Genomic DNA, 144,179 nt, shown 5'->3' on the forward strand with positions numbered 1-144,179 from the left:
ATGATAGAGTCACCTATTACAAGTGTATCAGGTGTGTTGTTTAGCCTTAAGGGCTGTGACTGTTCGACACACTGGCTTTGTGAGCTATGTGTTGCGCGCGTTTTGTTTTGGGATAGCGATTGCTTGATTGTCTGCTTTGGAGGTCTCTGTTGCTTAGGCGGATTTTTATTTAGAGCCTCCGAGTATGTTTTTGTGTGTTTATGTGCTTGGTTTGCTGTCATGGTAGGTCTATGTGAGACTGGAATTGTAGTGAGTGTGGTTTCCTTCTCCTCCTGACTGGTTATGCCAGTACTGAGTTGAGAGAGCTTAGCCTCCAGTTTGGCTATATGGTTGCATCTCTCACATGTGTTGGAATTTGTTGGGAGGAGGAGAGGGTTGTCTGTGTACATGAGGCAGTTGTAACATTGCCTCAAGATTCCCAGATTCACCAGCTGGACCAGAGAGGAGATTGACAACTGACCTTTGGACATGCTAGAATAGTATTGGGAATTCCTTTATAATTGAAAAAAGGGCCAATGGGGAACAAGGTACTCAAGGGGAGTTTATGAGGGTGTAGTGCTTTTAATTTTCTAGTGCTGACATATAATTGCTTTAGTGAGCAAGTGCCAGGCTTTAGAGTAGGAATAGGGTGTTTATTATGAGAACTAGATCAGTTCTAAAGGAAAAAGTGAAGAGCAGACTTTGTGGAGCCGAGAATGGTTTAAACCCAATTAAGCGGTGTTGTCCGATGCTGCGCTATGTGCAAAATCGTGCAAAGCCGCGCTAAAGTGGGATTTATACAGGGGGACTTGAAAGAGATAGAAATTGGCCCAAAACGGCCAATAGACTACCAGATTCTTGTGCTGGGAACACTCCTTCAGGGATAGATAGGCTGCTCTAAGCTCCCCACTGCCACTGGTGAACAAAGAAGCCTCCCTTTATCCAAGAAAGGAAATGGGCAACACAGGAACTTTCCAAAAGTCCAGAATACAGCAAAGCCTGTATTTGGACTACTCTAGTGCAGGAAAGATGGGAAACAAGGATTCTTTTTTTTTTGCAACAAACAGCAGGAAAATGCAATAAATATTTAACACAGGCTAGCACACTTGAGTGTGTAGCCTCAACAGGTAAATGCAACAAACAGGGCAAACTTTAAATTACAAGCGCAAAAGTGTGCTAAAGGTGGCTTTAAAGCAGGGGGTTAGAAAGAGATAGGAAATGGCCCAAAACGGCCAATAAGCTACAAGTTACTGGGCTGGAACCCCTCCTCAAGGGACAGACAGGCTGTTCAGAGATCCCCACTCTCACTGGTGAACAAAGAAGCTTCCTCCTATCCAAATAATGATATGGGCAACACAGGAACTATGACACAGCCTAGAGATCAGCAATACCTGAAGACTGGACTATTCTAGTTCAGTAAAGGCGGGAAACAAGGATATATATATATATTTTTTTAAAGTTGCAGAAATTAGGTACAGAAACACAGTAAATGCTTTTTAATTCGGCTAGCACACTTGAGTGTATAGCCTACCAGTTGTCTGTATCACTCAGCAGGACACCTTGAGGAGCTGTGCGGAGTTGTATACAATAACAAACTTTTTAAATCACAGATTCGCCAAGAAAAAAAAAATAAAACTGGCGTTTTAGTCAGAATTAGTTAAGACAGCAAGAAAAGCAGAAAACTGATACCTATTCACTCCAAAGTCACTCTTTTGTCTCTCTGCTGCTGTAGACTCTACAGAACACCTGGAAGGCACTTGCTGAGTGGAATACAAGCGTAAAAACTGTGCAAATGAGGTTTTTATAGCAGGGAAGTGAAAGAGATAGAAATTATCCCAAAATGGCCAATAAACTTCTAACTTCTGGGCTGAAACCACTCCTCCAGGGACAGATAGGCTGCACAAAGCTCCCCTCTCTCACAGGTGAACAGAGAAACTTCCTTCTATCCAAGTAAAGTAATGGCAACACAGAAACTTGTAACACAACCCTGAATTCAGCAATAACCTGAAAACTGGACTATACTAGTTCAGAAAGGTGGGAAACAAGTATATCATTTTTTTTTCAGAAAATAGAGCAGATACAATCAAAATTAGCCCAAAAAGGCCAATAAACTACCAAGTTCTGGGCTGAAACCACTCCTCCAGGGACAGATAGCCTGCACAAAGCTCCCCTCTCTCAAAGGTGAACAGAGAAACTTCCTTCTATCCAAGTAAGGTATGGAAACACAGAAACATGTAACACAACTCTGGATTCAGCAATAACATGAAAACTGGACTATACTAGTTCAGAAAGGTGAGAAAGAAGTATATATATATATATATATATATATTTGTTTTCCAGAAAATAGAGCAGATACAATCAAAACAACACTTTACCCAATTGACCAGTTAAAAAGCTTAAAACTGAGCTCTGTTCCAGCAGTCTTCAATCAGACAAGTTCTAACTGCACAGTCCTGCCACTAGCGTACAGAGAAACCTTCTCCAAAAAAGACGGCCTGGGTCAGTGCACAATTCATACAAAGAAAGCTAGATCCAGCCGGCCTGAATCTAGTCTATGCTACAGCAAACAAGGCATACCGATTTCAGAAGGAAACAGTTCAAGTAAGCAAATTGTGTTTTTTCTCTGTAACTTGTGGGGCTTTTCCCCCTGGGGCCTGTGCTGAAAATGGGTCTCCTACGCAGTTTGACTATCCTGGTAAACACACTTAAAATAAATAATAAATAAATAATAATCTACAAATCTGTTAAATGCTTTGATTTGGGGCTTCCTGTATTTTGTATGATCATGCTGCTTCTGCTGCTACATTACTTGTTAGATATTCTCTAGCTGCTGGTTATACTTCAGTGTAGTAGCTGTAACCTCTTCCAGATCTGCAGTAGTATTGCACATCAGTTCTGGAACACTATTGTGCATCAGCTCTGGAATACCATTGTGCATCAGTTCTGGAATACTGATGTGTATCAGTTCTGGAATACTATTGTGCTTCAGTTCTGGAATACTATTGTGCATCAGTTCTGGAATGCTATTGTGCAAAAGTTCTGGAATATTATTAGGTTCATAGGTTCATAGGTTCATACTAGGCTATCTGCCCTAGGACATTTACAAGCCTAGCCAGAGTGTGTTTGGCTTTCGCCAGCCATTTTAAATGAATTTTGCTATGCCCTTTTTCGAGGTTAGTATACTGTGCCTCTGTCTAACAGTGACACAGAAGTGATACCCGGAGTAAATCTATGATCTCCCATCCACTCATCAAGATTCCTCTTGAAGAGAGTCAATGAGGGACTCTGCCTAACCTGGACTGGGATTTTATTCTAGAGTGAAGGGAACCTCTGGGTTATGAATCTGTCCCTCCAGCATGTCCTATTTATTTCAGTGCTGAGGTTCAAGTCTCTCGAACGCATAGCTCAATAGGATTTGGATTTTCTGAGGTGCAGCTTGTCCATTAACTCCGGGTTGGACATGGCTTTATACGTCAGGCACAGATCGCCTCTGAGCAGGCGGTATGCCACTGAGTAGAGCTGGAGTTTCTTTAACCGGGCAGCATATGGCATCTGTTTGAGCCCTTTGATCCTCTTGGTGAGGTACTTTTGGGGTCTTTCCAGTTGCTGCAGGTGTCTGGTAAGGTACATCCCAAAAGGGGCATTGTACTCAATTATGGGCCTGATGAGGGATAAGTAAAGAGGCACGATGACCTCCCCTGATCTAGATGTGAATCCCTTCATGGTTAGGTAGGCTATATAAAATGTTTTTCTAACCACTTTGGCCACGTTGTTGTCGAATGAGAGATTGCTATCAACTTGGGTCACCAGTTCCCTAATTACTTCTTCCGTACTTAATGGATTACCATCTATGTGGTAATTTTTGGGCACTTTGTTTTTGCCGAAGGGGATGACTATACACTTTTTGGCGTTTAGCTTGAGGCCATGGCTCTGACACCAGTTGTCTGTTTCTATGAGGCCCTTTTGTAGGATGCTTGTGTCAGCTGGAGAGTCAATTATGGTGCCAGTTTGCAGTCATCTGCGAACTTCGTCAGCCACAGTCCTTCCGTGTTGGCCTTTACCTCCAAGAAATATATACTGAACAAGAGAGGTCCCAGGACTGAGCCTTGTGGGATGCCACTTGTAACTGGTTTGGAGTCTGACATGGCTCCAGCAATTATAACCATGTGGGTTCTGTCCTTGAGCCAGTTTGCAACCCATCTAGTGACATAGGGGTTTATATTTGAGCTGGTGAGCTTATCTATAATGCCCAAGTGGGGTATTGTATCAAAGGCTTTTGCGAGGTCCAGGTAGGCTGTGTGGACCACCTTCCCCTCGTCAATGGCCTTGGTGACTGTTTCAAAGAAATTGACCCGGTTTAATAGGCAGGATCTGCCCTTAACAAAGCCGAACTGGGTAGGATCCAGTGTCTGTAGGTCCCCAATATCTTTATTTATGAGGTCTATGATGATCCTTTCCATAGCTTTGCAGACCAAGCTAGTCAGGCTTATTGGGCGATAGTTTCCAGGATCCGTTGAGGCACCACCTTTGTGGAGAGGGACCACTGTTGTTGTACGCCACTCTTTGGGTACCTATCCTGTAGTAAGGCTGAGATTGAACAGTAGTTTTATGTTTGGGTTTAGTTCTTCTTGGAGTTCATGTAGGATGCAGCCCGGGACACCATCTGGTCCCATTGATGCTGTGTTTTTTGCTTTGGAGAGGGCGGCTCTTACCTGAGCATCTGAGATGTCAGGGGGGCAGCACTCTGCTGGGATAGATATTTGCCCTTTTGGTGTGGAAGGGGGGGAGAAGTTTGCGCTGAACCTGTCAGCTAGGATGTTGGCAATGTCTGTGGGTTCGGTGTATTTTTTGTCATTTTGGACTAATTCTGAGCATATCTGGGAATTCCCACCCAGGTTCCTAACATAACTAAAGAAAGCCTTGTGATTATCCTTAGTGTCCCGTGCAATTTTTCTCTTGGAGCTGGCCTTAGACGATTTTATGAGTGCCCGTAGTTTTTTGCTAATACTGATTAGAGATGCCTTCCATTTTTGGGATTTTGCTCTATCATGTAGTAGCTTCCTCCTTCTATTGTATAGTTTGTTTATGTTTGGGGTCCACCAGACAGGACGCCTGCCTTTGGAGGATTGGGTCTTGGTTTTGTTTGGGATTGCATGATCCATGCATTCCTAAAGGTGTTCATAGAATGCATTTATAAAGGATTCTGCGGTCTGGGCCATATTTTCCACAGGCCCGGGGGCTTTGAAGGATTCCACCTCAGTTTTGCGGAGTGTGAAATTTGCTTTAGAGAAGTTTTTTACTGTGATTTTCTGGGCAGGGGCTGGGGTCGGGATGTGAATATCTAGTGAGATTAGTTAATGGTCTGATCTTACCAGTGAGGGATACACTTCTGGTCTGGAGCATAGAGTCCCCATGTTGGTGATGATCAGGTCTAGTATGTTTTCCCCTCTTGTGGGAGTGGTAACAAGTTGTTCCATAGCATTTGAGTTTATAAATTCTAGGAACCTTTGGGCTAGGGGTTGGAGCTAGAGTAATACTCCCAGTCTATGTTTGGGTAGTGGAAGTCGCCCAATATAATGGTGTTTTGAGAGTCCTTCATATTTTCCAGTGTTCTAAGGCCAAGTGGGGTTCCTGGGTTTGGGAGGGTGGTCTGTAACAGGCTATAAACTGGAAGGCAGTTTTACCCACTGTTAGTTGCACATGGATAGTCTCTGATGCTTTGTGCTGTGCCACCAACCTGGAGGTGTAGGTATCTTTGACGAATATTGATGCTCCCCCTCCTTTTGTGGTTCGGTCCAAGTTTTGGGGCCAAAAAACATGGTATGAGGTATAACCTGGTAGTGCTGGGGTGCTCTCAGGAGCCTTGAACCAGGTTTCTTTTACTGCACAGATATCGATGTTCTCCATGCTAAGGAGAGTTTTGAGTGTGTGCATCTTGAGGTTTAGAATTCTGGCACTGAGTAGCATTACTCTTAGTTTCTTATCCCTTGTGATACCTATGGAGGTGGGTTTGTCTTTTGAGCCTTGCCTAAAAAAGGCACTATGGGGGTGGCAAGAGCCTTTGCCATTATCCAAAAGCCCATGGGTGACAGGTGCAAGCCACCCCTAGAGAAGCATCGTGGCTTGTCGAGCATGTCATCCCAGGCTGACAGGCATTGGATCCCCTTTGAATGACACCAGTACTTAAGCCAATTGTTGAAATTGATCATCTTGTCTTCATATTGTGGCATCATTCTTGGTGAGGGTAAGATGGTACTCAAGGTCAGTGTCATACCGGCCTGGGCTACATGCTCAGAGAGCTCCTCTATGTCTCTTTTCATGTAGCCCAGGGAGGTACATCTCAGGTCATTCACACCAGCATGGACAATGACTGAGTCATATTTGTACTTGCCTTGGAGTGACCTGAGTGCTTGTGTTATGTGGCAGATCCTAGTGCCCGACAGGCAGCTCACCGTGACCTTCTCCTTGTTCAGCCTGGTGAGTGGGACATCAGTGTACCTGACGATAGAGTCACCTATTACAAGTGTATCAGGTGTGTTGTTTAGCCTTAAGGGATGTGACTGTTCGGCACACTGGCTTTGTGAGCTATGTGTTGCTCGTGTTTTGTTTTGGGGTAGCGGTTGCTTGGGTGTCTGCTTTGGAGGTCTCTGTTGCTTAGGCAGATTTTTATTTAGAGCCTCTGAGTATGTTTTTGTGTGTTTATGTGCTTGGTTTGCTGTCATGGTAGGTCTATGTGAGACTGGAATTGTAGTGAGTGTGGTTTCCTTCTCCTCCTGACTGGTTATGCCAATACTGAGTTGAGAGAGCTTAGCCTCCAGTTTGGCTATATGGTTGCATCTCTCACATGTGTTGGAATTTGTTGGGAGGAGGAGAGGGTTGTCTGTGTACATGAGGCAGTTGTAACATTGCCTCAAGATTCCCAGATTCACCAGCTGTATCAGAGAGGAGATTGACAACTGACCTTTGGACATGCTAGAATAGTATTGGGAATTCCTTTATAATTGAAAAAAGGGCCAATGGGGAACAAGGTACTCAAGGGGAGTTTATGAGGGTGAAGTGCTTTTAATTTTTTAGTGCTGACTTATATAATTGCTTTAGTGAGCAAGTGCCAGGCTTTAGAGTAGGAATAGGGTGTTTATTATGAGAACTAGATCAGTTCTAAGGGAAAAAGTGAAGAGCAGACTTTGTGGAGCCGAGAATGGTTTAAACTCAATTAAGCGGTGTTGTCCGATGCTGCGCTATGCGCAAAATCACGCAAAGCTGCGCTAAAGCGGGTTTTATACAGGGGGACTTGAAAGAGCTAGAAATTGGCCCAAAACGACCAATAGATTACCAGATTCTTGTGCTGGGAACACTCCTCCAGGGATAGATAGGCTGCTCTAAGCTCCCCACTGCCACTGGTGAACAAAGAAGCCTCCCTTTATCCAAGAAAGGAAATGGGCAACACAGGAACTTTCCAAAAGTCCAGACTACAGCAAAGCCTATATTTGGACTACTCTAGGTCAGGAAAGACGGGAAACAAGGATAATTTTTTTTCTTTTTTGAAACAAAAAAAGCTCCTCACAGGCAGCTCACCGTGACCTTCTCCTTGTTCAGCCTGGTGAGCGGGACGTCAGTGTGCCTGACGATAGAGTAATCTATTACAAGTGTATCAGTTGTGTTGTTTAGCCTTAAGGGCTGTGACTGTTTGGTATCAGTTCATCAGTTCAGGAATACTATTGTGCATCGGTTCTGGAATACTGTTGTGCATCAGTTATGGAATACTATTGTGCATCAGCTCTGGAATACCATTGTGCATCAGTTCTGGAATACTGTTGTGTATCAGTTCTGGAATACTATTGTGCATCAGTTCTGGAATACTATTGTGCATCAGTTCAGGAATACTATTGCGCATCAGTTCTGAAATACTATTGTGCATCAGCTCTGGAATACTATTCAATATTTGGATTTCTCCGATATCTTCTCTAAGATTCTCTATGGTGTATGCCTTCTTGGTTGTGCCTGACATGGTCATGTTGCAGAAAAATAATCAAAACTATTCAAAAAGCTGATTTCTTGCATCACCAGCTAACACCTTCTGTTTTTTTCCACTCCAAATCTAATAATATCATGTTTCGTCTCCCTCTCTCTTTCTTTTTTGGTGTTTTCTGGTAACATTCTTGCACAATCACAATGACATGCATGTATCCATGGGTCTATGTTAAATGTTCGAACATCCAAAATGTCGAACATTACATGGTCAAGACCAAATGTTCAACATTTGGCTGTACGAACATAAAAAAAAAAGAAAACACAGAAAAAAACACTTTAACAGTGTAGGCAGAGGGGCAAGCCCACCTGCACCCCCCACACCCCCCCCCACTTAAATATACCAACTCCGAGACTGCACTTCAGTGCAGAAAAGGGAAATTCTCCCTTTCTGCACTGTACGGTGCCATTGAAAGTCTATCTTCGAGCACTCAGAATTTGGAATGTTTGGTCTCGACCATGTAACATTCGAAATTTTGAGCGTTTAAATGTTTGACAGGTACCCGCATCCATGGATCAAATTCTGGTGTCCTTGCACATGTCCATGCATGCCCCAGCACCATAGCATTATGCCAAAAATGAAAATGATCCTGCTTGTGTATTTAATTATATATCCACAAGGATCAGTCTTTTAGTCCAACTTCTACTAAATTTAGAAAGTGCTGACAAGCTTCAGTTTATAAGTCCCAGTGTGTCCAAACAACTTGAAACAGAGTTGAAGTTTCCTGTTATCAGTTCCCACTGTGTTAAATCTTAAAATTTCTGAACGCTGGCAATTACCATTATCTTACTACTGGACATGAATACAGCAAGGCAAAATTCTACCAATTCATAGACATAGGTAAGCCCCAATTTTCTAGCATTAAGGATTGTTTTTTTAATTATAATTTCTACACCTCTACTTCATTCCAAACTGCATGATGATGAGGAGATTAAGGCAAAGCTAAAATGTTTAATTAAATATGTTCTTTTGTTGACAAGTGCATTTATTGTATGCAAATTATTAAAGTCCAAGTCGAATAGATTTATTTTGTTTGTTTTATATTTGTTAACTGGAAATGTGAACTGGTCCTAGGACCCTTTTTAACCAAGACCTGGGCGATAAAGGCAAAGACAATATAGAGGCATGAGAGAAAAAATACAATACGCAGACATTGTGGAATTCCTACGACATGATAAATGTAGTAGATATTGTAAAGGAAGAAGGGACATAGAGGTGTTATATTGATTACATTGCTGCAGGTAGTTAATGAACATTCACAGGTGATGCTTTTAACTATTTACATGAAAGAATATATGCAACAACAATAAGAGTGGTTAAAAATATATTTATCATGCCTCTTGTCCTACTAAGAGTGCCAAATCAATAGAGTACAGATAACACAAAAGTGACATTAAAAGTTTTCTTTCTTCAAAAAATGTGACCTGAGAGAATTTATGGGCAACAGGACTCAATCACTTCTCCTGATATGCACAGAGATGTTATTGCCATTTGTGTGTCTTGGATTTTGCTAGCTCTAGAAAAGACTATCTCTGGGATTCATTAACAAGTGTGTATACTTCACACTAAAACTAGACGATGACTTTGTGTTAGCATGATGAGTAGCAGTTTCTAAGTCAATATGCATGCCGCTAAAGTATGTTTTCACGGATAGCACAAGAGTTAATGTATACAAACAGGTGCACAGAAGCTCAAGCACACAATGTATAAAAAAGGTGTTGCCTGTTGTCAAACCTAGTGAGCGAGTATGTGTGGACTGCTAATGAAAAGCAAGGGCAAGTTTAGTGACAGCAAAAAAATGCATGAGAAGTTAAATGGGGGATGGTGCAAATAATACAATGGGATTAGTGCAGAAATAAGGAATGGGAGGGTAAATGGGAAAATGTGCTGAGATAATGCTGTAAAATGTGCTTATTTCACAAAGAACATTTTTAACATAAATGCTTTCATATCAGTCTAATAATAATTAATCCTGTTGACAATTATTACAATTGCAATTTACCTTATTGACAATTAATACAATTACAATTTAACCTATTCGACTTAGTACAATTGCAATTTAACCTGTTAGTACATTGTTAAATTTGTCTATTGTGGTCTTCCTATCACTGTTTCCTATTCTGTGTGATTCTTTACTCTTCCCCGGGCATTTATCTGTTACCTACTTATTGTACCATTTCTTGTACCCACTCTCTGTCTTCTGATAATACTTCCATCACTCTGACTAATATCCTCTACTCTCCCAGTTGTCTCCACTTTTTCCTAGAACTGTACTATTCACTTTCAGCTCACACTCTGTTTTTTCTCTTTGCAGTTTGCTCAGGCCATTCACAAGCCTTGGGATCATGCACCCCCACCCACCTTCGGTTCTGAAGCAAATTTTCAGCAAAACCTCAAATCAGCCCTGGGAAATCTCAACTTTTATACACAAGCCTTCCAGTAGAATTAATTATTAGGTGAATGTCACTGAATTGTTCTTAACAATTTTCTCTTACTTTGTCACTATCATTGTGAGGTGAGCACAGCTGCATTGAGCTCCATTCAGCTTCCAACTTGGAGAGCTTTAATGAAGTTGACTACAAGGTAGGAACATACTCTACTAATTGTACACGTTCCTTATTCCCTCTGTATGCAAACAGGTGAGCTCCACAGTCTAAGGTTAAAACTATTCCAAAACAAATCATTAGTTCAGTCCCAATTCCCTTAGCTCTACTCATCCTTAAAGTGCTTGCTAGTAACATTTGGTTTCTGTAAGCTCAAAAGCTCTAACATAGTGCATTGTCTTACTTACATTTCCTGGCTCCTAATTGTTTTTTTTTCTTTTCTGTTTGGACTCCCTCCTGCTGATAATTGCTAACCCCCTCCCCTGAGCCATTCTCATAGGAGGCTATATCCTCTGGGAGCCATCTGTAAAATGTAGTAAGGCAAATAATGTACATCCCCATTATAAACTTACATTTTTCTTAATTGTTGTATAAATCTGGTGGTATGGATTAGCCCCACTCCGCTTGCCCTCACTGTGCTCAGGCTTGCTTTATGCCCCGCCCTGTCCCTATTCTAGCCACTCTCTCTGCTTCTTACTCCCAAACAGCATCTCACACATCAGCAAGTGGCCCTCCCTCTCTACAACCCAACTTTTATCCTTCCTTTCCTGCCAAATCCTGGTTGAAAACTGAGCCCTGTAATGGCTAGGCCCCTTGCTATGCTAGCAATAACAAAAACACTAGTATTTTCTCTACTTCCCCTGATGCTCATCCTTTATCTCCTCACCACCTATGAAAACCAGTGCCACCACAGATTCCACTACCCAAAATGTCAAACTACCCCCCTATACTTCTCTTACAAGTTAGCTCACCTAACTATCCTCCACACATCCAAACCCTCATCCCCTTTACCTCATCACCTAATTAAAACCTTAAAATCTAATCCAAGGGACAAGCACTATCTAAGACTTATTCATAAGTTTCTAAAGCTCATAATCAGATTTCAATATAACCTCATTAGAGATAGAGACATCCATCCCAACCCTGGCTCGTCTCCACCTGGTTACAATAGCACCTACACCACCAACCCCGTCAATAAACTACTCCTTAACAGTCTCACAAATGCTCTTCTGACATTTCACTTGAATATTCCTAGTATAAATAATAAAATCCCCAACCTGCATGCCCTTTTAGCAGTTCACTCCCCAGACATAATGTGTCTTACAGAAACATGGCTTAAACCTACTACTGCCAATAATGAGGTATTACCACCGGGCTGCAACATACACTGATTAGACCGAACAGCTAAGAAGGGAGGTGGGATAGCAGTTCTTTACAAAAATACATTAAGTGTTAATAGAGATACAGTTCAACTGCCCCCATTTAATAACGCAGAAATCCTCATTATCAAACTGCAAATTAACAATAATAAGAGTATAAATATTGTCTGTGTCTACATTCCCCCAGGCAACAAAATAAGCACTCTGGAAGACATCCTCCAATGGTTATCCACTACCTACCCCCAAGAAACCATTCGTTTTGGTGACTTTAACACCAAATGGTGCACCTGCTCAGCTGAATCCCCTGTCATTCGTATAACTCTGTTTGGATTCGCAAAAATAACTTCTCCCACTAGGATTAGTAAACCCACCAACAGGGAAAGTATCTTAGATTGGGTACTTATCAATAGCCACCCAAGCTTGTATACAGCTGGGACTCTCCCTGATGACCTAAGTGATCATTCACTAACTTTTATTATTAAGCATAAGGCAGAAACCCACCACAATACTACATACGAAACAATCAGAAATAATAAAAACTTCCATCCTACTAACTTCCTAAATTAACTTAAATCGGTCACCTGGTCAATCCTAAAAATCTACCACTAGATGAAGCCGTAACTTTCTTTGTTGTAATTATTTCAAAGTAGTGCTTTTACTCTGATGTTACTCTGTATTCCAATACCGCAGCAGAGTTAAGCACATTTGTTTGAAGGAAATTGGATTAATGTTGGAGATGGCAAAAACCCACCCAGTTTTGCCATAAGAAGTGAAGTTCCATTCATCATCACTCAGCATGTGTGTGTGATGTCAAGCTCTGTGCAAATGCTGAGGACAAATGTAAAGGCTTTTTTGGTAGACTATATCTGGCCATGTGTGCTGTGTGTCATTCTATTTTCTGACCAGATTAAACATGTGAAAGAGGGGTGGATTGGACAGTGGTTTAAATGGGGGCATGCAGTGGGTGGGAAATGGGGAAAGAATACATGAATTTGCAGGATGTGTTAGGACAGTACCATAGATATCCCCTTCTTCACAACATAAATGTGGAATTGAGCACAGAATTTAATGACTTTGGAAAGTCACCAAAGTAGTATGGGGTTAACAACAGAATAATTTTATATAGCAAATTGGAACAAATCAAGTGTGTCAAGATGATACATAGGTGATATATGAGGCATCATTTTTTTATGTGGATAGGTGCAAATTATTTTTTTGAGAGACAGGAATGTTGGGAAAGGCATTTAGGAATGAGAGGGTTAGATAAGTAGGATAGGTTAGCTAGAAGGCACAGACATACAGATCATGCAAAACAGGCAGGAATGCTGATGGACACAAAAGGTTGGAGAACACCATGATTTGGGATAGGTAGAGGACATCGGACACAGATCAACATCCAGCTTGAGCACAGTAAGTATCTAGTCCTCACCCTCAGAACTGTCATCACTATCTCCTGTGTCTGTTCCCTGGGTCGCTGCCAGAATAGGCACTTATCTGGCAATATGATGCAGGATCTTTTCAACACTGCCAATTAGGACACTGAGGCCCCTCTCCATTATGTCCTCCACCAGGCCTGTGAGCTCCTGATGGATTGATATACTGTCCTAGAAATATGTGTTTGAACTGGCACTAAATTCAAATCTTACATGTAACAGCCTGTATACAAAGATGCACAGCCTTGACAGTTTAATTTGCACAAATGAAAGCACAGCAATTGCTTGGTAGACACATTGGTAGTGATTACATATGAAGGCACAGAAGGTGTGAGGAAGGCAGTGAGATGTGGCCAAGTCTGATACTCAACCCATTGATACATGTTTCACTGAAATGCTTTATGGTGTTTGTTATAATCATTGTTGGTTGGTGGAAAAATGGTATGACTTGTTTGGGAGGGCAGCCTAATGGTTAAGGTGTTTGCCTTACAAACACAAGGTGCAGGTTTGAGTCTCACAAGGGATAATTGGCTGGGCTTAAAATGGCTCGCAAGGGCAGTTAGCCTAGTACTAACCTATGAACATATCGGGCACTACACACTGGTAAGACTGAGTAGTACTACCTGGGAATCAAACTCATGAGAAAAAGCAGGATAAAATGTTAAACATTGCTTATTAATTGTCAGTGTCACATGAGAACTTGCTTTTTAATAAGGTAATTAGAGATATACTAATTTAAGAATTAAAAGAGATATACTTAAGATATGCATCTATGTGTGTGACTTTAAGTAGTCATTGGACTGCATTTCTGTGTAAAAGGCAATATTTGTGGTTGTAAATATATTTCAGATGCATGGAGTTGCATGATCTGAATAATACATGTTGGGATAGGTTTTATACTTCACAAGATATACTGCCCTAAGCACATACTTATATGTGATGAGCCATAATAATTATTAATAAAACTATTGCGCACATCATACCTATGTAAGTGCATTTTAAATTAAATATCATCATTGTAATGTTTAACATACTTTACACACACATTGTATTGAGCTTATAAAGAAGCATCATTGATATATTTCCTGAAATAAATATAGTTATGACACTCATTTTTAGTTTTTTACTCCTGATCAAAATGTTGTGACAAAAAGCATTCTGACATCCTCTGTAAAAGTATTTGTAAACTGGATTTGAACTGTGCACCACCTGTCTTTTTTTCTCTAAACTCAGTTTACACTCCATCTTGTGCTACAGAGAAAATTAGTTGAGAGTTGCATGTTTTTCACTCAGTACTATCCAGAGTGCTGACGGCTGTGCACTGTTGCCAGGCTGACTTGTGCTAGGGAAGACAACCCAAGCTAATTTTTTCAATTTTTTTCCTTAGACAATGAACCATGTTTTGAGCTGCTGATTGGTGTACAAATGCAAAGGCAATAAAAAAGACATATTTGGAAAATAAATGATATTTCAAAATAATACAATTGCATCATGTATCTAGTAGGAAACACATCGATTTTAGTATTGACATGACACATTCATCCTTTTCACATCTGGTTGCCATGGTTGCCACATCACAAGTAACATTCATGTTACACATCATCAGAACTTCATGTAACGGCAATTGGTCAAAAAGGGGACACACAAACAATTACAAGAGAACATTCTTGACACAGTATATGCAATTAATAATTACATAAATGTTAAAAATAAAACATATTACTGTCATGATGAAAAAATTGTGAGATATGGATAAGTTCTCCATCATGTATGACACTCATGTCCACATTACTCGTGTTATTGCATTTGTGTTATCATGGTTTACAAAATGTCATAAGTTACATCACCCATAGCACATACTGTTAATAATGAGAAGAGATAAATTCCCAGAAACAACACATTTGTAACAGCAATTTATATGGATTACAGGTAAGTTTTTAGCAGTTATCATACAGAATTTAGCCTGTTAATTTCATAAACAACATTGTTGTGTCAATATTTATTCAGAACCCAGTCAGAAAAGGTATCTGTTAACTGGTTTCTAACCCTGCATTGTGTGGCCTTTCTCTAAGCTCACTTCACTTTGTGCCACAGAGATATGTACCTGACGGGTGCATTTTTATCACTCAGTACTTATTCCAAAGTGCTGATGAAAATACACCAGTGCCAGTTTCAAGAGTGCTACTCATTGCACTCCAAATTAAATTTTACATTAGAAATTGAACTGCGGTTCACTGTTAGTGATTGTTGCCAGTCAAGAGTGCACAATGCCAAACAGTGCACAAAAGATGAAGAAGAAAAAAAGGAAGCATTATAAAACAAGTTGCATTTCTGATGTTTTCTTGACTTTGTTGTCTTGTAACATGAATATATGCTCCTTAAACATTACTACATTACTACAGTCACGCAAACAGCACTCTGTCTGAGTTTAAACCATCAAACTAGGGCATTAGCAGCACACACTTGAGATTATTATTACTATTTGCCACAAACACAGGCAGAAAAAAGTAGATTAAATATACTCAAGATGTGACACTGTGTCAATTCCCATTAGAGATGCAGCAGAACCAAGTCCTGAAAGTTGTCCTTTGTAATTTACCATTAGATATGTGGATGAATGGGACATTGACAACAGTTCAGCTATTATTTCCTGCAACAATGTTAAATAAATATTGCAACACTGCAACTTATTTCCTATATTTTGTGAGCATCATTCCCTTATCTATGTTTTCCTAGCGAGACTATTATCTCATTTGCATTACTTTTGAAATCTGTTTCAGTAAGTAATATAATTCCTTACAATTGCAGACAAATTTTTACTCTGAATCATATAGTATGGTCATAATCTGGAGCATTTCTCCTTGGGCCTCCACTGAAAATTGGCTTTGCTCCAAGTTGAACTTTCCCAGTTAACAAATGTTAAATAAATAAATAAATATATAAATAAAATAAAAATAATCTTCCATAGAAATATGGCTCTTCATAAAGATGGTATGAATGTTTTTCTACTAAGTAACTGAATGTAATCCCAGACTTGGTAAAATCATTTCTCCCTGAAACATTCTCAGTAAGTGTACATCAAAGAGGACAGACTGTGAAACACTGATTGTTCCTGCAGTCAAACTAATCATTCTCAACTGGATGCCATTAGCAAGTAACACTTCTCAATGCTTGTCAATGCTCTCCTTGTAGTGCTAGGGAGTGGGCATACAATCGTGTAGGTTCTTATAACATTTTATCTGCTCTGCATTCAGTGCATGTTGCGGAATTTATGAATGCTAATGAGTTCACACCTGATCTGAATATTCACAGTGCACACAGCAGGCTGAATCTGCACTATATAAAGCTAATTGTCAAGGTAAGGAACTTGTATCATGGTAGAAGAGATTGGCTCCACAGAGCTAGATATTGCTATTAAACTTCCAAAACCTGTTTATAGTTTAGAACTTAACTTGTTGCAAATGTATGTTGCTGTTTTTTTACAAACTGATTTATTTTAACATTAGTAATGGATTACATTTCTATAATACTTCCTGCTATTAGGGGAACTTTACTCTGGGAATATGAACAGTTATTGCAAAAGAGTGTTTATTAGTTCTTAACAATATCACGGGTTTTACATTTGCAGCCCAATAAATTTGTTAAGCCTGTGATATATATCTGCCTGTCATCTACACAAGTGAATACTCAACAACAAAAGTTTTATCCATTTTTACTTGAAACTTGTAAATTATTTTTGTTAATGCTGTAGTGCAATACACAGACAACTGCTGTCATACTTAATACTTTTGGCTTAGCTGTCAGTTCTTTTTTTTTGGGGGGGGGGAGTTCTGTATTAACTTGTGTGTATTCAGATGCAACTTTAATTTTTAAATAATTTTCTGCATGATGACTGCATACATTCAAGCATATTTCCTTTAACAATCAGTTGTTTCTTAATTTCCTTTATTTCTATTTCCTTTATTTATTTTATGTTTGATCTCATGCTTCCTCTTCCATAGAAACATGGCTCTTCAGTGCTGAACTCCTGCTGAACCCCCCCAAAAAACAAAGCTCCTTTTCTTCCTACATAAACCTCATAGCTCCAACAAAACAAACTTTAAAATCTGTTCAGTCAACAATACCAAAGTTGAATTGGTTCAGCATACCAAACCACTAGGTGTCACAATTGATGATAATCTCAAGTTTGACCTACACATACAAAACAGTATAAAAAACACAAAAAAAACTAGGCATGACAAAATGGCGGCACTCTGTGAATAAATGTACACAGCACAAGAAACCTTTGAAATTACTGCATTTTGACTTTACTTTATGAAATAGTTGCCCTTTGCACACAATAAAATCTTTGAAATAAATGCACTGTGATAAAGCACACACTGAAAACACTTTGCACACCCTGAGATACTTCAAACAACTCAAGTTATGCTTTGATTAGCTTTGGTTAATGTGAAATAACAGCTTATTCCCAAAATATGGTTGTTTTACTCAAAAACATGCAGTTGCTTTGCTTTTCTATGCTCATGTATGCTTATTTTGCCCTTTTTTATCTTATTCATTATGCTCATTTAATCTTATTTCATGCCCATTACACTTTCTTGTGCTCGTTTTACTCTCAACATATTCATTTTACTTTAAACATACTCATTTTGCCCTAAATATGCGTATTTTACAACCCAGTGCAATTCTGAACCCTTTATGAGCTTTCCTGATAATTCTTTTATCAGATACCATGGTTCCAAACATTTTGTTTAGTTAATTCTTAATGTGGTTTGTGCCTTTCATTTGATTAATAATGGGCCGGATTCACGAAACCTCCATGTAAGACTTAATATGTCTTACTCGGAGGCTGGAGTTGAACGGTATGACATCAGCGTGCCATGAATATTCATGAGGGCACGCTGACTCATCCGTAAGTCTTACACGGACTGAGTAGGCAAGTAGGGGGCATGTCCGACTGCCAAGCAATCTAAAAGTCCACGCCCCTGCAAGGTTTTAAAAAGCATAATGTCAACAGACAAGAGCGAGTCCGCTCAAATGTACTTGCACCCAACACCACACTCCCTGACAGTGTAACCCCCCCATCAGAGTTATAAAATGGAAAAAATTAATTATTTTTTTTAAATCCACGATATACTGCCCGTATTTGCGCTTGTTTGCGCAGGTGTGCCCATTGCTTAACCACAGTTAGTAATTGTGACATTGAAGAGCATATAAGAACTACTTATGCAAATGAATCCAAATTGCAATAGCGTAATGGTGAAGCGTATGCACAAAGAGGAAGCATTCATGGTTCGAGTCCCACCACTACCCTTCTTATTTATATTTTAAATCAGAATTTGAAATAATACCAGACATATATGATTAAAATTTAATTAAAAGCAGTGAAATGGCCGATGTATCAGTGAACAAAATATATATTTTTAAAGGACCCAGATATATAATAGCCTGCTGTTAAGCAGTGCTGTACCTAGGTAAACAGAGGTGCCCATAGTTTAATAGCACTTTACCCAGAGCAATAGAGTTGCACAAAGTTTAAAAGCGCTTTACCCAGCGCAATGTGTTTGCGCGGACGTGTGCACTGCGCCAATCAGGGCACCATAGGGCACCGTGGAGCAACACAGAGCTAGGTTGCTTAAACGCAGCCACACCCCCTAGCCTGTCTAGACAGTATTAAAGTAAAAGAGTGACAAGGTTCGAACCCAGGACCCTGTGCATCACAATCAAAGCATAGAACCACTAAGCCATGACAGCTTAAAAGAAACAGCCACAATTAGCGTACATATACATAGAAATGGTAGATTAACCATTACTAAGTAGGTCTGCAGTCAGCGTAGAATTCACAAAAACGGCCAATCACAAAAAAGTGTGGGAAATGCGGCATATTTAAGTCCCATAGGTGAGAATACTCACCATAACTGATTGTGGTACCCACTTGCAGTCAGGATGGCAGGCGTCAGAGAAGGTAATCGCTTTAGAGCGCAAAGGTGGGGCATTGAGGAGTCTAAATATATCGTTTGGCTCCTAGTCCACCAACATGAAGGCTGACTCATGCAGGGCCCAGGTTCAATGGGGAGCATACAAGGCAGAGGCATGGAACCAGTTGGCACATGATCTTACCAGTGCCACAGGCATTCCCAGGACTGGTGAGCAGTTCCGTCACCACCATGCGGACCTGAAACATCGAAAGGAGGACCAACTGAACCGATGGATCCAGGAGGCCCGTCATATGCCCAATGCCCCACTACTGAGTAAGTATCCATGTACTTAAGTATGTAAGAAATGCTATCATAGCCTGTAGTATGGATATGTATGTTCCAATATCCCTTAATTTATATTACAGCTGCAGGTGTTCGTTCCACGAATCGGCAAGCCTATGCCTAGGCTGTTAAGGCTGTGCCACCAGGCAGGTTAGTAATTATTCAGCTGGTATTATTATAGACTATAAGTGAGACAGCCTGTAAAAGAGTTCAGTGTTGTAACCCAGTAATAAAGGTCAAATACGCCTAGAATAAAGCTTCTGTTAGTATTCTAAGATCAGATAAGTGATGCAGCCTGAAAAAGAGTATTGTAATCCATTAATAAAGACTAAACAAGTCTCAAATAGAGTTTCCACCTATATTGTAATATCAGATAACTGCTTCAACCTGAAAATGAGTGTTCTAATCCATCAATAAAGGACAGACAAGTCTTGAATACATCCTTGTATATACTGTCATATGAAATAAGTGAGTCAGCTGGAAAGGATTGTTGTAAGCCAGTAATAAATGTTAATAAAGCCTGGAATTAAGTACCATCCTGAAATGTAAATATAAAATAAGTGAGAGAGTGTGAGAAAGAGTTTGAAGCTACCAATAAAGGTGTAAGAAGTCTGGAATAAAGGTATACTGCATGTACTACATAATTAAATGAATGAGACAGTCACAACCAAAGAGTGAAAATTTTTAATAAAGTACAATACCTGGACTGTGTCCGTCCCACATTTTGGATATGTTGTTGTACCCTTGCATTATGAAGATAGTATGGATGTATGAAATGCTGAACATCCACAGTTGTCTAGGCCCATATAAACTGGCTGATGGGAATGCCAGTATCTCAGAGGAATATTTATAGTCCTCAACTGTTTCATGTATAGTATGTACATGTTAATCCGGGACATGAGCAGCTTGTGCTTGTGATCCCACAAATGTCAGTGTGTTGCTAGAACGGTACGTAGCTGTTCAAATGTAGCAGGATACTTTACCTGAACACAGCCATATATGAACATATATGAATACAAATGGAATGTATATTAATGTAGCAGTAACATCTCCATCACCAACATTTCTAAGGTTACATACAGGGAACTGTACTAATACATGTAGGGGACATATAGCTGCAGCTAGTAGGAATGTACAGTATATGTATAGGTATTTTAAGTTGTTAATGTAATATTTTACCATCCTATGTTATGTTCACAAATGATGCCATTCCACACCAAACTGGGTATGTCTATTCACAATTAATTCATATGGACATTTGTCCTGTTGGTTTATACATATCTGCATGTACGTTGATGCATGTGCCCTGCTCACATATCCAAACCTGATGGCCCGTTGCCACCAATCAACCCTGCATGCTGTTGGAATATCCACTGTTGTTCTAAATATGCATGTGTTATGCTTGCTGTTCAACGTTTGGAATTCATGTGTGTTTGGTTAATGGGAATACTAATACATGCTGTTACAACTAATTTGGAATGGTGTTGTTTGTTACTAACCCAAAATGCCATTAAATACTGCTAAACATAGGACAACAGGGAAGGAGGGTCCCAGCAGACCCACCTCTCCCACCTCAGCTGGCGAATGCACCTGGCACCAGTGCCCAGCCCAGGACCTCCTCCTCCAGTGGCCCTGTGCCACCTTCGGGTGGAAGTGCTGCAGGGGATGGGGCTTGCCCCCCCTCTGCAAGCATGGCCAAAGTAGAGCCTCCACTCACCCTCCAAAGGGTCCAGGCTGTGGTGCGTAGTGAAATCAGGCATTCCGTGACTGATCTCCTATGCCAGCTTGAGGTGAGAGTGGCGCAACTCATGGGTGTGCCTGCCCCTCCTATCCAGCCCCCAGCACAGCCTCGGCCTGGGCTGTGAAGGCACAGTGGTAACTGCCCATGGGTGAGGATCTCAGTTCCACTGTTGCCATCTGTGGGCTCATGGGCTTGAGATATCCAAGCATCCATCCCCGTCAATTGTGTGCACCCACCACATGTGTCATACTCCGCCCCTGTATGCATCTTGTTTGTCTTGAAACTCCCCAACCCACCTCCCTCAATATTCCTACTTCCTTTACCTCACATTCCACTCCTACCTGAAAAAAGAAATAAAAAAAGGGCAATCTGTGCCCGAAAAAAAATTATGCCCCATACATAGCTGCCCATTTCGCACACATGTCTGCTGGACATATAAACTGATAATTACAATTGGCTGCACAACATACTTTGTTGTCCTCACTCCTCTCTCAGGGGTGGAAGGTTTCAAATTTCACTCTAAATTTCTAACATATGCACAGCTGTTGCTGGTAAAGAATTGGGCAGCTATGGGCCTTCCCTACAACCTTCCTGCACATCCTGAGCTTTTTTTCCTACTGTCCTACCCTCTTTGTGCCCCCTTTTTCACCACTTTCCTATTTCCCCATTTTCTTTTCTTTAAATTAGCACGGGTGTTAGCGGGAGTAAGCACTTTTAAGAAGTAGTCAGCGGGTGTGTGCTTGTGTGTGCTTAGCTAAGCGTAGATAAGCGTAGCTAAGCATCACACAAACCCACTTACAACTGCTTAAAAGTGCCTTAGTCACTCTGTATGACAAGGCCTGTAGTCTGCTCATCAGCAAAATAAAATACCCCTGCCAGTCTCGAATCCTGGACCTTGGACACACTAGACTGCATGAATTACCACTGAGCCACAGCAGATATACAATAACTTGTTGCTGTAATAAATATATCATGCATTACTATGAGGGAATGTAAAGGGAAAATAGGAATGCCATAACACAAATCTGGTACTGTGGGCCTTAACCAGCAGGTGTTGTTGAATTGTATGACATGACTGTGAAAAGAGAATCAGCCATGCTAGTAAGGAATAAGGTTACAGTAGCAGCTTACAAACCCCACACAGTATCAGGGCAGGATAAACACTGGCATATTTGCATAGGTCACAGGCCAGACCTCCCAAGAGTGACTGCTCTACAGTGATGACCCTGATTTGTAAACAAATGTTAGCTGTGCCCCTCTGAATCCCTGTGAAATGTACTAACAGTAGGCAGAAAGGTGCTGAATCTCACTTAATAACAAATGTCAATAAGTGAGAGTAGACACCGCTTGCACGTCAGAAAAAGTGTAGTAATAGAAATGCTCTGAACCACCCAAAGTCTGAACTGCAAAATGTCTGAACTATATGACAGGTGTATCCCAGTTATATGTACCTTTCCCTGAGGCTGTTCAAATATATACATGAGAGTATCTGAGGCCTGGAAGAGTCAGAAACACACAGGCACATCAGCTTGTCTGCTGTTATACACTCTGCAAATAGCTGTAGAATGAATCCCACAAGCATGCCCTCATGTAGAAGTACAACACAGAAATAGCAAAGGATGTAGCCATGTACTGCTAGCAACCACCTGTGACAATGCCATTGTTCAGGTGCTGAAAAGACTGCTGTGGTGCACAGTCAAAGATTACTAGGCTGACCTCTGTCTACCATCCGGATATATCCACAGGTGGGAGCTACTCAGACAGACTACAAGCCTTCATAGACTTACAGGTACACAGCAACTCTGCATGTTCAGTAAGATAAACATCACACGATAATAAATAATGCACACTGCAGTTCTGCACCCCTACCCAAAGATACTATATACCCATGTAGTCAGGCACAACCAAGGGTGTAGGTAGGCATACACAGTACAGAAATATGTCCAGTCGTCCTGAGCAGACTGTGCTAATGCCAACACAAACCACAAACTGTTCAGATGTGAGTAACGTACTAATGACAGTATAGCAGTTCACAAACAGTGCATGTGCCTGATATTCATAATTGGTAGTACAACATACTTAGATGTCCTCACCACTCTCTCAGGGGTGGAAGGTTTCAAATATCCCACCTAATGTATTGCATATGCACAGCTGTTGCTGGTAAAGAAATGGGCAGTTATGGACCTTCTCCACACCCGTGTACATCCCAAGCTAGTTTCCCTACTGTCCTCCCCTCTTTGTGCCCCCTTTATCACCACATTCCTATCTCCTCATTTACTTTTCTGTCAAAGACATGAGGGCAGGTGTTAGCGGGAGTGAGCACTTGTAAACAGTAGTAAGCGGGTTTGCACCAGTGTGCGCATGTGTGCGCCTAGCTAAGCATTGCTAAGATATGATAAGCTATGCCAAACTTAGCTTACTATTGCTAACATAAAATAAGCTAAGCTAAGCTTAGCTTAGTATTGCTAAAATACAATAAGCTAAACAGTGCTTAGCATCGCTAAGTGTTGCGCAAACCCGCACCTACTCGCTTACAACTGCTGAAAAGTGCCTTTGTCACTCTGTATGACAAGGCCCTTGTATTGCTCAGCAGCAAAATAAAGTACCCTTGTCAGTCTCAAACCCCACACCTTGGACTCATCAGTCTGCATGACGTACCACTAAGTCACAGCAAATATTCAATAACTTGGTGCTGAAAGAAATATAACATGCATTACAAGAGTGCATGTAAAGGGAAAATAGGAAAGCCATAGGAATACATTGCAATAAAGAAATATAACATGCATTACAAGGAGTGAATGTAAAGGGAAAATAGGAAAGCCGTAGGAATACATTGCAATAAAGAAATATAACATGCATTACAAGGAGTGAATGTAAAGGGAAAATAGGAAAGCCATAGGAATACATTGCAATAAATACTGTTGTATGCCAGTTAATTCCCTAATTCCAAAAGAAAGTACATACTCCCATGTATCCAGTGTTAGCATTAGGAGGTGTGAGTAAACTTACACACTGAGAAGAGTGTACTGGAAGAAGCAACAGTCAGGTTTCAGTACAACATGCATTTCACTGGCTACAACCCAGCTTCAGATATGAGACATATACCAAGCTTCTGACTGACACAACAGTGTCCACAGCAAACAAGCATGGTCCCACCTTGCAAAACTGAAAGGCCTACGCCTACCTAACCTATCATTTTATAGCAGTGTCCTGAAATCACAGTGAGAACTGCAATTACCACACAACAGGCTGCATGCAATTACTAAATGGTGGGCACCAATTAGTGCAGAGGCCATCACATGCACATGTGCAAATACCTACAAAAGCAGCCTGTATCTGTTGTCCATACATGCAATAATATCATTGCAGGAACTGGAGAGAGAGAGAGAGGGAGAGAGAGAGCAAGCGAGAGAGACAGACAGACAGACAAACAGTTGGAGAGACCAAACCAAAAAAAAAAAAAAAACAGAGGCGGTTGGAGACACCGACCAACCAAAACAAAAATTAAAACAAACAGAGGCAGTGGAGGACACCGACCTAAACAAATAAAAATAAAAAAAATCAACAGGTACAACAGACTGAGGTGAGACATACAAAGGTAAGGTATGTAACACAGACGTATTTGATGGCATCCGAATGATGTGTCTGAAGGGTACTCTACATTCTGTGAACACTCCTTATGTGTTAGCAGTCCGTATCTATATGTATATGCAGATGTGGATAGGGCAAGGGACATACTGCTACTGTTAGTGAAGGCTGGACATATATATGTATTTGAAGGTTGCTATGTGCACATATCTATGTAGGTTGTAGTGTGTGACATTGAAAACAGCAAGCAGTGCAGGTATATGTCATGTGGTGGTTAAATGCTGTGGGAATGAGGTACAGCCAGTGAGGTCTGCTACGGTTATACGGCCTGAGGATAGCGAAATGCATTCTGCACAACACTGTGCAATATTATTACATAATTGTATGTCTCACAACTGTTCCATAATTGATATTCCCACCATGAAAGGTGGGCAGTATATCTGCATATATGTGCATGTATATGTACAGCAGTGGCTGTTTACAAGTATATCTATTTATATATATATATATATATATATATATATATATATATATATATATATATATATATATATTGGGAGAGAGAGAGATATGTATATATATATATAGATATATGAATATATACATATATAGATATACATAGATATATAGATATGTAGATATATAGATATATACATATATAGATATATATATATACATATATACATATATAGATATATATATAGAGATATATAGATATATACAAATATAAATGAATATCTCTGGATATATATAGATATGTATATATATATATATATATATATAGAGAGAGAGAGAGAGAGAGTGAGAGAGAGAGAGAGAGTGATATATAAATGTATATGTATATAAATATTCATATACATATATATATATGTATATATATATATATATATATATATATATATATATATATATATATAGATATATATCTATATATATACATAGTGAGAGAGGGAGACACAGGGTCAGATGTATTGCAACAGGTGCCTGGTGACCAAGGCATGGACTGAACACCAGTGTTGATACTGCAGTGCCATACCCCATTCCAAAACACTTTACCCACTAACTACCAGATAGATGGTTGCCTGACTAACACTGAAGGTGTCAGAAGGGAACATGGGACACAGGTGGACAGTAGTCTCCCCTTTGAGATTTACAGATATTCCTCTGACAGACGAACAGATGCTATATAAGGCAGTTAACTGATATCTGTACTGTATAATGTTAAGTGTGTCACATGACTTGCTCACACATATCATTTACTTGTCTTCCAGGCTAATGGCTCATCACAGGAACCCCTGCTACACAGCTGCAGAGGAACAGGAAATCCACCACAGCCTGGTACAGCACTATACCCTGCTGTTTTCAAGGGCCAGCCAGCACCAGCAGGAGCGTACTGCACTGTGGCAAGAACTTGTTCGTCGGGTAAATGACATAGGCATGCATAACTGGACATATGAGCAGGTATGCCATCACTGCAGTGATTTAATCAGACATGTCCAGCGTCGTGCATCTGATATCCACAGACAACAGCTTGCCACAGGTGGTGGGGTGGCCATACATCTCCCCTTCACCAGAGTGGAGGAACTGCTGCTAATTGTGAACTTAGCCACGGCACTGTGGTTCAGGTACAGATTGCTAGGCGGTGGTCTAGCACACTTTAGTGGCCTTGAGTGACCACATGATGCATGATGATGATGGCTAATGGTACTACACCCCATACTGTTACAATGGAAATGTCCAGGATTGGTATTCCCATCACGTATACATGCACCACCCATCCTGTGTGTGTACATAGCATGCATGTGCTACACCTGTGTCCACAATTATCTGCTACAGACACTGACACTGCAATAAGACATGGAAATCCATGTGAGACACAGATAACACATGCAGCCATGGTATGTATACCTATGTGTGATGGTGCACAGGACATTGCAGAGCTTATAATACTTGCACATAAATGTCGTGTCCTTGTACACTTTGTGTTCCAAGGTGTAGGCAATCACTGAACATGTACACACATGCACCACAGCCATGTAAACTGTCATCAACTATGGCTGTCTATACTCACACTGCATGGACTTGAGCAACACTTATTCTGCATGCTGACATGTGTGCGTGACTGTTTGCCTCGTGATACTGTCACCCACCTGCAACCAGTACTGAGTATGATTTGGAGGTCTGTTATGTGTGTGTATCTGCTGTAGTGAGGAGTGTGCATGTGTTCCTGTGTGCATGTGTTCCTGTGTGCCTGTGTGCATGTGTTCCTGTGTGCATGTGTGCATGTGTTCATGTGTGCATGTGTTCATGTGTGCCTGCGTGCATGTATGAATGTGTGCATGTGTTCATGCGTTTATGTGTGCATGTGTTCATGTGTGCATGTGTTCCTGTGTGCATGTGTGCATGTGCAGATCGTAACGTGTGTTTCCTGTCTTCCTCTCACAGGTGCTGAGGTAGGGCTTGGAAAAAGCAGCAGGCGACCTGAAGCCACTGCCATGGATAGTGGTGATGATGAAACATGTATTTTGGCACAGGGAGATTTGACAGGATCTTTTGTTGGTCCATCAGTCGACAGTACACAGCGTTCAACCCCATCTATGTGCACACTCATAGGTTCATAGGTTCATACTAGGCTTTCTGCCCTAGGGCATTTATAAGCCTAGCCAGAGTGTGTTAGGCTTTCGCCACACATTTTAAATTAATTTTGCTATGCCCTTTTTCGAGGTTAGTATACTGTGCCTCTGTCTAACAGTGACACAGAAGTGATACCTGGGGTAATCCTACGATCTCCCATCCACTCATCAAGATTCCTCTTGAAGAGAGTCAATGAGGGACTCTGCCTAACCTGGACTGGGATTTTATTCCAGAGTGAAGGGAGCCCCTGGGTTATGAATCTGTCCCTCCAGCATGTCCTATTTATTTCAGTGCTGAGGTCCAAGTCTCTCGAGCATGTAGCTCAATGGGATTTGGATTTTCTGAGGTGCAGCATGTCCATTAATTCCGGGTTGAACATGGCTTTATACATCAGGCACAGATCGCCTCTGAGCAGGCCGTATGCCACTGAGTAGAGCTGGAGTTTCTTTAATCGGGCAGCATATGGCATCTGTTTGATCCCTTTGATCCTCTTGGTGAGGTACTTTTGGGGTCTTTCCTGTTGCTGCAGGTGTCTGATAAGGTACATCCCAAAAGGGGCGTTATAATCAATTATGGGCCTGATGAGGGATGAGTAAAGAGGCACGATGACCTCCCCTGATCTAGATGTGAATCCCTTCATGATTAGGTGGGCTATATAAAATGTTTTTCTAACCACTTTGGCCACGTGGTTGTCAAATGAGAGATTGCTATCAACTTGGGTCCCCAGGTCCCTAATTACTTCTTCTGTACTTAATGGATTACTACCTATGTGGTAGTTTGTGGGCACTTTGTTTTTGCCAAAGGGGACGACTATACACTTTTTGGTGTTTAGCTTGAGGCCATGGCTCTGGCACCAGTTGTCTGTTTCTATGAGGCCCTTTTGGAGGATGCGTGTGTCGGCTGGAGAGTCAATTATGGTGCCCAGTTTGCAGTCATCTGCGAACTTGGTCAGCCTCAGTCCTTCCATGTTGGCCTGTACCTCCAAGAAATATATACCAAACAAGAGAGGTCCCAGGACTGAGCCTTGTGGGATGCCACTTGTAATTCGTTTGGAGTTTGACATGGCTCCAGCAATTCTAACCATGTGGGTTCTGTCCTTGAGCCAGTTTACAACCCATCTAGTGATATAGGGGTTTATATTTAAGCTGGTGAGCTTATCTATAATGCCCGAGTGGGGTATTGTATCAAAGGCTTTTGCGAGGTCTAGGTAGGCTGTGTGGACCACCTTCCCCTTATTAATGGCCTTGGTGGCTTTTTCAAAGAAATCAACCAGGTTTAAGAGGCAGGATCTGCCCTTAACAAAGCCGAACTGGGTAGGATCCAGTGTCTGTAAGTCCCCAATATCTTTATTTATGAGGTCCATGATGATCCTTTCCATAGCTTTGCAGACCAAGCTAGTCAGGCTTATGGGGCGATAGTTTCCAGGATCTGTTGAGGCACCACCTTTGTGGAGAGGGACCACTGTTGCTGTATGCCACTCTTTGGGTACATATCCTGTAGTAAGGCTGAGATTGAACAGTAGTTTTATGTTTGGGTTTAGCTCTTCTTGGAGTTCATGTAGGACGCAGCCCGGGACACTGTCTGGTCCCATTGATACTGTGTTTTTTGCTTTGGAGAGGGCAGCTCTTACCTGAGCATCTGAGATGTCAGGGGGGCAGCACTCTGCTGGGATAGATATTTGCCCTTTTGGTGGGAGGGAGACGTTTGCGCTGAACCTGTCAGCTAGGATGTTGGCAATGTCTGTGGGTTCGGTGTATTTTTTGTCATTTTGGACTAATTCTGAGCATATCTGGGAATTCCCACCCAGGTTCCTAACATAACTAAAGAAAGCCTTGAGATTATCCTTAGTGTCCTGTGCAATTTTTCTCTCGAAGCTGGCCTTAGACGATTTTATGAGTGCCCATAGTTTTTTGCTATACTGATCAGAGATGCCTTCCCTTTTTGGGATTTTGCTGTATCATGTAGTAGCTTCCTCCTTCTATTGTATAGTTTGTTTATGGCTGGAGTCCACCAGACAGGACGTCTGCCTTTAGAGGATTGGGTCTTGGTTTTATTTGGGATTGCATGATCCATGCATTCCTGAAGGTGTTCATAGAATGCATTTATAAAGGATTCTGCGGTCTGGGCCATATTTTCCACAGGCCCGGGGCTTTGAAGGATTCCACCTCGGTTTTTAGGAGTGTGAAATGTGCTTTAGAGAAGTTTTTCACTGTGGTTTTCAGGGCAGGGGGTGGAGTCGGGATGTGACTATACAGTGAGATTAGTTTATTGTCTGATCTTACCAGTGAGGGATGCACTTCTGATCTGGAGCATAGAGTCCCCATGTTGGTGATGATCAGGTCCAGTATGTTTTCCCCTCTTGTGGGAGTGGTAACAAGTTGTTCCATAGCATTTGAGTTTATAAATTGTAGGAACCTTTGGGCTAGGGTGTTGGAGCTAGAGTAATGCTCCCAGTCTATGTTTGGGTAGTTGACGTAGCCCTATATAATGGTGTTTGGAGAGACCTTCATATTTTCCAGTGTTCTCAGGAAAGCCAAGTGGGGTTCCTGGGTTTGAGAGGGCGGTCTGTAGCAGGCTATAAACTGGAAGGCAGTTTTACCCACTGTTAGTTGCACATGGATAGTCTCTGATGCTTCGTGCTGTGCCACCAACCTGGAGGTGTGGGTATCTTTGATGAATATTGATACTCCCCCTCCTTTTGTGGTTTGGTCCAAGTTTTGGGGCAGAAAAGCATGGTATGAGGTGTAACCTGGTAGTGCTGGAGTGCTCTCGGGAGCCTTGAACCAGGTTTCTGTTACTGCACAGATATCGATGTTCTCCATGCTAAGGAGAGTTTCGAGTGCGTGCATCTTGAGGTTTAGACTTCTGGAGTTGAGTAACATTACTCTTAGTTTCTTATCCCTTGTGATACCTATGGAGGTGGGTTTGTCTTTTGAGCCTTGCCTTTAAAAGGCACTATGGGGGTAGCAAGAGCCTTTGCCAATATCCGAAAGCCCAGGGGTGACAGGTGCAAGCTGTCCCTAGCAAAACATCTTGGCTTGTCGAGCATGTCATCCCAGGCTGACAGGCATTGGATTCTTTTTGAATGACACCAATACTTAAACCAATTGTTGAAATTGATCATCTTGTCTTCATATTGTGGCATCATTCTTGGTGAGGGTAAGATGCTACTCAAGGTCAGGGTCATACCGGCCTGGGCTACAATCTCAGAGAGCTCCTCTATGTCTATTTTCATGTAGTCCAGGGTGGTACATTTCAGGTCATTCACACCAGCATGGACAATGACTGAGTCATATTTGTACTTGCCTTGGAATGACCTGAGTGCTTGTGTTATGTGGTGGATCCTAGCGCCCAACAGGCAGCTCACCGTGACCTTCTCCTTGTTCATCCTGGTGAGCGGGACGTCAGTGTGCCTGACGATAGAGTCACCTATTACAAGTGTATCAGGTGTGTTGTTTAGCCTTAAGGGCTGTGACTGTTCAGCACACTGGCTTTGTGAGCTATGTGTTGCATGTGTTTTGTTTTGGGGTAGCGGTTGCTTGGGTGTCTGCTTTGGAGGTCTCTGCTGCTTAGGCAGATTTTTATTTAGAGCCTCCGAGTATGTTTTTGTGTGTTTATGTGTTTGGTTTGCTATCGTGGTAGGTCTATGTGAGACTGGAATTGTAGTGAGTGTGGTTTCCTTCTCCTCCTGACTGGTTTCACCAGTACTGAGTTGAGAGAGAGCTTAGCCTCCAGTATGGCTATATGGTTACATCTCTCACATGTGTTGGAATTTGTTGGGAGGAGGAGAGGGTTGTCTGTGTACATGAGGCAGTTGTAACATTGCCTCAAGATTCCCAGATTCACCAGCTGGACCGGAGAGGAAATTGACAACTTACCTTTGGACATGCTAGAATAGTTTTGAGAATTCCTTTATAATTGAAAAAAAAGGGCCAATGGGGAACGGGGTACTCAAAGGGAGTTTGTGAGTGTTTAGTGCTTTTAATATTTTAGTGCTGACTTATATAATTGCTTTAGTGAGCAAGTGCCAGGTAACTTAAATGCAATGTGTTACAGGTAACTTAAATGCAAAAATGACAAACAGTAACTTTCTTTCAAGTGAAACAAGGAAATAAGTTCAGTATGCAATGCAGATATCACTAGGGATCCACAGAAGCACTGAAAAGCCACATTTTAGGTGGAATTAGCGTTTCAGGGAAATAGCAAGCAAACAAACAACAAGCATACAAATAAAGCTAGATTCAACAGGCCTGGATCTAATCAATGCTACAGCAAACAAAGTGTACCAATTTCAGTAAAAAACAGTTCAAATATGCAGGGACTATAAGCCTTTAACCAGAAATTCCCAGCTCAGAATGGCAGAGTCCAGCCTCTCCTCCCACAAGAGTGCATACCACGAACCTTCTTAATGTAAAATAACTGGCCTGAAGCCCAAGTGCTTAAACCAGAAGTAATACACTTTTAGAATAACAGACACTGAGCCCTCAATCAGCAGTTCACAACTTAGAAGGATGTAAGCTACCCGTCCTGCCACCACAGTGCAGGCCACAAACCTTCCTAATGTAAAACAACTGGTCTGAAGCTCAAGTGCTTAATCCAAAAGACTTAGAATGATAGCTACACTTTAATCAAGTTACTACCAAGCAGTAATAAATACAACTGAATACTTTAAAGAATGCTTGGATTAGTGCTCAAGTTATACAAACAAAGCTAGATTCAGCAGGCCTGGATCTAGTCTATGCTACAGCAAACAAGGTGTACCAATTTGAGTAAGAAACAGTTCAAATATGCAGGCACTATAAGCCTTTAACCAGAAATTCCTAGCTCAGAAGGGCAGAGTCCAGCCTCTCCTCCCACAAGAGTGCAGACCACAAACCCTTTTAATGTAAAATAACTGGCCTGAAGCCCAAGTGCTTAAACCAGAATTAATACACTTTTAGAATAACAGACACTGAGCCCTCAATCAGCAGTTCCCAACTTAGAAGGATGTAAGATACCTGTTCTGCCACTACAGTGCAGACCACAAACCTTCTTAATGTAAAACAACTGGCCTGAAGCTCAAGTGCTTAAACCAGAATTAATACACTTTTAGAATAACAGACACTGAGCCCTCAATCAGCAGTTCCCAACTTAGAAGGATGTAAGCTACCTTTCCTGCCACCACAGTGCAGGCCACAAACCTTCCTAATGTAAAACAACTGGTCTGAAGCCCAAGTGCTTAATCCAAAAGACTTAGAATGATAGCTACACTTTAATCAAGTTACTACCAAGCAGTAATAAATACAATTGAATATTTTAAAGAATGCCTGGATTAGTGCTCAAGTTATACAAACAAAGCTAGATTCAGCAGGCCTGGATCTAGTCTATGCTACAGCAAACAAGGTGTACCAATTTCAGTAAGAAGCAGTTTAGATATCCAGGCACTATAAGCATTTAACCAGAAATTCCCAGCTAGAAGGGCAGAGTCCAGCCTCTACTCCCACAAGAGTGCAGACCACGAACCCTTTTTAATGGAAAATAACTGGCCTGAAGCCCAAGTGCTTAAACCAGAATTAATACACTTTTAGAATAACAGACACTGAGCCCTCAATCAGTAGTTCCCAACTTAGAAGGATGTAAGCTACCTGTCCTGCCACCACAGTGCAGACCACAAACCTTCCTAATGTAAAACAACTGGTCTGAAGCCCAAGTGCTTAAACAAAAAGGCTTAGAATGAGTTACACCAAGCAGTAATAAATACAAGTGAATACTTTTAAGATGATGCAAAAGCAAAATAAAGTAGTAAGAAACACAAATACAGTAAAAGCAGATATTTTTTTTTTTGAGTGAGCAAATGACTGCCATTACATCCCTCACCACCAATGGCCATAGGGGAGGGACAGCATATAGTTGGCATTGACCAGGAGAGTGTGGTACCCATGGCACATTTATCCACTCACAGCAGCCATAGCTGTAGACCTGCAATGGTACCACATAGCCGGAGGTCCAGGGGTTCTCGGGGGAGAATCACTGGGTGTATTGCTGCTGGCAGGCGTGCCCTCACAGGTCTTACGATGACCACTATGTTCCGGGCTGTAATGCAGGCTCAGGCATGTATGGAACGGTACATCAGGCAGGGACTTAGGGCACAGAGGGCACATAACACTGCTATCATTGACAGCATCCGTGACCTTGCCGGTGCCATCTGGACATACACCGAGGTCATTGATAGACGTTGGGTGGAGACAATAGATGCCCTCCTCAACATGTCTTCCTCAAGCCAGGACCGTGCGGATCGGTTGCGACGTTGACGCGGATGCATGCCAGCAACAGCTGGCAATGGTCGCGGACGGCCCGCAGCTCACAGCTGCTCCCGTAGTGGCAGTACCAGCACCAGCAATGCTGGGGCTGGCCTGTCCATTGTCCATCACAGTAGACCACATGCACGTGGCTCTGGCCAGTCCCAGCAGGGACATGGGTCCAGTCATCATATCTCTGCCTCTGATGACACTACCCAGTTAGGTTTGGTACCCAATACCGTCCATAGCAACCTTGCCTGGCACAGGTACTGTGTCCATGGCCAGAGACAGTGATCTGTGCAGTCAAGCAGGTACAGTCTGTGGCTGTCCCACAAACCACTGTATATGGCAGCCACATGGTGGAGCTGTGTGCATGCAGACAAACACACATTAAGCAAACAACTAGGGCTCACACATACACACACATTACATCAACATTGGCCCATGCTGTACTGTTGTCCCACACACACACACACACACACACACACACACACACACACACACACACACACACACACACACACAGAAATGTCGATTGGATGGGTCAATGTCAGGCTCTGGCAAACAACAAAATGCCCTGTGCATATAATGATACCTGTGCCGCCTCCTGTCATCTGCATTATCGATGGAGGGACAGGCTAACATGGTGCTGATGCACAGTGTGACACTATAACAGTGTAGCAATAATAGCGAGTTGTCAACAAGGAAGTCTAACTACATCCTTTTAGGTATATCTGAGCAGACATTATGCATCAGAGCTCTGTTTGCCAATGTAGCATTGTTTACATCACTGTTAGGTCTGAGTATGTATTATCCACCCATGTGCCACTTGGCTGATGTGTTGCCAGCATGTGTTATTGAGTGGACAGTACGTGTGTGATGTGTCAAGTACAGATTAGCAAGTATACATCTGTGAACATGGTGAGTGCACACTGTCTGTATGTATGTGCATAGTGGACACATGGGACGTGTGGCATACCCTGTTGTACACATTATTAACATCCCATTGCATCTTTCAATGGCCAGTATGCATTCTACTACAGTTATGTACTAACATGGGTAGATGTGTGTATGACATGAGTTGACACTATGCTGTGGGTGATACCATTAATATCAGTCAATGATTTGCAGTCTGGTAGTATACACAACCTCAACAGCATGACTATAAGCAATCATTGGATGATGTCCTGACAATTGACACACAGTAGTAGGGAACCCAGTATCAATTGGATCCTTCCCGTGCTACACTATAACACTAACCAGTGATGATGACCGCCACCCATTACTGTGACCACACCTGTGTGTCATATAGCCCCCTTAGGTACATACAGACACACTAGGGGTGTGTCCATCCAAATCTGGGAATGCATGGAATGGCCTACAATGCATTCCCTGGATGGGACGCATTTCCTACACAAGGGTATCATACAGACAGATACCTGTTGTGTGATACATGCTGTATAGCAGTAAGCCGACTATGACATAGTCATCCTCATGTACTATACATAGTATCCCATCAGTACCACACCGGTGGTAGCCCTCAACATGTATGTCTGGTACCATTGTGTACATACAGACCCATGTTATGTCATGTGTCCCTTCGTATCCACATATCCATAGGTATTATGGAGTCCCAAGGTATATCACAGACATTAGAGGCCTGAATGCATATCCTCAAGGCAGTCATACACCTATAAAGACTGTCCATTCTTGGCAGACTTTGTTGTGTATGACCATGTCTGACATATACCCCAGCCATATACCCTCACTCACACTACTCTTCAGTAACTGTCATGGGTGTGTATGCCACAGATGACCTTGGTCGAGCACAGCAGTGGATGGCCATGTCACATACATACATTTGTGACCTATGATCTGAGTAGCAGCGGCACAACCTGTCAATGGAAACAAATGTATTCATGTAGTATGCATGTTTCACACCTATGAAGTGATTGAGGGGACATGTACACATATATATTTGCCATGCAGATACCTGATGTCTGAAATGCACTTACTGTTGTCATCATACTATGTCATACCATAGTAAAAGCAAAACCCACACCTTTTTGACCAACAGTGACATGGACACAGTCAGCATTTGCAGGATTCAAACCCCTACCTAACAACGTTATGATATTAGAGAGTGACACATTAACATGGCACGCTATTCGCGTTACTGGCTGGTTTGCTTTCCCCTGCTGTATTTGTAGGATGGTGACATCATCAGACTTTCCAAAGAGGAATGTACATCTTCTAGTGTGTTTTCCCAGCCTCCAAAAAGGGCACTCCTTTCAAAGACAATTGCACCTATACACACACTCCCCCCACACACATACACAGTCAGCAGGATTCAAGCCCCTACCTACCTATGTTATAATACTATAGAGAGACGCATTAGCGCGGTGCGCTATTTGTTTTACTGGCTGGTTTCACTTCTCCTGCTGTATTTCTAGGATGGTGACATCATCAGTCTTTCCAAAGAGGAATGTACATCTTCTAGTGTGTTTTCCCAGTCTCCAAAAAGGGCACTCCTTTCAAAGACAACTGCACACATACACACACCCAACATTTACAAGATTCAAACCCCTACCTACGTTATGATACTAAAGAAAGATGCATTAGCATGGTGTGCTATTTGTTTTACTGGCTGGTTTCCCTTCTACTGCTGTATTTCTAGGATGGTGACATCATCAGTCTTTCCAAAGAGGAATGTACATCTTCTAGTGTGTTTTCCCAGTCTCCAAAAATGGTACTCCTTTCAAAGACAATTGCACACATCCCCCACACACAGTCAGCATTGGCAGGATTCAAACCCCTACCTACCTATGGTTATGATACTAGAGAGAGATGCATTAGCGCGCCACGCTATTTGCTTTACTGACTGGTTTCATTTCTCCTGCTGTATTTATAGGATGGTGACATCGTCACACTGGACATGGTGATGTGTGTACACTTTGTTTTATGCCATTCCAGGAATGGTCCTTGTGTGTCAGCAGGTGTCAACAGCTTGAACATGACCTCAGTATCCTTACCTTGTGTGATCTAACTGTGGACACATTAACATTCTGTCATATGTCAACACATATTTATGCACAGCTTCTTGGTTTTGTGGATACTACATGTGTCTGGGATGTTGATAAAGGGCTATTCAAAGTCTATGTGACACATGTGTAGATGTGTTCATTGATGTATGTCCTGGGTGGCTGCCTTGCAAACAGTCTAGCATGTTTGGGAACCATGATCCGCACATAAACATACCACAGTTGGTAGGGTTGTGTGTGTGTGTCAGCTTCAAATAGCTCTGTTTATGACTGCAACCATGATGGACTCCATGACCTTGCAGATCTGACCTCATAGGCGTACTGGACTTGACTTCCCATGGTGTGTTCTGCACCAACACTTGTGGGGAGTGCCATATGTAGCTGTGATACATTCAGTGGTTCCACATCCTGTGTAGGGGGTGGGGCTCAGCTAACTGCTCAGGTGCATGATCTGTTTGTTCTGTAGTTTGTGCATGACACATATTGGGAATCAATGTATTCCACCTGCTGCCATGCTTTTGGCAGTGGGGATAGCTGCTCATCCATTCTACATGTGATATCTCCTGGTATGATGATGTGGACTATTGTCAGTGGGGTATGGGTATGTACATATTGGCCTGTCTGTCATGATGTTGGCATTGACACTGAAGTACAGTTGGCCCTGACTCAGGACATATATGTGTGTACATTGATATTTATGACATAGCTGAAGGAGGTGCCATGATTCAGTCTGGACTCCTTCTCAGCTCCCCTTTACAACACACTAATGAACATGAGCACTAATCCCTGTTATACTCTTCTACATGCTTAACACCCTACTGATCCTTTGTGATCAGGCTACAGAGCATGTCATGATAATATCCTGGCATGTCCAGGGGTCAGTTTTGTGTGTACTCTTCAGTCCAGCTGGTGGATATTGTGATAGTGACACAATGTCACATCTGCCTCTTGTACACAGACAACCCTTTCCTCCTCCCGACAAACTCAGATATATGTGTGAGATGCACCTATGTAGACATACAGGGAGCTGAAGTCTCTCGACCCATGACTGGCACAGTGTATCAGGTGGTGAAGGTAACCACACAAACCACATATCAGTCTCACATATCCTCTAGCAACAGCACTCAAACCACGTTAGCAAACATTGACATACTCGGATGCTGTAAATGTACTCTACCTAAGCAGCAGAGGCCTCCAAAGCAGACACACACACACACACACACACACACACACACACACACACACACACACACACACACACCTGCTACCCCACTACAATACCCACATATCACTAAGTTCACAATGTCTGTGTGCCACACAGTCACTGCCCTTTGGGCTAAACGACACACCTAATACACTTGTAATAGGTGACACTTATGTCCAGACACACTGACGTACCATTCACCAGCCCTGACAAGGGAATAGTCACTTTGGGCTATCTGTTGGGTGCCAGGATCTGCCACATAACACAGGCAGTCAGGTCACTCCAAAGCAAGTACAAGACTGGCACCATCATTGTGCATGCTGGTGTGTGTCACCTCAGACGTTACTCCCTGGACCACATGACATGATACATGGAGGTGCACTCTGATCATGTAGCCCAGGCCAGTATGACCCTGACCTTGTCTAGCATCTTACACCCACCAATTATGATGTCACAGTATACGGAGACACATATCACATTTAACAGTTGGCTAACAAATTTGTTTCATTCATGGGGATACAGTGTCTGTCAGCATATGGTGACATGCTCAACATGCCACGTAGCTTCACTATGGACAGCTTGCACCTGTCACCCTTGGACTTTGGTATGCTGGCTAAGGCTCTTGCTACCACAAGAGTGCCTTTTTTACACAGGGATCAGAAGACAAACCCACCTCCATAGACATTACAGGTTAAATGAAACTAAGGGTAATGTTGCTCAACAACAGTTGTGTTAACCTCATATTGTGACCACTCAGGACTCTCCTCAGTATGGAGGAGAGCAATATCTGTGCACTGACAGACACCTGGTTCAGGCTCACTTATTCACACCAGCACTACCAGGTTATGTTCCATACCATGCTGTCTGACAACAAGACTTGGAACAGACAACACAACTAGGGGGAGTATCCATATACATCACAGATACACACACCTCCAGGTTAGTAGCACTGCACAAAGCATCACAGACCATACTTAGACAACTACCATTGTGCAATACTGCCTTTCAGTTTGTTGCCTGCTACAGAACACACTCCCAAATTCAGGAACCACACTTGGCTTTTGTGGAAACTATGGAGAATATGCAGGTCTCCACAGACACCATTATATTGTGTGACTTCATATACACAGATATTGACTGGGGATACTATTCAAGCCCCGACAACCTCACCCAACAGTCACTACAATTTGTGGACTCATATGCTTTGGCACAACCAGTCAGCACAGCCACAAGGTGGAATACATATTGGACATGCTCATCACCAACATGGGGACTCAATATACCCCTCATTGGTAAGCTCAGAACATACATGTATCTCACAGGACATACATATACCCTCCACACACCCATCCTGGGTAATCTTGGTGAACTTCTCATGAGCCAACATCTCACTTCACCGTGGCAAGGTGGTATCCTTCAGAGATCCTGAGACAGTGGCATATACAGCTCACACTGCTGCATCCTTTACATACACATTCCATGGACACCTAGTGGACTGCATGGATTGTGCTGTCCCAGTTAACAACAAGACCCACTACTACAGTGGCAGGGGGACCTGTCTGGTAGACCCCAGCCATTAATAAGCTGCACAACGTCAAGAGAACACTACTACATGATAGAGCACAATCCCAGACAGGGAAGGCATCTGTGATCTGTACTAGCAGACAGCTACAATCACTCATGGACTTTTCTAAGGGCCGCTTCTACCAGACAATTGCACCTGACACGTAGAACTATCACACGGCCTTCTTCAGTTATGTCAGGAACCTGGGTGGACACTCACTGATATGCTGTGAGTTGCTGCAGACTGACTAAACCTACCCTGAACCCACTGGCATTACCTACATCCTGGCAAACAGGTTCAGTGCAGATGTCTCCCACCCATCCCCCCTAAGGAGCAACTATCCAGATAGAGCAAAATCCTTAAAAGGTAAGACACCCTTGATCACTATAAGTAAAAAACTAAGAGCTCTCATAAAATCATCCAAAGCAAATTTTGAGAGAAAAATAGCTAAAGACTCAAAAGACAATCATAAGGCCTTCTTTAGCTATGTTAGAAACCTGGGAGGAAACTCCCAGATATGCTCAGAACTAGTTCAAAATGATGTGAAGATTACTGATCCTACAGACATTGCCAACATACTGGCTGACAGGTTCAGTGCAAACTTCTCCCCCCCAAAGGAGAGATATCTATACCAAGCGATTGCAGCCCCAAACATCTCCAACGCCCAAGTGAGAACTGCTCTCCAAAGCAAAAACACAGCATCCATGGGACCTGATGGTGTCCCGGCTGTGTGCTCCACTTAACTCAACGAGGAATTAAACCCACAGCTAGGACAGCTGTTTAATCATAGTCTTACCTCTGGATACGTACCCAGGAGTGGCACTGCAACTGTGGTCCCACTTCACAAAGGCGGTGCCTCCACCGACCCTGGAAATTACCGCCCATTAGCTTGACGAGCCTTATCTGCAAAGCCATGGAGAGGATCATAATGGACCTCATAAATAAAGACATAGGAATTTGCAGACTTTGGATCCATCCCAGTTTGGCTTTGTCAAAGGCAGATCATGCCTTCTAAACTTGGTTGACTTTTTCAAACAGTCACCAAAGCCATTGATGAGGGAAAGGCAGTCCATACAGCCTACCTCGATCTGGCGAAGGCCTTCGATACAATACCCCACTCGGGTATCATTGAAAAACTCATCAGCTTAAATGTTAACCCATACATCACAAGATGGGTTGCAAACTGGCTGAGTGACAGAACCCACAGGGTCAGAGTTGCTGGCGCCATGTCAGACTCAAAGCCTGTCACAAGTGGTGTACCACAGGGCTCAGTCCTGGGCCCACTCTTGTTTGGCATCTACTTTTCGAGTACAAGCAAACACAGGAGGGTTATGGCTGACAAAGTTTGCAGATGACTGCAAACTGGGCCATAGTAGAAACACATCTGACACAGATATCCTTCAGAAGGGTCTCACAGAAACGGATAACTGGTGCCAGAGCCATGGCCTAAAGTTAAATGCCAAAAATGCATAGTCATACCCTTGGAAAAACAAGGTTACCCTAGCTACCAAATAGGTGGCAATCCACTGAGCACAGAAGAAGTTATCAGGGACCTGGGGACCCAGGTTGATAGTAGTCTGTCATTCGACACCCATGTAGCTAAAGTAGTTAGGAAGACCTTCTACATTGCCCACCTTATCATGAAGGGATTCTCATCTAGATCAAGGGAGGTCATAGTCTCCTATACTCATCACTCATCAGACCAATGATTGAGTACAATGCCCCATTGAATGTATCTGACCCGACACTTGCAGCAGCTGGAGAGGCCACAAAGTTCCTCACCAAAAGGATAAAGGGTCTCAAACATCTGTCCTATGCTGCCCGACTGAAAGAACTCCAGCTCTATTCAGTCGCCACGCTTGCTCAGAGGTGACCTTTGCCTAACATACAAGGCCATGTCAAACCCAGATTTGATGAATATGCTTCACCTCAAAAATCTAGATCCGTCAGAGCCACAAGGCGGGAGACTTAAACCTCGACACGGCTATTAATAGGACGTGCTGGAGGATAGATTCATCACCCAAAGACTCCTATGCTGTAGAATAAAATCCCGGTATATGTGAGGCAGAGCACCTCGCTGGCCTTGTTCAAGAGAAATCTTGACCAATGGATGGGAGATCGCAGATATACCCCAGGGATTACCTCAGTGTCACTGCTCAACAGAGGCACAGCAAAATAATGGGTATAGTTCCCCATACTAAAGGGGTGGCGTAAGCCACAAAACTATGGGCTAGGCTTGTAAATGACCTCGGGCAGATAGCCTAGTATGAACCTATGAACCTATGAACCTATGAACAACAGAGTATAACCTCCCTGACATCACACAGTAACAGGTGAGTGCTGCCCTCCCCACAGCGTACATCACGGTATCAATGTGACCAGATGGTGTCCCAGCCTGCATCATACGCAAGCATCATGGCAAACGCAACCCTCACATTACATCACTGTTCAATATCGGAGTTACCACAGGATATGTTCCCAAGGAATGGCGTACTGCGACAGTGGTCCTGCTCCACAGAGTTGGTGCCACAACGGACTACAGACAATATTGCCCTATAAGCCTATGTGGCCTGTTCTGCAAAGCTATGGAGCATATTGTCATAGGACTCCTACACATAGACATCGGGAACCTACAGACATTGTGTCCTACTCATTTCAGCATTGTTGTGGCCAGATCCTGCCTCTTGAACATGTAGGTATTATTTAAATGGCTAACAGGTCCATAGACATAGGGACGGCTATCCACACAGCCTACCTGAACCTTGCAAAAACATTCAACACAATAACCCACTGGGCAATTATGCATAGGCTCACCAGCGTCAATTTGGACACATATCTCACACAATGGATTGATACCTAGATCAGGGATAGCACCCACATGGTGAGGATTGCAGGTGCCATGTCTGACTATACACCAGTTACACATGGCATCACACACAGCTTGTCCTGGGATCTCTCTTGTTCAGTATATATTTGTCTTACATACAGGCTATCACAGGGGGAATATGGCTGATCATGTTTGCACTTGACTGCAAACTGGGTGCCATTATCAACTCTCCAGCTGTCACATACATAGTCAATCAGGGTCTCACAAAGATGGATGACTGGTGCCTGAGCCATGGCCTACAGCTAAATGTCATTAGTTGCATAGTCATCCCCTTTGGGAGTAACAACATGCCCACACATTACCACACAGGTAGTACTCCATTACATATGGTAGGAGTTGTTAGGAGTTTGGGGACATCACTTGTTCGTACTGTTGCCTTTAACATTCACATTGCCAAAGTGGTTGGACACACCTCCTATGTGTGCCATCTTATCTTATGGTTTCACATCTAGATCGAGTGAGGTCATTGTGCCCCTATACTCATCACATCCATGCTTGGTTACAATGCCACATTTGGGGTGTACCTTACCTGACACCTGCAGCAACTGTACTGGCCACGGACGGTCCTCACCAAGCAGATCTAGGGACTCACACAGATGCCCTGTATAGTTCAGATGCAGTAACTCCAGCTCTACTCAGTTGCTTACCACCTACTCAGATATGATGTGTGCCTGTTGTTTACAGCTATACCCAAACCAGTATTACGGGACATGTTCCACCTCAGGATATCCAACTCCCTTGGATCTACACACTGCAGGGACATATACCTCAGCACAGATGTTAATAGGACATTGTGGAGGGACAGATTCTTATTCCAGATGCTCCAATCACTACAGAATGCAATCCCAGGTTCACATAGGCAGAGCCACCCACTGACCACCTACTGGAGACATCTTGATGACTGTATGGGTGATTGTATATTTACCCCTGGGATATCCTCTGTGTCCCTGCTAGACAGAGGCACACTAGCATAAATGTATATGGGCTATCATGTGTGACCTACTATTCACACACACAGTGTAGTAATGTGACAGGGTTGTGAATGCCAAACACACTCTGGCTAGGTTTGTACATGCCCTAGGGCAGATAACCTAGTATCGACCTCTGAACTATACTTATGTTCATGATGCACAATGTTTATTGCTGATACTGTTTGCAGGTCTTTATCATCTTTGCTTTACCAGTTTCCATGAAGAACTTCAGTATCTGCAGAACATATTTGATTACGTCAGGGTTCCACTATATTATAGATGTGTCTGTTGTCATATAACTGTGTGCATAGGGCGGATTCCTGTATAGTGACAGGTTCCTGGGTTAACACATGCAACTGCCAGATATGCGTGGCCCACTGCTCTACTCAGACATAGCCTAAGTGTGTGAGCATGCCTAGTTCTGACATTACATGTTTTTCTGCCTGACACTTGTCTCATTTATTCAAGTGTGTGAGCATGCCCAGTGTGAACCTTCAGTATGTTGCTATCTGAGGTCCACTACATTTGCTGATGTGTGCAAACATGACCAGTATTAACATTTATACTGTGTGTGTTGGAAGTCAGGTTCTGTTCTCACTGCAGGACTCACCTTTGTGTCATAACTCAACAAGGATTATGCTGTGCCTGCAGTGTTTCCATGGAATACTTTTCATAGACGTATCAACCTTCTGTCATACAGGTGGCTCACTGCAATACTGTCATGGTTTAGTGGTTCAGTACTTTGGCTATAATGCACAGTCTCCTGAGTTTGAGGCTCATCACAGCTTTATATTTTCATTCTGAGTAGACCAGACTGCTTAAGGGCCTGTTAAGCAAATATGAGCATGTTGGCTTTTGTTCAGCTATACCCTACTTAGACCAGGCTTGTCTGACATTGCTCAATATTCACCAACATTGCTGGACATTGCCCAATATTAGTGAACATTGACCACAGTTGTACTACTTAGTATGTGTGATTTTGTTTGCATATACCACATGGTGGTAATTGTTGTTTAGCACTGCTTTATATTGCTTAACACATGGCATTCATGCCTTAGGTGGTGCTGCAGGGCTGCCTATGTTGGATGCACATACTACACTCCCTGCACATGTTTGGAAGCAGGTAGTGTCAACTTAGGCATCCCTTTTACTTTATGTGTGAGTCGGAGAGGGGTATCATTTCCAGAGTTCCTACTGAGCCAGTGTATGTGCTATGTGTTGCCTCTTTGCCAAGGCCAAAGCATACTGGGCACGCCTCCTTCTGCCTACTGCGACAAGCTCAGGTTGTTCCTCCTCTGAGTCATGCTCTGCCTGTGATGGCCTTGGCAATGGTGGGGGGCTGTTTGGCCCAGGCCTATGCTGGTCCTGCTGCAGCTTTTTTCACAGGATCATATTATGTAGCATAGCAAACACCATGACAATTTGTGTACATGTAGTTGGTGAGTACTGCCAGGCTCCACCAGATGTGTCCATGCACTGGAACCGTGACTTGAGCAGCCCAAACACACGCTCGATTACATTACGTGTTTGTGTGTGTGCCTCATTATGGCGTTCCTGTTCAGGTGTGTGTGCATTTCTGATGGGTGTCATCAGCCACAGCTCCAGTGCATAGCTAGCATCCCCCATTAGGTGACCATGTGGGATGTCCCCATTGGCAAATGTCTGGTACAGCTGCGTCAGATGCCAGATATGGGAATCATGGTAGCTTCCAGGACAGCCTGCACACACATTCAGTATTATGCCCTGGGCATCACAGACGACCTGGCAGTTGATGGAGGGGAAACCCTTGCGGTTGAAGTAGACCCTACCCCGCTCGCCGGCTGGTGCTTTGATGCATATGTGCATGCAGTCTATGGCACCCACTACCTCAGGGTATTCTGCTATTTGCTGGAAGAGACGCATATTGCTGGCCAATACCTCACGGGAATTGGGGAAATATACATGATCACCGACATGTGCTGACATGGCATCCAGGAACTGGTGTAGTACCCTGGATGCTGATGCCTGTGATATCCCCATCATATCACCAGTTGGTCTCTGTAATGTACCTCTTGCTAATATTCTTAGGCCAACACATACCTTGGTTTCCACTGGGATGGGTTCCCCTCTGTTGGTTCTGTGTGTGAGGCGTGGCCTGCACAGCTCAACAATTTGCTGCAGGAGGTCCCTGTCCACTCTATAACGCTCCACTATCTCCAGCTCAAGTAGCCCCTGGTAGGTTAACCTGGGCCTGTACACTCTTCTCCGTCTCCTCACTGTAGGTTGTCTAGCAGCATTTCCTTTGTCACCACCCTCAGCATGTTGGGCTGGGTTAGTGTACTGCCTGTGTAATTGCCTGATTCTGATTGTTTTCACCTGCTAGCTCTGCTAGTACTCCCTGGTAGCTTCCTACTATTTGTTGTGCTTCTTTTTTCCTTTCTGTTTCCTCAGGGGGGAGTGCCGCACACACAAGCACAAACACGCGCACAGCAGCTAACACGCACGCACACATGCTTACACGGACTAAAACTTGCTTATTCGGGTTAAAACACGTGCACGCCAGTGCAAACGCGCTTACAACTCTTTACACAGCCTTATGCATGCTTACTCTGGCTTAAATGCGTGCAATCACACTTACACGAGCGCACTCTGTCTTACTCGGGTTTTCACGCTCGCACATGCACGCATGCATGCTCAGCAAGAAACTTTGGTGTTATCCATGGTATACACCTTCCATTTCTTGGCTTTCCCTAGCCTACCTGTTGACACACCTCTTTCCATGATGTCTAACTGACAGCAGACACATGCCACTCTGCTCCAATGAGCTTCACTTCTTCCGAACATACCCCCTCATGATGTCACCTATTTTCTACTCTGTTACTCCCCATATCCTGCTCCTACACTCCACTGACTGTGCTCATTTGCTATGTAAACTAGCGATTCACTATCCTAACACTCATTTACATAGGATTGCCTACTAATGCTTGGTTACATGTCTTAGACTGAGCTTCCCCCCTTAGCAACCTCTACTCGGTGGTCATGTTGTCTTCAGTCTGCCATTCCCTTGCATTGTATAATTTTTAGTATTCTGTGTTTTAGAGTGCAGCCCATTTGCGCGGCGCTGCGCTATGCTTAAACATCAGAAATTGGCAAAAAAAATATTATTTTTATTTTAATTTTGCATCAGGGAACATTTCCAATGGCCATATATTTGGCCATTGCCATGCTTCCTGCACTGGATGCAACCTTTATTTGGAGCTGTCACGGCTCCGTTTTGCTATTTGCAGAATGGTACTCAGTTGTCAACTGAGTACATTTCTGCAAAAAACACTGCTCTTACTCGGACAGGTACGGGTTTCCTGAATCGCAAATCTACCTCATTTGCATGCCTTTTGCCTGCAATTGAGGTGATTTGCATGTCCCAGCCCTGTCCGTGTAAGAGCCATTTTAGGAGCTCTCTTACACGCCCCTACAGGCTGTTCCTGGATCGCTCGTCGGACATGATGGCTGCATGGAGTCTTACTCTACTCTTAGACTCCGTGCAAGCCATCGTGAATCCGGTCCAATATGTTTTTGTGCTACTCTTTCGATTAATAATCTGTCTTGTGCCTTACAAATGCTTCGGTGTATTTTCATTACAAAATAAATAATCTGTGCAAGATTTTGTTAACTGTAGTTTATTTCTGGCCTTTTTTCTTTTTGTTTTATACATCCCACTTCTAATATCATGTCACTTGTCTGGTCAGGATATAACAGAAGAACAGTCATGGGTTTTATTAAAGCAGCTTTATTATACACAAACACATTAGGATTGAGGCTTTGTAACTTAAACTTAAACTTATAAACAGACTGATTGCTACATTCATACATGCTCACACTCTAGCTGTTCTCTCAAAATGGCACTGCTGCCTGCACATGCTCAGTATTTATATGCATGTGCGTCACTTGGAAATGCTTCTTAAAGTTGCAATAAGTACTCTATTCTAAAATTATGATAATTATTTATTGCATAAATGATTCTGCATCTTCCTATTATCAGGTTTTCTATATAATTTATGCTTGAAAATTATGACTTTATTATGTCTGTTGAATTTTTGTTCTGACAAACTAATGTGCAGTTTTTCAAATGATGTGCTTGAATGTTATGACTTTATTCTGTCTGTTAAGTTCTCATTCTGCCAAACTAATGTGTTGTTTTCATATTTGCGCTTGAATGTTAATAAGACTTTATTATGTCTGTTTAATTTTTTTATTCTGTTAATCGTATGTATCTGGAGCTTTTCTTCCAGGCCTCTGCTGAAAATGGCTACCTCATGACCCAGTTGGAATTTTCCGATAAACAAATGCCACATTAATAAATAATATAGGGCTATGGCACCCAAGACATCTGCACCCCATAAACCACCTACACTGATGCAGAGTATGAAATTATTATTCAGGCAACTTTGGTAACATAGCTCATTCTGTTTAAATAGAGGTAAAGGTGACAAGTCCTTCCCTGACCATTTCTGGCAGCAGATGGTGAATGGTTCTCAGATAACATGGTTATATTTGTCAGAAAATCAGATGCTGGGCCAGTGACATGTTAAAGCACACAAAATGCAGGGCAGCTGCAATTGCCCAAGAACTTATGACTACTGGTGGTCAAACCACCACTGAGTAAGAAGTGAGACAGAGGTGTCCCTGCCACTGTCTGAGATCCTGACTGCTCAGCAGGGGATTCACACACACACACAGTCATTATGTTGGTGCTGACCTGATGGAAAACCCAAGTATAACTACTGCAGAACTTCTAGGTATACAGTATAATTAAATAATTTTGTTATATTTTATATCTATATCCACATATATATATATGTATATGTATATGTATATATATATATATATATATATATATATATATATATATATATATATATATACATCCCCCACCTAGAATGTTTGTCAATGAAATGAGCTGTCGACCAAATGGGTTTCAGTGAAATGGGCTGTCAGCGAATAGAAGTAGACCCATATATATATATATCTATATCTATATATATATATATATATATATACATATATATATATATATCTCTATAATATATATATATATATATATATATATATACATACATATATGTATATATATATATATAAAGAGAGAGAGTAAACAAGAAGGGTGGGGAGAAGAGACACTGAGAGAGAGAGAGAGAGAGAGAGAGAGACAGAAAGAAGGATGGGGAGAATTAAAATATACAGCAGAATTTTGTTTGATATAATTCCTTCCTGCAGATGTAAAGGGTATTCCTTTCTAATTTATGTCATTTGCATTGTGATGCTTATCAGATATGTTGTATTTACCTTTCTTATATGTAGAGACATCTGGTTTGGATTTAGCACAACTACATGCCCATGGTAAGGACAAGTTTGTCTTGCTATTATTGTACTTAAAGTAGCTTTTTCTATGCATGAAAGTAATTTTTGCCATGCATTTTCATCTGTTATGGTTTAAAATACATTTTACATTACATAAGTGTGATAGGCTTGTATTCTGTTTCTCTCTTTGTTGTCCTGATTACTTGTTATCATAGGTGATCCAGCCAGCTGAACTGTGGAATTCCTACCTCCTGATGTCAGAGTATTGGTAGTCTCTGATGATGATGGAAGTGATGAAGCGGCACAGTCTGGGAGTGCAGAGGGTCAGTCTGATAAAGAGGTTGTATTTTGGAGACAGTCAGTATATCTGCGTAAACCCAAAACACTGAGCCCTCAGAGATAGGACAGGTTGAGGGTGAGACAGTTTATCAGGGTAGTTTGGTTACTTCAGTTGCAGAGCTGGATAATTTTTTCCATAGCCATTGTGAGGGGGAAGTGACATGCAGGGGGGTTATTAGGGGTGTTCAGAGGAGGACTGCTGTCCACCCCCTTCCTGACGTTGGTATGCCAGTAGGTGCCACATAACATATGTGTAATAGGGCCACTGAGGCACAGGCATGTTCAACCAGGGTCTAAGAACAGACAGTGTGAGTACAGTACTATACATAGTGCATTCTGACATGTGGGATTGTCTGAACCATGCAGATGACTCCTTGGACAAGACAACTGACACACTGTATCAGGCAGTGTCAGTAGCTTAATGTCTGCTCGGGGAAGGGTCACCATCCTCCAGCCCAGACAGCTCCTACATCATCAGGTGTTAGATAAAGTGGTCATGCCAGATCCCACACTGGTGGTTGCAATACTTCCACTGCATGTTAGTGATTGAGTTTTCCACACCCAGACATGGTAAGCCATCTGGTCATTGTTCTGGATGTGGTTATGGTGAGAACTTATCCACCAGACATCTGTTACATTCGAGTAATTCCTCGATTTCTAGCCATAGCCATGGAACTAGCAGTGCAACTCTTGGCAGAGGTAGTTCTCATTGTCAGTGGTGATGATGCTGAACTTAGTACTTTTCCATGCATGGCACACACTTGTCAAAGATTCAAGGATGTAGTGCTAGCACAGTGCTTGATTGTGCTCATTGTGACACACACACACACACACACACACACACATTTAAAAAATGCAGACCATACCAGCTCTCACTCACACACACACACACACACACACACACACACACACACACACACACACACACACACACACACGTTAAATAAACACTACCGTTGACTGATATAAATCTTTTACTACTGGCCATGGCATTTGTATAGTTACTGAACAAATTCTTTGTTACTCAAACACACTCACTTCTTTGGTGTCAGAGCCTTGAACCAGGTCTCAGTCATTGCACAGATATCAATATTCTCCATTTTAAGGAGTACCTTGAGTGAGTACATTTTGAGAGTTAGACTTCTAGCATTGAGAAGCATTACCCTCAGTTTTTGCTTGCTGTTCCTGTTACGGTGGTGAATTTGTCATTTGAACCTTGCCTACAAAAGGCACTATAGGGGCGGCAAGAGCCTTAGCCAGTATCCAGAATCCCAGGGGCAAACAGGTGCAGGCCATCTCTGGCAAAGCATCATGATCTGTTGACCATGTCGTCCCAGGTAGACAGATACTGGATCCCCTTAGAATGACACCACAAGCATAGCCAATTGTTGAAGTCAATCATTTTGTCCTTGTACTGCGGTATCATTCTGGGTGATGGCAGGGTGCTACTCATGGCTAGGGTCATACCTGCCTGGGCTACAAGATCGGAGAGCTCTTCCATGTCTCTTTCCATAATTTCATAATTTCATAGTTTAGTACTAGGCTATCTGCCCTGGGGCACTTGTAAGCCTAGCCATAGTGATGTGGCTTTCACCACCCCATGAAATGGTACAAAAATGCACAGAATAGATTTAGAATACTGTGCCTCTGTCTAGTAGTGACACAATGAAGGTCCCCTTATATAATAGAATTAGTTTACTGTGCCCCTGTCTAGTAGTGACACAGATGTGACCCCTGGGATCAACTTACGATCTCCCATCCACTCATCAAGATTTCTCTTGAAGAGAGTCAGTGAGGGGCTCTGCATAACATGAACTGGGATCTTGTTCCAAAGCATGGGAAGCCTCTGGGTTATGAATCTATCCCTCCAGCATGTCCTATTCATACTTGTGCCAAGGTTTAAGTCTTTAGCTCTCGTGGTCCTGATGGATTTGGATTTTTTGAGGTGGAGCATGTCCATCAGTTCCTGATTGGACATGGCCTTGTACGTCAGGCAGAGATCACCTCTGAGCAGGCAGTATGCTACTGAATAGAGCTGGAGTTTCTTTAGTCTGGCAGAATAAGACATATGTTGGAGACCCTTGATCCTCTTGGTGAGGTACTTTTGTGGTCTCTCCAGCTGTTGCAAATGCTGGCTGAGGTACATACCAAATGGGGCATTGCACTCAACCATGGGTCTGATGAGGGAGGATTATAGGGGTACAATGACATCCTTGGATCTGGATTTGAATCCCTTCATGATAAGGTGTGCAAGGTAGAATGTTTTTCTAACCACTATGGCAATGTGGGTGTCAAATGAGAGGTCGCTGTCGACTTGGGTCCCTAGGTCTCTGATTACTTTTTCCGTACTCAGTGGGTTGCTGTCTATGTGATAATTTGTGGGTACTTTGTTTTTCCCAAAGAGGATGACTATACATTTTTTGGCATTTAGTTTAAGGCCATGACTCCGGCACCAGTTGTCCATTTCTGTGAGGCCTTTTTGTAGGATGTATGTGTCCGCTGGTGTATCGACTATGGCACCTAGTTTGCAGTCATCTGCGAACTTTGTCAGCCACAACCCTCCCATGTTTGCTTTAACATCTGAGAAATAAATGCCGAACAATAGGGGTCCCAGGACAGATCCCTGTGGGACATCACTTGTGACTGGCTTTGAGTCTGACATTGCTCCAGCGATTTTAACTTTATGGGTTCTGTTCTTTAACCAGTTTGCAACCCATCTAGTGACATAAGGGTTTACGTTTAAGCTGTTGAGCTTATCTATGATGCCTGAGTGGAGTATCGTGTCGAAGGCCTTAGCCAAGTCCAGGTAGGCTGTATGGACTGCTTTGCCCTCATCAATGGCTCTAGTGACTGTTTCGAAAAAGTCAACCAGGTTCAAAAGGCAGGATCTGCCGTTTACAAAGCCGAACTGGGTGGGGTCAAGTGTCTGTAGGTCCCCTACGTCTCTGTTTATGAGTTCCATAATGATTCTTTCCATAGCTTTGCAGACCAGGCTGGTCTGTAGAGGTACCCCCTTTGTGGAGTGGGACCACTGTTGCTGTAAGCCAGTGTTCAGGTACATATCCTGTAGTAAGGCTAAGGTTAAATAGCATTTTTATGTGCGGGTTTAGCTCCTCTTGGAGTTCACGTAGCATGCAACCCGGGATACCGTCAGGTCCCATTGATGCTGTGTTTTTAGCTTTGTTGAGGGTGGTTCTCACTTGGACATCTGAGATGACAGGGAGATTACATTCAGCTGTGATAAGTATTTCTTCTTTTGGGGGTGAGGGACGGGAGAAATTTGCACTGAACCTGTCAGCCAGAATGTTGGCAATATCTGTGGGTTCAGTGTATTTTTTGTTGTTGTGAACTAACTCTGAGCATATCTGAGGGTTTCCGCCCAGATTTCTAACATAGCTGAAGAAGGCTTTGTGGTTATCTTTAGTGTCCTTAGCGATTTTTCTCTCAAAGTTGGCCTTGGATGTTTTTATGAGAGAACGTAGTTTTCTGCTAATGTTGATCAGAGATGTCTTCCCTTTTTGGGATTTTGCTCTGTCGTGCAGTAGCTTCCTTCTTTTTTTATACAATTTGTTAATGGCTGAAGTCCACCAGACAGGATGCTTGCCTTTGGTGGAGAGGGACTTGGATTTATTTGGGATTACATGATCCATGCATTCTTGGAGATGTCCATAGAAAGCATTTGTGAAGGATTCGGCATTGTGGGATGTGGTATACACTGGCCCAGTGGGCTTAAAGGATACCATCTCAGTCTTAAGAAGAGTGAAGTCTGCTTTTGAGAAGTTTTTCACTGTGGTCTTTTGTGCTGGGGGTGGAGGTGGGATATGTATATCCAGTGTGATTAGTTTGTGGTCAGATCTCACCAGTGAGGGGTATACCTCCGGTGTGGAGCATTTTGTCCCCATGTTTGTGATGATCAGGTCTAGTATATTATCTCCCCTAGTGAGAGAGGTGACTAGTTGTTCCAGTGCATTTGAATTTATGAATTCCAGAAATCTTTGGGCTAGGGTGTTAGGGCTAGAAAAATGTGCCCAATCTATGTTTGGGTAGTTGACGTCTCCCAGTATGATGGTATTTTGTGATACATTCATATCCTCCAATGTCTTCAGGAAGGCTGAGTGGGGTTCCAGAGATTGGGAGGGTGGTCTGTAACATGCTACCAGTTGTATAGCAGTTTTGCCTATGGTTAGTTGCACCTGTATGGTCTCTGATGCTTCATGTGTTGCTACTAACCTGGAGGTGTGGGTGTCCTTGATGAATATGGACACTCCCCTCCTTGTGGTTCGGCCCGGGTTTTGGGGCCGAAAAGCATGATACGAGGTATAGCCTGGTAGTGCTGGGGTGCTCTCAGGAGCCTTGAACCAGGTTTCAGTTACTGCACAGACGTAGATGTTCTCCATACTGAGGAGTGCATTGAGTGCCTGCATCTTGAGATTTAGACTTCTGGCGTTGAGCAGCATTACCCTTAATTTTTTCCATTTTTGTTTTCTAAGGAGGTGGGTTTGTCTTTTGAGCCTTGCCTAAAAAAGGCACTATGGGGGTGGCAAGAGCCTCAGCCAATATCCGGAAGCCCAGTGGTGACAGGTGCAAGCCGTCCCTTGCGAAGCAGCGTGCCTTGTCCAACATGTCATCCCAGGCAGACAGACATTGCATCCCCTTAGAATGACACCAGTACTTGTGCCAGTTATTAAAGCTGATCATGTAGTCCAGGGAGGTAAATCTCAGGTCATTCACACCAACATGGAAATAACAGATTTATATTTGTACATGTTGTGGAGTGACCTGAGTGCGTGTGTTATGTGATGGATCCTGGCACCCGACAGGCAGCTGACAGTAACCTTCTCCTTGTTTAACCTAGTGAGTGGGACATCAGTGTGCCTGACTATAGAGTCACCTATGACTAGTGTGTTGGGTACATTGCTTTGCCTTATGGGCTGTGGTTTATTGGCACACTGAGTCTGTGGGCTAAGTGTCATTTAGGTTGTGTTGGGGGATGGAGGTTGATTGCGTTTCTGCTTTGCAGGTCTCTGTTGCTTGAGCACATTATTATTGAGAGCCTCTGCGAATGTTTTTGTGTTTCTATGTGTGGAATTAGGTTGTACAGGTTTAGTGGGACTATGTGATGAGTGTGGTGTGGTGCAAGTATTTACTTTCTCCTCTTGACTGTCAAGTTCAGTCTTTTTTGGCAAGAGCTTTACCTCAAGTTTGGCTAGATAAGTGCATCTCTCACAGGTTGTGGTGTTGGGTGGTAGGAGGAGAGGGTTGTCTGTGTACATGAGGCAATTGCTACCTTGCCTAAAGATGCCCAGATTCATCATATAGACAGGAGAGAACACTGGGAGCTGACCCTTGTACATGCCTGAATAAAAAAACTACTTTCCTCTAGACAAGTGAGGAAAGTAAGTATAAGAACTGTTTTTCTCTAAGCAAGTGAGGAAAGTAAGTACAAAAACATTTCTCCTCTAGGTTGGGAGGGTGGCCTAATGGTTAAGATGTTTGCCTTACAACCACAAGGGGCAGGGTTGGAGTCTCACAAGGGATAATTGATTAGGCTTAAAATGGCTCGCAAGGGCAGATGGCTTAGTACTAATCTATGAACCTATAAAGAGGAAGGTTGAATGCTGTAGTAATTTGAAGCTCATTTAGTGTTAACATCATGTTCTGAACAAGTGCTGAGCATGAATAAGCAAAATTCAAGTGCTAAAACTAAGAATCTGTACCTGGATCTTGTGGTAGATAGGCTACCTTATTGTCAAATCTACTATCAGTGCTAATACTGCTAACTAACATTTACCTTATTGTCACATCTACTATCAGTGGTACTACTGCTGTTAACTAACATTTACCTTATTGTCACATTTACTATCAGTACTACTACTGCTGTTAACTAACATTTACCTTATTGTCACATCTACTATCAGTGCTACTACAGCTGTTAACAACAATTACCTTATTGTCACATCAACTATTAGAACTACTACTGCTAACTAACATTTGCCTTATTGTCACATTTACTATCAATACTACTACTGCTGTTAACTAACACTTACCTTATTGTCACATCTACTATAAGTACTACTAATGCTGTTAACCAACATTTACCTTATTGTCACATCTACTATCAGTGCTACTACGGCTGTTAACAACAATTACCTTATTGTCACATCTACTATCAGTGTTACTACTGATAACTAACATTTACCTTTTTGTCACATTTACTATCAGTACTACTACTGCTGTTAACCAACACTTATGTTATTGTCACATCTACTATCACTACTACTACTGCTGTTAAGCAACATTTACCTTATTGTCACATCTACTATCAGTCTTACTTTGCTGTTAACTGACATTTACCTTATTGTCACATCTTCTATCAGTCCTATTCTGCTGTTAACTAACATTTATCTTATTGTCACATCTACTATCAGTGCTATTACTGTTAACTAACATTTACCTTATTGTCACATCTGCTATCAGTACTACTACTGCTGTTAACTAACGCTTACCTTATTTTCACATCTAATATCAGTGCTACTACTGCTGTTAACTAACACTTACATTATTGTCACATCTAATATCAGTGCTATTACTGCTGTTAACTAACACTTACCTTATTGTCACATCTGCTATCAGTACTACTACTGCTGTTTACTAACATTTACCTCTCACATCTACTATCAGTCCTGCTACTGCTGTTAAATAACACTTACCTTATTCTCACATTTACTATCAGTGGTACTACTGCTGTTAGCTAACATTTACCTTATTGTCAAATTTACTATCAGTACTATTACTGCTGTTCAGCAACATTTACCTTATTGTCACATCTACTATCAGTGCTACTATGGCTGTTAACAACAATTACCTTATTGTCACATCTACTATCAGTCCTGCTACTGCTATTAACTAACACTTACCTTATTGTCACATTTACTATCAGTGGTACTACTGCTGTTAACTAAAATTTACCTTATTGTCAAATTTACTATCAGTACTATTACTGCTGTTAAGCAACATTTGCCTTATTGTCACATCTACTATCAGTCTTACTCTGCTGTTAACTAACATTTACCTTATTGTCACATCTACTATCAGTGCTATTACTGTTAACTAACACTTATCTTATTGTCACATCTATTATCAGTGTTACTACTGCTGTTAACTAGCACTTACCTTATTGTCACATCTACTATCAGTCTTACCCTGCTGTTAACTAACAATTACCTTATTGTCACATCTACTATCAGTGCTACTACTGCTGTTAACTAACACTTAACTTATTGTCACATCTACTATCAGTCCTACTCTGCTGTTAACTAACATTTACCTTATTGTCACATCTACTATCAGTGCTATTACTGTTAACTAACACTTACCTTATTGTCACATCTATTATCAGTGCTACTACTGCTGTTAACTAACACTTAACATTGTCACATCTACAATCAGTCCTACTCTGCTGTTAACTAACATTTACCTTATTGTCACATCTACTATCAGTACTATTACTGTTAACTAACACTTACCTTATTGTCACATCTATTATCAGTGCTACTACTGCTGTTAACTAACACTTACCTTATTGTCACATCTACTATCAGTCCTACTCTGATGTTTATTAACACTTACCTTATTGTCACATCTATTATCAGTGATACTACTGCTAACTAACACTTAACATATTGTCACATCTACTATCAGTCCTACTCTGCTGTTAACTAACATTTACCTTATTGTCAAATCTACTATCAGTGCTATTACGGTTAACTAACACTTACCTTATTGTCACATCTACTATCAGTCTTACCCTGCTGTTAACTAACATTTAGCTTATTGTCACATCTACTATCAGTACTACTACTGCTGTTAACTAACACTTACCTTATTGTCACATCTAGTATCAGTACTGTTACTGCTAACTAGTATTTACCTTATTGTCACATCTACTATCAGTGCTACTACTGCTGTTAACTAGCATTTATTTTATTCACCACTTGCTGGACTCTAATTGGTTGGCTTATGTTTTTCGCTCCCAATCTACTCCTGAACTATTTTACTTAATTATCTGAAAATCATATCTATAGTTATTCAAGATATTAACTCTTGCAATTATTTGCTATTTTGATGTTCCAAATGCAGTTATACACCTGTTGTATTTTTCACTGCTACCTTTTTTTACTGTGTATGAACATGTCTTCAAATATTTTGTATATATTATTTACTCTATTACTAACATGTTTTAGGCTAAGGTTATTTGTACCTATTCTATATTGTCTTATTTTTGACATTTTTATTGTTTGTCATGTTAATTGTGGAGCTTTTCTCCCCGGCCTCCACTGAAAAGGGGATAAGTATTCTCAGCCTAGTGTATAATCCCAGTAAACAAATGTAAAATAAATAAATAAAATAAAAAAAATTACATGGCTAAGTAAAGGTTTCTGACTTTTGCAAGCATCACTTTCACTTACTGTATGTGGTAAGATCTTCATTTATGTAGTCAATGTGTGTGCTACCTGTCACCTTGTAGCCAAAGCCATGGCATATTAAGAATGCCTAAATGTGCCAGCTGCATCTGCAACTGGTGGTTTTCTCTCAGACTCCTCATCTGTATCTGCCGGAGCTGTTGGCTCTTCCTGTTGTCTTTGAAATTCTGTTCCTGCACGGTTGTCTTTGTTGAGCCTGTTTCCCGAGAATTATATTGAGCAACATGGCACAGACTGTGAGCATTTGGGCAAAGGTGGCTGTGTTGTACTACAGGGCACCTCCTGATGTGTTTAGAAGCTGGAACCTTGATTTGAGCAAGTCAAATAATACATGTTATGATATTTCAAATTTACGCATGTACATCGTTGTATCCTTGCTCAGTAGGGTTGTGTGGGTTTAGCACGGGTTGCATCAGTCATGTTTCCAGTGCATAACCTGTATCCCCCACTAGATGGCTTTGTGAAAGTCACCCCTAGCAAACCTTGTGTACAGCTCCAAGGTGTGCCATATGTGTAAGTCATAAAAACTTACTGGATTACCGTCACACACACACACACACACACACACACACACACACACACACACACACACACAGTAGATGATCTGTTGGCCATTACACACAACCTGACAGTTTATAGTGTGGTATCCATTCCTGCTAATGTACCTTCTTCCCTGTTCACTGGGTGGGGCTTTATTTCTATTAAGTGCAATCTATAGCCCTATGGGGTAGGTAGCCAAGCCCTACACATGGGGGCAGCAATGGTGTAACTCCCCTGTAAAAGGCAATCTTTTAGCCTTTTTATGGATTTTCAAGTTATACTTCTTAAGATACAGTTACAAATGGCGAGAACTAGAAAGGCTAATATCTGAAAGCTATACTTGTGCAATTACCATGTGGTGAGTCATTCATCCGTCAAAGAGAGTTGATGAACAAGGTATCACTAGTAGACAGAAATGTATTAGTGACTCCATAATTAGGCACATGAATTCTAACTCATGATGCCAGGCAAAAGCAGGGTGACACTACGCTGTCCCTCAGGGGCCAAGACTGACAACATAGCAAGGGATTTTAGAAACCATATACTAAATAAATATGAATATGGCATGGTGGTGATCCATATTGTGTTAATTGATCTGGCACATAGAATTCTGGTAGATATGGAGACAGACATGACAGAGGTTTCCTTACATGTCACAAATACAGGTAAGAGCATAGTTTTGAGTGGTAGCCTTCTAGCATCAAAAATTATCTTGGAGTTTAAAGGAAAGATGATTGGCTTTAAAAATTGGTTAATCAGCTGGTGTCATTCTAAGGGGACACAGTATGGGTCAGAATGAGATGAGATGCTTGATAACTGCATATCCTTCACCAAATATGGTTTGCACCTCTCATGCCAAGGCTTCTGTATAATGTTGCTCACATTGTGCCTTTTTTATGCAAAGTCCACCAGTGGAATTCCCAACCTAACTACCACTGGACCATATCACTGTGGCTCTGCTTAGTGCTAGAAGTCAAAATAACAAACTTCCCGACCGTGAACTCCTCCATTTGGAGCACATACACTTATGTGTTGCTACAGAGACTTGGTTTAAGTGCCCAAAGATCACCCCCTTAGCACCTGGGTTTTGTGCTTACCACTCATCTAGACCATATGGAAACTGTGGTGGTACCTCCTTATTTGTTGTGGAGCACTTTGCCCCAAGACAAATACCTAAGGACCCTCTTACAGAGATTCAAATCACACTAAGCAGGATTAAATAACAGATCACTGTGTGCTATAAAACTCCCACCATGCCTTCAGAAAAATCACACATTCCTATATATTCTTGATGAACTTCCGATAAGTAGGAATCCTGCAGTCCTTGGTGATTTTAATTATCTAATGATAAAAGAATAAAATAGGAGTAAGAAAAACAAGAGCATCCCATAAACTCGGACTTGCCATAAAAGTCAAACACAAACAAAAAAGTATTCTTTAGTTTTGTAAGAAAAACAAGACGTAGCACCCAACATTGCTCTGAGCTTATTCACAATGGTACCAAATGCACAAATTCATATTGCTAATGTACTAGATAATACTAGGTAATCATTTACTTCTAATTTCATCACTGAAACATCTATTCCAAAACCCAACTATCCCTGATGGAATTATGTCACCAGTCACCACAAAAGAGCACATACAGAAAGTACTCTCCAGAATCAGGAATACCTCATCTGTGGGGCTTGAGAACATGCCAAGATGTCATATAAATGGAACTAAACAAACCTAGGAAAATCCACTCCACAAACTCTTCAACCTGAGCCTTTCAGCTACCTTTGTTCCACACAACTGAAGCACAGCTGTTGAAATGCCACTCCACAATGGTGGACCCATCTCAGACCCTGAGAATTACAGAACCGTCAGACTAAGAAGTCTTGTAGGCAAGGCCATTAAACATATAACAGGCCTAATGACCTAATCCCCCCAGTAGTTTTACTTTATCTATGCTAGATTCCATCTAATAAACCTTGTAAATAAACTTCTTTGAGATGGTTGACTGTGGACAAGCTGTCCACACAGTGTACCTTAACTTCACAGAGGCAATCAATACCATACCACATACTAATCTAATAAGCAGATTGAATGAACTTCAAATTGATCCCTATGTGATTATGTGGATGGTCAAATGGCTTAGGAATAATACTCACACTGTTAGAGTGGAGGGACCATCCTCTGCGGATATGAAGGTGACCAGTGGTGGTCCACAGGGATCAGTCATGAGGTCTCTGCTGTTTACTATCTACTTCTCCAATCTCTAATTATCAAAAGAAGATATCTTGGTTAACAAAGTTTGAAGGTGATTGTAAACTAGGAGCTGCTGTCACGTCCTCCTGACATACATGCACCACAGCAGGAACTTGTACTTGTCAATATCTGGTGTACTAAAAATTAGCACAAACTCAATTTCAAACACTGAAACATTATAGTATTTGGTAAATGGCCCCTATATCCTCCTTAACAGCATAGATAACACCACTTCAAAATGAAAATGTTGTTACAGACCTGGGTACATGGGTGAACACCTCTCTTACATTTGACAATCACACTGCAACAGTAGTTAGGAAATAATTTTATCTTGCACAGCTCATAGCTAAATGTATATCTTCCAGATCTAAAGAAGCTGTCATCTCATGTTATTCCACTCTGATTAAACCCATCAAATACAATACCTTATTTTGGATGTACCTTACTAAGCATATCAAGCAGTTTGAAGCACCTCAGAGGTTTATAACTAAAATGGTCAGGGACTTAAAAGGCTTTAACTTTCAGAAGAAGATAAAGGCTTTGACCTGTATTGAGTTTCATATAGACTCCTTAGGGGTGACTTATGCTTTATTTATAGGGCTATAAGAGCTCTAGCAGTACAAGAACTCTTATACCTCAATAATCCAAACAGTCTAGGTAATAGTAGAGCCAGAGATCTAAGTCTATTCCAACAAATAAGTAAGATTTAAGTAGAGGAGTATAATTGCCAAACACTGCCTGCTCCATAGGTTCATAGGTAGGTACTAGGCTATTAGCCCTAGGGCCTATATAAGCCTAGCCAAAAAGGTACCCAGGCTTTCACCACCCAAGAAAATTATTTTCCTGTGCCCCTGTCGAGCAGAGCCACAGAAGTGATCCCTGGGGTGAATTTCCTATTTCCCATCCAATCAGCAAGATTTTTCTTGAAGTGTGCTAATGAGGAGCTCTGTTTGACATAGATGGGTAGTCTGTTCCAGATTATGGGAAGTCTCTGGGACAGGAATCTATCCCTCCAGCATGTTCTGTTTATTGTGGTGACAAGGTTTAGGTCCCTACAGCGTGTAGCTTGGAGGGATTGGGATTTCTTTAAATAGAGCATGTCCAACAGCTCTGGGTTTGACATAGCTTTGTATGTTAGGCAGAGATCGCCTCTGAGTAGGCAATATGCGACGGAGTAAAGCTGGAGTTTTTTGAGACGGTCTGCATAGAGCATCTGTTTGAGGCCAGTAATCCTCTTTGTGAGGTATTTCTGTGGCCTTTCCAATTGTTGTAGATGTCTTGTGAGGTACATACCAAAAGGGGCGTTGTACTCTATGATGGGTCTAATGAGTGATGAGTAGAGGGGAACAATGACCTCTTTTTTTCTGGATGAGAAACGTTTTGTGATGAGGTGAGCCACATAGAAGGATTTTCTGACCACTGTGGTGATGTGATTATCAAAGGAGAGACTACTGTTCACCTATGTCCCAAGGTCTCTTATCACACTTTCAGCATTAAGTAGACTACCGCTTATGTGGTAGTTCATGGATACAGAGTTTTTACCAAAGGGGATGACAATACACTTTTTGGCATTGAGCTTCAAGCCATGGCTTTGACACCAGGCATCTGTCTCAGTGAGACCCTTTTGTAGTATGTCCACATCATTAGGAGTTTCAATTATGGCTCCTAGTTTGCAGTCATCTGCAAACTTTGTTAGCCAAAGACCTTCTGTGTTAGCCTATATTTCAGAGAAGTAGATACCAAACAGGAGAGGACCCAGGACTGAACCCTGTGGTACTTCACTTGTCACTGGTCTGAAGTCGGATTTGGAGTCTGCTACTTTCACAGTGTGGGTTCTGTTCATGAGCCAGTTGACAACCCATCTTGTGACATAAAGATTTATACCTAGTTTAGTGAGTTTATCTATAATTCCAGAGTAGGGGATGGTGTTGAAAGCCTTGGTGAGATCTAGATAAGCTGTGTGAACCACCTTACCCTCATCTATGGCTTTGGTGACTGCTTCAAAGAAGTCAATCAGGTTTAGTAGACATGATCTGCCTTTTACAAACCCGAACTGGGTAGGGTCCAGAGTTTGGAGATTACCAATGTCTTTGTTTATGAGTTCCATGATGATACATTCCATGGCCTTGCAGACCAGGCTCGTCAGGCTAATGGGGTGGTAGTTCCCTGGTTCCGTCGTGGCTCCCCCTTTGTGGAGTGAGATAACCGTCGAGGTGTGCCATTCAGTGGGCACAAAGCCTGAGGTGAGGCTATGATTGAACATGGTACTTAGGTAGGGTGCCAGTTCATTCTGAAGTTCATGTAGAATGCAGCCTGGGATATTGTCAGGACCCATGGATGCTGTGTTCTTGGCTTTGGAGAGTGTGTGTTTTACCTGTGCAGGTGCAGTTACAGGAACTTTGCATTCTTCCAGTATAGGGATGGGCCCTCTAGGGGATGAGAGGGGGGTAAAGTTAGCAATGAACCTATCTGCCAGGATGCTAGCAATATCAGTTGGTTCTGTATATTTAGTGCCATTGTGCTGTAACTCAGAGCAGATCTGAGTGTTACCACTGAGATTCCTGACATAGCTATCGAATGCTTTGTGGTTGTCTTTAGAGTCAGTGGCAATTTTGTTTTTGTAACTAGCTTTGGAGGATTTTATGAGGGATCTCAGCTTCTTACTGAGGTTGACCAGGGAGTTCCTCCAGTCATGGGATTTTACTCATTTTTGCAACAGTTTCTTTCTTCTGTTGTAGAGTTTGTTTATGGCAGAGGACAACCAGATTGGCTTCCTTTTTTGGAGGATAGCATCTTGGTTCTATTAGGGATAGCATGATCCGTGCACTCGTGTAAGTGCTTATAAAGTGCATTTTTGTAGGATTCAGCAGTCGTACTTCTAATGTCCGTCTGCATGGGTGTCATGAAGTTTGTCACTTCTGTCTTAAGAAGTGTGAAGTTGGCTTTGGAGAAGTTGTTTACAGTGGTTTCCCTAATTGGGGGTGGGGGTGGGATGTGGATGTTTAGGGTGATTAGCTTGTGGTTGGATCTGACCAACAAGGAATTGACCTCTGGTGTAGAACACCGGTTGCCCATGTTGGTAATGACCAGGTCTAGGATATTGCTGCCCCTGGTGGGGGTGTGAATAAGTTGATCCAAGGCGTTGGAATTTATGAATTCCAGAAAACGTTGAGCAAAAGAGTTGGTACATGAGTAGTTTTCTCAGTTAATGGCGGGGTAGTTGAAATGACTCATTATTAGGGTGTTGGGTTGTACCCTAATACTTTCCAGTGTATCAAGAAATGAGGAGTGAGAATCCTGGGGCATAGTGGGGGGGGGGGTCTGTAGCAAGCTACAATTTGGATTATGGTCTTGCCCAGAGTTAGTTGCACTTGGATAATCTCGGATGCATTATGCTGTGCAACTAGCCTGGAAGTGTGGATATCCTTAATGAATATGGACACGCCTCTACCTTTAGTACTTCATTCCAGTTTAGGTGGCCGAAAGGTGTGCTATGAATTATAGCCTGGTAATGCAGGGGTGCTCTCTGGAGCTTTGAACCAGGTCTCTGTCACTGCACAGATGTCAATGTTCTCCATTTTAAGGAGTGACTCGAGTGAGTGCATTTTGAGGTTTAGACTTCTAGCATTGAGTAACATTACCCTCAGATTTTGCTTGCTTGTGCCTGTTACAGTGGTGAATTTGTTATTTGAACCTTGCCTAAAAAGGCACTATAGAGGTGGCAAGAGCCTTAGCCAGTATCTGGAATCCCAAGGGTGACAGGTGCAGGTCATCTCTGGCAAAGCTTTGTGGTCTGTCGATTATGCCGTCCCAGGCAGACAAATACTGGATCCCATTAGAATGACACCAGAAGCCTAGCTAATTGTTGAAGTCAATAATTTTGTCCTTGTACTGTGGTATTATTCTGGGTGATGGCAGGATGCTACTCAGGGCTAGGGTCATACCGGCCTGGGCTACAAGATTGGGGAGCTCCTCCATGTCTCTTTTCATGTAGTCCAGGGAGGTACATCTCAGGCCATCTCTGAAACAATCTCCTTGTCGAAATTAACAGTGTGACACAATGTCTGCCTTTAAAAAAAGAGTAGAACAACTGGATTTGTATTTACAAATTCATCCCTAGTATGACTGGTCTGCATACCTCTCAACCTATTACTTCACAAAAATCTGGACAAAGTCTAAATTTATGTAGGGATAAACACCCAATAATACAGACAGATTTTAAATATTGCTCTTATAAACTTGGAAAGTTGATAGAATAACATAATTTGTGTTAGCATGCATTTTCTGAAGGATGTGAAGTCTGAAACTTAAATATATGTGATTGTTTACTGACTTAAATCATTAACAATTTGCCAGAAAATCACACATTTTATGAAGAACACTCCAAAAATATGAGGAAAATGTGTATATTCTGTGAAAATCTGAACAGTTGAGCAGTATGCTGGCCTGAATCATTTAAAAGAGAGGTAAGGCCTAAGGTGAGTATTGACAAGGTGGAAATGGCCTTGCACCTTGGCTGCATTGTAACTCATATGATCCTATGAAGTTATTTACTGAAATGGAGTAATTTTTTCTGAAATCATACCAGACATCTTTTTCAACAGTAACACAGGCACAGACCTGAGAAAATTATTAGTTTTGATTACTTAGGTCAGGTACCTAAGTATGGAATGTGGCGAGCTCTCTAGGAAATCAACAAGTAGGAGTCCTTTTACTGGAAGGCTTGGGAGATTTCAGTGAATACGTTGGCACAATGTGGGACTTTCAGTAACAGTCATGATCAGAATATGGGTCCATTCTCCAATAAAATAGTTATAAAATAATTGCATAAGTACTGGTATGCTGATAACTGTCAATGTAATTGCCCAGGAGGTCAAAGCCCAGGGAGAACTGAGACAGAATATAATGGATGCTACATTGGTTAAAACCTAAATAGAAAGATGATAAGGCCGTATTAATGCTATCTGATGCTTTGAGGCTTGTGGAGAAAAACATTGCAAAACAAACTGTGAAAATGTATCCGTTTTAGTCATGAAGTGTAGATTCAGTAAAGACTGTTAAAAGATAAACAAACTGCAATTTGTGTAAGCAGAATGAATATATATTATCTCTGAGGTTTAGGGTGCAATGAAAGAAATTGACTGGGGTCAATAAATAGATTGGAAGCAAATCTTCATTGCTGTTACCCACCCACTTTGGCTTAAGTATTGTAATTTACATACTTGGTGCATTGGCCAGAATATGTCTATCAACATAATAAAGTAATTGACAGGTGATGTGACAAGCTTGTAAAAGGAAGGAAAAATGTAGCGCTGTCTCAAGAAAATATCTTCTAAGTTTATGTAAGCTGCAGCCATGAGATATGTCACTTGTAGCAATGTTAGGATGCAGCCAACATTACTCACACTCAAGAAGAAATGAATAATACAAAAAAGATGTTAAGGTCTTCTGGTTAGGTAGGTTAGGTGGAGTACAGAGTATGAAGTTGAGTAAATTGAGAGTTTTTAGGCAGGTAAGGACACAGAGCCTGTGAAAATCATTGGTTTCTTTTATGTGGGCCCTGGTAAAAAGTGGCCTGAGGACATTACTATGTCTTAACTGTACAAGTACTGGCCAGGCCAGATGACAAGTAGCTGTATTAGTGGCCAAGACGGCAAAGTTTTACCAAACTGGTACAGAGCTTGAACAAGGCTATCTCTGGCAAAGCCTAGCAAGAAGGGAGGCAAGTACTAAACATGGTTGTCTAACAAACTGGTGGGCAGAGAGCTTGAAAGGCAAAACATGGAGATAAGCACTCTAAAAAATCATTTGTGGGGGTGGCCAAGATGGCAAGCAATTAACAGTACAAGAATTTTGCTCTTCTTCTATACATTTTTGACAGGATTTAATTTTTAGCTACACCAAAAAACCTAAAAAGGTGAAATAAAAATTTAGAAACTTTTTTTTTTTTTTTTTTTTAATTTTCTTGTCAAAACTTCAGCTTGAAAATATGAAATTAAAATGAGTTATTCTATGGCAACATTTCAAGAAGTCACTATGAAGAAGGAGCTACAATCTATCATCAATAATATTCAGGACTTATCATTAAAAGTGGATAAACTAGACTGTAAGCTTGACACAATCAAGGAAGACTGTAAAAAACAGAATTAATAAACGATGTAGCTAAACAACAAAAAACTTCATATATCTGCTATGGAAGACTCACTCACTGATTTAGATGGTAGACTGACTGAAGGAGAACGTAACACTGAATTAATTTTAAAGCAAAACAACAAACACTGGACCCCACCCAATTTGTGTTAGTGAAGGGTCGATCTTGTCTCCTGAACATGACTGACTTCTTCGAATCAGTCTCCAGAGCCGTGGACAAGAGTAAGGCGGTCCACTTAGCATATCCAGACCTCACCAAGGCCTTTGACACCATCCCCCACTCTGGAATCATAGATAGACTTACTAAGCTGGGCATTAATCCCTACTTCACTCGATGGGTTGCCAACTGGCTTACTGACATAACCCAAACTGTAAAAGTAGCTGACTCCAAATCCAGCTCCAGACAAGTGACAAGTGGAGTACCTCAGGGTTCAGTCCTGGGACCACTCTTGTTTGGCAACTACTTCTCTGAAGTACAGGCCAACAGTAAGGGACTCTGGCTAACAAAGTTTGCAGATGACTGCAAACTGGGAGCCATTATTGAATCCCCAAATTATGTGGATACTCTACAAAAGGGCCTTACAGAAACAGATACTTGGTGCCAGAGCCATGGGCTCAAGCTCAAGGCCAAGAAATGTATAGTTATCCCCTTTGGGAAAAAAACATGTACCCATGAATTACCACATGGGTGGCAGTACACTAAACATTGAAAGTGTGATAAGACACTTAGGGACACAGGTGGACAGTGGTCTCATCCAGAAAAAAGGAGGTCATTGTCCCACTGTACTCATTAGACCCATTATAGAATACAACACCCCGTTTGGTATGTACCTCTCAAGACATCTTCAACAACTGGAAAGGCCACAGAAATACCTCACTAAAAGAGTCACAGGCCTAAAGCAGATGCCCTACACTGACCGCCTTAAAGTGCTCCAGCTATACTCTGTCACATATCGTCTACTCAGAGGTGATCTCTGCTTAACATACAAGGCCATGTCAAACCCAGAGCTGTTGGACATGCTACACTTAAAGAAATCCCAATCCCTCAGAGCCTCATGCTCCAGGGTTCTAAACCTTGTCATCACAATAAACAAAACATGCTGGAGGGATAGGTTCCTGACTCACAAACTCCCCAGATTCTGGAATAGACTGCCCATACATGTCAAGCAGAGTGCCTCTTTGGCCCTCTTTAAAAGGAACCTTGGCGACTGGATGGGAGAAAGGAAATTCACCCCAGGGATCACATCAGTCGCCCTACTACACAGGGGTCCAGGGAAGTAAATAGTGTGGGAAGAAATAGCCAGGGAATTGTTATGGCTAGGCTTGTACAGACCCTAGGGCCGATAGCCTAGTACCAGCCTATGAACCTATGAACAAGTTCCTTGAGAAGACAGATGATGTTGAAACAGAGCAAGAAGGAACATTATGAGGATATATGGAGTGCCTGAGAAGCAAGAGGAAAAAAATATTGTAAACTTTTTAACTATTTGGATTCCAAAAGCTTTAAATCTCCCTGAAGCCTTATCATATGGTATAGAGAGGGCACACAGATCCTTATCAACAACAAATTCAAATAAGAAAACTTCAAATCCAAGAGCCATAAGAGTGAAATGAATTTACAGTCAGGACAAAGGCTTAGTTCTAAAAACTGCCTGATCTGCATCACCCATCAAAAAAGGTGATAACCTTATCAGATTTGACAATGACTTTTCTTCTTTGGTTGTCTCAAAAAGGAAAGCATGTATGCCCTTGCTGAAAAGTTTAAAGAAATTTGGAATAAAAACAAATTGAATTTACCAAGCAAAATTAAGACTTTTTGCCAGAGGGACGAAAAACATTTGAAACCCTTTTGCACAGAAAAACAACTTACTTAATCCCACTGTAGAAATGAAGTGGACCTCATCTCTGAAAAGACATGCTACAATAAATGAATGGACAGTAAAAGACAAAAATAAAAAAACCCAGTTACAAATGAAAATACTACATGTTGTTGTACAATACATGGTTTTATAATAACTTGTTTTTGAAGCATTTCTGGCTGGATTTCATCAAAAGGTAAAACTTCCCATCTTGTCATTTTCTCATATTAAAATATAGTTTCAATAAACAATAATTTCCTGCTTATTGAAATGCATTCGACTCTCCACTAGATGGTGCAGAAAGTATAAGTAATAGTTATATTAATAGTTGGTAATTTGAAATATATAATCTGAGATGAAACAACTGATTGAAGTTTTATAGTTCACTTTATTTAAATATCAATAAGAAGACATATAAGTAATGATAATTAGTCTGGGTTTGATACAGAGTGAGTTTTATTTAAAATAATGTACTAAAAGAAAGAAAATGTGCAGATATGTTCTATCACAGTTTGCTGTTAAACTTAAACATTTAAATAATCAACAGCAGTCTTACTAAATGTTGGGGAAATGTGTAAATAACATGTACGTAACAAATTTTACTCTAAATGGGGCATATTTAAACTCTTTTCTTTATTTATTCACTAAAACTTTTAAAGCATCTTTTTACATAGATCATGGCTACCTCAGTGTGACCGTAAGCTATTTTCATTTTTTTTCATTTTTCTTTTACTTCATTTTCCCACCTGAATGTATAAAAGTGTTTCAAAAGTGTTTTGCTTAATGGTACAAGCTTATTTACGTTTCCAGAGCATCCTGGTTTCATTTTGAACAACTCATGAGAAAGGAAGTGTTACAAGACCTCTAACCTCTCCAGAAATAGGAAATGAAGGCAACAAGATCCCCACTCCAGCTATCTGGACCTCTTTGAATCTGTCAAGAGTCAACCCATTACCCTGATCCTGGGTGACTTTAACTATCTAACCATAGACATTACAATCTACATTAGGCCGAGCTCCTTGCTAACCCTCTTCAAGAGAAACCTTGATGAGTGAATGGGAAACAGAAAGTTTACCCCAGGGATCACTTCAATGGCTATGCTGGACAGAGGCACAGGAAACTAATCTAAGAAGGCGGCGAAAGCCAACACATTCTGGCTTGGCATATAAATGCCTTCAGGCAGATAGTTTAGTACCTAACTATGAACCTATGAACCTGTGGAAGAACTACTCATACCAAAACACAAATGCCCAGAGATTCCTTGATTTCATCAATGCAAATATCTTGGACCAGCTGGTCGACACCCCCACAAGAGATGATAATATCTTGGACATGGTATTAACAACATGAGTAACCACTGCAGCATCAGTATATTGTCATCCTCCCTGGTAAGATCTGACCACAAAGCGGTCACTTTCAAAGTCACCATCTCCCCCACCCCCCAGATAGGGTCAAACAAAAAACGTCTCCAAAGCTGATTAACACTTCCTGAGGGAAAGTATAAACAACTTCACAGTCTCCTCCTCCTCCATATGAACTGGCACATATGTCCAAACCTAAACCAAACTACTATATGAACATTTATATAGCTGCATGGAATCAGGACTACCCAACAGGACAAAATCATCTTCCTCAGGAAAGAGTAAACCTGTCTGGTGGACATCTGTAATAAACTTCACTACTCTGTCCCCATCAGTAAATCAGGATATCCCCAGCACCTGCCCCTCTCCCCTTATCTTTAAGGAGCAAGTCATCACTGCCCTCTCAAAGACACAAAATGCAGCCTCCATGGGACCTGATAACATCCCAGGCTGCATCCTACATGAACTCAGGCAGGAACTTGTAGCACCATTAGGCACCCTTTTCAACCAAAGCATGAGTACTGGCTTCATCTCAACTGAGTGGAGGACAGCCACTGTCATCCCTTCACAAAGGTGGAGTATCCACCGATCCAGAAAATTATAGATGTATCAGCCTAACTAGCCTGATCTGCAAGGCCATGGAATGGATTATCATGGACCTCATTAACAAGGACATTGGCAACCTCCAAAGACCTGATCCCACACAGATTGACTTTTGTCAAGGGGAGGTCATGCCTGTTAAATTTGGTCGACTTTTTTGAGAGGGCCACCAAAGCCATGGATGAGTGGAAGACAATGCACACCACCTACCTTGACCTGGTCAAAGCATTTGATACTATTCCCCACTCGGATATAATAGATAAATTCTCTTAATGAGGCATCAATCTGTATGTTACCAGATGGGTAGCAAATGTCTCACTGACATAACCCACCTAGTCAAAACAGGGAAAGCACCTCAAGCAGTTGACATGTAACAAGTGGTGCATCCTAGGGACTACTGGTCTTGGGGCCTCTCTTGTAGGGATATATTTTTCTGAGGTGCAGGCCAAAACCAGTGGGCTGTGGCTGACCAGTTTTGCAGATGACTGCAAGCTGGGCACTGTCATCAATTCCCCTAGTTATGTGGACTTCCCCTAAGAGGGTCTCACCCAAACAAATGACTGGTTCCGGAACTATGGCCTCAAAGTGAATGCCACAAAATGCATCATAATCCCCTTTGGGGAGAGTGATGTCCCCCCAAATTATGACATTAATAACATGGTCCTAAGCACACAATCAGTCGTGAGGGACCTGGGCAACCAGGTTGATAGCAAACTGACTTCTGACCACCAGATTGCCTCCATTCTATAGAAATCTTTCTACATGGCCTACCTCATTAGTAAGGGTATCTCATCCAGGGACAAGGAGGTCATAACATCCCTGTATTCTTCCCTTATAAGACCCATTACTGAGTACAATGCCCCTTTCAGCATGTACCTCATGAAGCACATGAAGCAGCTGAAGAGACCACAGACGTTCCTCACCAGGAGAATCCAGGGCTTCAAACATCTACCCTACACAGATAGGCAAAAAGCCCTATCCCTCTACTCAGTCTCATACAGACTGCTCGGGGTGACCTCTATCTGGCATACAGAGCAATCTCAGACCCCCGCCTTGATGGGACTACTGTATATCCGCAAGTCAAGCTCCACTTGAATAACCCACACACGTGATCTCAACCTGGTCTGAGACATCAATAGGACTTGTTGGTGGGACAGATTTTTGCCCCAGACACTCCCCCTTCTGTGGAGTAGACTCCCTCTCCATGTCAAGCAGAGTACCTCATTAACCCTTTTTAAGTGCAACCTGGATAATTAGATGGGGAACAGAAAATACACCCCTGGGATTCCACCTGTGTCCATGCTGGACAGGGCCATTGGGTACTGACTTGTTGGAACATGGGCTAAATTCTTGGCTAGGCTTGTAAGGGTCTCAAGGCCAATAGCCTAGTAACTTCCTATGATCCTATGATAGGAACTGCAAGACTGGGGGGGGGGGGGAGAAACATGATACACAAGGGAAAAGATCTCTGAAGGTGGATTACTCAAAAGCAACCTTTAAAAAACAATATAATGGTACTCTAAAGAGGTTATGGGAAACCTTCATTAATAAGATCAGCATACATTTTAAGTTATAGAAATTTTTATTGATTTTTAAATAAATAGAGCTTTCTCACCCTCATTTTAAACAGTAACTTCACTGAGATTTAAAACAGCTGTAAAAATAAACTGCTGCATGACTTATTTTTTATAAGATATTAATCAAAGTATAAATAAGCTGTTAGTACATTGTTTGAATGAAAATGACATACATTTAACAGATTTTGTTTTTTTTTAAAGTAAACAACATTCCAGCTTTATAATAGACATCTCAGAAGCCTATGCTTTATTATGCCATAATGACTACTAGACATTAATGTGTATGTTTATTCTTGCATACTCACATTTGATTGTAACTATATGAAGAAGGTGAAGTTTAGATACATACATACACACACACACACACACACACACACACACACACACACACACACATACACACATATATATATATATATATATATATATATATATATATATATAAAGTCACATAGTTCTGTGTGAGAGAAATGTACAGTTCTCTATAATAGTGTAGAGCTGAAAGGAGAGTGCACACATAAACCTGAAATCCCTTGGTTATAGCTTGCATAAAAGTTAATAACATTTTAAACTATTGCCAACATACATATGTGAGATGGCTGCTTAAAATTAATTAAATGTAAGCATGGGTAATTAAATTAAGTTTATTTTAGCAAGAGATTAATTCTGGTAAACCCAGTTAACATTGTCAGTAATAAAGATAACACTTATTTTAGATGCTTTATGTTAGTATGCTTGATAACATTGACATGAACAGCAAGCTTTTATACACAATATACAGGATTGCTTAAGTAAAAGGTTATCCCACATACCCTAAATAACAGTTCAGCAATAAATTAGAATAGTCAGTGTAGTATACTGTGTATACAGTAATTAGTAATTTTGTAGATGAGATATTTAAAAGTCCTAGAATTAGGGGAATTGTGTTTTAAGAAAGTAACGAATAACATTTGTAACTAAGTAATATGAACACACTTGCAAAAAAATAAGACAACTGTTATAAGTAAAGTGGTTCCTATTTCAAATGTGATTTAGTTCTCTGTTATGTCTGTTAGAAGCACAACTTATATAGAATGTAGTCTATTTTATTCATGTTGTTTTATTTTATTTACATAAGCAGTAGCAGAGATTTGTGATTAGGTAGAGCTATGGGGTTGTTAGAGCATGGTTTGTATGAAATTTTTATCAAACCATACATTTTTTATTCCATGTTAGAGGATAAAAATGTTTTTAATTTAGATTTTTAATATTAGTTTTAGAATGTTTGTTCACAACAAGTTTTACATGTGTTAGATCTGTATTCATTGTACTAAACTATTGTTCCTTAGTTTTTAAATCATTTGTTCTCAGAGATGCCAAGATATAAATGTATTTCACTAAATGTTAATGAGTTGAATAACCTCTTTAAAAGAAACTGTTTAAATATGCATTTAACATTGCATAAAGCAGACACTGTCTTCTTGCAAGAAACACATATTTTGACTGAAGATTTAGGAAGGTTGCAAATAAAGGACTATTTAATTCTACTAAGTTCTCATTTTAGTTTGAAAAGAAGAGGAATTCTTATCCTTTGGAAGAAAACATTAGGTTTACCAAAAACAGTTGAAACTTATTCTGATAAGAATGGTATACTGGGATTGGTAGCAATAGAAATAGATAAAAAGCATTACACTCTCATAAATATTTATTGGATTCCTGGACTAGGATCTACAATAGCCAAGAAGTATCTAGACATTATGACACTACATTCAAAAGGAAATGTGGTGATAGCCAGAGATTTTAACTGCATTGCATCAAGTAATGAGACCACTAATGAGAAAAGAGTCAGTCTATCTTCTACAGCAAAACATGCAAATCACTATACAGGTTTAATGAATATAGGGAATATTCCAGACTTAAACTACAGAGCTCTTTAAAGTATACACACTATCCCTTCAGATATGGAACACAAACCAATATAAATAAAGTTTTTGTATCAAATGAGCTTTATTCGAAAACAGAAGATGTATTAACAGTGGGCCAGATTCACAAAGGCTTGCACGGAGTCTTAGAGTAGAGTAAGACTCCATGCAGCCATCATGTCCGACGAGTGATCCAGGAACAGCCTGCAGGGGCGTGCAAGAGAGCTCCTAAAATGGCTCTTACACGGACAGGGCTTGGATATGCAAATTACCTCAATTGCAGGTGAAAGGCATGCAAATGAGGTAGATTTGCGATTCAGGAAACCCGAACCTGTCCGAGTAAGAGCAGTGTTATTTGCAGAAATGTACTCAGCTTCACTCAGTTGACAACTGAGTACCGTTTTGCAAATAGCAAAACGGAGCCGTGACAGTTCCAAATAAAGGTTGCATCCAGTGCAGGAAGCATGCCAATGGCCAAATATACAGCCATTGGAAATATTTCCTGATGCAATATGAAAATAAAAATATTTTCTTTTTTTTCGCCGATTTCCGATGTTTAAGCGTAGCGCAGCGCCGTGCAAACGGGCTGCGCTCTAAAACCCAGAATACTAAAAATTAAAACCCACAAATGTGGATTTTATTGAAATTGTTAATGTACAATGCAAGGGAATGGCAGGCTGAAGACAACATGTCCACCGAGTAGAGGTTGCTAAGGGGAGAAGCTCAGTCTAAAAGATGTAACCAAGCATTAATAGGCAATCCTATGTAAATGAGGGTTAGGATAGTGAATCACAAGTTTACACAGCAAATGAGCACAGTCAGTGGAGTGTAGGAGTAGGATAAGGGGAGTAACAGAGGAGAAGATAGGTGACATCACGAGGGGGGTACGTATGAATGAAGTGAAGCTCATTGGAGCAGAGTGGCATGTGTCAGCTGTCATTTACACATCATGGAAAGAGGTGTGTCAACAGGTAGGCTAGGGAAAGGCAAGAAATGCAAGGTGTATGCCATGGATAACACCAACGTTTCTTGCTGAGCGTGCATGCGTGCGTGTGCACACCTGTAAACCCGAGTAAGACAGAGTGCACATGTGTAAGCATGTGTGAGCGCGTTTAAGCTGGAGTAAGCATGTATAAGGCTGTTTAAAGAGTTGTAAGCACGTTTGCGCTGGTGTGTGTGCGTTTTAACCTGAATAACCAAGTTTTTGTCCATGTAAGCATTAGCTGCTGTGCACGTGTTTGCGCTTGTGTGCGCGGTGCTTCCCCCTGAGGAAACAGGAAGGAAAAAGGAAGCACAACAAATAGAAGGAAGCTACCAGGGAGTACTAGCAGAGCTAGCAGGTGAAAACAATCAGAATCAGGCAATTACACAGGCAGTACACTAGCCCAGCCCAGCCTAGCACTTAAAACTCTGCAAACAACAGTCCATTATGTTTCTCACAACAGACACTGCAGTAAGCTAATAGAAGTGAAAACTGAAAAAGCTTTACTGAGACAAAGAAATGTTAGGGGCTGCCATTGCTGTTCTAAAGCGACATATGCAACATGCTGAGGGTGGTGACAATGTAAATGCTGCTGGACAACCCACAGTGAGGAGACGGAGAAGAGTATACAGGCCCAGGGTAACCTACCAGGGGCTACATGAGCTGGAGATAGTGGAGCGCTATAGAGTGGACAGAGACCTCCTGCAGCAAATTGTTGAGCTGTGCAAGCCATGCCTCACACACAGAAGCAACAGAGGGGAACCCATCCCAGTGGAAACCAAGGTATGTTTTGGCATAAGAATATTAGCAACAGGTACCTTCCAGAGACCAACTGGTGATATGATGGGGATATCACAGGCATCAGCATCCAGGGTACTACACCAGTTCCTGGATGCCATGTCAGCACATGTCGGTGATCATGTATATTTCCCCAATTCCCATGAGGTATTGGCCAGAAATATGCGTCTCTTCCAGCAAATAGCGGAATACCTTGAGGTAGTGCGTGCAATAGACTGCACGCACATACGCATCAAAGCACCAGCCGGCAAGCGGGGTAGGGTCTACTTCAACCGCAAGGGCTTCCCCTCCATCAACTGCCAGGTCATGTGTGATGCCGAGGGCATAATACTGAATGTGTGTGCAGGCTGCCCTGGAAGCTACCATGATTCCCATATCTGGCATCTGACGCAGCTGACATTTGCCAATGGGGACATCCAACATGGTCACCTAGTGGGGGATGCTGGCTATGCACTTGAGCCATGGCTGATGACACCCATCAGAAACGCACACACACCTGAACAGGAATGCCATAATGAGGCACACGCACAAACACGTAATGTAATAGAGCATGTGTTTGGGCTGCTCAAGTTACGGTTCCGGTGACTGGACACATCTGGTGGAGCCTTGCAGTACTCACCAACTACATGTACCCAAATTGTCATGGTATGTGCTATGCTACATAATATGATCCTGGGAAAACAGCTGCAGCAGGACCAGCATAGGCCTGGGCCAAACAGCCCCCCACCATTGTCAAGGCCATCACAGGTAGAGCGTGACTCAGAGGAGGAACAACCTGAGCCTGCCCCAGTAGGCAGAAGGAGGCGTGCCCAGTATGCTTTGGCCTTGGCAAAGAGGCAACGCATAGCACATACACTGGCTCAGTAGGAACTCTGGAAATGATACCTCTCTCTGACTCACACATATAGTAAAAGGGATGCCTAAGTTGACACTACCTGCTTTCAAACATGTACAGGGAGTGTAGTATGTGCATCTGACATAGGCAGCCCTGCAGCACCACCTGAGGCATGATTGCCATGTGTTAAGCAATATAAAGCAGTGCTAAACAGCATTTATCACCATGTAGTATAGGCAAACAAAATCGCACACACCAACTAGCACAATTGTGGTCAATGTTGAGTAATATTGGGCAACGTCCAGCAATGTTGGTGAATATTGAGCAATGTCAGACAAGCCTTGTCTAAGTAGGGCATAGCTGAACAAAAGCCAACATGCTCATATTTGCTTAACTGGCCCTTAAGCAGTCTGGTCTGCTCAGTATGAAAATATAATGCAGTGATGGGCCTCGAATCCAGGATACTGTGCACTATAGTCAAAGTACTGAACCAGTAAACCATGACAGTATTGCAGTGGTCAGCCTGTATAAAGGAATGTTGATAAGTCTATGCAAAGTATCTCATGGAAACCCTGCAGGCACAGCATAATCCTTGTTGAGTTATGACACAAAGGTGAGTCCTGCAGTAAGAACAGAACCTGACTTCCAACATACACAGTATAAATGTTAATATTGGTCATGTTCACACACATCAACAAATGTAGTGGACCTCAGATAGCAACATACTGAAAGGTCACACTGGGCATGCTCACACACTTGAATAAATGAAACAAATGTCAGGCAACAAAACACGGAATGGCTGAACTGGGCATGCTCACACACTTAGGCCATGTCTGAGTACAGCAGTGGGCTACGCATATCTGCCAGTTGCATGTGTTAACCCAGGAACCTGTCACTATACAGCAATCCGCCCTGTGCACACAGTTATATGACAACAGACACATCTATAATATAGTGGAATCCCGTCATAATCAAATATGTTCTGCAGATACCGAAGTTGTTCATAGAAACTGGTAAAGCAAAGACAATAAAGACCTGCAAACAGTATCAGCAATAAACATTGTGCATCTTGAACATTAGCATAGGTTCAGAGGTCGATACTAGGCTATATGCCCTAGGGAATGTACAAGCCTAGCCAGAGAGTGTTTGGCATTCACAACCCTGTCAGATTACTACACTGTGTGTATGAATAGTAGGTCACACAAGATAGCCCATATATATTTAGGCTAGTGTGCCTCTGTCTAGTAGGGACACAGAAGATATCCCAGGGGTAAACATATGATCACCCATACAGTCATCAAGATGTCTCCTGTAGGTGGTCAGTGGGTGGCTCTGCCTATGTGAAACTGGGATTAAATTCTGGAGTGAGTGGAGCCTCTGGGATAAGAATCTGTCCCTCCAGCATGTCCTATTAACATCTGTGCTGAGGTATACGTCCCTGGAATGTGTAGCTCCAAGGGAGTCGGATATCCTGAGGTGGAGCATGTCCAGTAATTCTGGTTTGGGTATATCTGTAAACAACAGGCACACATCATATATGAGTAGGTGGTAAGCGACTGAGTAGAGCTGGAGTTACTGCATCCGAACTGTGCAGGGCATCTGTGTGAGTCCCTAGATCTGCTTGGTGAGGAACTTCTATGGCCAGTACAGTTGCTGCAGGTGTCGGGTAAGGTACATCCCAAATGTGGCATTGTAACCAAGCATGGATGTGATGAGTATATGGGCACAATGACCTCACTCGATCTAGATGTGAAACCATATGGGATAAGGTGGCCCACATAGAAGGTGTGTCCAGCCACTTTGGCAACGTGAATGTCAAAGGCAACAGTACGAACAAGTCATGTCCCCAAACCCCTAACAACTCCTACCGTATGTAATGGAGTACTACCTATGTGGTAATGTGTGGGCATGTTGTTATTCCCAAAGGGGATGACTATGCAACTAATGGCATTTAGCTGTAGGCCATGGCTCAGGCACCAGTCATCCATCTCTTTGAGACCCTGTTTGAGTATGCATGTGGCAGCAGTTGATCATGGCACCCAGTTTGCAGTCAAGTGCAAACATGTTCAGCCATATTCCCCCTGTGGTAGCCTGTACGTCAGACAAATATATGCAGAACAAGAGAGGTCCCAGGACCGAACCGTGTGGGATGCCACGTGTAACTGGTGTATAGTCAGACATGGCACCTGCAATTCTGACCATGTGGGTGCTATCCCTGATCCAGGTATCAATCCATCATGTGAGATATGTGTCCATATCGTCTCTGGTGAGCCTATGCATAATGGCCCAGTGGGTTATTCTGCTGAAGGGTTTTGCAAGGTTCAGGTAGGCTGTGTGGACTACCGTCCCTATGTCGATGGACCTGTTAGCCGTTTAAAGAATACAAACAGGTTCAAGAGGCAAGATCTGCCCACAACAATGCTGAAATGTGTAGGACACAGTGTCTGTAGGTTCCCAATGTATATGTGTATGAGTCCCATGACAATACGCTCCATAGCTTTGCAGAACAGGCTAGTTAGGCTTATAGGGCAATATTGTCTGTGGTCCGTTGTGGCACCAACTCTGTGGAGTGGGACCACTGTCACTGTACACCATTCCTTGGGTACATATCCTGTAGTAACTCCGATATTGAACAGTGATGTAATGTGAGGGTTACGTCTGTCATGAAGCTCGTGTAAGATGCAGGCTGGGACACTGTCTGGTCACATTGATACTGTGATGTATGCTTTGGGGAGGGCAGCACTCACCTGTTACTGTGTGATGTCAGGGAGGTTATACTCTGTTGGGATGGATAGTTGCTCCTTAGGGGGATGGGGGGAGACATCTGCACTGAACCTGTTTGCCAGGATGTTGGCAATGCCAGTGGGTTCAGGGTAAGTTTAGTCAGTATGCTGCAACTCACAGCATATCAGTGAGTGTCCACCCAGGTTCCTGACATAACTGAAGAAGGCCGTGTGATAGTCCTAAGTGTCTGGTGCAATTGTCCAGTAGAAGCAGCCCTTAGAAAAGTTCATGAGTGATCGTAGCTGTCTAATAGTACAGATCACAGATGCCTTCCCAGTCTGGGATTGTGCTCTATCATGTAGTAGCTTCCTCCTGATGTTGTACAGCTTATTAATGGCTGGGGTCTACCAGACAGGTCCCCTGCTATTGGAGTAGTGAGTCCTGTTGTTATTTGGGATAGCACAATCCATGCAGTCCACTAGATGTCCATAGAATGTGTATGTAAAGGATTCAGCAGTGTGAGCCGTATTTGCCACTGTCTCAGGGTCTCTGAAGGATACCGCCTTGCTTTGGTGAAGTGAGACGGTGACTCATGAGAAGTTTACCAAGATTACCCAGGATGGGTGTGTGGAGGGTATATGTATGTCCAGTGAGATACATGTATGTTCTGACCTTACCAATGAGGGGTATATCACTGGTGTGGAATATAGAGTCCCCATGTTGGTGATGATCAGGTCCAATATGTATCCCCCCTTGTGGCTGTGCTGATTGGTTGTGCCATAGCATATGAGTCTACAAATTGTAGCGACTGTTGGGTGAGGGCATTGGGGCTTGAGTAGTATCCCCAGTCAATATTTGTGTATATGAAGTCACACAATATAATGGTGTTTGTGGAGACCTTCATATTCTCCATAGTTCCCATGAAAGCTGACTGTGGTTCCTGAGTTTGGGAGGGTGGTCTGTAGCAGGCAACAAACTGAAAGGCAGTTTTGCACAATGGTAGTTGTATATGTATTGTCTGTGATGCTTTGTGCAGTGCTACTAACCCGGAGGTGTGCGTATCTGTGATGTATATGGATATTCCCCCTAGTTGTGTTGTCTGTTCCAAGTCTTGTTGTCAGAAAGCATGGTATGAAACATAACTTGGTAGTGCTGGTGTGCATAAGCGAGCCTGAACCAGGCATCTGTTAGTGCACAGATATTGCTATCCTCCATACTGAGGAGAGCCCTGAGTGGCCGCAATATGAGGGTAACACATCTGGTGATGAGCAGCATTACCCTTAGTTTCATTTACCCTGTAATGTCTATGGAGGTGGGTTTGTCTTTTGAGCCCTGCTTAAAAAAGGCACTATGGTGGTAGCAAGAGCCTTAGCCAGCATTCGAAAGTCCAAGGGTGATAGGTGTAAGCTGTCCATAGTGAAGCTACGTGGCATGTTGAGCATGTCACCATAGGCTGACAGACACTGTATCCCCTATGAATGAAACAAATTTGTTAGGCAACTGTTAAACGTGATATGTGTGTCTGTATACTGTGACATCATAATTCGTGAGTGTAAGATGCTAGACAAGGTCAGGGTCATACTGGCCTGGGCTACATGATCAGAGTGTTCCTCCATGTATCATGTCATGTGGTCCAGGGAGTAACGTCTGAGGTTTTACACACCAGCATGGACAATGATGGTGCCAGTCCTGTACTTCCTTTGGAGTGACCTGACTGCCTGTGTTATGCGGCAGATCCTGGCACCCGACAGACAACCCAAAGTGACTATTCCCATGTTAGGGCTGGTGAGTGGTACCTCAGTGTGTCTGACAATAAGTGTCACCTATTACAAGTGTATTAGGTGTGTTGTTTAGCCCGAAGGGCAGTGACTGTGTGGCACACTGACATTGTGAACTATGTGATATGTGGGTATTGTAGTAGGGTAGCAGTTGTTTGTGTGTCTGCTTTGGAGGTCTCTGCTGCTTAGGCAGAGTACATTTACAGCATCTGAGTATGTCTATGTGTGATAATGTGGTTTGAGTGCTGATGCTAGAGGATATGTGAGACTGATATGTGGTGTGTGTGGTTACCTTCACCACCTGATAGACTGTGCCAGTCATGGGTTGAGAGAGTTCAGCACCCTCTATGTCTATATAGGTGCATCTCACACATATATCTGAGTTTGTTGGGAGGAGGAAAGGGTTGTCTGTGTACATGAGGCAGATGTGACATTGTGTCAATATCACAATATCCACCAGCTGGACTGGAGAGTACACACGAAACTGACCCCTGGACATGCCAGGATATTATGATGACATACTCTGTAGCCTGATCACAAAGGATCAGTAGGGTGTTAAGCATGTAAAAGAGTATAACAGGGATTAGTGCTCATGTTTGTTGGTGTTTTGTAAAGAGTAGCTGAAAAGGAGTCCAGACTGAATCATGACACCTCCTTCAGCTATGTCATAAATAGCAATGTACACCCATATATGTCCTGAGTCAGGGCCAACTGTACCTGACTGACAATGCCGACATCCTGACAGACAGGCCCATATGTACATACCCACCTCCCACTGACAATAGTCCATATCATCATACCAGGAGATATCACATGTAGAATGGATGAGCAGCTACCCCCACTGCCAAAAACATGGCAGCAAGTGGAATACATTGATTCCCAATATGTGTCATGCACAAACTACAGAACAAACAGATCCTGCACCTGAACAGTCAGTTGAGCCTCACCCTCTACACAGGATGTGGAACTGGTGAATGTGTCACAGCTACATATGGCACTCCCCACAACACACCATGGGAAGTCAAGTCCAGTACGCCTATGAAGTCTGATCTGCAAGGTCATGGAGTCCATCATGGTTGCAGTCATAAACAGAGCTATTGGAAGCTGACATACACACAACCCTACCAACTGTGGTATGTTCATGTGCAGATCATGGTTCCCAAACATGCTAGACTGTTTGCAAGGCAGCCACCCAGGGCATACATCAATGAACACATCTACACATGTGTCACATAGACGTTGAATAGCCCTTTATCAACATCCCAGACACATGTAGTATCCACAAAACCAACAAGCTGCGCATAAATATGTGTTGACATATGATGGAATGTCAATGTGTCCACAGATAGATCACACAAGGTAAGGATTATGAGGTCTTGTTTAAGCTGTTGACATCTGCTGACCCACATGGACCATTCCTGGAATGGCATAAAACAAAGTGTACACACATCACCATGTCCAGTCTAATGATGTCACCATCCTATAAATACAGCAGGAGAAGGGAAACCAGCCAGTAAAGCAAATAGCACACCATGTTAATGCGTCTCTCTCTCTAGTATCATAACATAGTTAGATAGGGGTTTGAATCCTGCAAACAGTGAGTGTGTGTGTGTGGGGGGGGGGTGTATGTGTGCAGTTTCCTTTGAGAGGTGTTCCATTTTTGGAGACTGGGAAAACTCACTAAAAGAGGTACATTCCTCTTTGGAAAGTCTGATGATGTCACCATCCTACAAATACAGCAGGAAAGGGGAAACCAGCCAGTAAAGCAAGTAGCACGCAGTATTAATGCGTCTCTCTCTCTCTAGTATCATAACACAGTTAGGTAGGGGCTTGAATCCAGCAAACGCTGACTGTGTGTGTGTGTGTGTGTGTGTGTGTGTGTGTGTGTGTGTGTGTGTGTGTGTGTGTGTGTGTGTGTGTGTGTGGTTGGATACTAGGAAAACACACTAAAAGAAAGACTGATGATGTCACCATCCTACAAATACAGCCGGAGAAGGGAAACCACCCCGTAAAGCAAATAGTGTGCTGTGTTAATGCATCACTCTCTAGTATCATAACATAGTTAGGTAGGGGTTTGAATCCTGCAAACGCTGACTGGGTGTGTGTCACTGTTGGTCAATGCGGTGTGGGTTTTGCTTTTACTATGGTATGACATATTATGATTACAACAGTAAGTGCATTGCACACATCAGGTATCTGCATGGCAAATATATATGTGTACATGTCCCCTCAATCAGTACATAGGTGTGAAGCCTGCATACTACATGAATACATTTGTTTCCATTGACAGGTTGTGCCGCTGCTTCTCAGATTGTAGGTCACATATGTATGTATGTGACAAGGCCGTCCACTGTCGTGTTCTGTGGCCAAGGTCATCTGTGGCACACACACCCATGACAGTTACTTAAGAGTAGTGTGAGTGAGGGTATATGCCTGGGGTATATGTCAGACATGTTCATAAACAACAGAGACTGCCAATAATGGACAGTCTTTATAGGTGTACAACTGCCTTGTGGATATGCATTCAGGCCTCTAATGTCTTATGTGATACACCTTGGGACTCCACAATACCTATGGATATGTGGATGACAAGGGACACATGACATAACATGAGGCTGTATGTACACATTGGTACCCAACATACATGTTGAGGGCTACCACCTGTGTGGTATTGATGGGATAGTATGTATAGTCCATGAGGATGACTATGCCATAGTCGGCTTACTGCTATACAGCATGTATCAGACAACAGGTATCTGTCTGTATGATACCCTTGTGTAGGATATGTGTCCCATCCAGGGAATGCATTGTAGGCCAATGCATGCATTTCCAGATTTGGATGGACACATCCCTAGTGTGTCTGCATGTACCTAAGGGGTGTGGTCACAGGAATGGGTGGCGGTCATTACCACTGGTTAATGTTATAGTGTAGCACCGGAAAGATCCAATTGTTACTGAGTTCCCTACAACTGTGTGTCATTTGTCAGGACATCATCCAATGATTGCTTATAGTCATGCTGTTGAGGTTGTGTATACTACCAGACCGCAAATCATTGACAGATATTATCACCCACAGCATAGTGTCAACCCATGTCATACACACGTCTACCCATGTTAGTACATAACTGTAGGAGAATGCATACTGGCCATTGAAAGATACTATGAGATGTTAACAATGTGTACGACAGGGTATGCCACACGTCCCATGTGTCCATTATGCATGTACATGCAGACAGTGCGCACCCACCATGTTCACAGATGTACATTTGCTAAACTGTACAGCACACATCACACACGTACTGTCCACTCACTAACACATGCTGGCAACACATACTTCAGCCAAGTGGAACATGGGTGGACAATACATACTCAGACCTAACAGTGGTGTAAACAATGCTACATTGACAATCAGAGCTTTGATGCATAATGTCTGCTCAGATATACTTACAAGGATGTCATTACACTTCCTTGTTGACAACTTGCTATTATTGCTACACTGCTATAGTGTCACCCTGTGCATCAGCACCATGTTAGCCTGTTCCTCCGTCAATGTTGCAGATGACAGGAGGCGACACAGGTATCATCATATGCACAGGGCGTTTTGTTGTTTGCCAGAGCCTGACATTGACATTGACCCATCCAATCGACATTTCTGTGTGTGTGTGTGTGTGTGTGTGTGTGTGTGTGTGTGTGTGTGTGTGTGTGTGTGTGTGTGAGGGACAACAGTACAGCATGGGCCAATGTTGATGTAATGTGTGTGTGTATGTGTGAGCGCTAGTTGTTTGGTTAATGTGTGTGTGTCTGCATGCACACAGCTCCACCATGTGGCTGCCATATACGGTAGTTTGTGGGACAGCCACAGACTGTACCTGCTAGGCTGTACAGATCACTGTCTCCAGCCACGGACACAGTACCTGTGCCTGGCAGGGGTGCTACGGACAGTATCGGGTACCAACCCTGACTGGGTACTGTCATCAGAGGCAGAGGTATGACGACTGGACCCATGCCATTGCTGGGACTGGCCAGAGCCATGTGCACGTGGTCTACTGGGATGGTCAATGGACAGGCCAGCCCCAGTATTGCTGGGTCTGGTACTGCCACTACGGGAGCGGCTGTGAACTGTGGGCCATCCACGACCACTGCCAGCTGTTGCTGTTGCTGGCATGCGTTCGCATCGATGTTGCAACCGTCTCGCATGGTCCTGGCTCATGGAAGACATGTTGTGGAGGACATCTAATGTCTCCACCCAACGTCTATCAATGACCTCTGTGTGAGTCCGGATGGCACCGGCAAGGTCACGTATGCTGTCATTGATAGTGGTGTAATGTGCCCTCTGTGCCCTAAGTCCCTGCCTGGTGTACCATTCCATATGTGCCTGATCCTGCATTACAGCCCGGAACATACTGGACGTCATAAGACCTGTGAGGGCATGCCTGCCAGGGGCAATATGACCAGTGGTGCTCCCCTGAGAACCCCTGGACCCCTGCCTATGTGGTACCGTTCCAGGAATATGGCTATGGCTGCTGTGAGGGGATGCAAGTGCCATGGGTACCACACTCTCCTGGTCAATGCCAACTGTATGCTGTCCCTCGCCTATGGCCATTGGTGGTGAGGGATGTATTGACAGTATGAGTGTGCGCATAGATGGGGTTGAACGCTGTGTACTGCCGATTGGCGGACCAATGACAGACCCTGTCAAACCTTCCTGTGCCAAAATACATGTCTCATCATCACTACTATTTGTGGCAGTGGCTTCAGGTTGCCTGCTGCTTTTGCCAACCCCTAACTCAGCAACTGTGAGAGGAAGACAGGAAACACACTTTACGGTCTGCACATGAACACATGCACACATGCACACATGCACACATACACACATGCACACATGCACACAAGCACGCAAGCACACATGCACACATGAACACTAATACACTCCTCACTACAGCACATACAGACACATACCAGCAATCCAACACATACTCTATAGTGGGTGAAGGTGGGTGCCAGTATCACAAGGTAACCAGTCACCACACACGTGTCAGCATGCATTATATGTGTTACACAAGACCATGCAGAGCAACTGTAGATGCCCCTATTAAATGGCAGTATACATGGCTTTGATGCAACTATGTAGTTGTTCAGTGATTGGCTACACCCTGGAACACAATGTGTACATGGACACAACATTGCTGTGCAGGTATTATCAGCTCTGCAATGCCCTGTGCACCATCACTCACAAGTATGCATGCCATGGCTGCATGTGTTATCTGTGTGACACATAGATATCCATGTCTGAGTACAGTGTCTGTGTCCATAGCAGATAATAGTGGGCACGGGTGCAGCACATGAATGCTATGTACACACACGGGATGTGTGGTGGATGTTGACGTGAAGGAATCCCAATGCTCGACATGGCCAGTGTACAGTAGTTATGGTGAGTGTGGGACATATTGCAGATATGTCCATGCCAGACATGGCATGGCATGCTACACGACTGCAACATTGAACACCATACATACAAAATGTGTGTCAAGTGACCTATACACCCACTAGCATTCCAGGACATATATGTGACACTTTGTTTGGATGGTGACTGCTGTGCATATTGTGTATAGGTGCATATGTTTGCACAAACACAACATTGAGGTGCAAAGCAATGACTGCTATGAGTAGTACTGTGGTCACTGTAACTGGATGGGGTGTAGTACCCTGTGCCATCATCAACATGCATCTTGTGGTCACTCACAACTACTAATGTGTGCAAGACCACTGCCTAGCATGCTGTACCTGAACTGCAGTGCCGTGGCTATGTTCAAAATTACACAGCCACCTTGTACATGGGTGTGTGAGGTGCCCAATAGGGAGCATTGCCTAACATGACTGTGTTATGTGTTGCAGAGTGTTGCACAGCCCCATGATAGGCCTCTACCCCTGAGGTACATCATGTGTGTGTGCATGACATGTGGGATACTGAAGTGTGACCTTACAGTGGGTGTGTGGTAATGCCAAATGTAGCATGTTTTCGTGTACGGCGTATGATGAACGTGTTCTGTTGTGTATAGCTGTAGCAACTATGCATATCCACTGTGCAGTACAGTGTTGCCACAATTGTGTCTGCTGCACTATGCATTGCATGTGATTGAGGCAGCTACTGGCTTTACTGAGATGATTGATGTCTCACAGCAAACATGCACAGCATGCATTATGCGTAGGTGTGTTATGTCTACATGGCCTACACCTCATCTATGACATGCACATTTCATTACCAATATTAAAGTGTTAACACACTCACCAGCATGTATCGTCTGCCCTGCTGTCACACCAGAGGGACCTACAAGAATATGACACAGTTTGTCAGTGGCCACATCTGTGGCATTGCTACTGTGAGTGTGCTAAATGACAGTGGAACAACAGTCAACAGTCACAGGTGTACGGATACTATTATAAATATCAGTATTGCACACGTTATGCAGCACAACTGCTAAACACACAGTACACATCTTACATATGCATATTCTAACAATACAGGTAATGGTAATCTACAGCTAGGGCGTATTACCTGCATGCTCCATGTCATCCTGCTGGGTGGCTCCGGCCTCCATGATGACACATGTGTGATGCTGTTGCTGCTGTAGGCCAGGAGCCAACACTCTTAGGAGCAGCTCCTCCACTCTGGTGAGGGGGGGATGTATGGCTGCCCCACCACCTGTGGCAAGCTGTTGCCTATGGATGTCAGACGCACGCCGTCAGACATGTCTAATTAAATCACTGCAGTGATGGCGTACCTGCTCATATGTCCGGTTATGCATGCCTATGTCATTTACCCGGTGAACAAGGTCTTGCCACAGTGCAGTACGGTCATGCTGGTGCTGGCTGGCCCTGGAAAAAAGCAGGTTATAGTGCTGCACCAGGCTGTTCAGAATTTCCTGCTCCTCCGCAGCTGAATACGATGGATTACGTTGATGAGCCATAACCCTGGAAGACAATTAAATGATATGTGTGAGCATGTCATGTGGCACACTTAACATTATGAAGTACAGATATCACTTAACTGCCATATATAGCATCTATCTGTCTATCAGAGGATACACACGTTCAATACCACATATCAGTGCTCAGCCCACAACTGGATGACAGTGCCTGCCACACTCCATATAACAAACCAGTATACACCAGTAGTCGGCACACTGTTTGGGATACAATGCACAACTTCTCCCCGGGGGTATATATCAAGCTAATGCATGAAGAAATATGTCATCCAATGCAATGAATGTCATGTACATTTACAGTATTACCAGTAAACCACCCTAATCTTTGATGCCATACCCCTACCTAACATAGGTGCATGGTTGTTAATATAGCTGGCATACTGCTGTAACAGAGTATACATGTTGCTAGGTACACACACACACATACCCTGTAACACACATGTGATTGTGGGCATGGTGCACAGGCATTATTACACACACATCAGACGTACATACAACACACAGATGTATGCCGACACAGATGAGCATTACCTGTGTACCTTATTGTACTGTGTGCCCCTACTTACAGATACCTATGCCTGTAGTATGTAATCTGTGCAGACTACAGGAAACACACAAGACAGTGTTACCAGGGACTATGAACATTCACCATACTGTGCTATTTAGGCCTACAGCTTCAGGTAGTACAACAGTTCATATGTGAGCTGGAGTCACCAGCAGTACCACTTACTGAGCATACATGTATTGCTTCAGCCTACAATGGGACACCACAGTCATACACAAGGAACTACGTCACAACATATGCCATCCTACTATGTCTGCATCCCAATAACTGACACATCTTTCTCTGGCCTCACACCTAGGACACAAACTACCATGACAGACACAACCTCACACTAAGCTATCACACCTTTACAAACCTTCCACACAGTCACTGTCACACTCATTCCACCTCACATCGCAGGTATTGCACTGAGTACATGTGTGTGTGCATTGTGTCATAGGTAGGTAATACGCTATTGGCCCTAGGGCCTAGAGCAGCCTAGCCATATACTACCCTGGCCTTTGACACACATGTAATGTGATTTCACTTGCTCCTCTCAACCAAATACACAGAGGTGACTCCCAGGGCATATTACCTATCTCCAAAACAATCATCAGGGGTATGTATGACATCTGCTAATGAGGAGCCTTGTTTGTTAATGCTGGGTGGCTTAGTCCAGAGTATGGCATATTTGTGGATAGGAACCTGTACCTCCAACGTGTGCTGTTTAGTGAGGTGACAAGGATTAGGGCCCTAGGTCATGTAGCCCGGAGGGATTGTGAGGTGTTGTCATGGTGGTTGGCTGACTGCTATGGGTGTGAAATACCTCTGTATGTCTGGCCGTGGTAACCTCTGGGTGGGCGGTATGCAACACACTCTAGCTGTGGTTTTGTGAGTCAGTCTGCATAGGGCATGTGTTTGAGGGCAGTATTACTCTTTGTTAGGTATGTCTGTGGCCTTTCCACTTGCTGTAGTTGTCAACGGAGATACATACCACATGGGGCATTGTGATGAGTAGAGGGGAACACCGACCTATATTTCCCTAGATGACACACCTTTTGTGATGACACGTACCACATAGACAGATTACATGACTACTGTGGCACTGTGATTATCAAAGGGGAGCCTACTGTCCACCTGTGTCCCGTGTACCCTTCTGACACCTTCAGTGTTAGGCAGGCTACCACCTATGTGGCAGTTACTGCGTAAGGTGTTTTGGAATGGGGTATGGCACTGCAGTATCAACACTAGTGTTCAGTTCATGCCTTGGACAACAGGCACCTGTTGCAGTACATATGACCCCGTGTCTCCCTCTCTCCCTCTCTCTCTATATATATGTATATATATATATATATATATATATATATATATATATATATATATATATATATATATATATATATATATACATACACATACATATATACATATCTATCCATATCTGTCCATATCTATCCATATCTATACATATCTATACATATCCATACATATCCATACATATCTATACATATCTATATATATCTACATACATCCATATATATCCATATATATATATATACATATATAGATATATCCATATATATATATATATATATATATATATATATATATATTGATATATATCTATATTTATCCATATATATCTAAATATATCCATATATATATATATATATATATATATATATATATATATACATGTATATATACACATACATGTAAACATCCATTGCTGTACATATAGCTGCACATATAGGCACATATACTGCCCACCTTTCATGGTGGGGATGTCAATTATGCAACAGTTGTGAGACATACGGTTATGTAATACTATTGCACAATGTTGTGCAGAATGCATTCTGCTGTCCTCAGGCCATATAGCTGTAGCAGGCCTCACTGCCTGTAGCTCAGTCCCATAGTGTTTAACACCACATGACATATACCGGCACTGCTTGCTTTCTGCAATGCCACACACTACAATCTACATACATATGTGCATATAGCAGCCTTCAACAACATACATATTTCCAGCCTTCACTAACAGTTGCAGTATGTCCCTTGCCCTATGCAAATGTGCATGCACATATAGATATGGACAGCTGCCACATATGGATGATTCACAGTATGTAGAGTACCCTTCAGACACATCTTTCGGATGTCAGCAGATACATATCTGTCACATACCTTACCTTTGTATTCCTCACCTCCGTCTGTTGTAGGTGTTATCTTTTTTTTTTTTTTTTGGTTTTGTTTCCTCTGTGTGTTGCTGTTTGTCTTCAGAGTCTGTCTCCTACTGCCTGTTTGTATCCATCTGTCTGTCTGTCTGTCTCTGTCTGTCTCTCTCTCTCTCTCTCTCTCTCTCTCCCAGTTGTTGCAATGATATTATTGCATGTTTGGACAGCAGATACAGGCTGCTTTTCTAGGTATCTGCACATGTACATGTGATGGCCTTTACACCAATTGGTGCCCACCATTTAGTAATTGCATGCAGCCTGCTGTGTGGTAATTGCAGTTCTCACTGTGATTTCAGGACACTGTTATAAAATGATAGGTTAGGTAGGTGTAGCCCTTTCAGTTTTGCAAGGTGGGGACCATGCTTGTTTGCTGTGGACACTGTTGTCTCAGTCAGAAGGTTGGTATATGTCTCATATCTGAAGCTGGGTTGTAGCAGGTGAAATGCATGTTGTACTGAAACCTGACTGTTGCTTCTTCCAGTACACTGTTCTCAGTGTGTAGGTTTACTCACACCTCCTAATGCTAACACTGGATACATGGGAGTATGTACTTTCTTTTCAAATTAGAGAATTAACTGGCATACAACAGTAGTTATTGCAATGTATTCCTATGGCTTTCCCATTTTCCCTTTACATTCACTCATTGTAATGCATGTTATATTTCTTTCAGCACCAAGTTATTGTATATCTGCTGAGGCTTAGTGGTACGTCATGCAGACTGGTGATTCCAAGGTGGGGTTTGAGACTAACAAGGGTATTTTATTTTGTTGCTGAGCAGTACAAGGGCCCTGTCATACAGAATGACTAAGGCACTTTTAAGCAGTTGTAAGTGGGTTTGCGCGGGTCTGCATGATGCTTAGCGATGCTAAGCTAAGCTTAGCTTAGCTTATTTTATTTTAGCAATACTAAGCTAAGCTTGGCATAGCTTATCATATCTTAGCAATGCTAAGCTAAGTGCACACATGCACACACTGGTGCAAACCCACTTACTACTGTTTACAAGTACTCACTCCAGCTAACCCCTGCGCTCATTTCTTTGACAGAAAAGTAAATGGGGAGATAGGAATGTGGTTATAAAGGGTGCACAAAGAGGGGAAGACAGTAGGGAAACCAGCTCGGGATGTACAGGATGGGTGTGGAGAAGGTCCATAGCTGCCCATTTCTTTACCAGCAACAGCTGTGCATATGCAATATATTAGGAGGGATATTTCAAACCTTTCACCCCTGAGAGAGGGGTGAGGACAACTAAGTATGTTGTACTACCAATTATGAATATCAGGCATATGCACTGTTTGTGAACTGTTATACTGTCATTAGTACGTTACTCACTTCTGAACAGTTTGTGGTTTGTTTGTGTTGACATTAGCACAGTCTGTTCAGGACAACTGGACATATTTCACTACTGCGTATGCCTACCTACACCCTTGGTTGTGCCTGACTACATGGGTATATAGTACCTTTGGGTAGGGGTGCAGAACTGCAGAGTGCATTATTTATTATCGTGTGTTGCTTATCTTGCTGAACATGCAGAGTTGCTGTGTACCTGTAAGTCTATAAAGGTTAGTAATCTGTCTGAGTAGCTCCCACCTGTGGACATATCCAGATGGTTGACATAACTGCTGTGGTGTAGTGGTACTTCATGCAGACTGGTGAGCCCAAGGTCTGGGGTTCGAGACTGACAGGTGTATTTTATTTTGCTGCTGAGCAATACAAGGGCCCTGTCATACAGAGTGACTAAGGCACTTTTAAGCAGTTGTAAGCGGGTTTGCATGGGTTTGCGCGACGCTTAGCGATGCTTAGCTAAGCACACATAAACTCATACTCGCGCACCCCCACTAACTACTGCTTAAAAGTGCTTACTCCCACTAACCCCCGTGCTAATTTCTTAGAAAGAAAAGAAAATGGGGAGATAGGAAAGTGGTGAAAAAGGAGGCACAAAGAGGGAAAGACAGTAGGGAAACCATCTGGGATGTGCAGGAAGGGTGTAAGGAAGGCCCATAGCTGCCCATTTCTTTACCAGCAACAGCTGTGCATATGTTCGTAATTTGGTTTGAAATTTGCAACCTTCCACCCCTGAGAGAGGGGTGAGGACAACAAAGTCTGTTGTACTGCCAATTGTAATTATAAGTTTACATGTCCAGCAGACATGTGTGCGAAATGGGCAGCTATGTATGGGGCGTAATTTTTTTGTGGGAACAGATTGCCCTTTTTCTTTAATTTTTTTTTTAGGTGAGAGTGGAATGTGAGGTAGAGGAAGTAGGTATATTTGGGGAGGTAGGTTGGGGAGGTAAACAGACAAGACAAACAAGATGCATACAGGGGTGGAATTTGACACATGGGGTGGGTGAGCACAATTGACGGGGAAGGTTGTTTGGAAATCGCAAGCCCATGAGCCCACAGATGGTAACAGTGGAACTGAGATTCCCACCCATGGGCAGTCACCACTGCACCTTCACATCCCCGAGGGTGACTGTGCTGGGGGCTGAGTAGGACGGGCAGGCTCACACGAGAGATGTGCCACTCTCGTCTCAAGCTGGTGTAGGGGATCAGTGACTGAACTCTGGATATCCCTACACACCACAGCCCAGACCCTACGAAGGGTGACAGGTGGCCCTTCTCTGCCCACGCTTGCACGGGGGGACGAGCCCCATCCCCTGCAGCACTTCCACCTGAAGGTGGCACAAGATCAACAAAGAGGGGAGCCCGGGCTGGGCACCAGACCTGCTGGTGCCAGGTGCACTCGCCGGCTGAAGTGGGACAGGTGGGTCTGCTGGGACCGGCCTTCTCATACGTTCTGTGATTAGGTGTGTTTAATTATAACGTAAGCAGAACAGCATTCCAGATTAGTTGTAACAGCATGCAATAATATTCCCATTAACACAACACACCAAGGGTACAACAGTTGAATAGCAAGCATAACTCATGCATATATTGAACCACAGTGGTTATTCCAACAGCATGCAGGGATGTTTAGTAGCAACAGGCCACCATGAGTGTGGTGTTTAAACAGGGCACATGCATCAACATGAATGCAAATATTTATAGAACAATAGGACATATGTCCCAACAAATATTTAAGATTACACATACCCATTGAGGTGTGGAATTGCATGGTTTATGCACATACAGTAGGGTGTAGAAAAAAACCTCGGTTAACATCTTATAATGACCTATTGGTTTTTAGTCTACACTACATTCCTAGTGACTGCAAGTGTATATCCCCTACCTGTATTATTACACATGCCACCATACATTAGGTTGTGTCATGGGTTTGGCTAGTTCAGTATATGCCTGACCTATATCTGACATACTAACTGTCCAGGATGCAGATGTTACTGATTCATATTTCTTGATTGCATTTATATTTCTTTATCTACATATCTGGGATGTTTTCACATGACATTTTCACTTTGATTTGTACATAACCCTGCATTTCTTGACACACACTCACATTTCTGGTGAATAATTACATGCTACATGTGTGCCAGCTTTACTTATTCATGCCAGCCAGTAACTGACTATTGTCGACTGTATATATGTTTCACAGCTACTAGCACTTCCATCACCCACTTTATATGGGACTGCATAACTCTGGGTTGCCAGCACATTTTCAAACAGTACTGTTTGTATAATGCAAGGGTACAACAACATTTCAGACTCTGTGACACAGACACACTCTGGGTTTTAGACCTTTATTAATGACATTGCACACTTTTCCACAGGCTCACTCCTTTATTTGTTTTAACGGTGTTTATGGCAGACATGTTCAAGACATATTATACCTTTATTAATAGGTTAGAACAGGCTCATTCACTTATGTTATATGACAGTGCCTGCAGAGATATTATTCCAGACATATGTTACCTTTCTTAATGGGTTACTACACTCTTTTTCTGCCTCCCTGACGTTTTTATCTGACAGTACATGCAGAGGACTTATTCAGGCAATTCTATGGCTGTTTTATTGGACTACAATACTTTCTTTCATGCTCTCTCCCATATTTTATATAACAATACATGCAGCATAATCACTAACCTGCCTGGTGGTGCAGCCTTAGCAGCCTATCAGCACAGGCTTGCTGATTCGTAGCATGGTCACCTGCAGCTGTAAAGTAAATGAAGGGATATTGAGACATACCTATCTGTTATACATACTCCATTATCAATTCTTACATACTGCATTCCATGGCTACATACTCAGTTGTGAGGCATTCTGCATCCCACGGGCCTCCTGTATCCACTGGTTCAGGTGGTCCTGCTTTTGTCTCTTCAGGTCTGCATGGTGGTGATGGACCTGCTCACCAGTCCGAGGAACGCCTGTGGCACTGGTGAGGTCACGAGCTAACCGGTTCCAAGCCTCTGCCTTGTACTCTGTCCCTTGGACCTGGCCCTGCAGGAATCTTGTCTCGTGATGGTGGACAAGGAGCCAAACCATGTATTTGGACTCCTCGATGCCCCAACGTTGAGCTCGGAAGTGTGTTCCCTCTCCGACACCAGACATTCTAACTGCAGATGTGAGCTACAATCAGTTATGGCATGTATTCCCACCTGTGGGGCTTAAATATGCCGCATTTCCCACACTTTTTTGTGATTGGCCGTTTTGTAAAATTCTCGACTGACTGCAGACCTGCTTAGTAATGGTTAAATTACCATTCGTATGTTTATGAATGTTGATAGTGGCTGCTTCCCCTATATTGTCATAGCTTAGTGGTTCTGTACTTTGATTATAATGCACAGGGTCCTGGGTTTGAACCTTGTCATTCTTTTATTTTAATACTGTCTAGACAGGCTAGGGTGTGTGGCTGCATTTAAGCAACTTAGCTCTATGTTGCTCCCCGGTGCCCTATGGTGCTACGCACATCCACGCAAACACATTGCGCTGGGTAAAGCGCTTTTAAACTTTGGGCAACTCTATAGTGCTGGGTAAAGCGCTATTAAACTATGGACAACTCTATTTAGCTGGGTAAAGCGCTATTATGGGCACCTCCTCTGTTTAGCTGAGTAAAGCGCTATTAAACTATGGGCACCTGTGTTTAGCTGGGTAAAGCGTTGCTTAACAGCAGGCTATTATATATCTGGATCCTTTAAAAATATATATTTTGTTCACTGATACATTGGCCATTTCACTGCTTTTAATAAAATTTTAATCATATATGTCTAGTATTATTTCAAATACTGATTTAAAACATAAATAAGAAGGGGAGTGGTGGGACTCGAACCATGAATGCCTCCTCTTTGTGCATACGTTCTACCCTTACGCTATTACAATTTGGTATGATTTGCATAAACATTCTTTCTTATGCTCTTCCATGTTGGAATTGCTAACTATAGCTAAGCAATGGGCACACCCACGCACACACATGGAAATACGGGCAGCTATATCGTGGATTTTAAAAAAAATAAATAAATATTTTACTTTTTATAACTGTGATGGAGGTTTACAGTGTCAGAGAGTGTGGTGTTGGGTGCAAGTACATTTGAGCAAACTTGCTCTTGTGTGTTGACATTTTGCTTTTACTACACTTGCAGGGGCGTGGACATTTAGACTGGTCAGCAGTCGGACACGCCCCATGCTTTCATACTTGGTCCGTGTAAGAGTTATGGTTGAGTCAGCATGCCCTCATGAATATTCATGGCACGCTGACATCATACCATTCAACTGCAGCCTCCGAGTAAGACTTATTAAGTCTTACACAGAGGATTCATGAATCCGGGGGAGTCTCTTGCCCTTTGTCTGACCATAATGCAATTACATTCACTCTAACCTATAGCTGAAATATCAAAGGTTACATGCATATGTAATTAAAATAAAAGATCTTAATGATTGTTTTTTGAGAGAAATTAATAAATTCACAGAATTTAATAAGGAAAGAATTGAACAAGGACTCGATTGCTCTGCAATCTAATATCAATACATTAAAGTTAAACTCAGGGCTCAATGACAAAGTTGCAAATATGGAATAGAAAATGCTGAATCAGAAATATCAGGAAATAATTCAATACAAGATCTCAATCAATCCAGACAAAAATAAACTACAGTCTTATTTAGTAAACCCAAAGACTCTATATAGAATAGCCATTAGATCAAAAAATATGAACAAAATAAATCACATTAAAGAGATTGTATATAAATATAGAAAAACATCAAAATAATGAATCTAAATAACATAGTACAATGTTTTAGTAAATATTATGAAAAAAATAATAAAACAGAGACAAACTTAGATAACAATGAACTAACTGATAATTATTTAAGGAAAGTATAGATCATAAATTAATGAACAGAAAAATAACATTTATGTCTTTTTCTTTTAAAGAACTGAAAGACCAAATTAAAAGTCTCAAAACTAACAAGGCTCCAGCAGGATTAGATGGTATTATCCCATAACTATATAAACTGCTACCTGGCAATATCTTAAAAGCCTTATTGAGCATGTTTGAAGAAGTCAAAAGCTCTGCTAATATTCCTCCCTCTTGGAGATACTCTATAAATACACCTATTTTAAATACAGATAAAGATCCTGTATCCTGTATTTCTTATCACCCTATCAAACCTTTGAATGTAGGCTACAAAATGTATATGTCTATACTAGCAAAAAGGCTAAACCATATACTACTGAGATTAATAAATGAAGATCAAGCTGGCTTTATAATAAACAGAAGAGTACAAGACAATATCATAAGAATTTGTTTCATTAATTGGTATAGCAAATAAAAATAAAAAAGAGTTGTAAATAAAAAGTCTAAATATTGATAAAGCTTTTGATTCAGTGAGCTGGCCTTATTTGTTTAAAATATTAAATGAATATAGTGTTCCTCTAGTTTTACAACACTACTAAAACACTTTACAGCAATTCAGTGTCTTTTGCCAAGATAGGTTCCTTTCTATTTAGACCCTTTAATATAGCAAATGTTTTGAAACAAGGACACTCTCTGCCCTCTTTCCCCTTTATTATTTGCTCTAACTATAGAACCACTAGCTAACTATATAAGATATAACATAAATATTAAAGGCTTCAAAATTAATGGAGACTTTTCATCAAAATCCAGCATTTTGCTGATGGCATACTGTTGACATGTATTAACATAGAACACTCATTAGATCATATACTCAAAGCACTGGATTAGTTTGAAAAAGTTTCAGGTTTGAAATGTAATCATAATAAAACTAAAACATTGCTTAAAAACAAATAATAGCCTCTTTTTTTAAAAATCACATAAAAAATTTAACTGGGAAAATTCTCAAATTAAATATTTAGGTGCTACTATTGAATCTATGAACAAAGATCCCATATTTATAAACTATAAAAACTTAATGGATGAAATCATAAAGTTAACAGACAATTGAAATAAGCTATTCTTTACAATGGAAAATAGACTTAACCCTGATTAAAATGATAATTTTACCAAAAATCTTATACTATAGTCAATCATTAATCCCCCCCCCCCCAAAAAAAAAAAAATATAAGAAAAACACATTCTGCCTTACTTAAATTCTTATGGTACACTAAAAAAACAAGGATATCTTAAGACTGGCATGTTAAAATCTGTGAGGAAGGTGGCATTGCATTTCCAAACATTGAGCTATATACTAATGTTGTAATTGTTAAAATAATATTGTGGTTAGATTCTTCATGTGTCACTTGTTGGAAATCTTTACAAGAGAAAATATTAACAGACAACAACAAACTTAACATAGATTATTTTATAAAACTGGGTATCAATATATTCTACTGGACTCTAAAAGATTTTCTTCTGGATAAATGATACACATTTACTTTTATGCCTTTAATTAACCAAATCCTTTCAATCTTTAAAAGGATTATGAATTCAAATTACTTAGTCAAGGTATTACTAATCCTATTATTCCCCATTACTTTCACTAATGGAAGGTTAGTATAGTATCTTTTAATCCAAACACAATGACAGCTCTCAAGAATAGTAACCTAATATTTCGTCATACATTTCTTAATTGAAACAAAATACATCCTGTAGAGTATTTAATAGCAAGATATAGCATAGAGCAAGGAAGCTGGTTAGATATACATACCTGTAAAGAATATATTCAGGTAAAATCTAAATATCACTAGATCATCAAAATAAACATGTTACAAAAATCTTGCATCTATTCTCTAATGTTAATAGTGGGCCACTCAAGAGGAAGTCATATCTATCAATTATATACAAGATTATTAGAACTGATTTTGTTACCCCAGATATGACAATCTGGAAAGAAAGCCAATGTCCTCACTTTATTGGAAAATCTATACATGGAAATTTCTGCATAGAGTCTTTCTTACACCTCATAATGTTATACAAACATATAAAACAGGAAAACTGAAATGCTGGAGGTGTAATGAATTTATTAATGCTGATTGGTTATACAAGATAATGGATTGTAAGTCAGTGATGTCCTTTTGGAGTGATTTTAGAAACTTTTCTCAGGTTATGTGGTCAGACAATTGCATTATTATTGATTCCTTGATATTATTCAATGCCCCAATTTCAGAAGCTATACCTATTTCTCAAATACCTCTTGTTTAGGCAATACTTGCCATTGCAAGAAAGGTTATAACAAAAAAACTGAGCATATAAAATGGAGCTAGCATTTGGTGAATTTGTGTGCCTGGTTAAGACTGTCTGTAAAAATGAGTTGTCAACTATAAGAATGAGAACTGTAAACATAACTCATCAGTACACATCTTGGCAAAAGCAGAATGATTTACTGGAAAAGTACTAATGGTTAAGAAAATATTAATATTCTCGTTATGGACTTTTGTAAATAGTTATAATTTATCTTGTTATACAATGTTTTAAATGTTGATGGACTTGTTAAAACCAAATAAAGAGTTAAAAAAAAACAAAAAAAATCATTTGAATTAAGAAATATAAATTCAGTAAAAGTGGTAATCCTGAAATGTGTCTAGAAATTGTGCTATAGAAATCAACAAATGTTTGAACAATTTAGTTTGCAATCAATGAACTATTAAACATGAGCTGGTATTTTATCTGAAAAGGGGTGGGTCAGATTTGTCAGCAAGGGTCCTTCAGCTTTATGTTGAAGACAGAGATATGTGTGATTTGATTATTGCTGTTATACCCATCACTGATATCCCTAGCAGGGTGTCTACCAGACACCCTGAGTGACCACCAAGCCACATTCTTACTCAGATCAAAATCACTACAACTGACCCAAATATCTACGTGCCTAATTAGAAACAAAAAACACTTTAACTGCTCCAACTTTATAAATGACCTAAAAATGTGCAACTGGACCCCCCTAAAAAAACTACCTCTTGATGAAGCTGTACTATATTTCAAAACTACCTTCTTAAACACCCTTAACCATCATGCCCCCTCCAGAACAACAAGAATTAAAACTAAATATGCCCCTGGTTAACCCCAGACACAAAATCCCTCCTCAAAAAAAGAAACAAGGCCTGGACCAACTACCTCAACAGTAAATCCCAATTGAACAAACAAATATACGTTGAACTACGTAACAAAGCCAAAAAAATCACCAACATAGACAAAACATTTTACTACCAAAAGTTAGAGGATAAGCACAGGAACAACCCACAAAAATTTTGGGCAGCAATTAACTCTGTTCTACAACCAGGTAAAACAACTACCCCAATCCCAAAAATAGATAACAACCAAGAAAACATCCCCACTCAATTTAATAAATACTTTACAGAAACCATCCAGACCCTTGCAAACAACCAACCCTATGACAGCATCCCCACCCATGCAAATCCACCCCCCCACCCCAACTAACAATTGACCCAAGTTCAGCTTCCAACCAGAACCAAACAAATCCATTGAAAAACTACTCCGCAAGCTCAAACCAACATCTCTGGCCACAGATAAATTACCCACTGAATACCTCCACCTGGCTGCAGAAGTCATATCATATCCTGTCTTCATCCTAATTAACAGATCTGTCACCGAGTGTATAGTACCCAAGCTATGGAAAATATCACATATCATCCCTCTACATAAAGGGGGAACCTCCTTGAAACTCAATAACTACCGCCCTATAGCCATACTACCCCCTTTATCTAAAATTTTAGAAAGGGTAATACACAAGCAACTAATGAAATATCTCCTAGAAAATAATTTAATAGCAACACAACAACATGGCTTTAGACCCTTCCAAAGCACCACTACCACACTAACAGAATTCACTAACATTGTCAATACTCACAGAAGCAACGGACTTCTTGTATCTGCCACCTTCCTTGACTTGTCCAAAGCCTTTGATATGCTTAACCACAATATACTCCTTCTTTCACTAGCAACTCTAAACCTTACCACCCCTGCCATCTCCTGGTTCAAAAACTACCTAGAGAGAAGGAAATAAGCTGTTATGTGGCAAAACCAACTCTCCCCTGCCCTACCAGTCTCCCTAGGAGTACCCCAAGGTTCCATCCTGGGGCCACATCTTTTTACCCTCTTCACCAATCAGCTCCCAAACAGTATTCCTAAAGCCTCAGTAGTGTAATATGCAGATGATACCACCATAATACGTGCAGCCAAATCAATTGACATCATTCACTCCCTAACACAAGAATGCTTTTCCCTAGCAGAAACTTGGATTACAAACCAAAGGCTCATTCTGAACTCAAGTAAAACAAAGCTAGTACTCTTTAGCTCCCACAGAGCCACACCTCCCACTGATTCTTTCTTCATCTCCTCCTTTAACAAGACCACAATCACCCTCACAAATCATACCAAACTCTTTGGGGTTGAAATAGATAATCACCTTAGATTTGACCTACATATTTCTATAACAATAAAAAAGTACATAAAAAACGTGGCCTACTGTATCGCAATAAAAAAATTCTCACTGACCACTCCAAAACTACAATAGCAAGGACTCACCTACTATCCACCCTACTTTATGCCTCCCCCATACTTACAAATCTCCACAAATCCGACCTAAACAAACTTAATAGCTGTTATAATAAGATAGCTAAATTCGCTACAACCTCTCCCATCAGAACACATCACTGTAAATGCCTAAAAAAACTCAGTTGGCTAGAACTGCCACTACTACTTCAACTCAATCAACTATCACTAGCCCATAAAATAATACATAACTCTAAAAACACCCCAGCCCTACAAAATCTTTTGCAACCCTGTACAACCGCCAGGCCCTTGAGGTCTAGCACACAAAATCTCCTCAAAGTAACCAAATATAATAATGAAGCTGGTAAGTCTGTCTACAGCCACTGTATAGCAAAAACCTGGAACTCCCTTCCTGCCCACATAACTGACAACAAATCCCCATCACAGTTCAAGAAACTTGTTAAAACTCACTTTATGAATAATTGACTGTGCTCCTGTATCCCCCCTGGCTAATGTCTCATTAGAACACTTCACCTAACTTAAGTAACTCTGCTAAACCAGCCAATCATAGTACTGTACCCACTTAGGACTGTTACTCTACTGATCATCCCATCTCTCTAAGAGTTAGGGAAAACTACCTCAGCAATGTTGTGCTTTCCGTAAGCAACTAAAACCAGGAGAAGACATGTTGTAAATCAATTTGTTATCCTTCTTAACTAAAACCAGGCGAAGACATATAGTAAATCAATTTGTTATCCTTCTCAACTATAGCGAGCATCATCTGCTCTCTCAGAGCCTTATTCTACATCTTTCTGCTTTTACTCTGATAGTAAACCTATCACAGGAATCCTAAACTTAGGAATATCTTCTAAAATGTAATATTATATTGTAGAGAATGAATGTATCCTATCTGTTAGTTAATATGTATGTCAAAGTCCCTTCTATGGAAATTGTATGTCAAAAGTCTATCCTTAAAACTATGTTTTGTAAAAAATTGTTCTCTTGGAGCTTTTCTTCCCGGGCCTCCACTGAAAAATGGACTTGTAATCCAGTTGGACTCTCCCGGTGAACAAATGTAAAATAAAAATAAATAAATAAATAATGTTTGTATCACTACAAATTACAAACCTCACAATGAAAGCCCACACCTTGGCTAACCATCTAATCTCTGTTAATATCGAAAGTAACTACATAAGAAAGGCCGGCAGTTAGCCCAGATGATTTAGGTAATGAGCTATAAGCATGCTTTTTCCCTTAGTTCAATATCTAATTCTCTCAGGCTCCATTCACTTACTATGTTACTCTGACCAAGTCCCTTAATCATACAGAAAGAATTGATAAGACTGTAGTACACTGGATTTAACTGGAAACAACTGAAATGTCACTGAAATGAAAGTCTTTATTTGTTAATTACCCAAACTTGTGTTGAACAGGTGCCAGTCTCTTATTTATGAGCCAAGTCTTTTGTAGTTCATAGGTTCATAGGCTGGTACTAGGCTATCAGCCCTAGGGCCTATACAAACCTAGCCATAATAATTTCCTGGCTATTTCTTCCCACACTATTTACTTCCCTGGACCCCTGTCTAGCAGTGCGACTGACGTGATCCCCGGGGTGAATTTCCTTTCTCCCATCCAATCATCAAGATTCCATTTGAAGAGGGCCAAAGAGGCACTCTGCTTGACATGTATGGGCAGTCTATTCCAGAGTCTGGGGAGTCTGTGGGTCAGGAACCTATCCCTCCAGCATGTTTTGTTTATTGTGATAACAAGGTTTAGATCCCTGGAGCATGTGGCTCTGAGGGAGTAGGATTTCTTTAAGTGTAGCATGCCCAACAACTCTGGGTTTGACATGGCCTTATATGTTAAGCAGAGATTGCCTCTGAGTAGACGATTTGCGACAGAGTATAGCTGGAGTTTTTTAAGGCCGTCAGCATAGGGCATCTGCTTTAGGCCTGCGATTCTTTTCACAAAACATATACTGCAAACACGGTAGTTCAATTAATAATGTTTTATTAGATGTTAACAATATTTGAATACTGTCTTTAATAACAGTGCTTTTAAACAATAACAGTCTGTAGAAATTCTGGAGTACTGGATAACAGTAAAAGTGCTGATAAATATATCCAAAGTTTCTGCATGTATATTTTGATAATATCACCTGAAAAAGTGTTTTCCTCCTGAACAGTATGAATATTTAACCTGACTTCTGTACTCTGGCTCCAGTATCTGTTCTGCCGTCCAGAAACTAATGTCCTTTGTGGAATGTTGGATATTTAATGTTTTCTGTACATCAGTCCAAACTAACTTACTTATTTCACTGATTGTATCTAAAGTATTTCTTAATACCAAAACCCTGTTCAACACACCTTATAGCATACAAACAAGATGTGTTTGCACTCAAATGTAGAGCACATTCTGTTCTTATCAGTATTCTTGACTGAAGGTTATTTTCATTGATTTATTGAAACTTTATGTAAATCACGAAGTCTGTTTTAATATGGCTGCATTTCTAGACTTATGCAAAGAGAATACTGTATTTTAAACAATGCCTAACCTAACACAGACAATGCTTTTGGGTGATTGAGAAACTGGGCACACTTCTCAATAGTTTACTGGATCATATGCCTTGTAACTACCTATGATAATGATGTAATTATGATGAGCACATGCCAACAGACATGTTTGCTGTAATCACCAGTATGACTGAGTACTGAAATGGTGTAACAGCATTCAGCCAAGTGATAAATTCACAGAGTATGTAAAGCTTTATATCATGTTTTGCTCAAAAACATGGTATGCATTTCATTTCAGATGATTACTTCAATAGTACTGTGGAATATGCATGTGCGAAAAATGTATTTCTTTAGTATGAGAAGGTTGTGTGCTTCAGTGAATGAAGACTGAAACAGTATATCGTTATTTACAGCTTGAGACATTTTATTTTATTTATTTATCTTAGCTGATCAGGTTAGTAATGGTAGGCTAGTAGCCCCCTTTCAGGGGAGACCCGAGATAATATGTATAATACTAGGGGAAATTTGGCCAGGCCATTGGGTTATTTCCCCTACTTTTTTTGATAAGTGCCATGAGATCTTTTAAATCCACTTGAACAACCATCAGTTTAACATCTCATCCAAAGGACAACACACTCAGGAATGCATCATGCCTTCATGCTGCACTGCAGTGTCACTAATCAATCTATCTTTTGTGGGAACAGAACCAACAGCCTTCTGCAAAAAAAGGCAAGTGTGTCACCTGTTGTGGCACTGACACTGCAAAGTTAACTAATTAGTCAGTCAGTCTATTTATTTATTTTGTTAACCATGTTATCCATGTGGGTTGAGGCCCATTTTCAGATTTAAAGTAGAAAATTTTATTTATAACTTGTGACATTTTATTTATTGTTGATATGTTTTGTTAACTATGTTATCCATGTTGCTCATTGCCATAGGTTTATACCACCAGGGAGCTAGTCATGCAGTGCTAGTTCCTCCACACCACACACACTCACTCATATGGTCAGTTTAGAGTGTCCAATCCAACTATTACATGTATTTGGAATGTGGGAGGAAACTCACGTAAAGACAGGATGGACACTCAGACTCCACACAGAAGGTACCCCAGCTAAGACTTGAACCAAGGAAGCTCTTGCTGAGATGCAACAACACTATCCACAGTGTCACTGTGCTGACCCATGTTAGTGCCATTAAAATTAAAATCTTCAGCTTTTACCATAAGATGTGAAATGCCAATTAACATCACTCAGCATTGTTGCATGATTCCAAGCTCCATGCAAAAGCTGAGGACAATAAATGGGAAAGACAGGCTGGGAGACAGGGACTGAGATGCAGGAATTGATTTGCTTATGGTCCATTTCTGCACATCTTTGTGTTGTACATTCTTCACTTTGTCATCATATCTGTACAAGACAAGGATAACAACAGAGAGCAAACAGATTAATGCAGTAGCAGGATAACGGAGTAAATAAAATGTGTAGTCAACACTTACACACAAATGAGTCATACAAAACAAATAACAGTTTAACATACATTTAGAGTCAAACCTTGACGGTATTCCAGATCAGATCTATAGACCTGAGTATTATCTAACCACTCCACATAGGAACTCCTATTTCACAAAATTCAAACTGACAACAGATTGAAGCAAAGGAGAATGTAATAGTGTTCACTGTACTCAAGACAATTGTAAAATCCCAAACATTGCATCGAGTAGCATAGTATATATGCAACTGTAAAAAGTGAGGATACAGAAGTGGGAAAAAATACAGACGTGCAGAGAGGGACAGAGACAAACAAAGAATATTGTATTTTTCTGGGCCATTTTTTAACATGTTTGTGGTGTGTTACTGTTATGTTTTTTCCTGATAAGTAATCTGTAACCGGTCATGCTATGTACAATCAAGTGTTTACAATAAGGAGCAAGCAGGGTTCAAAAAGTAGAAACATGATTAAGACATAAGCAGATTAATGGTGGGATAATAAGATATGTAGACAACACTTAGACACATAATAGTAATATAAATAATGCATTAAATATGACTTTTGCATATTTGTGCAGAGATCTGAAGTACATCAACATGCTACACAGGAAATGTTAGTTCAGAACTTTACTTTTAGTAGTCTGAAGGGACAGTCAGAAAAGAATGAGGCAAGGAAAAATTTAGGCATCAGACTTCATCACAATAATGACAATTTAAATATTACAAAAGATATACATATTACAGGTCCCTATCAGTTAAACGAAAAATCAGTTCAGTGAACTGCATTTTCAGTGCACTTACATCAAACATGCTGTTCGATGAACAGTTCATACTGAGATCATGGTACAGTGAGGATCGGGAAATTTTCCATTTCCCCACTGCAGTGAGATCTCAGAGTTGATGTACATAATTAGCGGGTTCCCCCACATGAGCGGAATTCGATGAACAGCATTTCCGATGAATTGCCTTTCACTGAAGTGTCACTTTGATGAAGTGATATAGACCAGTATATGACAACCAGCAGCATAATAAATGATCCAATGCAGAACAGATATGTGTTATCTTAAGGTATATGTCATGATTTATACATTTGTCATGAAGCCAGGAACGTTTGGGCAACATGCTTACTAACAATTTTTGCTACTGGAGCATCCTATATGTTATACATTTGACTCATCAGTGTGTTCAACAGAAGATTAGCTTGACTGCAAGTAGCACAATGAGGGTAAGCACAGTAGTGTGAAGGGTGAAAGGGTAATGCGATCAGGGCAAAAAATCACATAATTTTACTATAAGCTGTGTACTTCCCTTTCTCTTTCTTTGCAGGTGCTGCTCTGCCCCAGGCACTGAGCAAATTCTGAACAGACAGACTGATGATACAGAAGGAGGTAGAGGCATAAAGGGGGAAGAGGAAGGCAAGATTATGACAAAAGCAGAATGACTGTGACTCAAAACACTATGTAGGCAACCGTCACATATAAAATAGTCTAAAAGAAACAGTCAGTAACAGTTTAACATATTTCTGGATTAGAACCCTTAAAATTATTAAAAAAATCAGTCTATATATCTGAGCATTATCTCAGAATGCTACAAAGGAAATTCTAATTCACAAAGTTAAAACCATACAGTTGAAGGGACAGTGTCAATTTATTGAAACAGAAGGATGAAAAGAGAGGGACACAGAGATAAATACCAGCAGTTTTGTTTACTGAACATTTAGAACCATCTTTATTGTCTTTTACTTTTAGGAGCTTCTTCATTATTACTCTGTCATGCTTTGTACAATAAAGTGTTTTATATAGGGAGCAAGAAATGGTACGAGAGTGGAAACAAACATAAGACATAAGCAGGATAAAGGTAGTTTACTAAGTCTGCCTGCTGAGGATGGAAAGTTCTTGCAAATGCTTTCTTGATGTATTTTTCAAATGCTTTTTTCATGAAATGTTGGAAGTGGAGATAAAACAGTCATTTGGAGTTAGACATATGCTAGAAATGTAAAATGACATGAAATGATTCAATATACAGCTATAATCGAACCCTTAACACTGTAGAAAAACAGTCTATAGATGTAAGAATTGCCTTAATTCACCACATAAGAACTTCTAGTTCATTACATCCAGCAGCCTAAGAACTGTTAGAGTAACTATTTCAAAGTAGTGCCTTTATTCACATAGTACTCTGTATTCCTATAGCATAGAAATTTATTTGCACAACAAAAAAAGTTGGTTTAAATCTTAAAAACGTATTATTGTTGTGCAAGTATTCTGCAAATGCTTCAAATTCCAATCTTTCATCTGACCAAATTGGAAGATATCATCCAAAGTGTTTATAAAACAAAATAGAAGCATAGGAGCCATTATAAATGTATTGTTCTTATGAAGACAAAGTTATGTTAGCATATGTATTTGCTACAGAAGTACTCATAGCAATTCCCTTTTGCTGTAAGTATATATCTTGACCAAACAGCCAAATGCTGATAGAAATGTGGGGGTTCAGTAAGGTTTTGAATGTTCAGGACAATCTCCTGCTGCAAGTGTTTTAAACTAATGAGACCACTATTAAATATAATACTGATGATTCTAGTTCTAGGAAGCTTATGGATGACATTAAGAATCTGGAAAAATAGGTTCAGCATTTTAAATAATTATAGTGGCAATATCTTACTTTCTATGCATATGTGATGCCAGTATCATATTGAAGGGAGTGTGGATATTAAAAATGGCTACATATGGTAATCATCATTCTATTTTATTGAAACAATGGCAAAAACGTAATCTTAAACTTAGTCTCAACTATATAATGCTAATGAATGATTTTTCTTTTTTTTAATGGGGACTGAGCCAGCTTTGGTTAAAGAGATCGATGTACTTGAAAATAAAATGACAAGATCTCTTGACTTTAATAAGTGTTCTGAACATTACGATGATATGCTGGAATGTTTAAACAGCTATAAAAATCAATAATAGCTGTTAAACAACATAAATTAATCAGGGTTATTAATGATTTTAAAAGAGGCATATTTTTTCCTGGCCCAAACCTGATCAAAGATTGTTTTTTCTATCTACCAATCAGAATACTGCTCATGATATTTCCATAAATAGAACTGCAATAGGAGGTAAGAATTTGGATAGTTCAGACCATTTGCTACTGAGGAGCCATTTGTAGAAATTGAAGTAAATAGTGTGATCACAGCAATGAGCTGGGATTTCAAGCTGAGTTAAATATTCTTAACAAGGTGTCATGAAAGGAGATACTGCCAGCACAGCTAGCTGGAGTTTTGTAGATAATTATATGTCATTTGTGAATCTCAAACTAACTTATGCAAGATGGTGGTGTTACAAATGTAATTGTACAGAATTGTATGTCATATAAGATGCTTGTGTTATAAATGTTTTAGAATTGTATATCACGTGTATATCAAACTGCTTGGTACTGATGTTTATGTTGTGTAAGGAAGGTCAGTGATGTTAACTACATGGTAGAACTACTAGGCATGAGGCAGGAGCACAAACTGTACCATGTTAACATAATGAAACCTTACCATGATAGAGAGGCCCTTGTACTGAGTATTCACAGTAGGAGGCAGGAGGAGTCTGAAGGGGATCTATGGCTACAGGGAGCCAGACAGCAAAATCCCAAGTTACTATGGTGGAGCCTAGGTTTGCAGGCATATGATATGACAGTGCAACACTGTAATGGGGTCAGCAATGCAAAAGAAGCTTGGATTTCAAGACAGGGAATAGGGTAATGTATTCCCATATAGGCTCATCCTTCTCAAGTAACATTTCTCAAGGGTCACTTGAAAACAAGCTTGAGTCTACAGTGAAGGGTCAGGGGGAGTAGAAGTGTCATGAAAGGAGATACTGTCAGCATAGCTAGCTGGAATTTTGTGGGTGATTGTATGTCATTTGTGAATATTAAGCTAACGTATACAAGATGCTAGTGTTACAAATGTATTACAACTGTATGTCATATAAGATGCTTGCGTTACAAATGTATTAGAATTGTATGTCATGTGTATATCAAACTGCTTGGTAAAAATGTTTGTGTTGAAAAGGTATTAGTGAAATGCTTGTGTCTGAAATGTATCCACAGTGTACTCTGCTGGAAGAGTACAGAAAGGTAAATGCACTATTGCAACTGTTTAAATGTACATGTTGACAGAGGAAACTGGAGAGTTAATATCAGTCTAGCTAACTTCAGAAAATATCTGAAATTAAATTACTTTATAGGCTGCCATAAAGTTGCTATCTGACAGGTTTCAACCTAGCTAGAGACACAGTCTGTACTGGGAAGCTTTCTGTATTGTCTTTGGGGTGAACTAATTGCTACTCTTGAAGTATAAAGGAATGCAATTGCTTTATGACTTCCAGCATCTGCCAAGATCTGAGCAAAAGCCCTTGTATGTGTATTTGTACAGGTAGATGCTAAGTACTGACAGTTTCAGCAATGGGGGTTTAGCCTGGAAACAGGAAGTCAGATGACCAGAAATGATGTAATTCTGCAAACTATCATTGCAGTAATATTTTATATATTATTTTAAGAACTGTCTTACAGAGACAGAGCATTCTGTATTCTGTCTTGGGCCTGACAACAACAGAAGAAGCATTCACCACACCCGCCTTGCTCTATTAGTAAATAAATTATTAGGATATAGTAATTCTCTTAGATACAGTCAGGAATATATTGAAGCTTAGTTTTAGATATTATTTTTCTTTATTTATTTGAGACTGTCCTGCAATGTTGTTTTAAATATTTAGTTTTGAACTCCAATGTCACTGTGAATATATGTAATTAGAATTGTCTTGTTCTTTTATTATTTATTATTAAATATATTCAAACCTTTCACTGTGACTGATCTTTGGTAGTGATATTTATGTTTTGAGAGTACTTGCATATTTATTTGATGTCACTGTGTAGGCCACTCCTAATAGCCTTGCTCTTGATCAAACTACCATTTGTATTAATATTAATGTTACACAGTAAGATTGAACACCCTTTGTTAAAGGTCTTAAAGTAGCAGATAAGGAGTGACTGGTGGCAATGAAAACTGCCTTATAGTATGGGAAAGAGCGGTCATAGCTAGTAAATATGTGCCAGCTTTTCCCAGGTGTGTGTGAGTGTGTGTGTGTGTGTGTGTGTGTGTGTGTGTGTGTGTGTGTGTGTGTGTGTGTGTGTGTGTGTGTGTGTGTGTGTGTGTGTGTGTGTGTGTGTGTGTGTGTGCATGTGTGTGCATGTGTGTGCGTGTGTGTCCGTGTGTGTGTGTGTGTGTGTGTGTGTGTGTGTGTGTGTGTGTGTGTGTGTGTGTGTGTGTGTAAATCAAAATCTCAAAGAGTGTGTGTGTCAGCTACTTGGGCAGGAACACAAAGCATTCTTTCGACAGAGAGGGTGCTGGAGTTCTTGGCTTGGTCACTCAGCTGAGATCTCAACTCTATAGCTGTGCCAGTGGGGAGTCTTACCAAGGATCTGGAGGAAGAGGGAGAAACCAGCCTCGGACTGAATGTGGTCTCTGTGTGCTCTTAAGGGAAATTGCACTTGATGCAGAGAGCTACATCTGGAAATACTGCCTGTGTATATTTGTTTAACCTCTCAGTTAACACCCCCCCATTGATGCCAATTTAAAATGCACTAGCCCTTTTATACCAGTTAGTAAGCCTGTCGTGTATGCTTTTTACCAGTTGTGTGAGCAACAAATATATATTTTTTTTAAGTAAAGAGAAGAAAGATTTTCACGATATGATGAAAGCTGAAATGTGGGCTTTTAAGAAGTTATCTATGAATGAAGAATTAATTACTAATAAGCTGATAAAGGTGGGGCCATTGTGCTTACAAATAAGAATGACCATGAGAAAGCTATGTTAGAATTTTAAGTGATCATGATACATTTATTGAAGTTAATTTTATATATTTTGAAGAACTTATCTGTAGAGTGAAAAGTTTTATTTTTTTGATTTACAAGTTAGCTTTGATATTATGTTGGAAGATTGTGTTTTATCAATGTTACTAAACACATTATACCAGTTTTATATGGGGTACTTATGATACATAAGGATAAACGTAACCCACCCACATGACCTAAAGTTTCAGGAAATGGGTGGATTACTGAGTCTATCTCTATTTATTTGGAGAGAATGTTATAACTATGCTTAAATCTGTTAAAAGCTATATCTTGGATACCTATGATTTTTTACAAGAGCTGTATTTATGGTATGAGGATTTGATATCCATAGACAGTTTGTAATTCTTTATTTAATGTTATTTCTAATGATTATAGTATAAACAGATTGAAACTATATGCATGTTATTGGATATAATATTAAGTAACAATGCTTTCATGTTTGTGCAGGATATATGCTTACAGTGAAAGGAAGTTGCTATGGGGACTTCCACAGCGAGTACATATGCTAATGTAACTTTGTCTTTATGGGAAGAACAATACATTTATATTGGCTCCTCTGCTTCTTCTATAATGTTTTATAAATGATTTGTAGATAATATCTTCTTAATTTGGTCATGTGAAAAATTGTAATTGGAAGGATTTATAGAATACTTGTACAGCAATAATATGGTTTTAAGATTTAAACAAACTTTTTCTGTTGCGCAAGTACATTTCTTAGATGTATTAAAATAAGCATGGTTGGTTGCTTATTTTAATAGTAAAATGGATATTTTTTTTACATACTAAGATATATATATAAAAAAGATAAGCCGCGGTGGTACAGCGGTAGCATTGTTGCCTCACAGCAAGAGGTTCTCCTGTTCGATTCTCGGCTGGAGTACCTTCTGTGTGGAGTCTGCATGTCCTCCCTGCAGTCGAGTGGTCTCCAAAAGACATAAGTGAATGGGCAGCATGCCTTCACTGAAGGTTGGGCATTGGGCTGGCAACTCAGCACCATAAAAATCTACTGCCAATCATTAGCAGACCAGAGTACCGCTGTGGCGACCCCTAACTGGGAAAAGCTGAAAAGACAAACAACTAAGATATATAAAAAAGATGTGCAGGAAAATTAGACACCCACATCAAACAAGTATGCAGCCTGAGTATGTATTTAATGGGACTGTGCTTAGACAATTCTTATCAGCTAGTAGATCAAACACTGAGGAAGGAAATTTTCAGGGTCAGATTGATGAAATGATGAAGAAATTCTTGGATAGAGTTTATAAGTTAGAAAATTTACAAATGAATAAATTGAATGTTGAATCTAAGTGTGTGACTGTGGGAGCACTATATTTTCCTTATAAAGTTAATAGGGACACCTAAAAACAATGAGTTGGATATGAAGTCTTTTTTTAAATATAATAGAAGATCAGATCAAGTTATGAATATCATTAAGAATAACTGGTCCATATTGTCAACAGTTCCTGAGGTCAAGAATATAGTGGGTGATAGACCATGGTTCACATTTAAAAGGAATACGAATCTAAAAGAACAACTCCCTTACAAGGATTTACCTAGGATGAAACTGATTCAAACAAAGACAGACCATTCTGTCCCATGTCATGACTGTCAGTTTTGCATGTATATAACAACAGATAATACTTTTTTATAGGATCATAAGATCATAGAAAGTTACTAGGCTATTGGCCCTGAGGCTCTTATAAGCCTAGCCAAGAATTTAGCCCATGTTCCAACAAGTCAGCATCCTATGCCACTGTCCAACAGGGACATAGGTGGAATCCCAGGGGTGTATTTTCTGTTCCCCATCCAGTTATCCAGGTTGTGCTTAAAAAGGTTTAATGAGGTACTCTGCTTTACATGGAGATTGAGTCTATTCTACAAAAGGGAGAATCTCTGGGACACAATCTGTCCCCCCAACAAGTACAATTGATGTCAGAGACTAGGTTGAGGTCGCTCATGCAGGTTACTCGAGCGGAGCGTGACTTGCAGATATGCAGCAGTCCCATCAGGGCGGGGTCTACTTCATCTACTACATCTACTAAAGACAATAATAAGGCCTTCTTTACATATGTCTGCAATCTCAAGGGAAGTACACAGATCTGCTCAGAACTGGTGGTCAAGGACACCACATACAAAAACAATGTAGATATAGACAACCTTCTGGCAGACAGGTTCAGTGCAAACTTCACTCCTCTGTCCCCCTCATCAGTAAAACAGGACATCCCCAGTACCTGCCACTTCCCCTTATCTCTAGGGAACAAGTCATCACTGCCCTCTCAAAGGCAAAAAATACAGCCTCCATGGGACCCTATAACATCCCAGGCTGCATCCTACATGAACTCAGGCAGGAACTTGCAGCACCATTAGGCACCTCATTCAACCAAAGCCTGAGTACAGGCTTCATCCCAGCAAAGTAGAGGACAGCTACTGTCATACCTTTGCACAAAGTTGGAGCATCCACCAATCTAGGAAATTATAGACCCATCAGCCTAACTAGTCTGATCTGCAAGGCCATGGAGTGGATTATCATGGAATTCATTAACAAGGACATTGGCAATCTCCAGACACTTGATCCCACACAGTTTGGTTTTGTCAAGGGGAGGTCATGCCTGTTAAATCTGGTCAACTTCTTTGAAACAGTTACCAAGGCCATAGATGAGGGGAAGATGGCGCACACTGCCTATCTTGACCTGGCTAAAGCCTTCAATACTATTCCCCATTCAGGTATAATAGATAAACTCTCTCAATTAGGCATCAATCCATATGTTACCAGATGGGCAGCAAACTGGCACACTGATAGAACCCACCTAGTCAAAATAGGGGAAGCCACCTCAAGTAGTAGACCTGTAACAAGCAGTGTACCCCAGGGATTGGTCTTGGGGGCTCATCTGTTTAGGATATGCTTCTCTGAAGTGCAGGCCAAATCTAGTGGGCTATGGCTGACCAAGTTTGCAGATGACTGCAAGATGGGTGCTGCCATCAATTCCCCTAGTGATGTGGACATCCTCCAAGAGGGCCTCATCCAAACAAATGACTGGTGCCAGAAATATGGCCTCAAACTGAATGCCAAAAAATGCATCATGATCCCTTTTGAGGAGAGTGAGGTCCCCACAAATTATCAGATTGATAATATGGTCCTAAGCATGCAATCAGTCGTGAGGGACTTGGGCATCCAGGTTGATAGCAAACTGACTTTTGACCACCATATTCCCTCCATTGTACGGAAAGCTTTCTACATGGCCCACCTCATTAGTAAGGGTATCTTGTTCAGGGACAAGGTGGTCATAACATCCCTGTATTCTTCCCTTATAAGACCCATTATTGAGTACAACGCCCCTTTTGACATGTACCTCACAAAGCACATGCAACAGCTGGAGAGACCAGAGAGGTTCCTCACCCGGAGAATCCAGGGCCTCAGACATCTACCCTACAGAGATAGGCTAAAAGCTCTGTCCCTCTACTTAGTCTCCTACAGACTCCTCAGAGGTGACCTCTGTCTGGCATAGAAAGCAATCTCAGAGCCCACCATGATGGGACTACTGCATATCTGCAAGACAATCTCCACTCGAGTAACTTGCACGTGTAACCTCAAACCTGGTCTGTGACATCAATAGGACTTGTTGGCAGGATGGATTTGTGTCCCAGAGACTTCAGATTTGTGGAATAGACTCCCTCTCCATGTAAAGCAGAGCATACCTCTCAACCTTTCAGAGCAAGCAATGTAGACAAAGCCAAAAATAATGGGGGGGGACAGATAGGGACACTTTTTAAATACTGTTCTTACAAACTTAGAAAGTTGATAGCATAACGGGTTTTGTATCGTTATGGATTTTCTGAAGGATATGAAGTCTGAAACTCAAATGGCTTTTATTATTTATTATAATCTTCAATGATTTGCCAGAAAAACGCAAATTTTATGAGGAAGAGACCAAAAATATGAGTTAAAAATGTGGACATTCTGCACAAATCTGTACAGTTGACAGGTATGAAGCAGAGTATCCCATTAACCCTTTTTAAGCGCAACCTGGATAACTGGATGGGGAACAGAAAATACACCCCTGGGATTCCACCTGTGTCCCTGCTGGACAGTGGCATATGGTGCTGACTTGTTGGAACATGGGCTAAATTCCTAGCTAGGGTTGTAAGGGCCTCAGGGCCAATAGCCTAGTAACTTTCTATGCTTCTATGACACACATAGAGAGTAATCTAGCCTTTGACCATCACGTGTCTACAATAGTGAAAAAAATCATTCTATGTCATGCAACTTATAAACTAATGTATGGTATCTAGGTCTAAGGAAGGCATTGTTCCAATGTATTCAGCATTCATCAGATCTATCACTGAGAACAATGCCCCCTTTGGTATATTCCTAACCAGGCATATCCAACAATTGGAATGTCCACATCGGTTCCTCACTAAATGAATATAAGGCGTAAGTAAAAAATGTCTTATGCAGGCTGCCTCAAGGCCCTCTCCTGTATTCTGTCTCCTACAGAATGATCTATATCTGACATACAGGGCATTGTCACACCCCACTCTGATGAACCTCCTGCATGTCCACAAAATTAACAGCACCAGAATTATTCATTCTAAAGACGTAAACCTTGCCTGTGATATACATAATACCTGCTTTAGAGACAGGTATGTATACCAGAGGCTACCCTGTTTCTGGAACAGACCCCCCCCATCCATGTGAAGCAGATTTCCTCCCTTACCCAAGTCAAGTGTATCTTGGACAATTGCATGAGAAACAGGAAATTCATCCCTGGCTTGGCATCTATGTCTGTAATAGACACAGGCAATCTATAAAGGGTTCATCTCCCAGGCCCCTGCTTGTAAATGTTTCATCTCCCATGCCCCTGCTTCCACTTATCAAGAGTATCAGAACTTGTCAGAGATTTGGGATGCATGGCTAGGCTTAAAATGGCCCTTGTGGTAGCTGGCCTAGAAAACACCTATGAACCTATGAACCTATAAGCCAATATATGCAGAGGTACTCACTAGTAACTTACCAAAAAATCAGAGGCCTCCCAAACATTCATCACTTACACAAATAACAATGCAGAAAAACAACCACAACATACAATAAAACATATACCTTTTACCTACATAGCCCTTTTTAGGCAGTGTCAAAATAACTAACCTCCAAACATTACAAAATCCTTTCTAGATAAACTCAAGGTACAGCTGCTTAATGCTAAGAGTATAAAAAAATTACTCCCTGGAAGGAATCCTCATTTTGGAAGATGCTGACACTTGTGCAGTCACCAAGACATGGTTCAAAGGCATGGAAAGTACCCCAGCTGTGCAGGGCTACAATATTTTCCATATGTTCAGACAACAAAATGAGCATGAAACAACCAAAAGAAGGAGGTGTACCCATCTTCATTAAGGATGAGTACACCTTGAGACTGGTCAGACAGTATGACTCTCTTGAGCTACTCTATGTCCAGTTAACTATAGGCAAAGCCCCCTGCCACATCATAACTAGCTATAGGTCCCCCACCATGGAACAGAAAAAGCATACAGCATACTTGGACTTGCTGGAGTCACTTGCCTTACAGCCTAGCACTTTACTCATGTATGATTACAATTATCCTACCATTGACTGGAAAACATACACAATCAAAAACAGGCTGGCTCACATGTTCTTGGACTTTGTCAATATTAATGCTCTGGAGCAGCTAGTCAGCACACACACAAGAGGCTCAAATGTCCTGGACATCAAACTCACTAGCATGGGAAAGCATTGCACCCCCTCCTGTGTGATGTCCTTCTGTAAGATCGGACCATAAATCAGTCTCTCTCTCCATGTCTATTTTTAATTTTTAATTCTTATATTCCCTTTAATGTTAGCCTAATAATTTGCTGGTCATGTTTTATATTACCTTATTATATATATATATATATATATATATATATATATATATATATATATATATATATATATATATATATATATATATTATATTTTTATGTTATAATACGTATTAACATTTTTAGATATACTGTTGCCTTAAATGCAGCATTATGAATTAACAGGAAATGAGGTAATCTGGCAGGAATACTGTTGTGTATTTAAACGTAGTTTGCATGAAGATATTTTATCTGATGAAGTCTCTTGGATTGAATAATTGCGAGATGAAAGCACTAATAAATATTGTGTTTTATATGTTTAGTGTACGTTTTTTGCACCTGCCAGTGGATTCCATTTCATTGTTTAAATCAGAGATCTTGTCAAGTCCTCCAAAGTTAATTATGAAGCAAAAACAGCCTCTCTAGCTAAAGATAATCACAAGGCATTTTTGAACTAAATCCAAAATCTAAAAGGGAATACCAATCTATGCACTGAACTGGTTGTAGCTCACACCACCCATAGTCAACTGAAGGCAATAACCAACCTGCTACTTGACAGATTTGGAGCACATTTCACCCCCATTCCCTCCAGTCATCCCCCAAAGTATGCCTGCCACTATTCCTCAGCCTATAATCTCAAGAGAACAGATAATCTCTGCACTCTCCAAAGCCAAAAACATGGCATCAATGGGACCAGACAACATCCCAGGTTGCCTTTTAAGCAACTTAAAACATGATGCAGCAGACCTACTTGGATCCCTGCTAAACCACAGCCTGGAAAATGGCTTTGTTCTGGCAGAATGGAAGACAGCAACAATAATCCCTCTGCACAAAGGGGGACAATCAACTGACCCTGGGAATTATAGGCCCATAACCTTGACTAGCCTCATCCGCAAGGACATGGAAACAATCATTATGGACCTTATTGACAAGGATGTAATCTCAAAACTCTGGACCCAACCCAGTATGGATTTGTTAAAGGTAGTTAATGCCTGTTAAACATGGTTGACTTCTTCAAGAAAGTCATCAAGGCCCTGAAAGAAGGAAAGATAGTGCATAACATGTACCTTGACCTAGCCAAGGCATTTGACATAATCCCCACTCAGGTTTAACACCTACATTACCAGATGGGTAGCCACCTGGCTCACCAACAAAATACATACTGTCAAAGTGGGGTGACTTCACCTCTAGCAAAAGACCAGTCACCAGTGGTGTACCACAAGGTTCAGTGCTAGGCCCATTACTGCTTGGAATTTATTTCTTAGAAGTCCAGGCAAACTTTTAAGGCCTGTGGCTGACCACGTTCACTGACAATTGCAAATTGGGAACAATCATTGAGTCCCCCACATTACTAATATACTGTAGATAGAGTTAATGCAGAAAAATGACTGGTGCCTAAGCCATGGATTAAAGCTAAATGCAAAAAAATGAATTATTATTCCTTTGGGAAAGCTGACATCCCTGCTAATTACATTATAGACAGCACCCCCTAAGCGTAGACCCAAAGGTGTATAGCAATCTGAACTTTAACTACCATGTATTCGCAGTAGTAAGAAAATCCTTCTATGTGGCACATCTTATAAGAAATGCATCACATCTAAATCTAAGGATATTATAATTCCATTATACTCAGCCGTCATCTGACTAATAACTGAAAACAGTGCTTCCTTTTGCATGTACCTAACCAGACACCTGCAACAACTGGACAGACCACAGAGGTTTCTCACCAAGAAATTACAGGATACACAAAATAAGTCTTATGTGGAAAAATTGAAAGCCCTATCACTGTATTCTTTCTCCTACAGGTTGTTAAGGGGTGCCCTGTGCCTGGCTTACAGGGCAGTGTCTGACCAGGCCCTTATGGAAATGCTACACATTCATAAATCAAACTGCACAAAAGTCACTCACTCCAGGGATCTTAACTTAGCCTCTGACACGATCAGATCATGCTGGAAAAATAGAGGTATCTCCTAGAGTCTGCCACTTCTCTGGAGCAAGCTTCCAATTCATGTGAAACAAAGTCTCTCCCTGACCCTCTTCAAATGCAATTGGGATAAATGGATGGGACACCACAGACTCACTCCTGGGGTGGCACCCATGTCCCTTCTGGACAGAGGAAGTCAGTGTTAACTACAATAGACCCTTACCTCTCTGACCTTCAATCACCTAACCACTGACAATTGGGGCAGCTGGGGATAAATATGGCTAGGCTTGTAAGGGATCTAGGGCCATTAGCCTTATGAGTGTCTATGGACCTATAATATTTTCTGCCACAATATTAAAGAAATATTTGCTCTTTTCCTGTCTTTATTTTATGAGCATCATTCCATTATATATACTTTTCTAACAAGAATCTAATCTCATTTGTATTACTTTTCCTTAGAACTGCAGACAAATTTTTACTCTGAGGCATATAGTATGGTCATAATCACTTCATAAAAATGTTATGACTGTTTTTCTACTAAGTCAATGAATGTAGTCCTAGACTTGGTAAGTCTCTTCTCCCTGAAACACCCGCGGTAAGTGTACATCAAAGAGGACAGACTGTTAAAAACTGATTGTTCCTGTAGTCAGACTAATCACTCACATCCACACTTCCTTAACAAGTAACACTTCTCTGTGCTCTTCCTTGCAGTGCTAGGGCATGTGCATGTAATTGTGTAGGTGCTTACTCAATGTTTAACAGGACAACAAAGCCAAAGGAGAAACCAAAGAAAAAGCAAACCTTGTCCTTGAAGGCATTTGCCGAGGCGCTAGAGGTGAAAATAAATTTTCTGATATCTGTACCGGTTTTCATGGTTTGCTTACTCCATGTTTGCCTGCAGCGCAGATTGCGGAATTCATGAAGGCATATGAGTTCATGCCTGATTTGAATATTCGCAGTGCACAACGGGCTGAATCTGCACTAGATACAGTTAATGTAGAAAAGCAAAAAATAAGTTGTAATGGTAAGCTGTGCTTCCCAAAACAGTCAAATATCACGTAAAAACAACCAAAGGAAGCAACAGGCCATGGCTGTAGAAAAATAAAAGCAATTTATTCCACACAAGACAAAGGTGAGCACTTTCGTGGACTAAGCCACTTCTGATGAAAAGACTGGATCCAGAGAGCTCGATGTTGCTATTATACATTCAAAAATTGTTTCTAGTTTAACAACTAACTTACTGCAATGCAATGTTGCTGTTTTTTACAAACTGATTTAACATTAGTGATGGATTACATTTCTACAATACATCCTTCTATTATGGAAACTTTTATCTGGGAATATGTTATTGCAATATCAGTTATTTATAATATCAGGAGTTTTACATTTATATATATATATATATATATATATATATATATATATATATATATATATATATATGCCTCGCCTTCACATAACTGGATATCCAACAACAGATTTTTTATCCAGTTTTACTTGAAAAGTGTCAATTCTTTTTGTTAATGCTGCATTGTAACTTTTAGCTTGGTTGTCATTTCCTTTTTTGGAAGGAGTTCTGTATTAACTTTTGTCTACTCAGATGGAACCTTAATTTTTAAATAATTCTATGCATGATGGCTGCACACATTCAAACATATTACTTGTTGCTTGATTTTATTTTATTTTTTTGTTATTTTATTTTTCATCTCATACAGGGCTATTGGGCCCAAGACATATGCAGCCCATAAACCACCATACACTGTTGCAGACTATGAAATTATTATCAATGCACTATGGTAACACAGCTCATTCCTCTTAGACACAGGCAAAGGTGACAAGTCCTCCCTAACTATTTTAGGAAGCAGGTGGTGAATGGCTATCAGAGGAAATGGCCTTACTTATCAGAAAATCAGACAATGGGCCAGTGACATGATAAAACACAAAATGCAGGGTGTCTGCAATTGCCCAAAAACATATTGCTAATGATGGTGGTCCTTCTATCAAACCAGGACTGACAGACAGAGGAGATCCTGTTCACTGTCTGAGATCCAGACAGTTCAGCAGGGGGTTCACACAGAATCATTCATGTTGGTGTTGACCTGGAGGACAACCCAGGTGAGTCTACTGCAGAACTTCCAGATATGCAATATAATTAAATAATGTTATTATATGTTATATCTATCAATATAAAGAGACAGAACGAGCAAGAAGGGTGGGGGAGAAGAGACACTGAGTGACAGAAAGAAAGATGCGTGGAGAATCAAACTGGACAGCAGGATTTTGTCTGACATGATTCTTATTCTGCATATGTAAAGGGGATTGTTTTCCTTTTTGTGTAATTTGCATTGTGATGCTTATCAGCTATGTTTCATTTACCTTTCTTATATGTTGAGACATCTAGTTTGGATTTAGCATGATCACCTGCATATGGCATGAAAATTTTTGTTGTTGTTAAAGTCATTTTTGCATTACATTAACATCTATTATTGTTTAAAATACATTTTACATAACATGTGTGATAAGTTTGTATTCTATTTCTCTCTTTGTTGTCCTTTTTTATATTTATCGTAGGTGATCCTGCCAGTCACACTGTGTAACCCCTACCTCCTAATGTCAGAGTATCAGTAGTCTCTGATGATGATGGCAACGATGAAGAGTCACAGTCTGGGAGTGGAGAGGGACACTCTGACAATGAGACTGTATTTTGTACACAGTCAGTATGTCTATGCATACCCCAAACCACTCAGTCATCAGAGGATAGGACAGGGTGAGGGTGACACAGTTAATCAGAGTAGTGTGATTGATTCTTCCCATAAGCATTTTGAGGGTGAAGTGGCACTCGGGGGGGGGGGTTGATAGAGGTGATCGTAGGAGGCCTGCTGTCCACCATCTTCCTGATGTTGGTGTGTCAGTAGGTGCCACAAAAGATATGTGTAATACTCCCATGGAGGCATAAGCATGTTCAACCAGGGCCTAAGAATAGATAGTGCAAGTATGAAACACAGTGCATTCTGACATGTAGGACTGCCAAACCATGTAGGTGACTCCTTGAAAGGATGACTAACACACTGTATTGAGCAGTATCAGTTGCCAAATGTCTGGTGGGGTGGGTCACAATCCACCAGGCAAGAGAGCTGCTACATCATCTGGTGTTAGATGAAGTGGTCATGAAAGATTGCACACCCATAGTGGCACTACTTCCCCTGTTCTGTCAGTGACTGACTTTTCCACACTCAGACATGGTAGGCCATCTTTTCTTAGTTCTGGACGTAGTGATGATGACAGCTTGTCCACCAGACATCTGTCACATTCACCCTAGCAAACCTTATGTACAGCTCAAAGGTATGCCATATGTGTGAGTCATAAAAGACTGCCTGGGTTACCTTCACACACACACACACACACACACACACACACACACACACACACACACACACACACACACACACACACACACACACGCACACTGTAGATGATCCCTTGGCCATTATAGACAACCTGACAGTCTATAGAGTTTGTATCCTTTCCTGTTAATGTACCTCCTTCCCTGTTCACTGGGTGGGGTTTTATTTCTATGTAAGTGCAATCTATAGCCCTACAGGGTAGGAAATGAAACCCTCCACATGGGGAGAACAACAATGTAAGTCCCCTGTAAAAGAAAATCTTTTAGTGTTTTTATACATTTTCAAGTTATACTTCTTAAGTTCAAAATTTGATTAACTGTCAAACATTGAAAGATAAATCTATGGAACACATAGAAAGCATTTATCCTAACTACTGTAATAACACAGAAGTGAGAATCAATATTAACAGATTAAATTTAAGCTGCCTGTACAATCAGCCCCCAAGCCATTAATAAAACTTATGTTAGCTAGGCTCTAGTCAGGTGTTATACTTCTATACCACTGGTGCAGGCTGTGTATCTTTGTTTTTATTATTGGTATATTCTTCCAGGTAACAGTCATAGTTAGTCAGGGCATTATGCTTCTATGCCACTGGTGCAGGCTGTGTATCTTTGTTTTTATTTGGCCATAGTCAGGTGTTATACTTCTATGCCACTGGTGCAGGCTGTGTATCTTTGTTTTTATTTGGCCATAGTCAGGTGTTATACTTCTATGCCACTGGTGCAGGCTGTGTATCTTTGTTTTTATTATTGATATATTCTTTCATGTAACAGTTAAAAAAGTGGACTAGTGGATCAGCAGCTTTTCTTCTTAATGACTATTAATAAAAAATGCTGCTGTATATAGATACAGCTGTCATAATTACTGCAACAGTATTCCAGAAGGACAGGCAGTTTGACTACCCATGGCTCCAGAAGTGGACCATGCTGATATATTTAAATATGTCATTTTTTGCATTTAACACTCATTTCGACTGTGCTGTTTTTATGTGAGAAGCTTATGACAACATTTACGTGAGTTTCATGACAGATATGATTATCTTGTTGCCTTAGAGATCACACTTGTCAAAGGATAATATGTACTTGGTGTGTCTAATGAAATTGCTGCTGTCCTATTATATTTTCAGTTGCATGTGTTTTAACAAGAAGAGAATCTATTAAAGCCATGACAAGGAGGCTGGCATAATGGTTAAGGTGTTTACCTTATAGACACAAGGTGCAGGGTTTGAGTCTCATATGAGATAACTGGCTAGGCTCAAAATGGCCCACAAGGGCAGCTAACCTATTTCAAATAGACATTAAGATGGATTGACAGGTGGGTGGATGGATTATGTACTTGAAACAGGCACTAATATAACAGAAAATTAATGCAGCACGAACAATTCATTCAATACAAAACATTATAAATGTAATTGATTCCCTTACCCTTAAAGGAATATTGTACAGAAAATAATGCAATGTGCATTGCTTACAAATAATAAAAAAAATTGCAAACTTGAGTGTGAAAATGGTATTTTATGTAGCAATTGCATTAAACAATCATTGAGCTATGTAGAGTATAAAATACCAGATGCAGTTAAGAAACTATGACACGGGGATGTTGTATTCAATTCCAACAGTATAATATTTTATTTTATTTTATTTATTTTACATTTGTTGACCGGGCTAGTCTAACTGGATACATGTCCATTTTCAGTAGAGGCCCGGGGAGAAAAGCTCCAAGCAGCAATAATAACAATGCAGTAAAATTAAAATAAAAAAAAAAAATAAAAAATGATACAATGTTTACATTAAAAGATAGGGTTAAACAGAGTTATTTAGAAACATTTAGGCTAGAATAAAATACCATGCCTATAATAAATATTATGCCAATATAAATGCATATGAAAGACTCAAAAGGACTATGTTTGCATGACCTTTACATTCACTTTGTCATCAAGTATTTATAAGTACATTCAATAGTTAGTGAGGGGAATAGTGGTCATCAGAATAAAAAAAAAAAAAACAGGTGTTAAGAATTTTATAAAGCTGATGTAGAAATTATTCAATTTGATAGAAAGACACTTATTTAGCATGTAATTAAAATGCAATATGATTATTAGATATCTTACCTTTTTCAGGAGGCACCTGTGGCTTGACATTGCGGGTCGTTTTTAGGTCTTTAAAATTTACATATGTATTTTCCATCATTTCTTAGATCTGTTTAGAGATGTATAAATGGCTTCTCGGTAAGATCAAAAAGTGAATAGGCAGTGTTAACACGTTACAGGAACTACTAACAGAAATCAAGACCTGCATCACTTCACCACAAGCTAAAATAGCTAAACTACTACATAGTGTGCAAGGAAGCAGAACTGTTATTGGTAGCAATAAATTTCTGCATAAGCTGAACTCTGTGGAATGTTATTTTTATCACGAGTTATTAAGAACCACACCTAAAAACTGAAAAAAAAAATGTTTTCCAGCAAATCTTAAACTTTTCTACTTTGCTAATGCCTCCATATCAAAGTAAATGGTTACTGTTATTTATTCATTTGTTATACCCCAAAACAATCTGAAGGAGGCCGTCATGGCTAGCATTATTCTGTTTTTTAGTCAATGGCTTCACCTTCCTCATGTCAAGTTAGATGAGAACTCCAGCCAAGCTAGAACTTCCACTGAGTGACCTCTCAAACCTCTTGAGAGGTCACTCAGTGGAAGTTCTAGCTTGGCTCGAGTTTTCATTTAGTTTTTACTGATTGTTTTTTCTGTGTGACCTTCTCACTCTTTGTTTTAGTTTATCATGTGAAGTTAGAGGGACAGAAAGAAATCCTTAAGATATGGAGATCATTTACTATAGATTTCTCACTCAACAGTTGACAACATTGCTGTGGCTGCTTACTTTTCACTGTCAGCGTCAATCCACATGTTTAATTACTTTGCTTCCTTTGATTTATATTAGTGGCCATCTATGTTGCAGCATTTTAAGGAATGTTTGAATGACAGGCTTGATAATGTAGCTGAGTTAATTGTTCTTTTCAAAGTTACAACTGTAGTTCAGTGTTCAAGTGTGAGAAATCTGACCCCTGTGATTAATAGTTGTTACTTGGACTAAGGTGGTTTGTGTTGCATTCACAGTTTTAAATATTATACCTAGAATTAAAGGAAAACGCTACCTTACAACTAAAAAAAAAAGTTTTTTTTCATTGTATCTTTGTTTTCTGAGCTATTGTAATGCCTCAAAATAACTCCAAGTCCTTCTTTTACAATGTTAATGTATTTCCCTCAAAATGGTGGATGATGGTGCCTGCTTGGGTAACATGATCTTGTTTTCTTGCTTTCATTCCTTCTTCCCAGAATACATTTCATGTCCTCTTTATATGAGTCATACTAGACATAAGAAAGTGGTGGTGTTTTTTCATGCTATTAAGATAGAATGGTAGGATGTGAAGCAGTCATCTAACACACCTTCTGAAACAGAGCTACTTCTATGTTTCCCTGACTGAACCTCATGTATATGTCTGTCAGAGCTTGTTATATGCTATAAATAGTTGTTAACTAGTTCCAGCAAAAGAAAGTAAATAGGATGCTTTTGTAATGTTTTTTTTGTAGTTCTAAAAGGAGTGATAGACCTTCCCACACATTTTTCATGCTGAGATGTGAAAACTCTCACTGCAGTTAATGATCCTTGCAGTACATTTACAGTTGACAAGCAGTAGGATTGCAAACTAAGTCTGTTTGCTACTTCCCAATGACTTCAGTAGGAATTTTTTTCTATCTCATGAATTGTGCAGAATTAAATGCGCTTTAATAGTTCCTTTACTATTTCTGTCAGGTTCACCCCCCCTTTTTTTCTATTTCATACGTTATTTATGCTTTGGTAACCAGGAAAGTGAACTGGTCCCAGGACTCTTTTCAGGCACAACTCGTGCTACATTGGCAAAGATAATAACAAGTAATAAATGCACTTAGCAATACAAAGAAAAACAATACTGACATAAAGACACTGGCTATGTCTTGCATATGCAGTCTTTGTCAATGTGTAACAGTAAATAAGTAAAACATTAAGCAGCATCTACTAGAATGTATATATTAATAATGCTTAACTCTACTATGTTAAGTTTATCATAAATAATGAATTGTATGCACCCATATTACAAACACACACACACACACACACACACACACACACACACACACACACACACACATATTTAGTATGTCTGTGTGTGTGTGTGTGTGTGTGTGTGTGTGTGTGTGTGTGTGTGTGTGTGTGTGTGTGTGTGTGTGTTAGTATATAAAAATATATGTAGCATGTAGAATACTGTATGTGGGATGCAGTACTGTGTTTAAAGGCACATATCTGACTGTGTGTGTGTGTGTGTGTGTGTGTGTGTGTGTGTGTGTGTGTGTGTTCTTATGATTTCATTTTCTTAATATTGTTAATGCAAGAGCACATAGTAAATATATGTTAAAGTAAATTCAGCTGTATATTATGGTGGCCATCAATGGTCACGTTTCCTTTGTGGATTACAAAATGCTCATGCACTCTAACAATGTAAGGACTGACTCAAATTCAGTGGCAATCTCTTACCACGGATCTGCATATACCAGATATGGATTCCCGCTCTGGAAGGATGTCACAAAAAAAATCAACACAAAGACCTTATTTTGACAGTATCAGTGCACCTAGCTGATTGGGTTGCCACCTGCCTTTCGTTCTGCAGCTCTGTCCTGTGTGTGTGTGTGTGTGTGTGTGTGTGTGTGGGGGGGGGGGCATGAAAATAGTAAATGTGTTGATACTTTACAAGAAAAAATATTTTCTGTCTTTTTTTTATGAGTGTCACAGAAATCTTTCATACTGGATTTAAGTTATCTTAACATATAAACTATTATAAATAACCAGCATTTAAAGTTTAACATTTCAGTACAGTGTTGCTGCTTATGTTCATTTGTCAGAAGAGATGACACTTGCCTTTAAACCCCTGACTGATCTAATTGCTTTGTTTTGCTATGAAAGGTGAGTGTTAAGTTCTCCTCTCTGTAATAAAAATAGTTCCACAGCTTTCATTCTTTTTTTTTATCAGTTGATGTCTTATTGACATTAGCAGGATTAATTGCCCATCTAAGATTGACAGCAGTACCTCACATGGTAAACTACAGATTTAACCGTGTCTGTGATATATCATGCAGTCAGAGATGAATTCCTCTTCAAAGTATCATAGGATCATAGGAAGTTACCAGGCTATTGGCCCTGAGACCCTTATAAGCCTAACCAAGAGTTTAGCCCATGTTTAGACAAGTCAGCACCCAAAGCCCCTGTCCAGCAGGGACACAGGTGGAATCCCAAGGCTGTATTTTCTGTTTTCCATCCACTTATCCAGGTTGCACTTAAAAAGGGATAATGAGGTGCTCTGCTTGACATGGAGAGGGAGTCTATTCCACAGATGGGGGAGTCTCTGAAAAACAAATCTGTCCCACCAACAAGTCCTGCTGATGTCACAGACCAGGTTGAGGTCACGCGTGTGGGTTACTTGAGTGGAGCTTGACTTGCGGATTTAAAGCAGTCCCATCAAGGTGTAGTCTGAGATTGCTTTGTATGCCAGACAGAGGTCACCTCTGAGGAGTCTGTATGAAACTGAGTAGAAGGACAAGGCTTTTAGCCTATCTGTGTAACAGGGGTGTAGACAGAAATTTGTATTTTGTACCAAAACCTACTGATATTGCCCCAATCACCTACCTATCATTTTAAACATTTACTCAACCCTCAAAATGCTACCCCCAGACATATAGGAAGGGGATAAGCTATTTTCAAATGTTACCATTAATATCAATTAAAAGCTATTTTAGAGGTGTATTCCTTTTACTCAAACATTCTTTCTGTTCCTCTGTACTGTAAATATTTGCTTACACAGTTCTAAGCATTCTGTGTTTTTTGAGTGTTGAAGTTTCCAGAGATGCTCACAAAAAATTTACTCATTTGAGTACACTGAGTATGCCTAGCTACACTCTTGCTAGTAGATGGTAAATGTTTGAGGCTCTCGATTCTTCTGGTTAGGAACCTCTATGTTGTCTCCAGCTGCTGCATGTGTTTTGCGAGGTACATGCCAAAGGAGGCATTGTACTCAATAACTGGCCTTATATAAGGGAAGAATACAAGGATGTTATAACCGCCTTGTCCCTGGATGAGATACCTTTACTTATGAGGTGGGCCATGTAGAAAACTTTCCATACAACAGAAGCAACATGGTGATCAAAAGTCAAGTTGCTATCAACCTGTGAGAAGTTAAGCTTAAAAAAAGTAAGTGGGTTTTCTCTTCCTTTGATTTCAGTGAAAGGTAATAAGTTTTAAAAAGTACATGCAGGTTTCTGGTACCTACACAATAATGGAACCATATTGTAGGGAGAAAAGAAACCTATGGGATGAGTTAAATTGTAAGTGAGGGCAGAGTTTTCCTTTAAAGTCTTTGATGTTAATCTTCTTTCCCCAACTGCAGAAGAAACATGCACTTTTGCAGAAATTAGTGTAGAAAAAAATGCAAAATCATATACTGACAGAAAGTAAGACGAGCTAGATTAACATACTTGTTTCCTTTTGTGGCACTGAGTTTTATTGCAGGGAAAGACATTTGCATCTGAAAACTAAGCTTGAAAGCCCTGCCTTCTTCAGACTCCAGGCTACACTATTTATCTGAGGTGTGATGCTGGCAGTCTGTAACTGATAAGTCACATTTAAAAGTCATTGTTTTCTTAATGGCTCTGTTGTTGGGATAAGTGACCTAACTTAATTTCTGTGCCACTCTTAGTAGCTATAGTGATGAGACAGATGCAGGAAAGAAAGGCAAACATTATTATTAAATTGTGTTTTTTTTTCAGTATGTGGAATACTTAGTCTTGGATTACAGGGAAGGAAAACACATTTTGGAAAGAAAAGCTTGACTTTGGGTGGAGTTCTCCTTTAACAAAACATTATACTATTTTATCAGTATTTTGGAATTAGAATAGATTTATATACTAACAAAGACAAGGTATAAACCTATGTTAAAGGTTAGTTTTATAAATTGTAAACATCAAGGAAAGACCTAACTATCTGGACCAAACTAGAGCATGTGACTACGTTGGACATAAGACACTACTAAAGTGCATGCCTCTAATCTTCAGTAGAGAAATGGATAGCTTGCATTGCTCTAATCTAGAGTAAATAAACTGACAGTTTATCAAAGTATCACAAACTGAGACTGATGAAAATATTTTGCTTTTAAACATAATAATATTTATAATTGCCCTCTCCAAAGCAAAAAACACAGCATCAATGGGACCAGACGGTGTCCCGGGCTGCGTCCTACATGAACTCCAAGAAGAGCTAAACCCAAACATAAAACTACTGTTCAATCTCAGCCTTACTACAGGATATGTACCCAAAGAGTGGTGTACAGCAACAGTGGTCCCTCTCCACAAAGGTGGTGCCTCAACGGATCCTGGAAACTATCGCCCCATAAGCCTGACTAGCTTGGTCTGCAAAGCTATGGAAAGGATCATCATGGACCTCATAAATAAAGATATTGGGGACCTACAGACACGGGATCCTACCCAGTTTGGCTTTGTTAAGGGCAGATCCTGCCTCTTAAACCTGGTTGATTTCTTTGAAACAGTCACTAAGGCCATTGACGAGAGGAAGGTGGTCCACACAGCCTAACTGGACCTCGCAAAAGTCTTCGATATAATACCCCACTCGGGCATTATAGATAAGCTCACCAGCTTAAATATAAACCCCTATGTCACTAGATGGATTGCAAACTGGATCAAGGACAGAACCCACATGGTTAGAATTGCTGGAGCCATGTCAGACTCCAAACCAGTTACAAGTGGCGTCCCACAAGGCTCAGTCCCGGGACATCTCTTGTTTGATATATATTTCTTGGAGGTACAGGCCAACACAGAAGGACTGTGGCTGACCAAGTTTGCAGATGACTGCAAACTGGGAGCCATAATCGACACTCCAGCCGACACAAGCATCCTCCAAAAGGGCCTCATAGAAACAGACAACTGGTGCCAGAGCCATGGCCTCAAGCTAAATGCCAAAAAGTGTATAGTCATCCACTTTTACAAAAACAAAGTGCCCACAAATTACCACATAGGTGGGAATCCATTAAGTACAGAAGAAGTAATTAGGGACCTGGGGACCAAAGTTGATAGCAATCTCTCATTTGACAACCACGTGGCCAAAGTGGTTAGAAAAACATTTTATATAGCCCACCTAATCATGAAGGGATTCACATCTAGATCAGGGGAGGTCATCATGCCTCTTTACTCATCCCTCATCAGGCCCATAATTGAGTACAATGCCCCTTTTGGGATGTACCTTACCAGACACCTGTAGAAACCAAGAGGATCAAAGGGCTCAACAGATGCCATATGCTGCCCGGTTAAAGAAACTCCAGCTCTACTCAGTGGCATACCGCCTGCTCAGAGGCGATCTGTAACTGACGTATAAAGCCATGTCCAACCCGGAATTAATGGACATGCTGCACCTCAGAAAATCCAAATCCCATCGAGCTACGTGCTCGAGAGACTTGAACCTCAGCACTGAAATAAATAGGACATGCTGGAGGGACAGATTCATAATGCAGAGGCTCCCTTCACTCTGGAATAAAATCCCAGTCCAGGTTAGGTAGAATCTTTCATTGACTCTCTTCAAGAGGAATCTTAATGAGTGGATGGGAGATCGTAGGTTTACCCTGGGTATCACTTCGTGTCACTGTTAGACAGAGGCACAGTATACTAACCACAAAAAAGGGCATAGCAAAATTATTTTAAAATGGTTGGCGAAAGCCAAACACAATCTGGCTAGGCTTATAAACGCCCTAGGGCAGATAGCCTAGTATGAACCTATGAACCTATGAACCTATCTAGATGTATGTACTGTAATGCTACATACTTATCGCGTACATCATGGAGTTTATGTACCTGTGCATATAAGGTGTATGACACCAGCAGGCCCTTTCATGTAATCCAATGGGGGGATTAACAGGGTGGAACAGGCCTTAAAATGTACTGGGATTGCATACACATAGGCAAGGAATACACACACAGCAGCAAAGGGATATATTAATACACACTTACTCATTCACTAAGTTGCCATTGCTGGGATTAGAACCACTACCTATCTAGCTGTATACACTATAATTCTACATAGTTATTGCATGTGCAATGGAGCTTATGCATTTGGATAGCATCTGCCACTACTTTTGGGGTGGATAACATCAGTAGCCACTGATAGGGAGGCCACTGCTGTGGAGGACACCAGTCACAGGGCTATAAAATGAGTGACCATTGCACAGTCATAGGCCTGTTAGCTGTGTGTATTCTGCTGTATGTAGAATATATACACGCACACACAAGGTGGCTGATGTGAGATAAGAACCCCTACCTACCTGCTATTATACACCTCAGCTCACCACACTATTTGCACATGCCACTGGTTACAGTTGATGTATGAGTGGCTGCAGCACTACATCACTCTATGCCTTTCTGTGTTTCTGTCTCTCTCTCTCTCTCTCACGCTGTCTCTCTCTCTCTCTCCCTCTGTCTGCCTCTCTATATATGATATATATATATATATATATATATATATATATATATATATATATATATATGTTACCTATATATATATATATATATATATATATATATATATATATATATATATATATATATATGTGTGTGTGTGTGTGTGTGTGTGTGTATCTATATTAAACTCAAGAGATCCAGATATATTTTATATGTGCCACATACAGACAGATAAGGGTATTCATGTCTGATGGTGATGGGGAGAGACAGTTAAGGTATACATAGCTGTGTGTATGCAGAGAGATATATGAGCACCCCAATTCTATAGTCAGATGCGGGTTCAGACATGGGGTGAAATTAGCTAAGTGTAGGAGTATGCCCAGTATGACCATCAATACTCACAATGGGACTCCATTCCAGGATTTTGTGTGCTACAGCCAATTGTCTGAAACCTGATTAAACAGTCCAGCACCTCCCTGATATAATGCCTGAGGGATTTCCTGGCTGTGTGTTGTCCATAATATCTGACCCATATCTAGGGTGTGTACAGAGTGTATTGGACTGAACAGCATTTTGCATAATATGTCCATTACATTTTACATAGCACTGTGATTTCTTAATACATTAGTGGCAGATCCTTATAGATTGATGTGAGGAACCGCTGAGTGACATTTGGGTTACCAACTCGATACACTGCAGGGAAGCCATGCTACTGCACGAACTGTTTTATTCTGTACTTTCTACATTTGTCTGGCCAGTAGTTTCGACTTCCTCTTATATGTGGACCTTTGTCCTGCCTTGGTCCAGTTCCTGGCTTTGTCCACAGTTGCTGTTCTATATAGTTGTAGATATGCTGTGACTGGTGTAAGAAATGTAACACCACACACAGGGTTACGGCCTTTCTCTGACTGCCCCTGTTTTACAGGTTGTCCAGCATTGTGCCCCATATGTCTGTTCTGGTCCTCAGATGGTTTGTGTTGTACTGTTATTATAAGGCTACAGGTTGCCCATACCTCTCAAACTCTTACCGCCAAACATCTGGACAGGACCTTATATAATGGTGGAACACAGGCTCAAACATGGGGACAAGATTTTAATATTGCTTTTACAAATGTAGACAGTTGGTAGAATGGATTTGTATTAGCATGCATTTTCTGATGGGCATGAAGTCTGCATCTAGACTCTCTGTCATTATTTTCTCACAGCAACTTTTATTGATATGCAAATAGTTTGCCAGAAAACTTTAACATTATGACAAACAGAACAGGTATATGAGGCTTAAATGTGGACACTCCGTGAAACTCTGTACATTTGTGAGGTATGGAAGGTGCACACTGACACAGTTATGTGACAGCCTTTATATCCTGGTGCTACACTGACTTGCTACAACATGCTGTTGTACTAGCCACCGTCGAAGTTACTCAGCACTGTGTATTATTCATATCTGTGGTCCACTGACTCTCCATTGTCTCTGTGTTTGTCCAGCTTTATTGCAGTAAGAAATACCGACATATGGACAGTCAATAGAACTCCTACCATAAGTGTAGCTTACATGCAAAACAGCAGGTGAAGCCAGTCTCGAACCATGTACCCCATCGACCATGGTAATGTACCTAGCCCACTAAGCCACATCAGCCACCAGACAGTGCAGTTTATGTCCTGGCACTATCAAGCACAGACATACATAACACATTGACACTTGCATATTGGGGAAATGGTACATGTCACCAGGTTGATTGGGATAGCCTAGGGATTGTTTGGTCTGCTGCTATTACCTTGCAAACATACTGTTACTGCAGTTATATGGGAACACAGGTGTGTTGGGGTGGGAGACTCTAGCATTGATAGTCAAGCATCTGTCCTGTGACCTGGCTGTTTTTAATTCCCTGGCATAGTGTGGTAGGTTTTGCTGGCTTGGGGCCTACTGCATATTATGGGTCAGCCAGTATTGGACAGAGAGTTCCTGTTGTCCCACACAGCTGTCAGTGGTCTGCAGCTATCCCAGTAGCCCACTTTTTTCCCTTGCATACATACACCAGGTTCATACATATGCTACCAGAATCTACTACCCCATTCATTTGTTGTACAGAAGAGTGACTACCTTGTGTCTGCAGCAGTTGAGATAACAGTGCTTCAGGGCTGTCTCTGTCTGATGCATGCAGTACACAGCCAGTACATGGTAAGGTACAGGTTGTGTGGTGTGGTTGGCATCCTTTTTACTATGTATGTGAGTTGGAGTGAGGTGTCAGTCTCTAGGACCCTAGGTTGTCAGTGCATGTGCTATGGCATACCTATGTCTGCCTACAGGAACAGGCTCAGGGATTTCCTCCTCCGAGTCCCCCTGTGGCTGTGGGGACCTTGGCATTGGTAGGGGGCTATGTGTCCCTGCCCTGTGACGTTCCTGCTGCAGTTGTTTCAGCAGGATCATATTGTGTAGCATGGCACATACTGTGAATATGTGTGCACATGTGGCTCGAGAGTACTGGAGGGCTCCACCAGATATATCGAGGCAGCAGAACCATGACTTGAGCAGCTCAAATACATGCTCTATGATGTTCCTAGTTTGTGTATGTGCCTCATTATGGCATTCTTCAATACGTGTGTGTGCATTTCTGGTGGGCGTCATCATCCATGGTTCCAGTGCATAACCACTATCCCCCAGTAGATGGCCAAATGGGATGTCGCCCCTGGCAAATGTCTGGTACAGCTGTGAGGCGTGCCAGATGTAGGAATTGTGATAGCTGCCAGGGCTGCCAGCACACACATTCATGATAATGCCCTGGGCATTGCACATGACCTGGCAGTTCATGGAGTGATACCTCTTGCAGCTGACGTAGACCCTACCATCTTCACCAGGTGGTGCTTTGATATGCACATGAGTGCAGTCTTATGGCACGCAGTACCTCATGGTAGTGTGCTACATGGTGGAAGAGACACATATTGCTGACCCTCTCCTCAGAAGTGTGAGGTAAATACATGTGGTGGACTACCCTGAATGCAGATCCCTGTGAGACCCATATTATGTCCCCCAGTTGCCCTTTGAAAAGTACCTGTAGCAAATATTCTTAGGGCTACACAAACCTTTGTTTCCACTGGGATGTGTTCCCCTCTGTTGGCTCTGGGTCTGATTTGAGGGCGGCAGAGCTCAGTGAGTTCTTGTAGCATGTCTCTGTCCATACTGTAGCACTCTACAATCTCCAGCTCATGTAGCCCCTGGAAGGTTACCCCTGGGTCTGAACACTCTTCTCCTTCTCAGTCTGGATCTATTGTCAGCATCAGCATCATCACTGACCTCAGCCTCAAACACATACAGATGTAGCAGAGCAGCAGCAGCCGATAGCATTTTGTCAGTTACAATTCCCAAGTGTGTACTCCAGTGATGCAGAGTATATGGGAAAATCAGATTGTAGAGTGTATGCATACTTTATAGGGGTGTGCTGCAGATGCAGCCCATGTGACTGGGTCATTAAGCTGCATTCCACCTGATAGGTATAGCATTGGGGGGTTGAATGGGCTAGTGTCTTTTGAACAGGGTTTATCAGTCATTTCTACCTGATTGGCTTTCCCAGGCTATTTTCTTCTTTTTTTTTTCCCCCTATTTTTTTCCCTGCTAAGCAGTGTGGCATGCTGCCTGAACCCACGGCACTAGTGTATAAAATGCTCAGCAGTTTGGGCTCTCCCCAGTGGATGGGCATGCTTAGCTTTTCTTTAACCAGCTAAAACATGCACCGCTGGGCTAAGCAGAGCTTAGCAGCATCAGACACACCCCTGCTTAGCTGTGCTTAGCTGAGCACAAGCAGGTGCTGCTAAGCTCCAGTCCACTTAAACATAGAATGACACACACACTTTTGAAGTCAGCTACCTTGTGTACTACTACCTATACAGTTCTAACCCTACCACGGGTTGTACCTGTGGACATGGTTGCCCTTTTTGCTATTCAGTAACCCTAGCTCATTTACATACACTTAATTGATTATACCCTGGAAACTTCACTACTTCAGGGCCTGCCTCCTTAGCAACAACTGAAACCTGCCATTGTATGACTCTGCATGCTGAGCACTATAATGCAATACTAGTGAGAATGTCTAATTTTCATTCTTTTACATTTTTTTGCCATAACAGCATGTTTGCACAGTGCTGTGCACCACGTAAATGTAATTTATGTATTTAAAAAAAATAATATGTTTTAATGATTTGCATTGCTTTCTGGACTCACTGGCCATAGTTTTGGCCATTTGCATGCCTACAGTGCCATATCCACCCTTTTCTTTGGCCTTTTACAGCCCCTGTCTAAAATTTATAGTCCAGTACACGATTTCTATCCTTGTACATTTCTTACACCACCACAGCACCTACACAGGTGCCTTTCTGTTTATTGCATCACAAATTAGTTGATTTGCATTCTACAGACACTACCGTGTTTGCACACCCGTGCACACCCCTCTGATTACCTTGCTGAATCACTCAGCGGCCATGTTCCATGTTGGGGCCATGTCACTATGCCTACATGGAGAATCACTCTGTGTAGGCTTTATTGAATTCCCCCCACTGTGCATCACACCAGAGATTTAAATGGTAAATTCAAAACACATTCTTTTCATGCCATTATTGGTATAATTCTCCCATTTATCATGCTTGTGCACACTCATGCAAACACCTGCACACTTTTATACATTACTACTTTACTTCATCCACTGTGTTCTGTATTTTAATGTGTTTTTGCTACTTCTTTTCATTGTATAAGCATTTTGTAGGGGCTGTAAACATGAAAACTGTCATGGCAGGTGTTTTTTTTTTCCAGCTGCAAAGCACTGACATTTTTTCTGAGCTGTAAATAACTTTCTATCCATGCTATTACATATGGATGGATGTTTATTAGATATTATTATACACATATTTATTTATATTTATAGTGTTCTAATTAGATAATCCCCAGAATTAAATTAACTCCATGCAGGAATAGTGCAATTCCTGCACAGAGTGAACCGTGTCCGTTTCCGCTTAGCTTTAACAGCAGCTCGCATTGCATATTCATGAAGGTACGCTACTGCAAAGGCTAAGTGGACATGAATACTACTGAGTGCAGGGGGAATGTTTAAGTAATGCATGCACAACTAGCACGCCCCTTGCACTCGAAATTGCCATACGGCACTTTTTAAATGCATTTCAGTGCCCGCAGACTCTGAAAGCAAATAAAATAGTAAAACTGTGTCCATGGACACTGAAATAGCTAGGAGATCACAAAATAAATGCATGGGGTGTGTGACAGGTACTGTCACACACCCCCTGCATTGTCAAAGTGCCATATGGCACTTTGCAAGTGCTTTCAGTGTCCCTAGACACTGAAAGCAGGAAGTCTGGATAGGAAGAAATGCAGGGGGTGTGTGACAGGTACTGTCACACACCCCCTGCATTGTCAAAGTGCCACAGCACTTTGCAAGTTCTTTCAGTGTAAGCAGACACTGAAAGCAGCTATCCCAATAGGAAGCAATGCAGGGAGTGCGTGGCAGGTACTGTCACACACCGTCTGCATTGCGAAAGAGCCGTATGGCCATACCCCTCAACTGTACAGGTTTTCGCAGAATGCTTATATGCCTGCCTCACAAACCTCTCAACCTTCTAGAGCAAGAAATCAGTACAAAGCCATAAATAATGGATGGATAAAGGCCCAAAAATAGGGACACTTTTTGAATATTGTTCTTATAAACTTGGAAAGTTGATAGAATAACAGGTTTTGCATTAGCATGGATTGTTTGACGGTATGAAGTCTGAAACTCAAATGTCTGTCATTATGTTCTGACTGAAACCCTGAGTGATTTGCCAATGATTTGCTAGAAAACCACAGTCATATGAGAAATGGACCAAAAATATAAGGCAATAAGCTGGACTGCAAAAATCTTTACAGTTGAGAGATATGCTGCCTCATGTTTTTGGTATGTCCCTCCAAATAACTGTCACTACCTGGCAAATAGCTTAGGACTGGAGTCATTAAATAATGAGAAACATTTGAGTAAGACTCCACATCCATCAGAAAAGTCATGCTAATGCAAAACCTATTATTCTATGAGCTTTCCAAGTTTGTAAGAGCAATATTTAAAATCTTTCTCTATATGCCCCCTTACAATTGGAGTGTGCAGCAAAACTTCTGCTTGTATGGCAAGTGCAATGGCCAACAACCAGTGAAAATCAAATACAAAAAAGGCCAGCACTCAAGTGAAAGATGACTCCAGACTTTAATAAAGCCCAAATATATCCAATAGACCGGTTTTGGCCACAAGCCGTTATCCCTCAAAACATAAACACACCACTTCAAACATAACAAAGTAGGGGGATTCACCCCCCCCAGTGTGGGGAGCTGTGCCACCTCACCCCCCTAACTAAATATACCAACTGCGAGATCACACTACAGTGGAGAAAACAGCAAACTAACAGACATGGCCAAGCAATTTCTTTCCCAGGGAAAGAAATAGCAGATGTGAATGTTTGTGGTTTAGTGACTTCTTTGACTATGTGCCGATGAAGAGGCGTTTGGTGGAACACCTCTTTGAGGATATGATATAGACCCTTTCCACCTACCCTCTGTTATGCTGTAGTTCACACACCCCCATGATGTCCTCCTCAGGGGCAACACCCACATGAAGTACTCAATTATAGAAGTGTGTTGCCATGCCATTGGCTATTGAAATAACAACACAGCTGTTCTGCATGCAGTTAGCAAGTGGGGGACACCAACTGGTGCACAGGCCATCACCTGCTCATGAGCGTTACCTACAAAATGCAAGCTGCTGCCTATGCAAAACAGGTCTATTCCTCTACATGTTTAGACAGAGAGAAAGAGAGAGAGAGACAGACAGAGATGGAATTCAAGATTATTTGGAAATAAAAGTATGTCAAACAAGTAAGCATGTAATGGAATGCAGTAGAGGGTTTGCAATAATTGGAAATAGGAAGTTAAACAAATAAGTCTCAACAAGACTTGTTGTACTGACATATTGCTGATCAGCACCTATGGCCATAGCATCTGGATCTGTCTGCAGTGACATAGATCACAGCTTAGGCCCCTGAGTCACCTCAGGAAAGGACGGCTCACATATGACTTCTACTGGAGTGTCTGTTGAACAATACTGACTGTGACACTGCTAGGTCATCTACTGGGATGTCGTAAATATCCATATGTTACTTATGAATACAACTATGATACACATGTTTGCCTTACAAATCTAAGAGACCTATACAGGGTATGTGCATAATAAACTACTGTTGCAGATATGTGTGTTGAACTGCATGTGATATACTGAGCTCATACCATTCAACTGTCTAGTGTTCTGCACACACTGACCACATGTATGCCTCATATCTGTAGTCATTTATACATAGAGTTGTGTCATGTCTGTCAAATCATTGGCAAATCTATGAAGACTGACATTGGAACATAATAGCATACATATGAATGTTGGACATCCTCCAGGGTATTTCTGTGAATGCAAAGCCTACTGTGCTATCAACTGATGTAAGTGTGTTACAACAATATTAATAAAGTGTCACTAATTTTGGGCCATTGTCCCCCACTTATGTGTGCCATCGTCCAGATGTCCTGCTCTAATAGGTTGAGAGGTCTGACTGAGCAGCAAGAGTGTAAATACAGTGTGCCATACTGACATAGAACAGAAATGTATATCAGGTATTACCTGTGCACATGTATGTATGAGTAGGTCTAGCTGGAAGCCTCAAAACAACAGGCATGAGATGCAAAACATCAGGTAAATAAGCTGTACATTTTGTACACATGTGTAATATTAGTTTCAGTGCATCCAACAGACATAAATGTCTATAGCTACTGGTTATTGCATTGCCCTGATGCAGAAATGGGTACTAGAATAAGCATGATTATTAGGTTGAAATTGGAGAAGTGCCCAACTATGTTATGCCCTTGTGTCCATGCCTACTACAAACAGCTATATGAGCACCTACATAGCTGTATGGACTCAGCAATACCTGACTTGTAAAACCCACCTCTACCAAGGAAGAGTAATCCCCTTTGGTGGACAGCAGCAATATACAAGCCACATGATAGGTCACTATATTAGCTATACAGGGCCATGTAGGAGCAGGCACCAACTTGGAAGCAAGTCCACCTTTGTCTGAGCAAGCATATAAGGTCACAGGTGAATCACTGTAAGGCTAACTATGAGTACAATTTGGACACATCCACCAAGGCCAGTCACAAAGCCATTTTCACATATGTCTTCAATCTCAGAGGCAGCAACCCAACCCACCCTGTACTGGTGGTCAATCACACCACATACACACATGCCATAGCTATAGCCAACCTGCTGCAGACAGGTTAAGGGAAACATCAGCCCCCTGTCCCCTGGTCAGTATAGGTGGATATGCACAGCACCCCGCACCCCTCCCCTCATCATCAGGGAGCAGGTCCGTAATGCCTACTCAAAGGCAACAAAAATACGTCTCCATGGGACCTGATAACATCCCTGTCTGCATCCTACATGAACTCAAGCATGTGCTCCCAGCTCCATTACACATTGTAGTCAAGCAAAGCCTGATCACCATCGACATCCCATCTGCCTGGAAGATGGCCACTGCCATCCCTCTAGACAAAAGTGAATGATGGATGGAGGATTATGCAATTTACTGGCCCTCATTGGGGGAACATGACACATCAGGACCACAAGTGCAATGCAAGCTCATACTGTTCTGATAGATGACAGGGGTATGATGTGGTCGTAAGTGGTGGCTAGTGCTAGTCAATGATGATGGGCTGGTTCTGTAAATAACGTTGACCAATGTATGAAGTCCTGTGATGTGGTTCCCTGTTTATGTCTTTCAGGTGAAATGCAGTGTGTCAGACAGTCACTACATGGAAGCTGAGACAGCAGCGATCATTGACAGCATAATCCAGCACCATGGGGTAATGTTTGGCCGTAGCCAACAGCATATGCAGGAGCAGACTGCCCTGTGAGATGACCTCATCCACAGGGTAAACGACATGGGCCAGCATGCACGAACATACGAGCAGGTCAGGCATCGTCCGACTGACCTCATCCACCATGCCTGGCAAAGGGCTGCTGCTGTGGCCAGGGACTGTACCGCCACAGGGGGGGGTCCTACTATGCGGGTCCCACTTACACCTACAGAGGAGCTCCTTGCCAACCTTGGGGCAGCCACCACACAACAACAGCAAAGTCAAGACACCCACATTGTGGAGGTGGGTGGCACCCAGACAACAGGCAAGGATCATCCAACTAAGGTCCTAGTGAACATCAATTGACTACTGTAGCAGCCGTACTGGCATCTTTAGAGTATCTAGACACATATGTCAGGTCAAAATGCAGTTGTGAGTGGGGTTTTGTAATACACAGTAGTGCACATCTATGGTGAAGGACAGCAAATTGTGTAGTATTGGAACTTGTACTATACATGTGCAGAAAAGCAGCATTCATCTTGTACCAATGCCACATATGAGTCTGCTGACAATACCTCTCTCCCACAACTACATAGGTCCCTTTGGTCTGGATGTGAGACAGCAGCCTGAAGCCAGTGAGTATGGCATTGTCCTGTTTTGGCTCACCAATACCCCAGGCATGTTAAGGTCATGCACGTTCCCACTCACACAACTGTTACTCTTAGCCATATTGCGATATGTGCATGTTCACTTGTGATGGGGTTAACTGTGGTCATCACAGGAACCTATTTGCAGGAGATATAACATATCTGTAGCATACCTCACAACCTGTCAGTGCAAAAAATCTGTACAAAGACTGACAAAATGGGGGGACAAAGGCCCAAAACTACAGACATATTTTAAATATTACTCTTACACAGTGGATATAAAAAGTATACACACCCCTGTAAAATGCCAGTTTTTTTGTGATATACAAAAATGAGATCACAATAAATCATTTCACAACTCTTCCCACCTTTAAAGTGACCTATAACTTGTACAATCCAATTGAAAAACAAACAAATCTGTTAGGGGAACAAATGTGAAAAATAAAAAAATGTAAAATAAGCTGGATGCGTAAGTGTCTAAAGCCTTAAACTAATACTTTGTTGAAGCACCTTTTGATTTAATTACTGCATGCAGTCTTCTTGGGTACACATCTGCCATCAATTAAAGAGACTCTGATTAACACCAAATAATGGTCAGTTGTCCTAGTAGGATTTTCCTGACATTTACTCAGTTGCTGTTGCCTGCTACAGCAAAAGCCATGGTTTGCAGAGAGCTTACAAAGCATCAAAGGGATCTCAGTGTTAAAAGGTATCAGCCAGGAGAAGGGTACAAAAACATTTCCACAGCATTGCATATACAATGGAATACAGTGAAAACAGTCATCAAAAAGTGGAGAAAATTTGGGACAACAGTGCCGTTGCAAAGAACTGGATGTTCCTCCAAATTTGATGAAAGACAAGACAAAAACTGGTCAGGGAGGCTGCCAGGAGATCTACAGCAACACTGAAGAAGTTGTAGGAATCTCTAGCACATACTGGTTCTGTACTACATGTGACAACATTCTCCTGTATTTTTATTTATTTAGTTTACATTTGTTAACCAGGGGCTGTCTGACTGAGCTGAAAAGGCCCTTTTTCAGCAGAGGCCCAGGGAGAAAAGCTCCACATAGAAAAATTACAGATACATTTAGATATTTAGACATGATCAGTATACACACAAATTACAATAAACATATTTTTACAGTATTCTCCATATGTCTGGCCTATGGGGTAGGGTTGGAAGATGGAAGCCTTTTCTCACACAGAACAATATCCAGGCCTGGCTAAATTTTGACAAACAATACATCAAGTCTCCCAAAAGCATGTGGGAAAATGTGCTATGGTCTAATGAGATCAAGGTTGAACTTTTTGGCCATCATTCCAAAAGGTATGTTTGGCGCAAAAACAGCACTGTGCATCACCAAAAGAACACCATCCCCACAGTGAAGCATGGTGGTGGCAGTGTCCTGCTTTGGGGTTGCCGTTCATAAGCTGGAACAGAGACTTTAGTCAAGGTGGAGGGAATTATGAATGGTTCCAGATACCAGTCATTTTTAGCCCAAAACCTTCAGGTGTTTGCTAGAAAACTGAAGATGAAGAGGAATTTCACCTTTCAATATGACAATGACCTGAACCATACATCCAAATCAACAAATGAATGGTTTCACCAGAAGACAATCAAAGTTTTGGAATGACCCAGCCAGAGCCCAGACTTACATCCAATAGAAAATCTGTGGGGTGACCTGAAGAGGGCTGTGCATAAGAGATGCCCTCACAATCTGAAAGAGTTGGAGGGCTTTTGCAAGGAAGAATAGGAAATATTGCTAAGTCAAGATGTGCCATGCTTATAGACTCTTTCCCAAGAAGACTGAATGCTGTAATTAAATCTTAAGGTGCTTCAACAAAGTATTAGTTTAAGAGTGTGCACACTTATGCAACCAGCCTACTGTACGTATTTCATTTTTTATATTTTACCCCTAACAGGTTTGTTTGTTTTTCAATTGGATTGCACAGGTTATAGGTCACATTAAAAATGGGAAAAGTTATGACATGATTTATTGTGGTCTCATTTTATATATCACAAAAACATGGCATGTTAACAGGGGTGTGTACACTTATTATATCCTCTATAAGCTTAGAAAGTTGTTAGAGTAACTGGATTTGTTTTAACATATATTTACTGCAGGTTTTGAAGTCTGAAACTCAAATGCATGTCATTAATTAGTGATGTCAGTCTTCAGCTTATCCCAGTAATGTGTCAGACAAACACAGGATTTATGAAGAATAGACCAAAAATATTACCCAGACATCTAGACATTCTGTGAAAATCTGTATAGTTGAGAGGTATGTTCTGTAGGAGATGCCACCGTGTTATACAGGTGAACAAAAATAATGTGTACATGGGTGCAGTCTGTGTGCTAGGTGAAGGCCCATCACCTAGTAACACTACTTGCGTATCCCAGAGGTATATATTAGTAGTAACATTAAGTGGAAAGGGCTGCAATGCATGATGTTGAGGGCCTGTCCAGAGTGTGTATGCTGTGG

The sequence above is a fragment of the Protopterus annectens genome, chromosome 1.part1, assembly GCF_019279795.1.
Source record: "Protopterus annectens isolate FY-2018-M chromosome 1.part1, PAN1.0, whole genome shotgun sequence".
In the NCBI taxonomy this organism is placed as follows: Eukaryota; Metazoa; Chordata; order Ceratodontiformes; family Protopteridae; genus Protopterus; species Protopterus annectens.